The sequence below is a fragment of the Bufo bufo genome, chromosome 6, assembly GCF_905171765.1.
Source record: "Bufo bufo chromosome 6, aBufBuf1.1, whole genome shotgun sequence".
NCBI classification, from domain to species: Eukaryota; Metazoa; Chordata; class Amphibia; order Anura; family Bufonidae; genus Bufo; species Bufo bufo.
The window spans coordinates 288621475-288765653 of NC_053394.1; the positions used below are offsets into that span (position 1 = coordinate 288621475).

At 46.7% G+C, this 144179-nt stretch overlaps 2 protein-coding genes across 6 annotated transcripts; one reads left to right on the top strand and one right to left on the bottom strand.

The window, feature by feature from the left end:
- Positions 1-6384: 6384 nt before the first annotated feature.
- On the bottom strand, positions 6385-52588 carry SLC35B1 (solute carrier family 35 member B1). Its single transcript, XM_040434630.1, has 11 exons — positions 52497-52588; positions 46565-46655; positions 34214-34435; positions 30979-31082; positions 28382-28515; positions 27113-27143; positions 24688-24848; positions 23995-24121; positions 8548-8654; positions 7619-7772; positions 6385-6612 (listed from the first exon to the last, which is right to left on the bottom strand). Exons 1-11 carry the CDS (start codon positions 52558-52560, stop codon positions 6560-6562), a joined length of 1248 nt encoding a protein of 415 aa, XP_040290564.1. The 5' UTR covers positions 52561-52588; the 3' UTR covers positions 6385-6559.
- Positions 34445-92548, top strand: KAT7 (lysine acetyltransferase 7). 5 transcript variants are annotated; one of them, XM_040434628.1, is made up of 15 exons: positions 34445-34507; positions 62808-62967; positions 69951-70127; positions 70301-70540; positions 71441-71523; positions 71667-71774; positions 72226-72324; positions 74711-74821; positions 85426-85617; positions 87626-87715; positions 87845-87985; positions 88345-88438; positions 88523-88669; positions 88778-88884; positions 91573-92548. In XM_040434628.1, exons 2-15 carry the CDS (start codon positions 62874-62876, stop codon positions 91672-91674), a joined length of 1785 nt encoding a protein of 594 aa, XP_040290562.1. In that variant the 5' UTR covers positions 34445-34507; positions 62808-62873; the 3' UTR covers positions 91675-92548. The 5 variants fall into 5 exon arrangements, with proteins under 5 accessions (XP_040290562.1, XP_040290558.1, XP_040290559.1 ...); XM_040434624.1 differs by lacking the exon at positions 34445-34507 and adding an exon at positions 61549-61682 and having other exon boundaries at positions 62820-62967; XM_040434625.1 differs by lacking the exon at positions 34445-34507 and adding an exon at positions 61549-61682 and having other exon boundaries at positions 62820-62967; positions 71685-71774.
- The last annotated feature ends 51631 nt before the right edge of the window (positions 92549-144179 follow it).

Below are 144179 nucleotides of genomic sequence, written 5' to 3' on the forward strand. Positions count from 1 at the left end.
TTGCAACATTTTTTTAAGCCTAAACTTGTAAAACTTTAATGAGACAACCCCTTTAGGGCTCGTTCACACGAACGTTTTTTGAGTTCCGTATACGGAACCATTCATTTCAATGGTTCCGCAAAAAAAACGGAATGTACTCCGTATGCATTCAGTTTCTGTATTTCCGTTCTGTTCAAAGATAGAACATGTCCTAATATTGCCCGCAAATCACGTTCCGTGGTTCCATTCAAGTCAATGGGTCCGCGCAAAAAAAAACAACTAACACATACGGAATTCCGTGTATATTCCGTATCCGTTCCATTTTTGCAGAACCATCTATTGAAAATGTTATGCCCACCCCATTTTTTTCTATGTAATTACTGTATACTGTATAGGCCTGATGGAAAAACGGAATGGAACCAGAAACACTACTGAAACAAAAAACGGATCCATTAAAAACGGCCTGCAAAACACTGCACTGCGCTATGGTGTAGTCATCCCATAACACCATGCATCCACAATATTGGGATCAACGGTGTTGATGTACGCATAAGGGGTCATGCCCGTAATGGGGCACGCTTGGGCTTGATGCACACATCAGGGGTCAATCCTATAGCTGAGGCATGGGGGCACCTGTGGCCGGCGGGCACTTTGAGGCCAATAAAAACTGATCCAAAAAACCTGCACAAAAATCACCTATTTTTTAAGGAACCTACTGCAGGCTCTGCTGACCGTCGGCATAGGAAAATGCCCACGTGTCTGACATTTCTGATCACTAGTCATAATCCCTCACTAGATAGTAACTGTTTTTCAACCACCCAATGCTCCTCCTGCCCCCATACCCCCTGCCATCCATTGATTTTCCAATCGCAATAACCTTAGGATGGTTAATGAACAGAGGTTACCTTCAGCATCAATTAATTAGATGAACCCAGGTGACCACTGTTGGAAAACTAATGAGCAGTAGAGTCACTACTTGGTGGAGCGGGGTCTGGTTGGCAGCTTCTAATGAGTATTAATAACCGCACATCCACTTGCATTCCATTGGTTTCCCTGAGCATGACAGGACTGCCACCTCTGGCTATGGCTGCCTATAAATCAAATCCATATTAGATCAGCACTTACTGTATGAGTCATGGAGAGGTTGCCCACAGGCAGCACCTGCGTACAGGCAATTTCTAAAGCTCCCTCACTCCTCAACACAAACCATCTCGGCAGCTGCTCCGGAAAGAAGTCTTCTCAGGAGAGCTGTGTGCACAGAGGTGCTTGCCTTGCAGAGATCTGGAACAATTGTACCGGAGTCTACAGCGTAGAGCAAGGTGCGTTTCGTTAGCATAAGCAGAAAGAAGGAAACGCCATCTGCCCGAGTTCCTAATCCTCAACAGGCTGGTACATTACATCCAAGATACAAAATAGGCCAATAACATTCCTAGGTAAAAACACGCTTGGACAAAGCCTTAAAGGGGTTGTCCAGGAATTTTGATATTGATGGCCTATCAGGTCGGCGGAGGTCTGACTCCCCGTTAATCAGCAAAGCTGGTTATTTGTGTAGTGGACGGAGCTGGTAACTGCATTCAGGGGCTTCCACGGAGCAAGGCTGCAGTGAACAGTTCCATCCACTACAAAATGGATGGAGTTGTGTAGTCGCCTGAGCTACAAGAAACCAGCTGTGTGTCAGAATCCTGCTGATCTCATATTGATGGCCATTGTATAGGAGTATATAGAAGGATTGCGCTGCAGGAGAGAAATCTTATTTGTGTGAATAAATGTTCCTTTTATCAGTCTTCAACTAGTGTGAACACAGGCCAACCTCACAATCCGACACTGGTATGGAGACCTGTGGTGTAATAAAAAGCGCACTATGGTGTAGCAAATTCCAAGCACTTAACGCACCATGTGAATAGATTATACTCACAGGATTTCCAGTGGGTAAATGCGTGTAGAAAACTGGATGGTATCTTCAATTGGATTCTGCTGAAAGAAGAGAACTATAGCGTAGTATGTAGTGACACTTAATGCGCCTGCAACAAAAATCTACTCACAGAACTTCACTTCTGTGAGTAGATTTTTGTTGCAGGCGCATTAAGTGTCACTACATACTACGCTATAGTTCTCTTCTTTCAGCAGAATCCAATTGAAGATACCATCCAGTTTTCTACACGCATTTACCCACTGGAAATCCTGTGAGTATAATCTATTCACATGGTGCGTTAAGTGCTTGGAATTTGCTACACCATAGTGCGCTTTTTATTACACCACAGGTCTCCATACCAGTGTCGGATTGTGAGGTTGGCCTGTGTTCACACTGGTTGAAGACTGATAAAAGGAACATTTATTCACACAAATAAGATTTCTCTCCTGCAGCGCAATCCTTCTATATACTCCTATACAACGGACTTTTCCCACATTGTCTTTGGATTTGCAGCGCTAGAGAGGACGAGTATTTTCTACAGAGACTTCATTTTATTTTATTTTCATATTGATGGCCAACCTGAGGCTCCCCAGCTGTTCCAAAACTACAACTCCCAGCATGCCTACATCTATTATCCTACAGCAGGGCATTTTGGGAGTTGTAGTTTTACAACCGCTGGAGAGCCGCAGGTTGGCCATGCCTGGCCTAGGCCGTCAATGTCCTGGACATTCTCTTTGAAGGGGTTGTCCATGTTGAATAATTCTGCTTACTGTTCAAAAAGCTCTCAAAAATAAGCTTACTACAGAATGTCCTGCAGCGGAGACCTCCAGTGATCAGGTGTAATCTGCAACGGAGTCTGGCAGAAAGAGTTCAGTTTCCCTGCAGCACCAGGCAGTACATGGGTTGTCCACATAACGGTCAGATCCTCCAGACACTCAGGAAGCAGAGAACATTGAACTGACCACTAACCATCAGGCAGCTAGACCCAGTCCATGAAGGAGATCTGATTTGGCTGACCAGAAGTATCTCACGGTTTATTGTCAATAAAAACTAGATGTGCACTGAACCCAATGCAGGCTGACAGTAGGAAACTACCAGCACTAAGCTTCCCTCAGCAACATGAAGTCCACCAGGTCAGAACTATGACAAAACCAGATGTGATTTTCAACACCGTTAAAAAGGTTATACGAGAACCTTGGATGTCTTAGAACAGGGAGAGATAGGCATGAGGACATTGGAGAAAGAGGTTTAAAGGGAGTCTTTCACGCCGATTCACCCTATTAACCTAATAACAGTGTTATGTCCACGGCATCCCCCCTATTAAAACGGTGCTTACCGTTAGTTCCTTGCTAGCATCGTTGTGCAGAAAAACACTTTTAATCCGTATGCAAATGAGGCTGTGAAGGTGCCCAGGGGCGGCGTTACAACGGCCGGTGCCCAGGCCCCTGGGTCATTTTCATACGAAGCCACTCCCCCTCCGCCGCGTCTGCCCGCCCTTAGTCTCTGCTCTAACCTCCCGTCCGTAATCCCGCGCATGCGCCGATGAACGAGCACAGTCGGGCCAGGGCATCGCAGTTTACCGTGCGTTATCGCGTTCATCGGCGCATGCGCGGGATTACGGACGGGAGGAGGGAGGTTAGAGCAGAGACTAAGGGGGAGTGGCTTTGTATGAAAATGACCCAGGGGCCTGGGCACCGGCCGTTGTAACACCGCCCCTGGGCACCTTCACAGCCTCATTTGCATACGGATTAAAAGTGTTTTTCTCCACAACGATGCTAGCAAGGAACTAACGGTAAGCACCGTTTTAATAGGGGGGATGCCGTGGACATAACACTGTTATTAGGTTAATAGGGTGAATCTGCGTGAAAGACTCCCTTTAAGTAGCAGATTTTAGACTCTCATAGGCACCAGAGCAGAGGTTCAACTGCTGCTTTTGCATTCCCTACCTGTACCATGCCTTCAAGGGGTTGTACACATTTGGGGGACTTTTGGCGAGACCCCCCCCCCCCCCCCCCAAGTCACTGGACATGTGGAGGGAAGCACATATACCTGCTCCCCATTGCCGTGCTCTCTCCTGCCACTCAATATCCGGTTTGGTGGGTGTTGTGTGTCGCTGCATCCAATGACTGGCTGCTGTGGTGATGTGTCCCCAATGCATCACATGACCCATATTCGACACATCACCACTGCAGTGGCACGTGACCCCTTGTCAGACCAGATGTTGATGAGCAGGACCAGAGTACCACAGTGATGGACCAAAGGAACCAGAACACAGCAGCAGGGGGTAAGAAGTAGGCTTCCCTCCACAGGTTTGACAGGAGGGGGTCTGGCAGAAACGCCATTGAAAGTGGACAGCCCCTTTTAAGCCTTGTTCACACTTCATGTTTTTGGATATTGTAGGTCTACAGACACAAAACGCATTCATTTTTATGGTGGTAACACTCCAACACTGGTCAGGGGACTTGGCGTCCTTTTATATCCCCTGATGCAGGGCCATTTAAAGAGCCTTTAAACAGCTTGATGGAAAGTATTGTTCCGCCCATACACTTTATGTTGGCAGCTCTTCCCCTGGACGCTGACCAGGAAGTGCCCCCATAAAAGATCTGATAAGTCAACAAATAAGCACATTCTTGTCTGTTGGCTGATCGAGGGGGGTTTAGGCTACTTTCACACTTGGGGCAGAGTGATACGGCAAGCAGTTCCATCACCGGATCCGGCAAAACGTATGCCAACTGATGGCATTTGTATGACTGATCAGGATCCTGATCAGTCTTAAAAATGCCTGATCAGTCAGAAAAATGCATTGAAATGCCGGATCCGTCTTTCTGGTGTCATCCGGCAAAATGGACGCGGCCTTAATTCTTTTGACTTTTTTTCGGTCTGCGCATGTGCAGACCGGAAGGACGGATCCGGCATTCCGAATGCCGGATCAGGCAATAATACATTCCTATGGAAAAAAAATGCCTGATCCGGCATTCAGGCAAGTCTTCAGTTTTGTTGGCCGGAGATAAAACCGTAGCATGCTGCGGTTTTATCTTTTGCCTGATCAGTCAAAATGACTGAACTGAAGACATCCTGAACGGATTACTCTCCATTCAAAATGCATGGGGATAAAACTGATCAGTTATTTTCCGGCATTGAGCCCTTTTGATGGAACTCAGGGCCGGAAAAGAAAACCTCTAGTGTGAAAGTACCCTAAGATTAGCTGAACAGCCATTCCTATGAGTGTTCACTCCCAATTATCAGCCTATATAAAAGGCCCCTTACACGGTACAGGAGGAGAGCATGCATATGAGGTTTATGGATGGTGGGAGAAGGGGCATTAGTTTAACAAACGTTCTAAAGATATTAATTCATTAAAAGTATACATTTTCTGCAACATTATAAAGTATCACTTTATTAAGTATCGTTATCATTTATTGCTGTCCCGACCAACAGTGGCATCATCGTCTTCCCTCTGATTTATGTAGGTCTGAAGATCCTGTGAGGCCGATATGTAGTCTCTTGTTTTTGTCTTTGCTAGGTGGCGGCACTTCGTGGGAAGGAATGTCCATCACTACAAGATGTCTGTATTACTCTTCTAGGAGGCCTCTAATCTGGAGCGACTGGCTGATACGGGCAACTACCTCAATTTTGTTTGCTCCAGTTTTGAGCAAATTGTGTCAATCTGTATAAATGGCGCACGGGCTACATAATTTATTTAGCACACCTCATGACATAGCTAGACACACTTCTGCCACCTCATGTCCGTTGTATGTATACACAAACTATTTGCGCCAAGAAACCATGCCAGGCTTTAAACCCGTTGTCTAGCCACATCGCTATGATGCCTTTTTTTAAAATCAGTTTCAGAGCAAGATGGAAGAAAGGCGCTCCGCATATTATGCCATTTTCCAATGTAACTTCAGGCTACGGATGCGTGACCACAGCCAATATGGTGTTCTACCGGTATGATAATACAACGCATAGAAATCCTATCTATATCTGTACATGCCCATCATTCATGGCATTTCTCAGGCAGCCACCAGCCAGGCTGCACCCGCTCACAGCCGTAATAAAAAACCATCAGCCTGCCTACTAATATTCCTTCTGCTCTCGTTTCTTCTAAATCTTTCTTGTCCTTGGTACATTTCCACCGCCAGCAGCCAAACTGGTCTCTGGTCTTGTTGTGCCAGTCCTGGGTATTAATGAGATCCAGGGGCTGGGATAGGGATGAAGGGAGGGAGGCTGTTGGCACCAGATGGGAAACTCTACACAGCTGCTCCCTCCGCTTTCATGTCTGATGGGAGAAGTCTGTGGAGGGCCCGATTCTCCAACTTTGAAGCCGCAGTTATGCAAATGGTAGAATTCAGAGCCAAGCTGAATCCTGTGTGCCCGGTGTCTCTGTACTGTAATATTCATCAGATCTTTTATTAAAGGGGCTATAGACAAATATAGATGGGTGCAACTCCACAACAGTAAAAACCAACCCGAAGTAAAAGCAAAGAGACGTGTTCCATCTTCTTGCATTTAATACTCCCACTCTGTCAGCTTAAAATTCCAGCCCTTCCGTCATTAATAAAATAGTTACACATTCGATATTTAAAAAAAAAAAAAACATGTATTTATATACACAAACAGTGAGTGAGGTCTGAATACATCATCATCTGAAGGCTCCTGAAATGGGTATCAGTGGGACGGCTTTTTGGATCCTTTACCAAATTTGGCATCCAATCCTAGACCTGTGGGAAACAGAACAGAGAGCGGTGAGTGTGACAGGAAGAGAGTAGGCACAGAGCGTAAGCTATACCGTCATATAGTATGAGTATGTGCCTGTGGCTCATTGTGTGCCCGCGTGGGCCAAGTACAGCTGGCAACACCTTCCTATTACTAAGCAGCTATTCCATATTACTAAGCAGCGGTGCTATGAGGAGTGCACATGGCTGGTCCGGTTGCCTTGTTAAGGGCAAAAATTATCTAAATTTTATTCCTCAGGAATAAAAAAATATATCTGAAAAATTCCTTTACTAGAGGATTGATGGGACCACAATATCACATATGGCATCTTTCTGGATCATTACACCTTCACAGGATAGTATATAAAACTCATGTATAAGGGTAGAGGGATTCATGTGCAGAAAAACCGCAGTACCAGCAAAGTGTATGAGATTACACAAATCCCATGTACACTTTGTGGATTGTTTCTGTACGGAAATTGACCTGCAGTGTGGATTTCCAAATCCGCAGCCTGTCAATTATGTTTGCAGTTTTAGATGCGGATTTCACCCTTTTTCAATGGAAGAAGAAATTGAGGATTTTAGTTTGGATATGCTGCAGAAACGCATAAATCTGTGCGAATCTTATCCCATGTGCAGGTGGCCTAAAGGCTAGGTAAACCTTTTTTTAGGACTGTATTCAACGCATTTGGGGGTAACAACTATTTTTTCAATTGGTCTTTTTTTAAAAAAATGTTCAGCCACTTCTGAGATACAGGGATAAAAACCAGTACGTTTGTATGCTTTCAGTTTCAGTTTTTTCTTTGAATCCTGTAATCTGACGGCTCATGTGTAGCTCGAATTCCTTGACCTCAAACATTTATTTAAGCCATTGAGCTATAATAAGTGTTTATGAGGTCAGGCGATCAGAGAAGAGATTAAAAAAATATAAAATAAAAAAGGAGAGTCACAGTGATGTAAGATGAAGAGCACAATTCATAATCAGTCCACTTGTAAGGATTGTGGTACTTACCTAAAAACACTAACGAGGTTCCTACCCACTGTAAGCCACTGATCGGGTTAGAGAAGAGTATTACAGAGGCCAAGATGGTGAAGAACTTCCGAGTGGTGGTAATGATGGAGCAGGTGAGAGGACCAAAGTAGACCACAGTCATGAAGATGAAGGTCTAGAAGGGAAAGTAAAGGACATGACCTCAAAGCTGTAATTCACGGTCAGGCATCTCATCAAGGTTCTTGCATCCTGAAGGCTAAATAGTTACCCAGATCAGAAAAAGTCCACAAGATCTAGCAGTGGTCCATCTATGGAGGCAAGCAGACTCCCGCTGCCTGTGTATTCTCAGGAGAATCAGCCATGTTGGATCTTATGGTTATCCCCCGACAGGAGCAGCAAAGAAGGTAAATGGCTCACCCCTACTGCTTTCTAAAGGTCCCCTTGGTGGCCTTGCTGGTTCTTTCCAATTGTATCTCTATGTTAATTATGGAAAAATGGCCACTGGTTGTAGGGGTGTGAATAAAATATATTTTCCAAAAATAGCTCCACTCTGGTCCAAAGGTTGAGCCTAGTATTGTAGCTTATCCCTATTCAGATGAATGGATCTGAGCTGGCCAAAGTGGATATAACAAAGAAGAAACCATTATTTTTTATTTTATTTTTTTTTATTTCTGGGCAACCCCTTTTAGGAAGTCTATAGGGTTCAGTAAAGAATATTTTATTCCTGGGCTGCTTTATATGAATATACTGTATACTGCAGCTAGTGTGTGAATATGGTGAATTTCTCAGCAAAATGGGCAATTCTAAAACACCAGCACTTTCACCTCAGTCTTCAAGAGGAAGAGAAGTCACCACCTCCCCCCTTTCTGTGGCTTAAACATGGGTGAGTGGTTCCCAGAAAAGACTTTGGATCCTTGGAGAAGATCCTCCCATATCTGCATGGCACTTACCTGTCCTAAGGCGCTGGTCAAGCTGAAGAGCAGAATGTTGTAGAGGATACTTGGGTACCGTTCAGTGAAGCTCAAGAACTCCCATATTTCTCCACTGAACACAATACCTGTGTGGAGAGAGCCACATTACAGTCTAATTTACAGTAACACCTGCAAATCTGGAGCTGCGCGGTATTTACCCCCCACACTTGAGCCCATGTCCCTTAACTGGGTAAGTGGGATCGCCACATTACTGCCCCTTACATGGACAAAAGGCTTTAAACAACGTAAAAATGCGTATAATAAGGCAGTGGTCTCCAAATGTTTTCAAGCTACAACTCCCGGCATTCCCCGACAGCACATGTTAGGAGTTGTTGCTTTGCAATAGCTGGAGAGCAGCTGCTTGGAGACCCAAGGCAGAGCGAACGGTAAATTCACTGTTCATGGCGCCAAATCTGGATTTGAAAACAAAATACAAATTATAGAGATGTAGATGTGTGGGTGCTTGCGCCACCTTCTGGCAGCATATATTCACTGCAAGCTATAATGTAAATCAACAGTATGCATGCAATCTGCAACAATACACTTTATTTGATTGCTGTTAATATAACAAATATTGGTTCGGTTAAGATGCTAAGAAAATATGAGAAGCATGCCGGAGTTGGCACCAGGCAGATGATGGGCCTGTTGTACTCAGGGAGGCTGAGCACTAAAACGACAGCATTTTTATCTTTTAAACAGCCTTTTAGTCAGTCCCTTCCTTTTCTCCCTGACTTGTCGGTCTGCAGCCCCCTGTCCGCTATTAAAAGTTTTTTATCGGGAATTTTTAAATTGATGACCTATCCTTATCAGATCGGCGGTCCGACACCACTGCCGATCAGCTGGTTGAAGAGAAGGCCATTCCATGTGAGCGCAGCCTTCCCTTCATTTTTGACCTGCTCGCCATCGACATCCCAACAGTGAGCAGGCGTCACTACAAGAAGCGGTCCCATTCACTTCTATGGGACAGTTTGATCCTATACACTTAAATAGAAAGGAGCCGTCCCATTGAAGTGAATGGGACAACTTGTAATTAACCCGCTTGCCACAGGGAAGACTGCGCCCGCACGGAGGGGTCACAATAATTGTCCGGTGTAAAGGTGCAAATGCTAAAAATTATTAAACTGTTAGTGGTGCAAGTTTTTCAATTAAAGTGTATTAACATTACAATTCCTGTATTTCCTGCACTGAAAGACGCACTTTTAGCAAGAGAATATCTTGCTATAAATTATCTATGTCTTATAGTCTGCAGTCAGGGTGGTCCAGCAGTGCCAGATCTGAGTGTGTATGTAGCACAGTGGTGTTTGTTGTGCGCATATAGAAGTGTTGAGTGTGCACATAGCAAAACTGTGTTTGGTAGGCTACTTTCACACTTGCGTTAGGAGCGGATCCGTCTGGTGTCTGCACAGACGGATCCGCTCCTATAATGCAAACGCTTGCATCCGTTCAGAACGGATCCGTTTGCATAACCATGAACAAAAAAAAAAAAAAAAAAAAAAATAATTTTTTTTTTTTTTTTTCATGATAATGCAAACGGATCCGTTCAGACTTTACATTGAAAGTCAATGGGGGACGGATCCGTTTGAAAATTGAGCCATATGGTGTCAACTTCAAACGGATCCGTCCCCATTGACTTACATTGTAAGTCTGGACGGATCCGCTCGCCTCCACACGGCCAGGCGGACACCCGAACGCTGCAAGCAGCGTTCAGGTGTCCGCTCACTGAGCGGAGCGGAGGCTGAGCGCTGGCAGGCGGATGGATTCTCAGTGGATCCGCCTCCATTGAGAATGCATCAGGGCTGGACGGCTGCGTTCGGGACCGCTCGTGAGCTCCTTCAAACGGAGCTCACGAGCGGACACCTGAACGCAGGTGTGAAAGTAGCCTAAGTAGCAGTGCTGGGTTTCTCAGGTGTGTATGCAGTAGTACTGTTTGTGTAAGTAACTGACATTGGCCCCTCCACTTAATTAAATTAGGGACGGGGGGCGTGGCCTGAGAGCGCATGGAGTAGGTCGCACCGCACTGAGCTCCTGCAGACATCCTGATCTTAGAGTGGTAGCAACCCCCTATTTCGCAGATCCTTGCCTACCTGGTGGTTGAGAGGAGACAGGAGAGTGTGGTGCTGATCTTTTGAGTCCCGACATGCCTAGAAAGTCCGGTAAAGGGCCGCGCTGTGACAGGCCAGAGGAGAGTCGGCATGGCGCCGAGGAAGAAGAGGGGCCGGCCTTACAGCCCAAGACGAGACAGACGGCTGCCGCAAAGCTGAGCAGGTTTGCTCGCACGGAGAGTGCTGGGGGAGACTGGGCTGAGGAGAAGGAGATGGACGCTCAGGTTTCCTCTGGACAAGAGGATGAATCCACCGACGGGGAGACCCTGGACGCGGTAAATTGGCCGCCATTAACCCCTGCACGGCCGGCAAAAGACGCGGTAGGCCCTAAAGTTGTGGATGGAGCAGAGCCTACTCTAAAAGATATTATGGCCGCTGTGGCCAGTTGTAACAGCACACTGAAGGTGCTTACAGTACAGGTTGGCAGCCTGAGGTCGGATGTGTCTTTAATTAGGCATGACCTACACAAAATCACAGAACGCACCTCTGAATTGGAGAAGAGGGTGTCCACTATTGAGGACGTTATCCAGCCTATGCAAATGGCGGCAAAATCATCTGCTAAAGATATAGCGGCGTTATACGCCAAAACAGATGACCTGGAGAACAGGTCCAGAAGGAATAACCTGCGGATCGTGGGTGTGCCAGAGAAGACGGAGGGGGATAATGCCACCGAATTTGTGGAAAAATGGCTGCACCAATTATTTCATGAAAAAGGTCTATCCTCATTATATGCGGTGGAGCGGGCGCACAGAGTCCCCATGCGGCCGCTTCCGCCTGGCAGACCTCCCCGTCCCATACTGGCGAAGATACTCCATTTTAAAGACCGGGACACTATCCTGCGACAATCTAGGGACAATGAGGAGATGGTCCTGAATGGGGTGAAAGTATCCATATTTCCGGATTATTCCAACGAAGTGCAGCGGAGGAGAAGCAGATTTATGGATATAAAGAAAAGGCTGAGAGCTCTACAAGTCCAGTACGCTATGCTGTTTCCTGCTAAACTGCGTGTGGTGGCATTGGGATCCACCAGATTTTTTGAAGATCCGGAGGAGGCGACGCAGTGGCTGGACGTCCACGAGCGACAATTGAGAAGTGGGGCCCTGGACACTTGAAGGAGGCAGATATACGTTTCTTATGTTCAAGTTATATATGCATTTACACTCTAGGATTGCTTTAAATGTTGCACCAGTTAGGGAGTGTATTATGTAATGCTACCAAATGGTAGTTCCTGAGGAGGGAGCAGGCGGTAATGATAGTAAAATGTATTTCTCAGTTGTGGGGAGGATTCTCTACCTGAGGAAAAGTGTTATAAATTGTTATGCTTATTGTAGGTTGAAGGGCATGTTGCTCTCGGATTGCCTTGTTTTAATGTGGGAAGTGGATAAGAAAGGGAAAGGTTTCCCCAGCTACAGTAACCTGAGTATGAGAGGGAGGGAGGGGGGTGGGGGGGTAGGGAAAAGGTTGGGGGGGAAGGTTAGGGTCTTGAACTATGAGCGAGTGTTATCTGAATGGGGTGTGAGATTCAAATATGGTTTAAAATTTTACCATGTCACAGGCGATTAGAATCTTAAGCTGGAATGTGAGAGGGATGGCTGAAGCACGGAAAAGACAGTGTATTTTTCAGTATCTGGGGCGGTTTCAGCCGGCTATATGTTGTCTTCAGGAAACGCATTTGACAGGAGAAAATTTACACTGGATGAATAAAAATTGGGTGATCCATGCGTTACATTCAACTCATTCCTCTCATTCTAGAGGTGTAAGTATGATTGTGCATAGGAGTATCAGGTATGAACATATGCAGGAGTGTGTGGACGCTGAGGGCAGGTATGTGTGTGTGGTGTGTAAGGTAGATGGAATACAGCTGGTGCTGGTGTCTGTGTATGTGCCTCCACCGTTTGCTTCCCCATTAATAAGAGAGATCATGGGCTTTGTGGCGGACTTCCCTGGGCTGCCGTGGCTGTTGGTTGGGGACTTTAATTGCACGATGAATGACTCCCTAGATAGATGCCGGGTGGAGGGAGCAGGTGGTTCACCGGGGAGTGCGGCTCTCAGGAATATTTTGGGTGAGGTAGGAGTGCAAGATGTATGGAGACGGCGTAACCCGGATAAGCGGGAATATTCATGTAGATCCGCCACGCACCATTCACTATCGCGTATAGATCTGGCCCTTGTTAACGACATAATGCTACCACTAGTTAGGGATGTTGTTTATCATCCTCGGTCGTTGTCTGACCATTCTCTGGTGCAGATTGACTTGTGCCTGGGGGTGCTCAGACAGGGACCGAGGCTGTGGAAGTGTAATCCTCATTGGTTGAATGTGTTGGGTGACCTATCTGGGATTTCTATGGAAATTAAGGAATTTTTTGATATCAATACAGGGTCGGCTTCGATACCAGGTGTATGGGACGCCATGAAAGCATTTCTGAGGGGAGTTCTGATGAAAGAAATCAACAAACATAAATCCAGGACCAGAGAGGCGGATGTCAAGGCGCATGTACTAGTGTCCGAGGCTGAGAGAGAGTTTAGTAGATCCCCCACCATGGTTAGTAGTGAGGCGCTGGAGGTTGCTCAGGAGCAGCTGAGATGTCATCTGGTACAGGCCGCAGATAGAAAGAGAAGCTTTTACCGTCAGAGATCTTTTGAGGAAGGAGAGAAGGTGGGTCATTTGTTGTCAGTGGTCTCGCAGGCTCAGAGAGGCTCCTCTTGTATTCAGGAGTTGAGAGATGACAGGGGGAACAGTTGTCAGGACACAAAAGGAATATTAGGAATTTTAAAAAGCTTCTATGTATCTCTATATACTTCCACTGGATCTAGTTCTGATGAGGCCCTGAAGGATTTCCTAGAGGAGGCGCAGTTATCGGTGCTGTCAGAAGAAGATAGAGAGAGGCTAGAGGAGCCGATTACACTAGAGGAACTGGAAGCTGCACTTGGGGACATGGCAAGTGGTAAGGCCCCTGGAGCTGATGGTCTCCCAGTAGAGATATACAAAAAACTACAGGGGATATTACTCCCTGAATTACTTAAGGTGTTTGAGCACTCATTGGAGGCAGGTTCGTTACCACATTCGATGCAGGAAGCTATAATTGTGGTTTTGCCTAAGCCTGGGAAGGATCCTAAAATACCGGATTCCTACAGGCCAATTTCACTTCTCACGGCTGATGTTAAGCTACTGGCGAAGGTGTTGGCGAACAGGCTGTCCAAGGTAATTCTGACCATAGTACATCCGGATCAGACGGGATTTATGCCAGGAAAATCAACGGCTATTAACCTTCGTAGGCTGTACACTAGCTTAAATATTCCGGCGGATAATGGTGGTGACAGGGCCTTGCTTGCGCTTGACGCCGCTAAGGCGTTTGATAGTGTGGAATGGAGGTATTTGTGGGGGGTCCTGAGAATTATGGGCTTTGGTGAACGGTTCATTCAGTGGGTACAGGTTCTGTATTCTAGCCCTAAGGCGAGAATTAGAGCTAATGGAGGATTATCAGACTGTTTTCCCCTCGCCAGGGGTTCCAGACAGGGATGCCCACTGTCGCCCTTATTGTTTGCTCTTGCAATAGAGCCGTTGGCGGCGCATATTCGCTTATCTACAAGTATAGAGGGGTTTAGATATGGTGAACTGCATAATAAAGTGGCTATGTACGCTGATGATACCCTACTTTTCTTGGGCGATACTGGTGCGTCCCTGGATGCGGCCATGGCATTGATTGACAGATTTGGTAGCTTTTCCGGACTACGGATAAACTGGCAGAAATCCTCTTTGATGCCAATTGACGGGCAGGCCCTGGTAGGCAGACAAGTAGATAGTTTGGTGCCCTGGGTGGATAAATTTAAATATCTGGGATTACATATAACACCGAGACTAGCGGATTTTGAAGAACTAAATCTATCCCCTTTGCTAGCTACTTTTAGGCTTAAAGTGAGGTCATGGTGTAGGCTCTTTCTTTCGGTGGTAGGTAGAGTTAACCTTTTAAAAATGGTTATGATGCCCCAACTGTTATATATACTGAATAATGCTCCAGTTTGGATCCCTCTGGATAGATTTAAGAAAATTCACTCTATATTTAGAGATCTTACTTGGAAGTATGGACAGGCTAGGATCAAACTGGAGACATTGCAGTATTCTAAGTCGGAAGGGGGCTTAGCTGTCCCTAACGCATGGATTTATTTTTTGGCTTCCCAATGTCAGCATTTTAAGGGATGGATTGATCTACAAGCACCGGATATGACTGGGCAGATATTGCAGCATTGGCTGGGCAGTCGTGACCTCATGGGCATTCTGGAAGGTTTAGGAATGCATGCAGGGAGGGAAAAACTTCCTCTGATTGAACTCATGAAAAAAGTTTGGGCAAAAGTGAAGCTGCTAAGAGGAGTGGGAGGTATTAGTGAACTTTCACCTATTGGAAAGAACCAATTGTTGCCAGAACTATTGGCCATACCAGGACTTAGGAACTGGGAAACTTATGGAGTGACGAGAATTGGACAATTAATTAAGGACAAGACATGTAAGTCATTTCAAAGCCTGCAGCAGGAATTTAATATCCCCAAGGAGTGGTTTTATAAATATCTTCAAATAAGACATGCCCTTGGGGTCACGATGCGGAAGGGATGTGTGATAGCTCAAATGGAGGTGGTCCATAAGCTTGTTCTTCCGTCGGGAGGGGGAAAAAGAGGGTTAATATCACAGGTGTACGCTCTTCTAATGGAAAAATTCTTAGAGGGATATCCGCTTTCAAGAATGAAAAAGTGGGAGGCTGACGTGGGGGATATGTCTAAGGATATGTGGGAAGATATTTTAGAAGCAGTCCCCAAGGTGTCTCTAAGTGAACAGGGCAAACTGTCCCAACTATTTATTATACACAGAGTGTACAAAACACCGGTGTTCCTGAAAAAGATAGGAGTAAGAGGTGATGACAAGTGCCCAAAGTGTATGGAAGATGGTGCAGACTTATTACATATGTTGTGGTCTTGTCCAGTAGTTGCTAATTATTGGGAGGAAGTTGTAGAGATGATTAATAGTAAATTGACATTAAGAATTCAAAAAGATCCTAAGGTGTGTATTCTGGGGTATGTGTCTGAAATTGGAGGAAATGAACCGGTTAGGGTAGCTGCGGGGAGATTGCTATATGTGGCCAGGAAACTGATCGCTATGAGGTGGATCCAGGGGAGTCCGCCCACACTGAGTGAGTTTGAACGGAAGGTGCATGACATGCTGGTACTCGAAAAAGGGGTGTTTGTGAAGAGAGGGTGCCCTCAGAAGTTTGAAAAAATGTGGACTGAATGGTTATCTCATACCCACGTGGTTATATAGTCATGTGATGGTCAAGACCAATGTTAGGTTGGGGGGTTAGGGTAGGGTAAGGGGGGGAGGGAGTTTGGAAAGGTCAAGTTTCTGGTAATTTTTTTTGCCCATAATATGTTTTAGCAAAGGTATATGTAGTGTATGGATTCATGATAATACTGAGTGGTGATATACTTATGAGTATTGTTGTTCACTGAATCTGCATCGTGGATAATTTAAAGAAAGAAAAAGTCAACATATTGTATTATGTTATAATATGTATTTATTGTTTAATAAAAACGATTTGATTCAAAAAAAAATTAAATTAGGGACGATTTAATAAGCAGAAAACATGTTTTTCTATTTCTTTTTTGTCGTCTAAACCTAGGGTGTGTCATATAGTAATTTTGTATGTGTTTTACAGTAATGTTGTATATGTTGTCATTTTGTATAGCAACCATTATATTTACAGGTGGCACAGTAAGCTGCCTGTGACTGCAAGGATGTGTACATGTGTATACTCACACATACTGTATATACATCTAAGGCCTCATGCACACGACCGTTGTCTGCACCCGTGGCCGTTGTGCCGTTTTCCGTTTTTTTTCGCGGACCCATTGACTTTCAATGGGTCCGTGGAAAAATCGGAAAATGCACCGTTTTGCAGCCGCATCCGTGATCCGTGTTTCCTGGCCGTGAAAAAAATATGACCTGTCCTATTTTTTTCACGGCCAACGGTTCACGGACCCATTCAAGTCAATGGGTCCGTGAAAGAACACGGATGCACACAAGATTGGCATCCGTGTCCGTGATCCGTGGCCGTAGGTTACTTTTTATACAGACGGATCCGAAGATCCGTCTGCATAAAAGCTTTTTCATAGCTGAGTTTTCACTTCGTGAAAACTCAGAACCGACAGTATATTCTAACACAGAAGCGTTCCCATGGTGATGGGGACGCTTCTAGTTAGAATACACTACAAACTGTGTACAAGACTGCCCCCTGCTGCCTGGCAGCACCCGATCTCTTACAGGGGGCCGTGATCAGCACAATTAACCTCTTCAGGTGCGGCACCTGAAAGGGTTAATTGTACTATCATATCCCCCTGTAAGAGATCAGGGCTGCCAGGCAGCAGGGGGCAGACCCCCCCCCCCCTCCCCAGTTTGAATATCATTGGTGGCCAGTGCGGCCCCCCCCCTCCCTCTATTGTAATAATTCGTTGGGGGCACAGTGTGCGCCCCCCCCCCCCCTTCCTCCCTCTATTGTAATAAATCGTTGGTGGCACAGTGTGCGCCCCCCATTGCCCCCCCCCCCCCCCCCTCTATAGCATTAACAACGTTGGTGGCCAGTGTGCAGCCTCCCATCTCCCCCCCCCTCCCCCCCCCCCTCCCCCCCATCATCATTGGTGGCAGCGGAGTTCCGATCGGAGTCCCAGTTTAATCGCTGGGGCTCCATCGGTAACCATGGCAACCAGGACGCTACTACAGTCCTCGTTGCCATGGTTACTTAGCAATAGTACAATAGTAGAAGATTAATACTTACCTGCTGCTGCGATGTTCGTGTCCGGCCGGGAGCTCCACCTACTGGTAAGTGACAGTGACAGGTCTGTGCGGCGCATTGCTAAATGAACCGTCACTTACCAGTAGGAGGAGCTCCCGGCCGGACACGAACATCACAGCTCCCAGGTAAGTATGAATCTTGTACTATTGCTAGTAACCCGCTGCCACCAATGATCAGAGAGGGGGGGGGGGGGGGGCGCAAGATGGGAGGCCGCACACTGGCCACCAATGTTGTTAATGCTATAGAGGGAGGGGGGCCAATGATTGCCACCAACGATTTATTACAATAGAGGGAGGAAGGGGGGGGGGGCGCACACTGTGCCACCAACGAATTATTACAATAGAGGGAGGAAGGCGGGGGGGGGCACACTGTGCCACCAACGAATTATTACAATAGAGGGAGGAAGGGGGGGGCGCACACTGTGCCACCAACGATTTATTACAATGGAGGAAGGGGGGGGGGGGGGCCGCACTGGCCACCAATGATATTCAAACTGGGGAGGGGGGGGGGCCCTGATCTCTTACAGGGGGATATGATAGTACAATTAACCCCTTCAGGTGCGGCACCTGAGGGGTTAATTGTGCTGATCACGGCCCCCTGTAAGAGATCGGATGCTGCTAGGCAGCAGGGGGCAGTCATGTACACAGTTTGTAGTATATTCTAACTAGAAGCGTCCCCATCACCATGGGAACGCCTCTGTGTTAGAATATACTGTCGGAAATGAGGTTTCACGATCTAACTCATATCCGACAGTATATTCTAACATAGAGGCGTTCCCATGGTGATGGGGACGCTTCAAGTTAAAATATACCATCGGATTGGAGAAAACTCCGATCTGATGGTATAAAAGGGACTCCGGACTTTACATTGAAAGTCAATGGGGACGGATCCGTTTGAAATGGCACCATATTGTGTCAACGTCAAACGGATCCGTCCCCATTGACTTGCATTGTAATTCAGGACGGATCCGTTTGGCTCCGCACGGCCAGGCGGACACCAAAATGACTTTTTTTTTCATGTCCGTGGATCCGCCAAAAATCAAGGAAGACCCACGGACGAAAAAACGGTCACGGATCACGGACCTACGGACCCTGTTTTTGCGGACCGTGAAAAAAAACGTTCGTGTGCATGAGGCCTCAGTATGTGATATTATACATGCAAATTAGTGCGAGTATGGGTGTATACAAGTCAGTGTGTTACTGACGTGTGTGTGATATATACACACACACACACACACACACACACAGTGGATATAAAAAGTCTACACACCCCTGTTAAAATGTTAGGTTTCTGTGCTGTAAAAAAAAAAAAGACAAAAATCATTTCAGAACTTTTCTCACCTTTAGGGCTCATTCAGACGGCCGTATGCTGTCCGCAAAAATACTGAATGCTATCCGTTTTTTTGCGGATCCGCAAAAAAACGGATCTGCAAAAAAACGGATAGCATTCAGTATTTTTGCGGACCCATAGACTTCAATGGGGCCATGTCCTGATTTTCACGGACAAGTATAGGACATGTTTCATTTTTTTTGCGGATCCGCAAAAAAACGGATAGCATTCAGTATTTTTGCGGACAGCATACGGCCGTCTGAATGAGCCCTTAATGTGACCTATAAACTGTACCACTCAATTGAAAAACAAACTGAAATCTTTTAGGTAGAGGGAAGAAAAAATATAAAAATAAAATAATATGGTTGCATAAGTGTGCACACCCTTAAACTAATACTTTGTTGAAGCACCTTTTGATTTTATTACAGCACTCAGTCTTTTTGGGTATGAGTCTATCAGCATGGCACATTTTGACTTGACAAGATTTGCCCACTCTTCTTGGCAAAAACACTCCAAATCTGTCAGATTGCGAGGGCATCTCCTGTGCACAGCCCTCTTCAGATCACCCCACAGATTTTCAATCAGATTCAGGTCTGGGCCATTCCAAAACTTTAATCTTCTTCTGGTGAAGCCATTCCTTTGTTGATTTGGATATACAGTACAGACCAAAAGTTTGGACACACCTTCTCATTCAAAGAGTTTTCTTTATTTTCCTGACTATGAAAATTGTAGATTCACACTGAAGGCATCAAAACTATAAATTAACACATGTGGAATTATATACATAACAAACAAGTGTGAAACAACTGAAAATATGTCATATTCTAGGTTCTTCAAAGTAGCCACCTTTTGCTTTGATTACTGCTTTGCACACTCTTGGCATTCTCTTGATGAGCTTCAAGAGGTAGTCCCCTGAAATGGTTTTCACTTCACAGGTGTGCCCTGTCAGGTTTAATAAGTGGGATTTCTTGCCTTATAAATGGGGTTGGGACCATCAGTTGCGTTGAGGAGAAGTCAGGTGGATACACAGCTGATAGTCCTACTGAATAGACTGTTAGAATTTGTATTATGGCAAGAAAAAAGCAGCTAAGTAAAGAAAAACGAGTGGCCATCATTACTTTAAGAAATGAAGGTCAGTCAGTCAGCCGAAAAATTGGGAAAACTTTGAAAGTAAGGGCTATTTGACCATGAAGGAGAGTGATGGGTTGCTGCGCCAGATGACCTGGCCTCCACAGTCACCGGACCTGAAACCAATGGAGATGGTTTGGGGTGAGCTGGACCGCAGAGTGAAGGCAAAAGGGCCAACAAGTACTAAGCATCTCTGGGAACTCTTTCAAGACTGTTGGAAGACCATTTCAGGGGACTACCTCTTGAAGCTCATCAAGAGAATTCCAAGAGTGTGCAAAGCAGTAATCAAAGCAAAAGGTGCTACTTTGAAGAACCTAGAATATGACATATTTTCAGTTGTTTCACACTTGTTTGTTATGTATATAATTCCACATGTGTTAATTCATAGTTTTGATGCCTTCATAGTCATTAAAATAAAGAAAACTCTTTGAATGAGAAGGTGTGTCCAAACTTTTGGTCTGTACTGTATGCTTTGGGTCGTTATCATGCTAAAAGATGAAGTTCCCCTTCATGTTCAGCTTTCTAGCAGAAGCCTGAAGGTTTTGTGCCAGTATTGACTGGTATTTGGAACGGTTCATAATTCCCTCTAGCTTAACTAAGGCCCCAGTTTTAGCTGAAGAAAAACAGCCCCTTGGCATGATGCTGCCACCAACATGCTTCACTGTGGGTATAGTGTTCTTTTGGTGATGTGCAGTGTTGTTTTTGCGCAAAAAACATATCTTTTGGAATTATGGCCAAAAAGTTAAACCTTGGTTTCATCAGACCATAACACCTTTTCCCACATGCTTTTGGGAGACTTCAGATGTGTTTTTGCAAAATGTAGCCTGGCTTGGATGTTTTTCTTCGTAAGAAAAGGCGTTAGTCTTGCCACTCTACCCCATAGCCCAGACATATGAAGAATACGGGAGATTGTTGTCACATGTACCACACGGCCAGTACTTGCCAGATATTCCTGCAGCTCCTTTAATGTTGCTGTAGTCCTCTTGGTAGCCTCCCAGACCAGTTTTCTTCTCGTCTTTTCATCAATTTTGGAGGGACGTCCAGTTCTTGGTAATGTCACTGTTGTGCCATATTGTCTCCGCTTGATGATGACTGTCTTCACTGTGTTCCATGGTATATCTAATGCCTTGGAAATTATTTTGTACCCTTCTACTGACTGATACCTTTTAACAATGAGATCCCTCTGATGCTTTGGAAGCTCTCTGTGGACCATGGCTTTTGCTGTGGGATGTGACTAAGAAAATTTCAGGAAAGACCAACTAGAGCAGCTGAACTTTATTTGGGGTTAATCAGAGGCACTTTAAATGATGGCAGGTGTATGCTGACTCCTATTTAACATGAATGTGATTGCTTAATTCTGAACACAACTACATCCCCAGTTATAAGAGGGTGTGCACACTTATGCATCCACATTATTTTTATTTTTTTTGTTTTCTTCCCTCCACCTAAAAGATTTCAGTTTGTTTTTCAATTGAGTGGTACAGTTTATAGGTCACATTAAAGGTGGAAAAAGTTCTGAAATTATTTATCTTTGTCTCATTTTTTTACATCACAGAAACCTGACATTTTAACAGGGGCGTGTAGACTTTTTATATCCACTGTGTATATATTTGTAAGGGGTTACACTCTCAGGTAGGGCAGCGATGACAGATTCTCTTGTAGACCACAGGGTTAAAGTCCAAGTGTTGCTTTATTTATCACACTCCAGCAATACAGGCAACCCCAGTTATGATTCACTTGGTAAGGTGAAGGTCCAGCACCACAAAACAAACTCCTGCCCGTCTGGGCTCTACCTAAACATATAGGTTTCCCTGACTCACCTCTAAGTACCGCTTAGTGTCAGGGTCTCAGGCTCCAAGCCTTAGCAGGTTCCACTCATCAAGCATCAGTCCACACAGGGGAGAGATCAGGCTTTGCATAGCCTTGTGGCCCCTCAGTCCTCCTGACGGAGACCACACACAGAGCCTCTGCTCCAGTATCACAGACACTTCTCCCTCCAGACTGACCTACTCTGAGTCGCTTTATGCCAGCCTGATTACAGCAGGCCTCACCTGCGATCACCTCAGGTAGAAAGGAAAACCCATACTGGAAGGGTGTGGACTGACAACTCCCTCTATCAAGCCTAGCCACCAGTCCAAGTAAAATCCAGCCCAGAAAATGTATACAAAAATGTCTCAGCAAACTATGCTTTCCTGAGACTACTGCCACTCTCTGGATTTTATCTGTCTCACCCATCTGAGGTACAGCACCTCCAGAGACAATCGCAGGTGCAAGCTACCAAGCAACAATGTAGAAAAACAAAAAAAGTAGCAGCACACTACTAAATGAACTAAGAATGGGTGAACAGGTGAATGTCTGATGAGAAGCTACCTTGTCGTCTGGTAGATGGGCCCGACATATTTTTGATCAATTATATGCGCTAAGAGCTTCTTCCCTGCTTAATAGTAAGTATTGGCATCATGTATTTGACCCTGTTCACACATTCTTAGTGCATTTAGTAGTGTGCTGCTACTTTTTCTGTATAGATTATATATACATAGTATATATATGTATATATTTCATATGTCTGTCCAGATCAGTAAATTATACCCTGGTCCTGAGTCTGTGTACCTGAGTAAGCATGTTCCTGAGCCCAGATATTAAGCGGATGTAAAGCTAACTTTCCCTGGCTGCCTGAATGTGTGAACAGCTGTACATCTGGCCCTGGTGCATGGATAACCTGGCAGTGGATACTTAGACTTAGGTTGGGCGATTTCACATCAGCATTGTGAATTTTATTTTCCTGTTCTGCCATACGAGTGGAACAATTTACTGTGTGTCTAATGTGCATTTTAATCTTTACAAGATGCACGTTCCAGCACGGAGTAGATCATATGTTACTGCACTGATTAAGAACCAGGAGGTTTGAAACATGTTGAGCTGATGGCAGCTGGATGGAAGTGACGCTCACTACGTTTTACCTGTCATGTGAATACTGGAATAAAGATGCAGTAACGTATGATCTACTCCGTGCCGGAGCTTATTCTTGTTATGCCTATGAGAAGAGATGGCCTTGGCTCCATCCGTGCACAGAAGAATTGGGTGAGCTGGACTAATACATTTATTGTTTGGAATGGGGGGGGGGCTGATTATATGTCTAATATGGGCATCCGATGAAAAATACATTTTTTCTTATTTTCCTAGGTGCGTCTTAGGGTACTTTCACACTTGTGGCAGGACGGATCCGACATGCTGTTCACCATGTCGGATCCGTCCTGCGGCTATTTCGCCGTGCCCCCGGGCCGCCGCTCCGTCCCCATTGACTATAATGGGGACAGGGGGCGGAGCTCCGGCGCAGCGCGGCGGTGCATGGCGAAAGGCCGCCGGACTAAAATTACTGCATGTCAGGTTTTTTAGTCCGGCGGCTTTCGCCGTGCACCGCCGTGCTGCGCCGGAGCTCCGCCCCCGTCCCCATTATAGTCAATGGGGACGGAGCGGTGGCCCGGGGCCACTGCGAAATAGCCGCAGGACGGATCCGACATGGTGAACAGCATGTCGGATCCGTCCTGCCGCAAGTGTGAAACTAGCCTTATCAAGCGAAGAATATGTGCAATCAAACTGCAACAGATTTGTCACACAATGGTGCCTACTTGAGCCCACTTGATAAAAAAAAAAGTGGTGCATGCTGTTCTATTGTATTCATCATCAAGTGGCCCAAAATCTCTAAGAAAGAGGTGAACGGGCCCTACAGAGAACCCGACACTAGAAATGCATTATAGTCTGCAGGCAGCATGTTATAGAGCAGAGGAGCTGAGCAGAATGGGCTCCCATGACCACAGTTCTTCAACTGAAAGTGACAATCATTGAGATTACTGGAGAGGAGACCGCATGTGGCTCTCTCCAGTGAAGTCTATGGGAGTTATGGAAAGACCACAGTGATGCTCGCCCTGCTCCGTCTCATACAGCAATGGAAAACCATCCATAAAGCTAGGTAGGTCACAATGATCACTTTCAGTCCTGATCTACTGAATACAGAGGATGCACCCACATACCTGCTCCTAGAAAACAACTGGACCAGAGGTTGATATGAAACATCATTTGGTTGGAGCCAGTCTGGTAATGTGCCCGCATGTGATCCTGAGACACTCCAGTCAATCCGTCCAGAGTAAGAGAGAGCAACTGGAAGAGATGGTGTAGGAGGACAACCTGAAGTCATTACTGGCTGAGGGGGGCAATAGGACAATTTGACAAGCCATTTCCTGCTGGATATACCATGTACTCTCTGGTGCTGGTAGCACATATGAACAAACACCTCCAATAAAAGGTGGGCAACGCGTACAGAGACTACAGACGCCACCAACACAAGGCTGTACAGCGGAGTGGTAGGCACTAGTGTGCTGCCATATAGTGCTTTGTACCGTGCCATATCCGTACGGGTATTCTGTCCTAGAGGAAATGCTTCTAGGGGTAAATAGCTCTGTAACACAGCATCCGATGGAGCCCCCCCATGATTATTTTCCTGTCCAATTCATACAAGTGGCTATGTATAAGAAGAGGCATACAGCAGTGCCCACAGAAGCACCAATATAGACTCATTCTGTCCACCCCTCCATCATCATACGATAAGCAGAACATGACAAGACTGCTTTACCCAAGACCACTGTATGAATGGGCACTAGGAAGCCAGACGTATTCCACGTTCCTCAATGCCAGTGCCCCGAAATATCCCCAAATTAGCCACGTACCAGCAGCAATTCTCCGTAACCGAAGACGTGATCATCACCGCTGGGGCCGGTGTTCTTGGGCTTGTACATAAACAGGGCTACTCCCACCACGATGAGCAGCACACACAAATACTTGGTCACAGGATATTTCTTCCGGAGGACGGTGACTCCTAAGAGCATAACTGGAGAGAGACACAAAGAAGAGGACATTGTTGGTATAGAAGCCCAAGGATTAAAAACACCAGCACAATTCACCAGACACAAGCCTATGTAGTCAACGCCATTGTGGTGGGGGTGGCAGGGTCCACAGGAGACTCTGAATGTCCCCCTCCCTAAAGAGACATCAGTGTAGACAACACTACAGAAAGAAGCATGACAATGAATGGGGACAAAATGGAAGCGTTTTTCTCCGGTATTGAGACCCTATGACGGATCTCAATACTGGAAAATAGAAGCGCTAGTGTGAAAGTAGCCTTACCTGCAAGTGCACTGGAGGAGGAGCTCCATGGAGCCCTTGTTGGGTACTACATAGGTCACCCAGAGGAGAGGGTTATGAAGCAGCTCCGTGCAGACAGCACTTCACAGTGAAGCTCCACTTCCAGTGCACTTTTAGGAGCAGAACCTGAACTTCATATTCACACTACTCCTGAGGATAAAAGATCCACAAAAGGTATGTTTGTACTGCTGGCAGAACCACTTTAAAGTAGTCGTAATTCAAAGTTATCAACCGGATAGATCCCAGTGGAGTGGCAGGGAGCAAGCTTGACCTGTCGCTCCATCAGGATGGGAGAATGGTATCAGCAGTCAGGTCACCTCTGATCAGTTCATTATCTCCCATCCTGTTTATCGGTGATAACTTTTAATTGTGCCACAACCCCTTTAAAGTGATGACATATCACTAGGACATGCTATCAAATTGTAAGAGGGGTCCGGCCACCTCTGCTAAAAGGGCTACAGTGCCGGTGGAACAGTGCAAACCCCGCACAACAGACCTCAGCCACCCACTGTGCAGGAAACCGCAGGGCAGACCCATTCAAGTGAAATTTGCCTTCCGCAGGTCCTTAAAGAGCGGGGTGGCCGGGCACTATTTTACTCAGGCCCCTTTATTATCAGGATGAGTGAGAGATCTCAGGTTGGACCCCCATAAAGTGATGCATATCCTAGAATCATGCCATCAAGGTACCCCTGCTAATGAGCTGGCTGAAGAGGCCGCGGTGCTGGTGCGAGTCCTGCGTCCTCTTCAATGTTCACCTGCACCAGGTCTAACTTGTAGTGGCGGTGCAGGGTTACACTTTCCTCTTCCATTTGGCGCATAGGTAAGAGCATGCAACCCTCTTCAACCAGTTGATTGGTGGGGAGGGCAAGAATCAGACCCCCACCAATCTAACATTGATGACCTATCCTGAGGATACTGAGGCTCCACAACCCCTTTAAACATAAACTTTAAAGATATCTCCCCATAAGGGTCCACTCACACGACCGTATTTCTGGGTCTACATCCGTTCCGCAATTTTGTGGAATGGTTGCAGACCCATTCATTACAATAAGGCCGCAAAAGATGCAGACAGCACACCGCGTGCTGTCCGCGTCCGTAGTTCTGTTCGGTGGCCCCGCAAAAAAGATAGACTATGTCCTATTCTTGTCCGCAATCGCGGGCAAGAATAGGCATTTCTATCACAGGGCCGGCCATGTGCGTTCCGCAAAAAGCAGAACGCACACGGCCAGTACCTGTGTTTTGTGGATCCGCAATTTGCGGACTTCAAAAAACTTACGGTTGTGTGAATGGACCCTTAATTCTTACTTGGTGACATACATTTACTTACAGAGGAACTATGGCCATACCTCTACTAAAAGCCTGCTTAGCTGTGGGACCCCCACCCATCTGAATTGAAGGACCTGTCAGCTCTCCTGACATGTCTGCTTTGGTAACCATAGAATATCTCATCTTTTCATACAATCTGCATTGTATCAGTCATCCATTATTCCTCATAGATATGTATGGAGGTGTCAGTGTATTCACGCATTTTCCAGAAGGAGTAACAGAGGAACCATAAATACGAAGCAGAATTGTGAAGAAAGATACATTAGAAGAGGAACGCTTGTGGAAACCTGACAGCTCCTCTGATCTGTATTCAGACACTGACAGCATGCACATCTCTCATTAACAAAAGCACTGGCAGGGAGCCGTGTGTGAAGGGAATATTTACTCAGCCTATATACACAGGGAGCAGGAAGTTTTATATAGCGGCACAGACGCAGCTAAGGGAGGTTTAATTTAGTACCGAGGCACATGTGGCAGAAAAGGTCACAGAGGATCTATCCACTTTAAAGTGACAGGCGTTGGGTTACATCATGCATATCCCCAAAAGGGCAGATCGTTAGCACCGAGGCTCTGCGGAGGGCTGAAGGTTATCCTACATGGGAGCAGCACAGCAGATCATCTTACCTGGGATAGGCTTACAGGATTTCCCCAACACCTGCAAAACAAAGAGGTCAAATCACTAAAAAGTCTACAAGAAATACAGTACATTTTAAGGCTGTAGTCGCACTTCAGGTTCTTTTTTCTTTTGAGATTGTAAGAAAAAATGCCATGAAATACACGCATTATTTTCTGGGGGTGGAATTTTTTTTTACTCGCACAGCATATTACTTGCAGATGTTTTTTTCTTTTTTTTCATGTACGGTAAATTGAGGAACGCACATAACCAGTATGCATGTTTTGCGAATCTGCCATTTGCAGACCTCGTTAGGTGCATAAAGCATTAGGCAACATTCACACGACCGTATTTTTGGTCCGCATCTTTTGCGGATTGGATGAGGACCCACTCATTTCAATGGGATCGCAAAAATGCGGACAAAACACTGTGTGGTGTCTGCATCCATTAGTCCACTCCACAGTTCCACAAAAAAAGATAGAAAGTTTACTATTCTTGTCCGTTTTGCGGACAAGAATAGGCACTGTTACAATGGGTCTGAAAAAAAAAAAAAAAAAAAAGATGCAACACGGATGTCACACATATTTTTTGCAGGTGCGGTCATGTGAATGCACCCTTAGGCTAAATGCACACTATCAGGATTGTGCGCGGAAAATCCGCACCATAGGTCATGTACATTGTATTCTATGAGAATTTGAAATTCTCAACGCACACAATGCAGGCTTTTTCAGCGCGGATTTTAAATTTTTAATTTTAAAATGCGCAGCATGTCAATTTATTTTATTTTTTCTGACCAGATTTTTTCCATTCACTTAGTAAAATCCGCACCAAATCCGTACTAATTGATGTGGATTGACTGCACGGATTTGCCTGCGAACACCTGCGGATTCTCCGCACATGAATCCTGAACGTGTGCATGTACCCTTAGGGAGATCCTCAGACAACGAGCAAAGCAATACCCCATGGTCAGTGAACCACTATAATCCATGAAGTATTGTATGATGGCCACTGAAAATCATTTCCAGAGAGGCTATGGTCATACGTTGTGCTGCCAATTAAAAGTATGAGGACAGCTCAAGTACCACCTGAAGACATGGCATGGACTCCATGGGGTAGGAGCTGTAATGGCAGCCATGTTGTCGCCCGACTTCCCCAAAATGGATAAAACGAAGGCACGTTGAACAGAGAATTTAACAGAAAAGGATGGGGGGGGGGGGGGGGGGAAGTATAGCTTCCTTTTTAGTCCGAGATGGAGTATGTAATAGAAAGTCATAGCTCACCTGTGTGGGGTAGTTCACATACTGGAGTGCTGAATTGCTGGACACCATGGCCCCCAAATAGGAGAGTGAACAGGCTACATAGAGCCAGCTCTGTGTGCGGTCAGGCTTAGCCTTAGCATCAAAGAATCGAATTACTGCAAAGGAGCACAATAGGAGTCAATGTACACAATGTCGCTCTCGTACCTTGTGCTGTGTCTGGTATTGCGGCTCAATCCAAGTCCATGTTTTGGGACGAATTGGACTGAGAGACTTTAAAGGGATTCTGTCACCTCGTTTTCCGTTATAGAGCTGCGGACATGCACGCTAGCATGTCCGCAATATACCGGTCCTATGGGGCTGTGTGTTTTTATTGTGTTTTAAAAATTATATTAGAGATATGTAAATGAGCCTTGTAAAGGAGCCCAAGGGGCTGTACGAACCTTCTTGGTGCCCAGCCACCCCCCCCCCTGTGAAGGAGCCCAGCACCGCCTATGTCCTCCGAATCTCCTCCTTTCGTCACAGTTAGATTGCCGTAATCTCGCGATGCGTGAGCTCGCGCATTTCTTTCCCTGAGGCTGATGCCAGCACAGAAAAGGAACACTATACCGGCACTGCGCGTTGCGAGATTACGGCGATCTAACTGTGAGCAAGGAGGAGATTCGGAGGACATAGGCGGTGCTGGGCTCCTTCACAGGGGGCGTGGCTGGGCTCCAAGAAGGTTCGTGCAGCCCCTTGGGCTCCTTACCAGGGTCATTTACATATCTCAAAAATCATTTTTTAAACACAATAAAAGGACACAGCCCTATAGGACAGGTATGTTGCGGACATGCTAGCGGCGATCTAGCCGTGCATGTCCACAGCTCTATAGGGTAAAACGAGGTGACAGAATCCCTTTAAATACACAGTCTATGAAGTCCTAAAGGGGAGAGGTGCAAAAAGGACATGGGCCCTGGAGCAAATTCTAAGCTTTGGCCCCTACTACCCCGACCAGCTAAAACAAAACCAAAATCTTACCTGATAGACATCATGAGTAGGGGCTCGTGCACACAGACACATTACAGCTGCAATATGGCACCTACAGCACTCTAAGCAGCCCCAAAGTACCTCTGTACCCCTCCGATTCCATAACGAGGCATGCAAAACCTTTTTCTGTCAGATTCTATATAAATCCATCACGTGCTGTATTAGGCTACTTTCACACCTGCGTTAGGTGCGGATCCGTCTGGTATCTGCACAGACGGATCCGCACCTATAATGCAAACGCTTAGATCCGTTCAGAACGGATCCGTTTGCATTACCGTTTGTTCATGATAATGCAAACGGATCCGTTTTGACTTTACATTGAAAGTCAATGGGGGACGGATCCGTTTGAAAATTGAGCCATATTGTGTCAACTTCAAACGGATCCGTCCCCATTGACTTACATTGTAAGTCTGGACGGATCCGTTTGCCTCCGCACGGCCAGGCTGCAAGCTGCGTTCAGGTGTCCGCCTGCTGAGCGGAGCGGAGGACACACGGTGCCAGACTGATGCATTCTGAGCGGATCCGCATCCACTCAGAATGCATTAGGGAGAGCCTTCAAGCTTGTGAGAGCCTTCAAACGGAGCTCACAAGCGGAGCCCCGAACGCTGGTGTGAAAGTAGCCTTACAAAGGTATTCTAGGGGAATATACCGCAATACAGTGCTGTACGTGCTAGAGATTAGAAGGCTGCTGTGGCAGTTCTGCCATTGTGCCCTTTTTTTTTTGCTAAATTTCAGGCCCCGCAAAAAAATCCAGACTCGAAAAATCAAACCAGACCCCTATCGCTACCTATTGCTCCTTGGGTCCTCTTCGGCTCTGGGTGTGCACTGGTTTAAGGCATTGAGAGTGAATGCACCCACAGCTGAAGAGGACCCGACCCAGAAGGAGGTGGGAAAGTAAATGAAAGAGAACCCCAGTTACTGCACCAACTCTGCTAACAGGAACCAGTAGTAGTGCCCCCCCATAAATACCAAAATATTTCACAGGGGAGCATGATCTCCGGTCCCCCTTAGGGCTGTTTCACACGAGCGGGTGCCGTGCGTGTCATCCGCTGCGTGAAAGAGAGCCAAGCCCCGTTCCGGACAGCAGAGACACGGAGCAGTAACATGATTGATAATGCTCTTTGCCTCTCTGTGACCTTTTTACTACAAAATCACGATGACAACTTTATCTCACTGTGATTTTGTAGTAAAGAGATCACAGAGAGGCACGGAGCATTATCAGTCATGTTACTGCTCCGTATCTGTGCTGTCCGGAACGGGGCTTGGCTCTCTTTCACGCAGCGGATGACACGCACACATCTGCTCGTGTGAAGGATCTCTTAGGGTACATTCACACAAACCTATGGATTTTGTCTTCGCTGTACTTTCTGCGTCTGTATGTCCTTTCTGCAAAAGACAGAACATGTCCTATTTTTGGCCGCAAATGATGACCATGGACCTGTTGAAGTTAACGGGTCCGCAAAACATGCGGACGGCAAACAGACAGTATCTGTATTTTGCGGACGGTTATGTGAATGTACCCTTAGATTGTATAAGAAGCATGAACCACAAATCTTATGAAGGGTGTCACGTTTACGGCCCCTGATGATACTCACATAACTTAGCAAATACGGCATTAACCACACACTGTACAAAGACCAGCGACAGTGCATATCGAAACTTCTCCTTGTTTTCTCCTTCGCCATACGTCCCTCGAGTTCTGCAAAACAGACGCATGTTACAGCTCATACACGCAATCAATCTATACAAAAAGTTGAATAACAGTCTATTAAATTATACTCCAGAGCTGCATTCATAATTCTGCCATTTGCTACAAGTTTGTCAATGGGTAGATTTCGGAAAGCTTAGCTGAGCTCTTCTAATACGGATGGGGCAATTAGGTTTTCCTACTTTAGATTACTGTACAGTACCAGTTCACATACTACGGAAAACAGGCAAGTGTTTAAAAGAAAACCCTCTATACCCCCCTCACCGGATGGCCCCATGGCAACACTTTGTCGGTCCCCCACTAGAGGACACAATAACGCCTGTATAGGCAATTTTACACTTTACAAAAAGTCTCACGCGTAGAATATACGCATGAGACTTCCTTTGGTCCGGAGTGCTGTATCAGCGCAGCGAGTTCAGTCCCTACCGCCTGCACCATTAATCCTGGCACTGGCGGTAGGACTGAATACGCCTTAAGCCTATTGCCCACGACCGTATGGCTTTTTCAGTAGTTTGCGGTCCGCAAAAAATACGGATGATGTCCGCGTGAATACGTTTTTTGCGGAACGGAACAGTTGGCCCCTGATAGAACAGTACTACCCTTGCCGTAATACGGAAACGGAATGCATACGGAGTACATTCCGTATTTTTTGCGGACCCATTGAAATTAATGGTTCCGTACACGGACCGTCTACGGAACGCAAAAAAAAAAAAAAAAAAAAACGTTTGTGTGCATGAAGCCTTACAGGCAGCGCTGATACAGAAATCCAGGAGTCCGGCACCAACTGAATGCCAGCTGCTTAACTTCCTAGATGCCGTGGTCAATAGGAACCGTGGCATCTAGACAGTTAGGGTCCATTCACATGCCCGTAATTGTTCTGCGGATCCGCAAAACACGGACACTGGCAATGTGCATTCCGCAATTTGCGGACCGCACATCACCGGCACTATAATAGAGAATGCCTAATCTTGTCCGCAATTGCGGACAAGAATAGGACATGTTCTATTTTTTGGCGGAAACTGAAGCGCGGATCCGCAAATGCGGACAGCACATTCCGGCCCCATTGAAAATGAATGGGTCTATTTTGTGGAACGGATGCGGACCCATTTTGCGGACATGTGACTGAACCCTTAGAGGGAGGGGCTCCCTCCCACACTATTGGCCATGGTAATCAGGGGCCTAATAAAGACTCCCAAGACTGAAATGACTGAATATGTATAAGGCCTCATGCACACAAACGTTTTTCGGGTCTGCATCCGAGCCGCAGTTTTTGCGGCTCCATTCACTTCAATGGGGCCGCAAAAGATACGGACAGCACTCCGTGTGCTGTCTGCATCCGTTGGATCCGTTCCGTGTCCCCGCCCAAAAAATATAGCATGTCCTATTCTTGTCCGTTTTGCGGACAAGAATAGGCATTTCTACAATAGGCCGCCAGTTCCGTTAATTGCGTTAGGCACACGGGCGGCTTCCGGACCGCAAAAAACGACACATACTTGGTATTGCCACATGAATGTGTGAAGGCCCTGCCCGTGCTGTGGACTGCAAATTGCGGTCCGCAATGCACGGGCACCGTCCGTGGGGCAGGCGCATGGGGATCGCAGACCCATTCACTTGAATGGGTCCGCGATGCTTCCGTTCCGCAAAAAGATAGAGCAATGGGCATCACACGTTCGTGTGAACGAGCCCTAACAGTCACAACTAGTTACTCTGCACAGTTAGTACTGTAAATTTTAAAGTGCAAAAAACAATGGCACAACTAAAAATAAAAGCTAAAAAGTTACATGTAGCCCAAGACAGTGTCACTAAAAAATAAATTTGCCTTGCAAAATATAAGGCCATTTGGCTACAAAAAAAAATTAAAAAAAATTATAAAAAAACACCCCCGCTCAGAGTCTTATTTCATACTCCTCCTTGGATGGAAATACCTAAAAATTCTAAGAATTCTTTTTACTCTCCCAGAAAAAATGTAGTCTGACCTGTGGGCCCTGCTCTACCCATGATGTGTCGCCATGTGACTGCAGGGGGGAGGCTCCAGCTCCTGGCATAAAGTAGGATGAATCTGGTGGCTGCAGGGCCCCATCTTCTTGCCACTTTTGAGGTGTGAAAAGTTGGAAATTATGGGGCAAATTCCGTAATGAACCCTAATCAGTAATGAAGAAACTGACGTGCCACAGATTGTTGTGCCAAGTTACAAATGTATCCCCTTTAAAAGGGTTGTCAAGAATTAGAAAAACATAGCTCAGGGATCAGCAACCTCCGGCACTCCAGCAGTTCTGAAACTACAACTCCCAGAATCCTCCTTTCACTTCCATGGGAGTTACAAGAACAGCCAAGCAAGTTTGCATGCTGGGGGTTGTAGTTTCACAGCAGCTGGAGTGCTGTAGGTTACTGATCCCTAACATAACTGCTTTTTTCCCCAAAAAAACAGCACCTCCCCTATCACAGGTTGTGTGTGGTATTGCAGCTCTGCCTCATCAACTCCAACGGAGCCAAGCTGCAATACCAGACACAAGCCGTGCACAGGGGTGGTGCTGTTTTTCGGAAGAAAGTAGCCATGTTTTTTTAAATCCTGGACAACTCCTTTTAAAACCGCTGCTGAATTCCACTCAGATTTCCTCAGAATTTTGTTCCCTATAATGAAAGTGCTGCAGGTTTTAAAATCCACTGAATGTTCATTATTACTGCAGGCTCAGATGGGCTCCGTGGAAGCCTTCAGCATTGTGAATACAGCTCTGGAGCATCAGGATCAGTACAAGACAAATCATGTTACACTAGCAGAGCGGGGTCCCCCTTTACTGCTCACATTTGGCACACATCAGTCATTGTGATCCATCCTAGGACAGATCTGGAACCGTACTGTCCCAGAATGGCACCGAGAAACCACTGCTGGTGTGAAGGCAAACTAAAGCCTCATTCACACAGTCAGTGATTTCCATCAGCGGTTTTGAGCTCTAAACACAGAAGAGGTGCAGGTCTTCCCCTCCTCACACCTGATCTCCGTGTAGCACCGCTCCTGGGCTCACAATCACTGACCAAACACTGACGTGTGACAGGACAAGCCTTATCCCATTACATGTCTAGGGGTCCCCCCCAGCTAGTACAGAACACACTCAGTCACTTACATTGTCTCCTGCAGGATCCCGTAGTAGAAGTAACAGACAAAGACCCCCATAAAACAGGCCAGGAGCCTCAGCCCCCCATGGCCAAGCACTCCCCCTCCGTCCATGTCTCCTCCAGCTGTCACCGGCACCTCCAGCCGCACATCTCTCTCAGCCGCCGGGGACCTCATACACTCACAGCGTGCCCAGATTGCCGAAGGACCCCAGCTGGGGCAGACCGCTGCACTGCCGGAAGAGTACACACGGAAGATGACATCAGTGAGAGAGCCCGGTTCACATGGCACACGGCAAAGACAGGTAAACCATTCCCTCGGGCAGATACCACCATAATGGGACTCCTAGTAATACAACGGCGCTCAAGCCTCCCACAGCCATATGTATTTAAAAAAAATATAATATATATATTTATCACGTAAATGCAGCAGCACATAAGCGAATCATAATGTGGTGGAGAATGTTTTTTACAGTAATTATGATAATAATATGACTGTGGTGACTCATTCGAACGCCTATACACAAGATACATTTCCGGTACAGTGCGAAATATTGTAATCAGGCATCGATATAGACACATTCTCATCAGGACCCTCGCTTCTGTTGATGAGACGTGTAGTGACGTAGGCTCATGTGGAGAGCTCTGATTGGCTACTGTTTACACGTGTAACGAACCCTATGATCCCCAATGAATGGAGATAAGAAACTGACCACTAGTGACCGAAGTGCGTTCTGTCTCTTGTGCAGGAGCCATTTTCTTGTGGTCATTTATATGCTTTAAATCTATGAGTCTTTTTCTGTCTATGTGGGGTTTTTCTTTACTTTTTTTTCCTGAAGAAGCCATAGAAAATGTTAATTTATTATTATTATTATTATTATTATTATTATTTTGCCAGTAATAGTTTTGTCTACCTGGTGTAGTCTGCACAGAACTGGCTTTTTAAATGGTTTACAAAATGATTTAAGGGGGTCTTTATGGATATATATAAATGACATGGCCCAATCAGTACTATATAATGCATCCATAGGATAACTGAATGTGACCTCCAGCATTTGGTTAAAGGAGTAGTGGCAAGGTGTAAAGTTACCCCCTATCCACGGTATAACTAACTGATTGGTTAGGGTTCTGACTGCTGGGACCCCCCACCAGTGCTGAGTACAGGAATCCCATTCCCCTGTCCTAAAGGAATGGCAGTCAAGCATATTCCCTGCCGCTCCATTCATTTTCTATGTAGGGTTGCCACCAACGGCTTCGGGCACCAAAGGACTTGTCGGTATTACCGGTCCCGGGATTTCATTTGTAATGGCGCTATCTCAGACTGTATTGCAGCTAGAGTTATGAGCTAGGTCTTGTTTTAAAGCTAATAACATAAGCTTTAAAACATAGCCCCCCATACTGTATAAAATAGACCATTTAGAAACTGAATTGTGAGTGGGAGCTGCAGGTATTATCTGCCTCTAAAGGTTGTATCTCTGGCTGTATGGATGTTAGCACCACCAGTCAGAGAATATACTTACTCTCTGTCACTTATGGAGGAGGAGGAGGGGGTCTTTTTCCCAAAAAGGAAGAGGGTGTGAAGATGAGCACTTACCCGTCTTCAAGTAATTATACAGTTCGTTGATGCCATGACTCAGATGCCATAAATGATCATTTTCAATTAGTTTTATAAAACAAACCAGTATTGGAAACTAAGGCAAACTGGGTTCCTGCATAGGGCTATAGCTCTGAAATACATGTAGGGGATGCATTTTTCCTGGCTTTGTACAAACCGGATTCCCAAAAAGTTGGGACACTAAACAAATTGTGAATAAAAACTGAATGCAATGATGTGGAGATGGCAAATGTCAATATTTTATTTGTAATAGAACGTAGATGACAGATCAAACGTTTAATCCGAGTAAATGTATCATTTTAAAGGAAAAATACGTTGATTCCAATTTTCACGGTGTCAACAAACCCCAAAAAAGTTGGGACAAGTAGCAATAAGAGGCTGGAAAAAGTAAATTTGAGCATAACGAAGAGCTGGAAGACCAATTAACACTAATTAGGTCAATTGGCAACATGATTGGGTATAAAAAGAACTTCTCAGAGTGGCAGTGTCTCTCAGAAGCCAAGATGGGTAGAGGATCACCAATTCCCACAATGTTACGCAAAAAGATAGTGGAGCAATATCAGAAAGGTGTTACCCAGCGAAAAATTGCAAAGACTTTGCATCTATCATCATCAACTGTGCATAACATCATCCGAAGATTCAGAGAATCTGGAACAATCTCTGTGCGTAAGGGTCAAGGCCGTAAAACCATACTGGATGCCCGTGATCTCCGGGCCCTTAAACGACACTGCACCACAAACAGGAATGCTACTGTAAAGGAAATCACAGAATGGGCTCAGGAATACTTCCAGAAACCATTGTCAGTGAACACAATCCACCGTGCCATCCGCCGTTGCCAGCTGAAACTCTACAGTGCAAAGAAGAAGCCATTTCTAAGCAAGATCCACAAGCTCAGGTGTTTTCACTGGGCCAGGGATCATTTAAAATGGAGTGTGGCAAAATGGAAGACTGTTCTGTGGTCAGACTAGTCACGATTCAAAGTTCTTTTTGGAAATCTGGGACTCCATGTCATCCGGACCAAAGAGGACAAGGACAACCCAAGTTGTTATCAACGCTCAGTTCAGAAGCCTGCATCTCTGATGGTATGGGGTTGCATGAGTGCGTGTGGCATGGGCAGCTTGCATGTCTGGAAAGGCACCATCAATGCAGAAAAATATATTCAGGTTCTAGAACAACATATGCTCCCATCCAGACGTCATCTCTTTCAGGGAAGACCCTGCATTTTTCAACAAGATAATGCCAGACCACATTCTGCATCAATCACAACATCATGGCTGCGTAGGAGACAGATCCGGGTACTGAAATGGCCAGTCTGCAGTCCAGATCTTTCACCTATAGAGAACATTTGGCGCATCATAAAGAGGAAGGTGCAACAAAGAAGGCCCAAGACGATTGAACAGTTAGAGGCCTGTATTAGACAAGAATGGGAGAGCATTCCTATTTCTGAACTTGAGAAACTGGTCTCCTCGGTCCCCAGACGTCTGTTGAGTGTTGTAAGAAGAAGGGGAGATGCCACACAGTGGTGAAAATGGCCTTGTCCCAACTTTTTGGGGATTTGTTGACACCATGAAATTCTGATTCAACATATTTTTCCCTTAAAATGGTACATTTTCTCAGTTTAAACTTTTGTTCCGTGATTTATGTTCTATTCTGAATAAAATATTAGAAGTTGGCACCTCCACATCATTGCATTCAGTTTTTATTCACGATTTGTATAGTGTCCCAACTGTTTTGGAATCCGGTTTGTATGTTATTAAAGTGGTTATTCAAGACAAAACATTTTTAACAGAACTCTTCAGAGTGGCTGGACCCACGGTGGGGTTCATACTTACCTGGTCCCCACCGTTGTATTCCGGCTGCATCTCTCCACGGCCACCTCAGCGGGTCCCAGGTCTTCGGGAATCAAAATCCTGTTGATGGGCGTCCCGTGACCACTGCAGCCAATCAATGGCCGGAGTGGTGACTTGTTTGTTGTACAGCGTGTGATCCAGTGACGTACTGCATGGGTGACAGGTCACTGCTACAGCCAGTGATTTGCTGCATTGGTCACATGATGCCTGTCAACAAAATACTAATTCCTAGAGACCTGGGAATTGCCAAGGTGGCCGTGGAGCAATGCAGCCAGAATCCAGCGGTGGGGACCAGGTGAGTATTAACCCCATTACAGGGCCAGCCACTCTGAATAAATCAGTTAAAAGGTTAAGTCTTGGATAACCCCTTTAAGAAACAGTTGGTGTCCAACAACATCTGTGTTAAAGGGGTATCCCAGTGCCATAATGGGGCCAGAGAGGGCACAAATAACAACTGGTGAGTACTCACCTTACTGAACCTCGCCACTGCCGTTTAGCTGCTGCTTTGGTCCCTGCTCCTCTCAACTTCCTCTTCTCAGGCTCGACATACAGGTATTGACTTGGACTGCCCGCTTAGCCAATAACTGGCTGAGGTGGGATTGTTAAAGGGGTATTCCAGCTTAGAGGATAACTATTAGATCAGTGGGAGTCCTACTGCTGGGACCTCCACTGATCACGAGAGCGGGGGCCCAGTAACTCCTGCAGCCCCCCTGAAATGAACGGAGCAGCCGGTTGGGTACACCTCTGGAACTCCCATACAAATGAATAGAGCGGCCACATGTGTGCGCGAACAGCCGCTCCGTTCATTTAAGGGGGCTGCAGGGGGGATACGGGGCCCCCGTTCTCGTGATTGTTGGGGATCCCAGTGGTAGGACTCCCACCAATCTAATAGTTATCCCCTATTTTTGCCCTCTCTATTTTTATTTAAAATTATAGCGCTGTAATACCTCTTTAAGCCATGCCCCCAAAACAACTTGTCAGGTGTTTTTTGCTGGGAAGGGTGGCAACCCTATCTCCATTGGACTTCTGGAGATACCTGTATACAGCGCTCGGCAATCTCCTGCATTCCCATCAAGAATGAATGGAGCAGCCTGCCTGATCCTGCTGGTCCATTCTTATGGGTGGATGGGACCCCCGTTCTTGTGATCGGTGGAGGTCCCACCAATCAGATACAGATATCTTGGCACAATCCCTTTAATGATCGATGGGGGTCCGACCTTTGAGAATGAGGGGGTTGCAGCACTGTGTCCCTTTCACAGTTTTTCTCTGCAGAGCAGCACCTGGGAATAACCCTTTCTAAGGCCCCATTCACACGTCCGCATTTTCGTTCCGCATTTTGCGGAACGGAATTGCGAACCCACTCATTTCTATGGGGCCGCACGACGTGCGGCCCGGCTCCGGAAATGCAGACCCGCACTTTCCGTTCCCGAAAAAAATAGAACATGTCCTAATCTTGTCCGCAATTAGTGCCGGCGATGTGCGGTCTGCAAAATGCGGAACGCACATTGCCGTGTCTGCGAAACACGTTACTGACGTGTGAATGGAGCCTAAGGAGGTGGCGCCCTATAGAATGGAGCACTGCGCCCCACTACAACTTTTACCTTTGAGATCTCCGAACTGTAATACGTATTGATGTGACTGGAGTCTACATACATTGTAATTCTGGAGAATTCCTAAAAAAGATGGCCCTTACTACATACCTTCCTCCGCCATCACACCTATTTTATGTGACCAACTGTAACGGCAACGTCTTTCCTCCCTACAGCTACGCCGCTGGATGATGCTAACGCGATTTGAATCCACAAGGCTTCTCGTTCTATCACCTCGCCCAATTTTCATTCCGTTGTATTGGGGCCGCCAGCAGATAAACCTGGTGATTTCATGGAGCCATCTCTAATTGAAAGTGTAATGCAAATCCCGAGAACGCAGGATCACGCAGATATCATTACACAGACAGAATTGACTTGAGCCTTTGTGGGTTGCATAGATAAATCAGGCAGCTCAGGGGGGAAAGACGAGACAAAAGCTCTGGCGGGGGGTACAGTGGGCAGGGGGCGCGGTGAACAAATATAATTAAGTGGAATTATGGGGAGGGGGCTGTTCACATGACACCATAGATAACGGGCTGAGGGAGAACAGCAGCTATGATCATGAAAGAGAGGAAGGATGGCTGATATAATGCTCATTGCTTGTATCACAGATGGGGAGACCTGCTGTGCCCATCTGATGTAGCTAGCTGACCCCACTGGATCACCTTGGCCCCTCCACTGCTGGAGATCTCCAGGGTGGGAACTCCATGATCACAAATCAGTGTCATCCCAAATGTAATCACTTGCCAGTAGGTGAAACGGTTGGCTGCTGTAGATCGATGCTTGTCTGCAGAGTCTGATGATATCTGGTATCTCCATATGTGCCGTATAATATAATATGCAAATTACCCTGTAGGTGCAACAAGGGCAGAATTGTTGCACCCAGAGGCTCCACTCTTTTTTTGCTATGCTGCGCCTCCACCTCTGTGACAGGCCAGGCAGTGAAAACAAGTTCACCCTGGCTCGAGTGCGTTCAGCACATGCGCAGTAAAGGAATGGAGACCGCCAGGCAGATGGGCAATCTCCATCCCTTTACTGTGCATGTGTCATGGTCTTACCTGCTTGCTGCTCTCCTTCGTTTGACATGTGCTGGCGGCCATCTTGGGTCCTGGGTTTCTTGTAGCCTTCCACCCTGCGGCTCCTCCTTCCCCTGGGAGGAGCTGGATGCCTAGCTCATATATATAGGAGGTCTGTGGCTTCAGTTCCTTGCTTGGTCCTCTTGTGTTCACATGCTTCTAAGACTGCTGCTGCTTCTGGTTCCTGATCCTGGCTTCGTCTGACTACCCTGCTGGTTCCTGATCCTGGCTTCGTCTGACTACCCGGCTGGTTCCTGATCCTGGCTTCGTCTGACTACCCTTCTGGTTCCTGACCTCTGGCTTCGCAAAGACTCTGCTCGGTTTCACCATCCGTTTGGACTTTTGGTTTACAGCTTTATTTTCAATAAAGCCTTCTTATTTTCACTTATCTCTTGTTGTACGTCTGGTTCATGGTTCCGTGACATTAGGACCAAGCCATGAATTCTGACGGTACAGGGCCATCCTCGCTACCCACGCTGGTTGCCAGACTTGATCAGCAGGATCACCTGTTGGGTCGGTTCGCTGTGGCGTTGCAAACCCTGCTTGAACGCACGGCTCATTTCGCTCCCGCTGCCGATGGGTCGGTTGTCGCTCCTGGGCTCGCTCCTACTGCCGCTCCGGTTGTTGCGCCAGAGTCTACCCCGACACCTGTTGTTGCGCCTGCGGTGTTTCGGGGTATGACCGGTTCTGCCCCTCTTCCACAGCGCTTTGGGGGAGAGCCAACTCAGTGCCGAGGTTTCCTTAACCAGGTGGGCATTTATTTCGAGTTGCTGCCACATGCCTTTCCTACTGAGAGATCAAAGGTGGGCTTCTTGATCTCGCTGCTCTCGGACAAGGCCTTGTCCTGGGCCAGCCCTTTATGGGAGAACAACAATCCGGTGGTTGCCGAGTTTTCCGGTTTTGTTGCTTCTCTTCGGAAGGTATTCGATGTGCCGGCTCGTGCTGCCTCTGCTGCGAAGCTCCTTATGTCCATCAGACAGGGTTCACGATCCGTAGCTGAATACGCCATTGAGTTTCGTACCCTGGCAGCAGAGGTGGGCTGGAATAATGAGGCTCTGGTCGCTGCTTTCTCTTATGGTCTCTCGGATGCCTTGAAGGATGAGGTTGCAGCTAAGGACCTACCAGTTGAGCTCGAGTCTCTTATTTCTTTCCTGATTTTGATTGACACCAGACTCAGGGAGAGACCTTCCTTTAAGGAGAACCTGCGGAGGTCTTCTAACAGATTGGTGCCTACGTTTGCTGTCCCACCCGTGCCTCCCTCTCCTCCCACGCCTCCTGGGGATGACTTGTCTGGGGGTGAACCCATGCAGCTGGGGTTTTCTCGCCTGTCCGAGGGGGAGAGGGCACTCCGGAGACGCGAGGGCCGATGCATGTACTGTGGTCTCGGTGGGCATTTTCGGTTGGCATGTCCGAACCGTCCGGGAAACGCTCGTACCCTGAGATCCTGTCGGGGGCAGATCTTGGGTGGAGTCTCCTCGTCCCCGGTTTCCCGTGTTGACAAACCACTGATCACTGTTGTCCTCTCCTGGGTCGGGGGCTCGGTAACGACCCAGGCGTTGGTGGACTCTGGTGCTGGTGGTTTGTTCATTGATAGTGTGTTCGCTGCCGCCAATTCCATTCCTCTGCAGGCTCGAGGTTCCCCACTGGCTCTTGAGGCGATAGACGGCAGACCCCTTCTGCCGCCACACGTGACTCATGAGACCCTTCCAGTGGGGATAGCCATTGGTGCCGTTCACAGAGAGTCGGTCTGCCTCCAGGTTATTTCGTCTCCACACTACTCGGTGGTCTTGGGGTACCCCTGGCTCCAGAAGCATAATCCGACTTTCGATTGGAGATCGGTCGAGATCCTCTCGTGGTCACCGCAGTGTGGGGCTAGTTGCATCCATGGGTCTGTCAAGTTGCTGTGTACTTCCTCGGACTCTCTGTTGCCTCCTGAATACGAGGAGTACCGGGATGTATTCGATAAGGTGCGCGCGGTTGCCCTACCTCCGCACCGCCCATACGATTGTGCCATAGAGTTACAATCTGGTGCCGTTCCTCCTCGTGGCAAAGTCTATCCACTGTCGGTAGCGGAGAATGAGGCCATGGAGGAGTACGTGAGGGAGGCGCTTTCACGCGGACACATTCGCAAATCTTCGTCCCCGGCAGGGGCTGGATTTTTCTTTGTGAAAAAGAAGGGCGGTGAGTTGAGGCCTTGCATCGATTACAGGGGTCTCAATCGCATCACGATCAAGAACGCTTACCCGATACCCTTGATTTCCGAGCTGTTCGATCGCCTTAAAGGGGCCACGGTCTTTACCAAACTCGACCTGAGGGCGGCATATAACCTGGTAAGGATCAAGGCGGGCGATGAGTGGAAGACCGCGTTTAACACCAGGACCGGTCATTACGAATCCTTGGTTATGCCCTTTGGGTTGTGCAATGCGCCCGCAGTCTTTCAGGAATTCATCAACGATGTTTTCCGTGACCTGTTGCAGCAGTGTGTGGTAGTCTATTTGGATGACATCTTGGTATATTCTGAATCCATGGAGGCCCACATTCTGGATGTCAGACGAGTGTTGCAACGGTTACGAGAGAACAAGCTGTTCGGTAAGCTTGAGAAATGCGAATTTCACCGATCCCAGGTAACCTTCTTAGGTTACATCATTTCCGCTGAGGGGTTCTCCATGGATCCTGAGAAGGTTTCGGCTGTCTTACAGTGGCCCCAGCCCAGTGGTCTTCGTTCCCTGCAGCGCTTTTTGGGCTTCGCCAATTATTATCGGAAGTTCATCAGGGACTTTTCCATGCTGGCCAAGCCTCTCACGGATCTGACCAGGAAGGGCAGTAATTCCCAGGTCTGGCCGCTCGAGGCCATCCGAGCTTTTGAGGCCCTAAAGTCCGCCTTTGTGTCGGCTCCGATTCTGTCGCATCCCAACCCTGGGTTGCCCTTTGTCCTCGAGGTGGACGCGTCTGAGACGGGAGTAGGCGCCCTTCTGTCTCAGCGTAGAACACCAGAGGGTCCTCTGCTTCCTTGTGGGTTTTACTCCCGGAAACTGTCTTCCGCGGAGTGCAACTATCAGATTGGTGACAGGGAGTTATTGGCCATCGTGCAGGCCCTTAAAGAATGGAGGCACTTGCTCGAGGGTTCGGTGGTTCCGGTTCTCATCCTGACGGACCACAAGAATCTGACCTACCTTTCTGAGGCCAAGAGATTGACACCACGTCAGGCCAGATGGGCTCTGTTCTTGTCACGTTTTAATTACGTGGTCTCCTACCTACCCGGTTCCAAGAACATCAGGGCGGATGCCTTATCACGGCAGTACTCCGAGCTGTCCAGGGAGGAGTCGATTCCGACTTCGGTCATACCTCCGAATCAGATCCTGGCCGCCATTCGCACCAGCCTGACCTCTCCCCTGGGTGAGCAGATTTTGGCGGCTCAATCTGGTGCTCCCTCTGGGAGACCCAACGGCAGATGTTTTGTGCCTGAGGAGTTGCGCACTCGGTTGTTGCGAACCTACCATAACTCCAAGACTGCGGGGCATCCTGGAAAGAATCAGCTGTCCTGGGCTGTTTCACGTCTGTTCTGGTGGCCTTCCCTACGTTCCGACATCGCCGCATATGTAGCGGCATGCTCCGTTTGTGCCCAGAGTAAGTCCCCTCGGCACCTTCCGTTGGGCCTTCTGCAACCCATAGCCACCGGGGAGCGCCCATGGTCACACCTGGGGATGGATTTCATTGTGGACCTCCCTGCATCCCGAGGCCATACGGTCATTCTCATGATTGTGGATCGGTTTTCCAAAATGTGCCACTGTGTTCCTCTCAAGAAGTTACCCTCTGCACAAGAGTTGGCCACGATTTTTGCCAGGGAGGTCTTCCGGTTGCACGGTTTGCCTAAGGAGATTGTGTCGGATCGGGGGGAGTCAGTTTGTGTCCAGGTTCTGGCGCGCCTTTTGCTCCCAGTTGGGGATTCATCTCTCCTTCTCCTCGGCCTACCACCCTCAGTCCAATGGGGCCGCAGAACGATCCAATCAGGCCTTGGAGCAATTCCTTCGTTGCTATGTCTCCGATCACCAAGACAATTGGGTTGACCTCCTGCCTTGGGCTGAGTTTGCCAGGAACACGGCGGTGAACTCTTCCTCTGGGACGTCTCCCTTCATGGCCAATTATGGGTTCCAACCTGCCGTGTTACCGGAGGTATTCTCTCCCCAGGATATTCCGGCTGTGGAGGATCACCTTTCCGTCCTACGTGCTTCTTGGGTACAGATCCAGAAGTCCCTTGAGGTCTCTGCGCAGCGCCAGAGATTCCAGGCTGATCGCAGACGAGCGCCTGCTCCTTCCTACCAGGTCGGAGACCGTGTATGGTTGTCCACCCGCAACCTCAACCTTCGAGTGCCCACTCCCAAGCTGGCGCCTCGCTTTGTTGGTCCCTTCCGAGTGCTTCGCAGGGTAAACCCGGTAGCCTATGCCCTTGCGCTTCCTCCTGGCATGCGGATCTCCAACGTGTTTCATGTCTCCCTGTTGAAGCCACTGGTGTGTAATCGTTTCACTTCCTCGGTTCCTCGGCCTCGTCCGGTCCAAGTGGGCAATCGTGAGGAATATGAGGTGAGCAATATCCTGGACTCACGCCTGGTCTGCGGTCGGTTGCAGTTTTTGGTCCATTGGCGTGGTTATGGTCCAGAGGAGCGTTCCTGGGTTCCCTCCGCAGATGTCCATGCTCCTGCCTTGCTCCGAGCCTTCCACGCACGCTTCCCTCAGAAACCGTTTTGTGCTCCGCGGAGGAGGGGCCCTTGAGGGGGAGGTACTGTCATGGTCTTACCTGCTTGCTGCTCTCCTTCGTTTGACATGTGCTGGCGGCCATCTTGGGTCCTGGGTTTCTTGTAGCCTTCCACCCTGCGGCTCCTCCTTCCCCTGGGAGGAGCTGGATGCCTAGCTCATATATATAGGAGGTCTGTGGCTTCAGTTCCTTGCTTGGTCCTCTTGTGTTCACATGCTTCTAAGACTGCTGCTGCTTCTGGTTCCTGATCCTGGCTTCGTCTGACTACCCTGCTGGTTCCTGATCCTGGCTTCGTCTGACTACCCGGCTGGTTCCTGATCCTGGCTTCGTCTGACTACCCTTCTGGTTCCTGACCTCTGGCTTCGCAAAGACTCTGCTCGGTTTCACCATCCGTTTGGACTTTTGGTTTACAGCTTTATTTTCAATAAAGCCTTCTTATTTTCACTTATCTCTTGTTGTACGTCTGGTTCATGGTTCCGTGACAGCATGTGCCAAGCGTGCTCCCATGAGACTTTAGGGCGAGGTGTAAATACGTTTTTACCGCCTGACCTGTCACAGCGGTGAGAGCAAGGCATAGCAGAGAGGGAGCGGAACTTTTGGGGTGATTTGCATTTTAGATTTTACGTTTTACAGATTCCAGGCAAGTATGGAGACACCAGAGATATCACCAGACTCTGCAGACAAGCATGGATCTACAGCGGCCTACGGTTTAATCTACTGGTAAATGATGACAGATGCCCTTTAAACCTACATAAAGAACTTTGCTTTACCGTTATTGTGTTATTTCATAGATATTGTCTGATGTGTCAGCGATAACTGTGCGCTCACATTGGTGAAGCGTGTGATCTCGGACCACCACTGCTTTCCAGGACAAAGGGGCTCCTTAGACCTTTATAACCCCTTTACTACTGCTCAAAGATGTCTGTTAGGGCGCATTCACACAAACGTGGTTTGGTTCCGCACGTTCCATGTGCTGTCCGCATCCGTTGCTCCGTTCCGTGGCCCCGCATCAAATTATAGATAATGTCCTGTTCTTGTCCGTTTTGCGGACAAGAATAGGCATTTTCTATAACAAATAGCGGAAGGCACATGGGCGTCATCCGTGTTTTGGGGACCGCAAAACATGGCACGTTCGTGTGCGTGAGCGCTTACTAAAAATCTGACACAACGTTCAAACCACACTACCACTGCTTGAATTGGCCATTTCCTAGAATGTGGCAGAGGGGTTTGAGCCCTCTATAAAGCTGTTCATTGTGGAAATCCGTGAAGGCGTGAGATCCCAGAATCCACCAGGGTCATCTGATCCTATGTGTCTTTGACATCTGAAGACCAGAATAATTGAATCCCATGCATCAGCCGTAATTCAGCTCCTATAATGCACTACTGTATACTAGTGAATTTAGCTTTAGCCCTAACCAAATATTAGTACAGGCAGAGTATCTTGTGTAGGGAGGAGGTAGAATCAAGTCACCCACCCACCTGACTTCAGGAATAGCTGGATCCAAGTCTACATCTTTGCCATCCATTGTGTCTAAAACGCGTCTGCTGCGCTGCACAGGAAATCCACTGCCTGAGAACAGACCGTCATTCATTACACATCATAATTACAGGGATTCTGTATACTCTCAAATTAACCAGTTATTTGCCAGCAAAGTTTGAGAAAAGTCGCAGAGGCACGAGAAGTGGAGCGTCTTCGGGTGGGGGGTGCACATGCGGCGGCTGTTGGTAACCCATCCTTTATATAACTGCAGGAATACAGTGCAAAATCGCAAAATGTAACTCTTGAGTAAGATTTTTGTTTTGGCAAGCGTCGTTCCTGTTTACGGAGGGCTAAGAGGGAAATTGCTGCCAACCAGATCCTAGCAAACAGCGAAGCTGCGGGATTAAAGGAAAGCTATGTGCACACAAACTGGAACCAGACGTCTGTGTCACTGCGCTGAGCAAAGCGGGCATCGTGTCAAAACATTAAAGGGGCTATGCCATGATTAATGTCAAAAATGAAAATCAGACATCCTATAGTACATGACAATCTCTTTCTAGAACCAGCCCTGTACCTCACATGGGTCCAAATATCTCCTCATTCATTGCTCTGCTAGATTTATAAAAAAAAAACTGGCAGCTCAGGGGGCGTGCCCTTTCTGCTACAGCTCAGGGGGCGTGCCCTTTCTGCTACAGCTAAGGAGGCGTGTCATTTCTGCTACAGCTGTCTATCTATCACAGCTTAAAGGGAGTCTTTCACCTAAAATGACCATTATACACCACAAACATCATGATCTCCATTACATTCCCCATATTATAATCTTACCTTCCATATTGCTGTCCATCGCCTATTTTCTCTTAAAAACACTTTTATTCCATATGCTAATTAGCTTCTGAAGGTGCCCAGGGGCAGCGTTTATGTGGCCGGTGCCCATGCCCCACGGCGCTGTTCAAATCAAACCCCTCCCCTTTCACCCCTCTGGCTCGCCCTAGGTTATTCAGATTTCATCCTCCCGTCATTGACAAATCGCCGTTCAACATAATTCTCGCGCCTGCGCACTCCATTACCCACTATGGGCAGAGGCAGCAGAGCGTTTAATGCGCATGTGCCGGCACCGTACCTCCTGATCTAGTCGGCGGAAGTAAACTGCCGCAAGATCGGGAGGTATGGGCCGGCGCATGCACATTAAACGCTCTGCTGCCTCTGCCCATAGTGGGTAATGGAGTGTGCAGGCGCGAGGAGTATGTTGAACGGCGCAGGCGCCGGATTTGTCAATGACGGGAGGATGAAATCTGAAGAACCTAGGGCGGGCCAGAGGGGTGAAAGGGGAGGGGTTTGATTTGAACAGCGCCGTGGGGCATGGGCACCGGCCACATAAACGCTGCCCCTGGGCACCTTCAGAAGCTAATTAGCATATGGAATAAAAGTGTTTTTAAGAGAAAATAGGCGATGGACAGCAATATGGAAGGTAAGATTATAATATGGGGAATGTAATGGAGATCATGATGTTTGTGGTGTATAATGGTCATTTTAGGTGAAAGATCCCTTTAAGGAGCATGTCCTTTATGCCACAGCTCTCTACCTTTCACATCTCAGGGGGCATGTCCTTGCTGCTCCAGTACTATCACAGCTCAGGGTGTGTGTCTTTTCTCATAGGCCATGTCCTTTCTGCGGAGCTTTCTTCCTATCACAGCTGGGGGGATCCTTTCTGCTGCAATTTCCTCCCTATCACAGCTCAGGGGGCATATCCTTTCTGCTATAGCTCTTTCCCTATCACAGCTCAAGAGGTGTGTCCTTTCTGCTGTAATTCTTTCCCTGTAACTGCCACCTCTTCTAACAGAAGATATGGCTGGCGGCAGTAGAAGATTTAAACTGAGCGCATGCGACCACCTCAGTGAGGTGGACGGAGAAATAAGCAATTGGGATACCTCCTTAATCTTAGGTTGAGTGGAACTTGTACTAGGAATTTGGAACTATAACTAATATTAGGGCTCTTTCACACTTGCGTTCTTGTCTTCCGGCATAGAGTTCCGTCGTCGGGGCTCTATGCCGGAAGAATCCTGATCAGGATTATCCTAATGCATTCTGAATGGAGAGAAATCCGTTCAGGATGCATCAGGATGTCTTCAGTTCCGGAACGGAACGTTTTTTGGCCGGAGAAAATACCGCAGCATGCTGCGCTTTTTGCTCCGGCCAAAAATCCGGAACACTTGCCGCAAGGCCGGATCCGGAATTAATGCCCATTGAAAGGCATTATTCCGGATCCGGCCTTAAGCTAAACGTCGTTTCGGCGCATTGCCGGAGCCGACATTTAGCTTTTTCAGAGTGGTTACCATGGCTGCCGGGACGCTAAAGTCCTGGCAGCCATGGTAAAGTGTAGTGGGGAGCGGGGAGCAGTGTACTTACCTTCCGTGCGGCTCCCCGGGCGCTCCAGAGTGACGTCAGGGCGCCCCAAGCGCATGGATCATGTGATCACATGGATCACGTCATCCATGCGCATGGGGCGCTCTGACGTCATTCTGGAGCGCCCCGGGAGCCGCACGGACTGTAAGTATACCGCTCCCCCGCTCCCCACTACTACTATGGCAACCAGGACTTTAATAGCGTCCTGGGTGCCATAGTAACACTGAACGCATTTGGAAGACGGTTCCGTCTTCAAATGCTTTCAGTACACTTGCGTTTTTCCGGATCCGGCGTGTAATTCCGGCAAGTGGAGTACACGCCGGATCCGGACAACGCAAGTGTGAAAGAGGCCTTATTTGGCGTTTTATTGCGGTTCTTTATCTGGAGCCTAAATAACATGAGATTTTTAAAAATGGGGCCCGGATTGTATCATGCCCCTACTATAAGGCCCCTTTCACACGGACGAGTTTTCCGCGCAGGTGCAATGTGTGAGGTGAACCCGATCATTATTATTTTTCCCTTATAACATGGTTATAAGGGAAAATAATAGCATTCTTAATACAGAATAAATTATACAATAGTGCTGAAGGGGTTAAAAAAATAATAATTTTTAACTCACCTTTAAAGGGGTTCTGCAGTTTGTTTAAACTGATGATCTATCCTCTGGATAGATCTTCAGCTTCTGATCAGCAGGGGTCCGACACTCGGGACCCCCGCGATCAGCTGTTTGAGAAGGCAGCGGCGCTCCAGGAGCACCGTGGCCTTCTCACTGTTTACCGCAGGTCCAGTGACGTCACGACTAGTATCACTGGCCTGGGCGCGGCTAAGCTCCGTTCCCTTGAATGGAGCTTAGCCCCGCCCAGGCCAGTTGATACAAGTGTGACGTCACTCGGCCTGCGGTAAACAGTGAGAAGGCCGTGGGGCTGCTGGAGCGCCGCTGCCTTCTCAAACAGCTGATCGGCGGAGGTCCCGGGTGTCGGACCCCCGCAGATCAGATGCTGATGATCTATCCAGATGATAGATCATCCGTTTAAACAAAGTACAGAACCCTTTTAATCCACTTGTTCGCGCAGCCCGGCTTCTCTTCTGCCTTCATCTGTGAGGAAAAGGACCTGTAGTGACGTCACTGCTCTCATCACATGGTCCATCACCATGGTGATGGATCATGTGATGGACCATGTGATGAGAGCAGTGACGTCACCACAGGTCCTTTTCCTCACAGATAAAAGCAGAAGAGATGCCGGCTGCGCGAACAAGTGGATTAAGGTGAGTTAAATTATTTTGTATTTTTTTTTTAACCCCTCCAGCCCTATTGTACTATGCATTCTGTACTAAGAATGCTGTTATTTTCCCTTATAACCATGTTATAAGGGAAAATAATACAATCTACACAACACCTAACCCAAACCCGAACTTCTGTGAAGAAGTTCGGGTTTGGGTACCAAACATGCCGATTTTTCTCACGCGCGTGCAAAACGCATTAAAATGTTTTGCACTCGCACGGAAAAATCGCACATTTTCCCGCGACACACCCGCATCTTATCCGGGCCAAAAACATGACGCTCGTGTGAAAGAGGCCTAAGAAGTGTGTTATCTCCTAGTTTGTATATGGAATAAATGTTTCCTAAATGAAGGGGTTGGTGTCGCTGTGGACATAACAAGGTGTATGGAGGTCGCTATAACTTTAAGAGGCCATGAACACCATTGCGGGGGGGGGGGGGGGGGGGGGGCAATTTGTTTTTAATTACTGCATTTTAAAATCATGTTTTTCAGTTGGTCCTTATTAAACATTTTCCACAGATTTTCCTGTACAGATCTGTCAGCTTCTGTGCATTTGCAGTCGCAGGCTTCCTGCTTACACTGAGTCCGGTCAGCTCTGACAGCTATGTGTCGCCCTTATCTCTGAACTCCTGACAGCTCATAAGCATTCATTGTAGTGAAACCCTTGTCAGTTTCATTAGAATATAGCTTAAATGGGTCAGGAGCTCAGAGATAAGAGCTATACATGGAGCTGTCAGAGCTTTGAGGGGAATTGATCAAAACTGGTGCAAAGGGAAACTGGCTTAGTTACCTGTAGCAACCAATCAGATTCCACCTTTGGAACTCTGGAAAATGAAAGATGGAATCTGATTGGTTGCTATGGGCAACAAAGCCAATTCTCTTATACACTAGTTTGATAAATCAGGGTTTTAGGAAATTGGTGGGTAGTGCAGATCAGAGTATTTTCCCTATTCACATGAATAGAACACAGCAGTTGTAATTACACTGCGCCGCCGCTGCAAAGGGGACAACACGTAGGTAATTTTGAAGCGGAAGCATCCCTCACATGGACACCAGAACCCCTTCAAACAGCGGGGGCCCCGGGTGTTGGACCCCTGCTGACCTGATATTGATGACCTAGCCTCATGACAGGTCATCAGTTAAGCCACTGAACAACCCCTGGACCATTCAGGTATCTTCCTCTAAGGGCTCATGCACACGACCGTAAAAAACGGATCCACAAAAAATACGGATGACATCCGTGTGCATTCCATATTTTGCGGAATGGAACAGCTGGCCCCTGATAGAACAGTACTATCCTTGTCCGTAATGTGGACAATAATAGGACATGTTCTATTTTTGGCGGAATGGAATTATGGAGATACGGAAACGGAATGCACACGGAGTAACTTCTGTTTTTTTTGCGGGCCCATTTAAATAAATGGTTCTGTATACGGTCCGCAAAAAAACGGAACAGACACGGAAAGAATATATACGTTTGTGTGCATGAGGCCTAATTGTGACTAGCTGATCTTTGATTGGTTAGGTACTAGCACTGGTCACCTTTTTATTCTATGATTAGGAGCGTGAGGTAGCTCAAAACGCGGCTGTTTTTCCTGCTCCTCTTTGTATGCAGTTTTAGAGGATTCCGATAAAAGACCCCATTTTACGTAGAGGAAGTTGTGCAGGTCAACAGTTCATCTCCACTCTGCGGTCAGTCATGTGACCTTACATCATGGCGCTAACTGTAAGGCCTCTTTCACACGACCGTCTGGCTTTTTCAGTGTTTTGTGGTCCGTTGTTCCGTTTTTTGTTTCTGTTGTTTTTCCGTTCGGTTTTTCCGTATGGCATATACAGTATACAGTAATTACATAGGAAAAAATTAGGCTGGGCATAAAATTTTCAATAGATGGTTCCGCAAAAAACGGAACGGATACCGAAGACATATGGGTGCATTTCCGTATGTGTTCCTTTTTTTTTGCGGACCCATTGACTTGAATGGAGCCACGGAACGTGACTTGCGGGCAATAATAGGACATGTTCTATCTTTCAACGGAACGGAAATGTGGAAACGGAATTCATACGGAGCACATTCCGTTTTTATTGCGGAACCATTGAAATGAATATTTCCGTATACGGCCCATAAACGGAACGCAAAAAACGTTCGTGTGAACGAGTCCTAAAGGGGTTTCACATTAAAGACACCGGGGGTCATTTACAAGTTTAGAAAAAAAAAAGTGGTCGTGTGAAAGAGGCCTAAGGATGTACCTGTCATCTGAGATCCCACAATGCACTGCTCTCTGATAACAGAAAACGGGAAAGAAAACGTCATGTCACTCAAGATCAATAGAAGGAAAGAAAAGCTACGGTAATTATTTACCAAGTTATCCTATGCTCCTGCTGTAAAAAAAAAAAACGTATACGCGTGTATGCGTTTTTAACTGGATGTCTCTATGACGTAGCAGATTGCACTATTCCATACAAAAAAAACATATACCCACCAGTCCAGTCCGAGAGAGGCCATAATGACACTCTTTTGTCCTCAGTCAGGTGAGCGAGGGCCTATGGGTGTCTTTAACATAGAAGAAATTGTTTTCTATGAATATTGAATTTAAAAATGCCCCTTTCTGATAGATATGTCCCTTTAAAATCGCCGTAACATAGACGTGCAGATACGTAGGGGACCATCTTACACTTTCAGAACAGGGATGCCCAACCTGCGGCCCTCCAGCTGTTACAAAACTACCATACAACTCCCAGCCTGCCTGGACCACCTACAGATATTAGGGCATACTGGGGGTTGTAGTTTTGCAACAGCTGGAGGGCTGCAGGTTGGGCATCCCTGTTCTAGGATATAGAAATGTTGGTGGATAAGTAATTTTTTAGGTTTTTAACTCTCTAATTGTCTTGCTAGGGAAAGATGTTGCAGAAAATGGCTTACTCCTGCCGATAATGAGACCTTCTTGTTCCCCAGTGGAGCTCCGTCGTTCCTTACCTGATCAGTATATCACAGGCAGTGCCTCTGCTTCAGGACTCTCTGGATTACACTGTTCCAGTTCATTACATTTCTAAACTTTAAGTCAGAGTGTTCCAGGAGCTGCTCCGTGTCCCCGCGCCCCCTCCCTCCGCACACACAGGGATCGCACTGACCCAGCTGATAAAGGCCACAGTTATCTTGGCTGCTTCTATTTGACCCCTTCAGGCTATCAAATGAATATTCGGCATAATACCAGTCATCACTTAAAGGGGTTTTCCTTTAAAATAATAGCTGTCACTTTGTAATGTATTTCTTTTGCCTATATTGCTTCCATCTTTGGTTCTGGGCTGTGGTCACATGACCATGTCCAGGCAGTTATTTCCTGTGATGTTATGTCCATGGGCGTGTCAGAGCAGCGACTGTAATAGGGGAGTGTCTATGTACCTAGCCGTATGATGGGAGATGGTAACTGGCTGGCCGTTGTTAGGGGCGGGGCTGTAGCTGTAGCAGAAAAATGAGAAGTGCATCATGGGTTTGGTTGGATACAGCAACAGGAAGTGCTACCTACAGGATGGAAAGAAACCAGAGGGATTTGTGTACATGGTGAAACCGGGTCAGGAAGGCCTAAATTCGGGCAGAGGTACATGAACAGATCTATTAGAACCTATCTACACCTAAAAATTTTTTTTTACTGATGACATATCCTCAGGATAGGTCATCAGTATCTCATCAATGGGGGTCTGACCCCCAGGACCCCCATCGATCAGCTGTTTTGAGAAGGCAGCGGACTTCTCTCAGCTCACCAAGCACAGCGCCGTACCTTGTATAGTGGCTGTGCTTGGTATTGCAGCTGAGCCCCATTCAAGTGAATGGGGCTGGGCTGCTCTGAGGCCATGTGAATAATGAATGTGACATCACTAGCTTAGGAAAAGCAGAGAGAAGGCCTTCTCAAACAGCTGATCGGCGGGGGTCCCAGGTGTCGGACCCTCACCAATCAGATACTGAACACCTATCCAAAGGAGAGGTCATTGGTAAAAAAAAATATCGGAAAACTCCTTTAATATATTACATCAATAAACATGTTGACAGATGCTGAACAAGCAGGGAATATTGATAACCTCATCATGACAATCCTGCCCAGAAATGGTTTGGCTTCTGAAACTCATTCCATGGGCTGTAGTCAAGGGCATAGCTATAGGGGAAGCGGCTGCTTTGGGGCCCAAACCCAAAAGGGGCCCATCCAGGAGGAGGAGGACTAAAAGGTTTTGTCAGGGCCCCCTTAACAGTATTACACAATAATATTATATACAGTGACAGTATAGATAGTGTATAAAACGGATGGAACAGCTGCCGGCCCTGGTCTGAGAGCGATCTTTACTAGCCACAGGAATGGGGGCGGCATGAAAGGAAGGGGTTGCAAAAAAATTATTGGGGGAGGGGGCCCCATTCGAAAATTTGCTGTGGGGCCCAGTCATTTCTGGCTACGCCACTGGCTGTAGTATAACATGGTGCCCATTCAAACAAATGCTGAATCCTCTAGGGCAGATGTCAGCAACCTGCAGCACTTCAGCTGTGGTTAAACTACATCTCCCAGCATGCTCCATTCGCTTCTATGGGAGTTTCATGAACAGCTGAGCAAGGTGCATGCCGGGAATTGTAGTTTCACAACAGTTGGGGGTGCTGAAGGTTGCAGATCCATGTTCTAGAGCGGGCATTCCCAACCTGCAGCCCTCCAGCTGTTGCAAAACTACAACTCCCAGCATGCCTGGATAGCCTACGGCTATTTTAGGCTATCCAGACATGCTGGGAGTTGTAGTTTTGCAACAGCTGGGGGGCTGCAGGTTGAGCATCCCTGCTCTAGAGAGCCCATTGTTCTCCTCTCTGGGTTACACACTGGGGTGTAGTCCTGACCAGTTAACCCCCCCTTCCCCATGACATTCATATGCTCTATAGGGCAACCGCTTTACCATTTTGACTATGGCAGCTTGACAATAATTTTAAGGGGATTCACATATGGCCCCTGCTTTAGGCCATTGTGGGTTTGTTCAGTGCATTGGGGACTGCAATTTGCAGTCCCCAATGCACGGGCAACGTCTGTGCGCCGGCCGGGACGGATCGAGACCCATTCAACTTCAATAGGTCCGTGATCCGTCCGCACCGCAAAAGAATAGAACAAGTTCTATTTTTTTGCGATGCGGAGCCACGGACAGAAACACCACAGAAGCACTCCGTGCTTCCGTTCCGCATCTCCGTGATTGCGGACCCATTCAAGTGAATGGGTCCGCATCCGTGATGCGGAGTGCACATGGGCCGGTGCCCGTGTATTGCGGACTCGCCGGTATGCGGCCACGAGCACGCAACGGCCGTGTGCACTTTCGGACCCATTCATTTCAATGCTGCCGCAAAAAATGCAGACATTGCGCCGCAAATTATAGACCATGTCCTATTCTTGTCCATTGTGCAGACAAGAATAGGCATTGGTTCAATGGGGGCTGCAAAAAGTGTGGGATGTGCATGGTCCGCATCCATATTTTGCAGACCGCAAAACGGATACGGTCGTGCGAATACATCCTCAGTGAAAGTGAGTTTGATCACAAGGCCACATTGAAGCGGGCTGACGAGGTATACCGTTATATGGTAATGTGGCCTTCAGAGGTGCGTGCAGGTAACGGTTAACTTGCAGACGTGACTTTGTAGGTGTCACAGTGGGCTTTCTCCGGGAGCTTGAGCTACACACAGATCATGAGCTTCTATTACAATTTCAATTGAATTGTATGCTCCCAGAGGCCCCTATGTACACAGCAAACTCATTCCGCATTCAAGAGTGGTCTCTGTGCGCGGCAGACACCCCTGGGTATTTTTCGGAAACTACCAGCTAATTAAGAGAGAAAGGGAAATTAAAAAAACACATGCAGAAACACGCTCACCGCCATCTTACCACACCGCTAGAGGAAAAAGCAATGAGGTCTGAGGTACGACGTGCCCACATCTAAGATAAGCGGGGCTGGAACACAACGAAGCATGTTCATAAAAAGCATCATCTGGCTGCCAGGTTTTATGTTGGCAGCGGCTCCATTTGTAAGTGAAGTGAGAACGATCACAAAAATATTGCTCTCATATATCTAGATTAGGGTCTGCTGAAGCCATGTTCAAGCCCTTGTATATGCCAAGTGCATGGGGCACCATTCAAACAGATGCCAAGAGAGCCTCACCCGTTGGGCAGGTATAGCTTATTCCTATAGAGTAGTGTAGAAGACAGCGCTTTTCTATACAGAGGCATCAAAAACGTATACCGCACCATGTACTTTTTATTTTAAACATTGGAGCCTATGGGCGGGGCGAGGTAATCCACTATTGGGGTCATTTATCAAACTGGTGTAAAGTAGAACTGGCCTAGTTGCCCATAGCAACCAATCAGAGTCCACCTTTCATTTTCCAAAGGAGCAGTCAAAAATGAAAGGTGGAATCTGATTGGTTGCTATGGGCAACTAAGCCAGTTCTACTTTACACCAGTTTGATAAATGACCCCATATAGGTCTATACAGTGGTAAATGTCAGTGCCCTCCGGCAGAGGTATACATTGTTAGAATCTTTGTCCTTTAGGCCACTTTCACACGAGCAAGTTTCCAGTCTGAATGTGATGCGTGTAGAGAACGCATTTTTCACCCATCATCTTTGCGTTCAAGAAAAATTGCAGCATGTTCTATATTGTGCATTTTTCACACAGCCCTGGTCCCATAGAAGTGAATGGAGCATGTGTGAAAAACGGAAGCATCCAATGTAATGGGTTTTTCACTGATGTTTGTTAGGGTCCATTCACACGTCCGTAAGTGTTTTGCGGATCCGCAAAACACGGACACCTGCAATGTGCAATCCGCAATTTGCGGATCCGCACATCACAGACACTATAATAGAAAATGCCTTTTCTGGTCCGCAATTGCGGACAAGAATAGGACGTGTTCTATTTTTTCCAGGAACGAAATTGCGTATCTCGAAAAAAACTGATGCGGATCCCGAAAATGCGGATGCGGATCCAGGAAATGTGGTTTTGCATCTGTTCCAGCACCATTGAAAGTGAATGGGTCCGCAAATTGCAGAACGAATGCGGACCCAAATTACGGACGTGTGAATGGACCCTTAGATATAGGCCTCTTGCACATGACCGTATGGCTTTTTCTGTACTTTGCGGTCCGTTTTAAATGGATCCGTTTTTCAGTTTTTTTTTGTTTCAGTAGTGTTTCCGCTTCTGTTCCGTTTTGCCGTTCCATTTTTCCGTTTGTGATCCGTTTTTTGTGGATCGCAAACGGAAATGGAAGCATACAATAATGTTTAAACAGTAGGTACATAAAAAAATTGGGCTGGGCATAACATTTTCAATAGATGGTTCCGCAAAAACGGAACAGATACGGAAGACATACAGATGCATTCCGGATGCATTCTGTTTTTTTTGGCGGAACCATTGACTTGAATGGAGCCACGGGACGTGATTTGCAGGCAATAATAGGACATGTTCTATCTTTGAACGGAAATACGGAAACGGAATGCATACGGAGTACCTTACGTTGTTTTTGCGGACCCATTGAAGTGAATGGTTCCGTATACGGACCGCAAACAGAATCCCAAAAAATGGAACGGAAACAGAAAAAAAAAACATTCGTGTGCAAGAGGCCATAGATTGTTATTCCTGAAAAACACATGAAGGGTCCATTCACACGTCCGTGGTGTGTTGCGGACCCGCAGATTGCGGATCCGCAACACACCCGGCCGGCACCCCCTATAGAAATGCCTATTCTTGTCCGCAGACATGTTCTATCTTTTGCGGAGCTGCGGACCGGAAGTTCTGGGCCGAAACCCGGAAGTTCGGGGCAGCGCTCCGCAAATGCGGAAGCGGAGAGCACATAGTGTGCTCTCCGCTTCACGTCCGGGCCCATAGAGAATGAATGGGTCCGCACCCGTTCCGCAAAATTGCGGAACGGGTGAGGACCCTTTTGCGGATGTGTGAATGGGGCCGAAAATGGATTTTTTTCCATACGGAAAATCATAAAGCACTGAATACATTCGCAGACAAAACTGATTTAATTTATGTGCAAAACCATCAGTTTTTTGTCCCTGAACAGACCCTGACACATTCTGTATCACTTGTGTGAAAGAGGCCTTATGCAGGGCTGACATCAGCACTAAGCAAACATGGGCAGCCTCCGCCTCCGCCCAGCTTACCCATGGAGAGCCCGGTACGTCTCCGGATCTCTAGTTATACCCTTGTCCTTCACGATTCTGCGCAGGGCAAAGGAGAGCATCGGAGCATGATGCTCCTTTAAATCTTTTTAAGGCCTCATGCACACGACCGTATTTTGTTTCCGTGTCCGATCCGTTTTTTTTTTTGCGGATAGGATGCGGACCCATTCATTTCAATCACTGTGTGCTGTCCGCATCAGTATGTCCATTCCGTATTTTTTTCTAGTTTGCGGACAAGGATAGGCATTATTACAATGGGTCTGCAAAAAAAACGGATGCCATACGGAACGTCATCCGTTTTTTTTGCGGATCCGCAATTTGCGGACCGTAAAACACATACGGTCGTGTGCATGTAGCCTAAGTGAGTAGAATATTGATGGTCTCCTCAGGATAAGTCATCAATATCTGATCAGCGGCGTCAGACACCGATCAGGTGTTTAAAGAGTTCACGGCACTCCTGTGTCTTCCCAGTTTACCAAGCACAGCGCCGTAGATTGTATAGTGGCTGTGCTTGGTATTGCAGCTCAGGCCTATTCACTTGAATGGGCCTGAGCTACACCTAGGCCACGTGACCGATGAATGTGATGTCACTGGGCTAGGAAGAGGCTGCAGCACCACCTCCTCTTCAAACTAGAGTGGGCATGATGCCAAAATTTTGATTCGATTTCAATACCATAAAAAAGTGTTGCTATACTCAATACCATTCAGTACGCGGAAAAAATAAAACACGAAAAAAGTTGCGTGCATTCCGCATTTTATGGAATGTCCGTCACATAATAGAACAGTCCTATCCTATTTTTTGGGGAAGGACAAGGTGACTAAAAAATGGCGAATCGTGCGGGTTTTATTTTTTTTCTGTTACGGCGTTCACTGTATAGAAGATATTTTTAATAGTTTGCACTTTTTCGGACATGGCAATATGTAATATGTTTATTTTTTGTTTATATATTTTATATGTAAACTCTCAGTATTTTAGTGTTTTTTTCAGTATTAGTCCCCTTAGGGGCTAAAACCCTTGTCCTGTTCACCCTAAGGCCTCATGCACACGACCGTAGTTCTGGTCGCATCCGAGCCGCAGTTTTTGCGGCTCGGATGCAGACCCATTCACTTCAATGGGGCCACGAAAGATAGGGACAGCACTCCGTGTGTTGTCCACATCCGTTGCTCCGTTCGGTAGCCCCGCAAAAAAATATAACATATCCTATTCTTGTCCGTTTTGCGGACAAGAATAGGCATTTCTACAATGGGCCGCCTGTTCCATTCCGCAAATTGCGGAAGGCACATGGGCGACTTCTATTTTTTGCGGACCGCAAAAAAATGGACCGGTCGTGTGCATGAGGCCTAATAGAGATCTATTAGAGTGAATAGGACTTTACACTGTCCCTGCTGCCTTGGGCTTTGTACACAGAATCAGGGATGTTACCATGGCAGCTAAGGCTTCAGTAGCGTCCTGGCTGCAATAGTAACCGATTAGAGACCCGCGATTACACTGCTGGGGCTCCGATCAGAAGCTGCCACTGCACCACCAATGAGGAGGGGAGCCTGTGGCCACTGCCACCAATGACTTTAATGCTAGGGGGGCTGGGGCGCACTGCGCCACCAATGATTGAGTTTCATAATACTGGGGTTGGGGGGGGCGGGGCGCACTGCGCCACCAATGAAGGTTTATCACAGCACCCGTCCTCTATGACAGGGCGCTGCGATCCCTGGCAATTAACCCCTCAGCTGCAGCACCTTAGGGGTTCATTGCCGCAGTTCGCGGGATCGCTGTGTCCTGTTATTGAGGCCGGGTCTGTGATACCACCGCCGACACACGCAGCCTACACTTAAATTAATGGGTTAATTATGTTCATTGGTGGCGCAGTGGCGACAGCCCCTACCCTCCTCTCATTGGTGGCAGCGGCACAGTGGGGGCGGACAGACTCCCTCCTTCTCCACTGTGCTGCTGAGGAGAACATGGTGTGCACTGAGAGCAGCGCACTCCATGTTCTCTGATACTAGGTTCCGCAGTACCGCAGCCTAGTATTGTTAAATAGTAAAACCCGGTATCAGATCGATCCAGGTCTAAAAGTATCAATTGGGTATCGATACTTCGATACCCGGTGCAATTCTATTTCAAACAGCTGATCGGTGGGGGGATCGGGAGTCAGACCCTCACTGATCAGGTATTCTGGGTAGGCTGAAAAGTTGTACCTGGCATTGCTTTCCACCTGCCTTCTTGGTGTAACTCTGAAGTCGTTTTTTCCAACACCTTCTTAGGTGTGGGAAGAAATATAGCAAGGGCACAAATGAATAATCGCCCTCCCTGTATTCACTGTTACAGAACAGGTTCTACATTTGAAATGTGTCTGCTGTATGTTATCTTTCCCTGGAAACACTGCCTCCTCGTCCTGTGACGTCACGTCCATCGGTCAAATGGCCTTTTTGCCTCCGAGCTGAAGGGGGCTCTGCCGCAATACCAAGCACAGCCACTATACGATGCATGGCGCTGTGCTTGGTGTAGTATGAAGAGACTGCAGCTCTCATCTGAATGTGAGGGTATAGCAGTCTGACAGATACTGATGACCTATCCTAATCCTAGGTCACCAAGTCCCAGATGGTAATATATTGTTGAAGAGCAGATTTTTCCATTTATTGGCCGCCTCCCTAATGTAAATCAACAGGCTACTGGCACAGTAAGGTGTCATATTGTGTGTGTAAAGCCATGAGCAGAGTGGCAGGTTTCCATGGAAACTGGTGATGTCACTGTATGTGTATCACTAGGAAACGTAATCTAATAGGCTGTTACTATGGACCACTGTTATCATAAATGAAAATAAAATGTGAACAATAATAAAACTGCCTTTAGAACAGGAAAATAAAATATTTTACACCCCCTAAATTAAGATCTACAAAGAAAAAAAAAAGTCAGCTTCAATTCTAAGCAAAGCCCGAAATTTGCTCTAAAACTTCCAAGTCAGGGAAGGGTTAATCCTTCCTGATTCCCTGCGCTGTGCAGGAGCCACCACTAGATGGCGCGCGTCCTGATCTGGTCTAGGGCGGAGTCACAGATGCCACTCTCGACAAAACTCAGCTGTCGTGGGCGTGGTTATTGGGGAATAGATGGGCGTGGACGCGCATGCGTGCCATTCTCTCCCGTTACCCGGAGACAGCGCTGAACGGATTCCAGGGCTAGGGTAACCGCACAAACGGGAGCCTGGCATCGCATTGAACTGGAGGGCCGAGCGATGCCCCGGAGGAAGGTGAGGAATACGTGCGGTTGCACAGGGGCTTGACTGTAGGCGTCAGCGTGGAAAATACGAGGAGGGCAGTGGTCCCCATGGCCGCCAGGCGCAGGGCTGTAACCGGGGACGCTGAACGTGGGGCACTGGTAGTGCACGAACCAGAAGCACCTCGGCTTCTAATGCGGGGGCTCCAGGCGTGAGAAGTGCAGTCAAAACAAGGCCCGTGTCGGTTTTTCTCATGTTCTGTGCTAATTGGGTGTTGGGTAGTGACGAAGCATGTTGATTGGTTGACGTTCTCATGACTCGTTTGGTGATTGGTTGGTTACCATGTCAGTCACAGCTGGCGCCTCGCGTGTGGTTTTGAGCTCATTGATTCGCTATGGCGCCAATCACATGGGTTCCCGCCCCTTCTGTCGTCTGATTGGTTGTCGTTATGGTGCTCGTTCTGTCATAGGCTGGTCTTGCTTTCTGTCAACCCTCTGTGTGTCATGATTGGTCTGTTGGAGCCCTATGTAATCGTTTAGCCAGTGGCGGCTTTTGTAGGCGTGGTCATAACAAACCTTGGTCCTGACCATGAGCAGAACGTCACGTGGTTCGCGGCTGCTCTGTGTCTGCGTTTTGAGGCTGGAGTGTAATGACGTCTCGAGAAAGTGGCCAATCAGATGCCTGCTTTCACTATTTCATTGTGCCCTCCCCTTCTTGTATGTGCCTAAACATGTGCTATAGACCTGCTGCCTGCTGTGGTACACAATGCTGTCCATCCAATGATCAGCTTACCCCAGGGAGGCCTGCACCTTATAACCCTTGTGAATAGGCTGACATGACAGCAAGTCGTCGTTCACCCCTATAAATATAGAGGCGTCCCAGGGATTCTTTGTGTCTCAAGTTGCCTAGTGGTCAGCTCTGCATTCCAACATGCTTGCTGTCACTTTATTGAAATTCTATGGGACTCACCGTCTCTGGTAGACTTTGAATGGCGTGGAGACCTGCAGATTTTAGATCTGCTGCAGATTTCTACCCTTTGCGATGCACAGTGTGGTCACTGGCCATTGGAAAGGAGAGACTGCTACCGCGCTGCCGTATGTATGTTGTATGGGCCGCTCACCACCGTATGAGCTGTACAATTGGCAATCCTAATCACAGCCTGTTCCATAGAGGAATGCTGGAAGCAGTTCGGATGGGACAGAAGATTCCGATTTCTCTACAGACATGGAGCACACAGACAGTTCTGAAAGCGATGCCAACTCCCGAGGTCCTGCCCGCATCACCCGCTCCACAGCAAGGCTCAGCCAGAGCTCACAAGGTAGGTCATGTACCCCACGTAGAACTGAACGCTGTGTAGGCTGTCTAGCTGGGATACCATACAGAGTAAAATTCCCTTAGGGCTCAAGCATGCGGCCGTTACCCGGCTGTGTTCGCACCGTATCACGGATGGGTTTGCAGCAGCAATGCGGAGTGCTTCCGTGGGGTTTTTCTCCGTGCCTCCGCACCACAAAAAAAAAAAAAGCCGCGGACGGATCACGAACACATTCAAGCTGGTGCCTGTCCATTGGCGACCGTAAACTGCCTTAGGGCGCGACCATGCAAAGTTGTTTTTTTTGGACACAGTTTTGAGGCAGATCCAGCAGGAAGAACTAGAAGTCCCTCCTTTGTTTCGCCTTTCACATCCAATTCCGGCTTTGGTAGAAAACCCTGCAGAAAGATCTGCTTCACAACCTCGTCTAAAAAAAACTCTGTACCCATGATGTCATCAGTGGGACCTAACGTGCTGGGTTAAGGGAATCTCACTCTGCCGCAGGGTTATGTGAGGTGTGTTTTATAGGATTATAATGGCTCTATAGTTGACGTGATCCTTTATGATTTGATGGCTAACCTTCTTGTTTTAATCTTTCGTAGTTACAGAGATGCATGGCTGCTTACGCAGTCCAACTAAAGGACTAGTTTAGAGGGCACTTCATTATTTGTGCGTCTTGATCCTGACCCTGCAGAATGGATTGTAGTAGTCTCTAGCTGTATGCCTGAGCAGATAGGGTACCGGTGATTATTAGTAGGGTAGTACTGATTGGTGGGCGTCTGATGATCAGCTGTTTCAAGAGCTCTTTAGTGAGCTCCGTGCTCTCCTCATAGCCTTCCCAGCACAGCACTGTCCATTGGATAGCGGCTGTGCTTGGTTTCGCAGCTCAGTCCCATTCACGTCTATGGGACTGAGCATTACCCAGGCCATGTGACCAAGGAATGGTGCGTCACTGGCCCAGGAAGAGGCTGCGGGGCACTGTGGTTGCTTCAAACAGTTGATGGTTGGAGTGCCAGGAGTCAGATACCCAGCGATCAGATACTGATGATCTATCCCGAGGATAGATCATTAGTGTTAAACACTCGGACAACCCCTTTATCAAAGGGGTTGTCCATCGTGGGCAAAACTTTTGGTAAAGTGCTCAGATTGGTTTAAAGAGGACCTTTCACTAGAATAAAAATGGCCAATCGCAGCGCTCAGCTCATAGCCTAAGAGAAAAAAAAACCTGGGAGAAGGAGACGCCGGCAGGCTCCACCCAGTTGAACTGAACATACGAAGATACCGGAGCCTATACCGGGAGAACGGAGCGGCGCCCAGGGATAATAGTAAGTGCAGGGAGATTCCTGGGTGCCGCTCTCCATGTCTGTATGCTTAGTTTACATTTTTTATTCTAGTGAAAGGTCCCCTTTAAAGTGGTTTATTGAGCTATTATCAGGATAAGTCACCAATATCAGATCTATGGGGGGGTCCGACACATGGCAGCGCCAGAAGCTATACATTGGAGGGAAGGCTCTGTCCACTGCCCTCGGTGTACTGGAGCGGAGTACCCCAACATGGCCACTACATAGTGGATGAAGCCATCTGCTTCCATCTGTCTACTGTTTAATTTGCACTGGCTGCTGGCACAGTCTGACCCCCGACGGTTTCATATGGATGACTGATCCAGAGGCTAAGTCCTGGAAAACCCCTATAAAAGAAAAGTAAGATTCCATAGTCGCCATCACTGTTTCCCTGTCGCTCCTGTTGTGATGCTTCTCAGGTCCCAACTCGACAGGCAGGAACGGCCCGCTGCAGCAGCCAATTACTGGTTACAGTGGTGACCCACCTCAGCCAGTGATTAGCCGAGCCGGCTTTTCCTGGCATTTCCCGCTTGTTGAGACAGGAACAGAAAGGGGATACCAGGGAGAACCCGGAAGCACCGGACCGGTAGTGGCAGGTAATGTGAGGGCGAGTATTGATTTAAAAAAAAGAAAAAAATTTTTTTAGACCTCTTTGAGCACTGTACTAAACCTTATCCCTGCTGGACAACCCCTTTTTAATAAGCAGCTTTGTCACCGTTTTAGATGAGGAACTTGGGCAAAAAAAGTTTCTTCTAAGCTTTAAATGTTGCGCTTTAATCCAACCCTCTGTTTTATCGCTTTTTCTGCCATATCCTGGTGTGCGTGACATTGCTTGGAGCAAGGAGCCGCAATAAGGCCTCATGCACATGACCATTGTTTGGGTCCGCATCCGAGCCGCAGTTTTTACGGCTTGGATGCGGACCCATTCACTTCAATGGGGCTGCAAAAGATGTGGACAGAACTTTGTGTGCGGTCCGCATCTGTTGCTCCGTTCCGTGGTCCGCAAAAAAAATATAACCTGTCCTATTCTTGTCCGTTTTGCGAACAATAATAGGCAGTTATATCAATGGCTGTCTGTGCCGTTCCGTAAATGGCGGAATGCACACGGACGCCATCCGTGTTTTGCGGATCCGCAATTTGCGGACCGTAAAACACACAACGGTCGTGTGCATGTAGCCTAAAGCTGGGGTCACACAGCTCTGCCGTTGTCTTGTATCCCACGATTATCTGCATAAAGCGTGTTTATTATATCCTTTAATGTTCTGCAACTTTACGATGTGTTTTCTGTTTCTTTTTCTCGCCAAGATCCATTCACTGACGGCAAGCAAGAAAACTGTTTGATCACGTCCAACTGACGCAGGACAGTTGGCCTATATGTCATGTGGCTTGGAAACATGCATGCTGGGTTTGGTTGTGCATACGTGTTTGCATCCATTTCCATTTTTACTGATAACTGGCCAGTGTATCAGAGCTCCACCATGACCTGCGTCACCGTGACGTGATCAGATAGGTGTGGTGTGTTTTTAATACACCAAACAATGGGCGCTTCTATTCGCTGACAGCAACCAGCAAACCGAAAAATGGTGAAGAACTGAAACAGTAAGGGGGGAGAATGATTTATCAGAACTAGTATAACAGAAATGTGGGTTAGTTGCCCATAGCAACCACTCAGATTCCACCTTACATTTTCCCAAGGAGCATTGAAAAATGAAAGGTGGAAGCTGATTGGTTGCTGGGGGCACCAGTTTTGATAAATCTCTCCCTAAGGGCTCTTTCACACCTGCGTTCTTGTGTTCCGGCATAGAGTTCCGTCGTCGGGGCTCTATGCCGGAAGAATCCTGATCAGTTTTATCCTAATGCATTCTGAATGGAGAGAAATCCGTTCAGGATGTCTTCAGTTCCGGAACGGAACGTTTGTTGGCCGGAGAAAATACCGCAGCATGCTGCGCTTTTTGCTCCGGCCAAAAATCCGGAACACTTGCCGCAAGGCCGGATCCGGAATTAATGCCCATTGGAAGGCATTGATCCGGATCCGGCCTGAAGCTAAACGTCGTTTCGGCGCATTGCCGGAGCCGACATTTAGCTTTTTCAGAGTGGTTACCATGGCTGCCGGGACGCAAAAGTCCTGACGGCCATGGTAAAGTGTAGTGGGGAGCGGGGGAGCAGCATACTTACCGTCCGTGCGGCTCCCCGGGCGCTCCAGAGTGACGTCAGGGCGCCCCAAGCGCATGTATCACGTGATCGCATTGGACACGTCATCCATGCGCATGGGGCGCTCTGACGTCATTCTGGAGCGCCCGGGGAGCCGCACGGACTGTAAGTATACTGCTCCCCCGCTCCCTGCTCCTTCTATGGCAACCAGGACTTTAATAGCGTCCTGGGTGCCATAGTAACACTGAAAGCATTTGGAAGACGGTTCCGTCTTCAAATGCTTTCAGTACACTTGCGTTTTTCCGGATCCGGCGGGCACCTCCGGCAACGGAAGTGCATGCCGGATCCCAACAACGCAAGTGTGAAAGAGGCCTAAGTGTGTAAGTTGCAGAACATTTCAGAATGCAATGAATACAGTATATTCGTAGAGATGCAGAAAGCCTCTAGATTTTGGGATGCAACTCGGCCATTCAGTTGTTTTTTGTTTTTTTTTGTTCTTGGCTTCAAGCAAACATTGCTTCTCTCCTTATCATGTGGCTGTCTAGAATACACACCTGAATGATGTGCATGGCTGAAACCTCATTGACAGCTGCTCCCCAAATACTGTCGTATGTGTGCATTACCTGTCTACCCCCTCCTTCAGTCTCTACATCATGGAGCTGGTGCAGTTTAGATGGAATCCAACCTGCTGTAGAGCCAGGGTAATGGTGCAGCCTGGATAAATGTTCAGTAGGGTTAGCGTGGTATACAGACGTCAAAAACATTAAAGGGGTTACGTACCATTTTGGGGAGGGGGGGAGTTGTCAACCTTCCACCTTTTGGCAGAATTTCAAAGGAAAGCACCCTTACCTGCTCCCCGACACTGGCTCCTTGCTCCTTCTCTCCCTGGCTTGGGCTGCTCCGCTGCACTCCCAGTTGTAAGCTTCCATTTTGACACCTCTGCAGCCAATCACTGACCATAGAGGTGACCAGCTCCCCTTACATCATGTCAAATGATCACATCATGCAAGGTGAGCACGTCACTGCTGTGGCCAGCGATTGGCTGCAGTGGAGGCAAAATGGAAGTTTACATCCTGGGAATGCAGAGGAGCAGCCCAAGCCAGGGAGAGAAGGAACAGGGAGCCAGCTTTTGAAAGCAGGTAAGTGCGCTTCTCTTCCCCCACCAAAATGTGCTCAACTGCTTTAACTTGACATTTAGTGCATTAAATGCTGTTGCAACAAACTTTAAATTGAAAAGGTCCAGTGAAGGTTGTTGGAGTAGTCTACATGTTAGGCTACTTTCACACTTGCGGCAAAGTGATCCAGCAAAACGTATGCCAACTGATGGCATTAGTAAGACTGATCAGGATCCTGATCAGTCAAAAAAATGCATTGAAATGTCGGATCCGTCTTTCCGGTGTCATCCGGCAAAACGGATCCGACATTTTATCTTCTTCACCTTTTTTTTTTTTAGGTCTGCGCATGCGCTGACCGGAAGGACGGATCCGGCATTCCGGCACTAATACATTCCTATGGAAAAAATGCCGGATCCGGCATTCAGGCAAGTCTTTTTTTTTTTTTTTTTTTTCGCCGGAGATAAAACCGTAGCATGCTACGGTTTTCTTTTACCTGATCAGTCAAAATGACTGAACTGAAGACATCCTGATGCATCCTGAACGGATTACTCTCCATTCAGAATGCATGGGGATAAAACTGATCAGTTCTTTTCCGGCATTGAGCCCTTTTGACGGAACTCGGTGCAGGAAAATAAAACCGCTAGTGTGAAAGTACCCTTAAGTGCCAAGTTATCGATTGCTAGATCTGTACGTGCTTTGATATTACATTGGACTATTGAGCTTCTGGAGCATCTCAGTCAGGGCTTGGATCTAGGCACTTGTCAGATGGTCTCAAGGTTGTGGTGATTGTATAGTCTCTGAACAGACGGGGGGAGCAGCATCTCGTGTGGCTGTACAACCCGTATAACAGCAACTTAAACCATTACTTCATAAACTTCATACCAGGCAAATAGCGCAGGTCTGTGTCTTGTTTCAGCAAAGCCAAATGTGTTGTATGTTGGAAAATGGAAGATTTTCTATTTACCAAGAAGCTTAAAACATTGAGCAGTTTCTGATAATTTTTCAGTGCCATTCTTTGCCGAATCATCACTTTGGGTGGAAATACTGCATTGTGTGTGATCAGCTGTGCTTGAGTCTTAAAGTGGCACCCCGCTTTCTGTGTTGGAAACCACAATATGTGCAACTTGCTAATATAAAGGTATTACTGGTTCAGCGCTGATCACTTACATTGTGAAGCCACACTCTTGTAGTCTTCTCCATGGACCGATGTCCTGAGGATGGCGGCTGCCGCAGGGGAGTGTCGCCAGACTCCTGTTAAGCTGGCCATGCACATCGGACGGCTATCTTTCCCGACTCCCTCATACACTTCACATTTGGCGTGGCCAACCATGTATGTGTATTCTATGAAGAAAGCCACTTCTAGACGCTACTGGCGGCGGCTTATCTCCCAGGAGAACAAAAGGATTGAGCGAAAATATTCCTTTTGCCCAGTCGTTCTCCCCCCCCAGTATTATCTGTCAGGATCTCCCTATATACAGCATGTCGGCTGAACCTTCTGTTCTCGGCTGGTTCGGCCAACAGTAAACTAATCTTCGTGGGAGCCTTTAGCCTCCGAAAAACGAGCACAGCGAATCCGTGGAAAAGGCTATATTGACAAGGGAGTGCGGCCTCACAATGTAAAAGACCGGAACTTGTATTAATAGGTTGCATCTATTGCCACAGATCTGTATTGTTCCCTTGTCATTGCGTGTCTATCATCAGATGGATGTTTCAGGGTGGTAACACATCTGACGCCCCCCATCCATACTCCACACTGTGTGTCAGTCTTTGCTTTAGCTGTGCTTTTTGCTACCAACTTTCTAACCTGCCGCAGGCCTACATACAGGGGTTGGGGAGGGGAGTTGTATATTAGTTGTACAGGCAGCGGCTGCACACAGACCAGGTCTGAAATGGTGACATCTTTGTACAGAAGGTGGCGCTACTGAACACATGAGGAAAAGTGGAGCCAATGTCTATAACGACCAGTAAGGTTGCTTCTTTCACTTCTGAAATCTGTCTGGTTGTAATGGTCAACCTCGTCACTTCTCCTTTGCAGCAGTTTTGAGAAGTCTCTGTTTAGTGTCAGCACCTTTTGGTTTTTAGAGCTGGTCCTGTGTGCATCCAGTAGGTAAATCTAGTAAGAGCTTCCAGTAGCATTTGCTTTCGATCCTCAGTACTTAGGCCAGGCATGGGCAGCGTTCGGCCGGACAGCCGGTACTTTATGCCTTAGCTTTGAGGCATGTGTCCAGACGTTGCCCATCCCCGGACACAGCCTCTTCTTGTTTCAGGGAGGCAGGTGGTTGTTTCCTTTTGCCATGTAGCCATGGTTAGGAAGCTGCAGTCACAGGGCAGGTCACGAAAAGGTTGACCGTGTCGGCAAGTGAAATTGTGGTTTGTATTAAACCAGATTCCAGTCCGGTTGGCAATCTGCAATCGTTTGGTGCAGAGGAGCCGGCCTACTCCACTCGGAGGGTGACCCGCAGCCAGCAGCAGCCCACCCCCGTGACTCCGAAAAAATACCCGCTCCGACAGACCCGCTCATCGGGATCGGAAACCGAGCAGGCTCTGGACTTTTGTGACAGAGGTACGGGGGTGCAGCCGAGCTTCCACTACTGCCGGACGCGCGCTCTCACGTCATGGTAGATGCACGCTGGCTGTCTGTTTAGCTGTGACCCTGTAGAGTAGACTCTTCTTTGTGTGCTTTCTGCCAAATGGAACTGCTGACGGGTACTAAACCATTTCTTCTGTCTGCCGTAGATGCCAAAAATGCTGGGGATCATGACGAATCCCCTCCTCGCACTCCTACCGGAAACGCACCATCATCAGAATCTGACATAGACATTTCAAGCCCCAATGTATCTCATGACGAGAGCATTGCAAAGGACATGTCCATGAAGGACTCAGGCAGTGACCTGTCGCACAGACCTAAACGAAGGCGGTTCCATGAAAGCTACAATTTCAATATGAAGTGTCCCACCCCTGGCTGCAACTCTCTAGGTAACGTGTTATGCTTGTTTGCATCAATGATATGAATGCCAGTTGTAAGACCAGTCCGATAGCTGTGTTGCGACCACGCTTGTCCGCTGGAAATGCAACTTCGGGGGCAAAGACACCCATGTGTACCTTCACCACGTACACTGCTGGACAAGAACTGACGGGGAACCGGTTTTGGTCATGAGACCACTGCAGCCACTTATTAGCCACAGTGGTCCCGTGTGTAAGAATGACATGTCATTACTGAGCCAAAGGCCCTTTTAATACACACGAGGATTTTTTTAAAGGGGTTTTCTGAGATATTTTAACTGATTACTTATCTTCTGGATAGGTCATTGGTATCTGGTCAGTGGAGGTCTGACACCCGGGAGCCCCGCTGATCAGCTGTTTGAGAAGGTAGCAGCAGTCCCAGTAGTGTCTCGGTCTTCTCTCGGCTCACCAAGCACAGCGCCGTACATTGTATAGCAGCTGTGCTTGGTATTGCAGCTTAGCCCCATTCACTTCTATGGGGCTGAGCTGCACCTAGGCCATATGACCTATGAATGTGACGTCACATAGCCTAGGCAAAGCTGCAAGATGACCGTGGTGCTGCTGCGAGAGCCGGTGCCTTCTCAGACCCCCCCCCCCCCCCCCCCCATCAATCAGACATTGGTTAAAATATCTTGGAAAACTCCTTTAAACATTTTTTATTAAGTCCTGCCTGACCCTGCAGTTTCATTTATACCGGACAACCTTAGTGGCTTTATTTGCTGACAGCAAGCAGGAATCTTGAAAGTGTTGAGTAATTGAAACAAAGTATATTTGAAAGTTGCATATCTTTTCATTATGCACTTATTACACTTGGGAAATGGCAATAAGCATAAGCACGATGTAATCCATGTCTTGTCTGTGTTTCTTTGATAGGACACCTCACTGGAAAACACGAGAGGCACTTTTCAATCTCTGGCTGCCCTCTATACCACAATCTGTCTGCAGACGAATGCAAGGTAACCCTTTTATTGTATTCAGCACCCCATTACTCACAGCACATTGTGCAACGTGAAGGGGTTTGTCGTCTTGTTGTGTGTATGTGTGTTTGTATTCCTGAAGAAGGCTGACCTGACCCATCCATGATTGCTTACATTTACAGAATTGTGATGAATTTCAGGTAAGAGGACAGAGTCGTGACAAACAGGTGGAAGACCGAATGCTGTCCCACAGGCAGGATGAGAATAACAGGCATGCCACGCGGCACCAGGTGACTCATGCTTTCTTTATACATTTAATTATGTCCAGAAATAATTTTATGCAGTCCTTATACAAGAGATGCTGTTTGTGCCTCTTGTAAAGCCTGGGCGCTCATGAAGTTCTCCACCATTGATCGCATGGGATTCAGTTCTGGGCACACTGTATCCCAATAGATACAAACATTATGTATGGACTAAGCCCTCATTCTGATGTGATAAGATCTGAGACTCTCGGCCAATATATTTTATATACAGTGACAAGGTGATCTCAGTCCTACTCTAAACCGATCTATGCCATTGGGCATACTATATCCCATGTAAATCTGGCCCCCAATACGCCGTATTGAGGGACAGAGAACAGTCTCCGTCATTCTAACAATACTTTACTTGTGCACTATCGCTTGTGGTTGTGTTGGACTAGTAGGTCATAGACGTGACGTTAATTCTTGTCTGTCTTTACAGGCTCCCACTGAACGTCAGCTCCGATACAAAGAGAAAGTCACTGAAATGAGAAAGAAGCGCAACTCCGGCTTAACCAAAGAACAGAAGGAGAAGTATATGGTAATGTATGAAATACAAGCATTGTATAAATGGCTAGCAATTCTATAGACTACCTAAAGTATTTAGGCATGGCCATCACAGGCCTAGGCAAAGTATATAAAAGTCTGAAATAACAGACATTTCATATACTATGCCTAGGCCTGTGATGGCTAACCTCCGGCACAACAGCTGTGGAAAAACTACGACCCCCAAGATGTACACTTGCTTGGCTGTTCTCAGAACTCCATAGAAATGGTTGGAGCATGCTGGGAGTCGTAGTTTCACCACAGCTGGCGTGCCGGAGGTTAGCCGTCACTGCCCTAGGCATTGTGTATAGTGCCTAAGCAATACATAGAATGACGAGTACTGTTTAGGCAAATTAAGAAATGTTAAGTTATAAAATGTTAAAGGCTTTATTGATATGAAAACATGAAAGAAAGAGATGCAGAATAAACTAAACTTGATGTTGTAAAAAAGCAGGACAGAACTTTGTACTGAAAAGCAAGAGAAAGAGACCAGTATTGTCCTCACTTGTTGCAAAAAGGAAGGCTTGAATGGCATTTTGAATTGCACTTAAGTTTTTTAATTTTAAAACTGATGACCGGTGCTGGCTAGCTCCGATACCAAGCACAGCCGCAATACTATGTAAGGCGCTCTGAGAACGCTGCAGTGCTCACAGGAGCGCTGGTGCCTTCTCAAACAGCTGATCGGCAAGGGTCCCGGGTGTCAGATCCCCACTAATCGGATACTGATGACCTATCCAGCGGATCGGTCATCATTATTAAAGGGTTTCTGTCATGAGAAATAACGTTATATAGCTGACTGATATTAGAGATGTGCTAATCTCAGCAGTACATAACAGTATGCTTTATAACTCTCTGCCTGCCGCCGTTCTCTTAAAATAAAGACTTTTAAAATATGCTAATGAGCCTCTAGGTGCTATTAGGGCGTTGCTGCAGCACCTAGAGGCTCGGTCTACACACCCTTTGGCACGCCCAGGTCCAGTTGATTGACTTTAGAGTTCTCTTGAGTGTCCCGTAAATCCCGCGCCGTCCCTTTTAGTATTCAATCAAATAGCTACAAGCTAATATCCTCTCGTCTGTTAAAATATAGAGTTGTAATTGGAGAAACCTCCAGGCAACAGACACCCACTTTAACGACATCCAGCAATTCTCGTTGGGGCAAGTATCTGTCAATCACATCACAAAGGTCATTTATACTCCATCTGTGGCATTCCGCTCTCAATGCTGCCCAAACCCCTGATGAAGCCAGACTAACTGGTGAAACATGGGGGGGGGGCGCAGACTTAGGTTTTAGTTGCTGATCTCTTATGGAAACGTGCTCTAAAGTGATAGGAAATATCCTCCTATACGCGCATGTTTAGGAGTGGATAGTGTGTGCAGTGTGCACCACAATCGGTGTGGGGAAGTGCACTCCCAGCCACCCTCTAGAAACAACGTTTGTACAATTGCGCAGATATATGGCACCAATAATGAGGATCAGCTAGTTTTAACCCACAACATTTTGTTCACTTATAATAGTCTAATAGGTTTATACTATTTTAATCAATTTATTAAGTTATATTTTAATATCTGGGACAAGAGAGGATATTAGCTTGTAGCTATTTGATTGTTTGAATACTAAAAGGGACGGCGCAGGATTTGCAGGACACTGAGGAGAACTTGAAAGTCAATCAACTAAACCTGAGCGTGCCAAAGGGTGCGTAGACTGAGCCTCTAGGTACTGAAGCAACGCCCTAATAGCACCTAGAGGCTCATTCGCACATTTTAAGGCTACATGCACACAACCGTGCTGTTTTTTGGGGTCCGCGGATCCGCAAAAAACGGAAACCGCCCGTGTGCCTTCCGCAATTTGCAGAACGGAATGGGCGGCCCATTTTAGACATGCCTATTCTTGTCCGCAAAATGGACAAGAATAGGACATACTATATTTATTTTTTTTGCGGCGCCACGGAACGGTGCAACGGATGCGGACAGCACACGGAGGGCTGTCCGCATCTTTTGCGTCCCCATTGAAGTGAATGGGTCCGCATCCGAGCTACAAACGGCGGCTCGGATGTGGACCAAAACAACGGTCGTGTGCATGAGGCCTAAACCTTTATTTTAAGAGAACGGCGGTAGGCAGAGTTATAGGCGCTGTTTTTTTTTTTTTTTTTTTTTAATAGCGCTGTTGCTGTGTGACGAGCTCTAGAAAGGAGTATTTTCTACCTGTCTGGTTTGCTTTTAGGCAATATATAGAATGCCTTGGAAATATGTGAAATTAAGTGTTTCATACTTTGCCTAAAGTATTCAGGCATTCTATAGAATTGCCTGTAACATGTATATATATTGGCTCGCCATCTGTTATGAATTTGGTTTGGTCCAAACAAGTGCCACTATATTTGCAGGAACATAGACAGACCTATGGTAACACAAGGGAGCCGCTGTTGGAGAACCTTACTAGCGAGTATGACCTTGAGCTTTTCCGAAGGGCCCAGGCTAGAGCTTCTGAGGACTTGGTAAGGAACTTGTGGCATCCTGACTTACATTTTACGAGACTGGTCTGAATATAAGATGTTAATGTCTACAGCTACCACCTTTAAAGAGGACCTTTCACCTGGATATCCTTAATCTAATTATTATCCTGCGAGAATCGCAGCTCCTTCTCCCTGGCTAAGAGCGGGGCGCTCTGATTGGATGCGCTTGCAGCCAGGGAGGAGATGACCGTGCCCAGGAGAAATACAAGTCCACGCCTAGTATAACAGAGTCACCTCATTGGCATATGAGGCGCCAAAAAGGTACGGGGACCACATCGGATGAACTTTCAACTTTTGTCTTTAGAAGGAAAAAAAAAAAAGTACCAAGACATCACTGGGGGCCACACTATAAGGTAGGATAATAATTAGATTAAGGATATCCAGGTGAAAGGTCCTCTTTAACCTCTTCAGGACACAGGGCATACAGGTACGCCCTTATGTCCTGGTACTTAAGTACACAGAGCGTACCTGTACGCGCTGTGTATTTCTGATCGCCGCCGCACAGCGGGCGGTGATCGGAAGCCGGTGCCTGCTCAAATCATTGAGCAGGCACCTCGGCTATATGCCCGGGGGGGGTCCCGTGACCACTTCATGTCGGCGATCGCCGCAAACCGCAAGTCAATTCAGTTCGCGGCTTTTACCTATTGCGGCGGCGGGCGGTGCCATCGGGTCCCCATGCGGCTGTAGGGGGGACCCGATGGCATGGAAGGCAGCGCGATGTTTAAGGATGGCATCGCGCTGCCTTCCTGTGAGATCCAGCCCCCTGGATCTCACAGGCCGGAAGCTGTATGAGTAATACACAGTATTACTCATACAGCCAATGCATTCCAATACAAAAGTATTGGAATGCATTGTAAAGGATTAGACCCCCAAAAGTGAAAAAATAAAGTTTTCCCTCCAAAAAAATAAGTTTCAAGTAAAAATAAACAAAAACGTCATTTTCCCCAAATAAAGTAAAAAATAAGGGGGGGAGCGTATACATATTGGGTATCGCCGCGTCCGTATCGACCGGCTCTATAAAAATATCACATGACCTAACCCCTCAGATGAACACCGTAAAAAATTAAAACTGTGCTAAATAAACAATTTTTTGTCACCTTACATCACAAAAAGTGTAATAGCAAGCGATCAAAAATTCACACTCACCCCAAAATAGTGCCAATAAAACCATCATCTCGACTTCCGGTGCCGACATGTGAGGACGCCAGGCACGAGAGCTCCGTCACAGTTGAGACACATACAGATTCAAATTGCCTGTATACTGTTGTAAATCGGTAGAATTACCTATCCGGAACACCGACCACAACGCATGGATCGGTTTCTGACCAATATGGGTAAGAAAACAAAAGGCAGAGCGGTTTCTCCCTCGCGGCCCGAAGACCAGGCTGCTACAACAATGGCGCCTAATGTACCTGAGGTGAGTTCTCCAGCTGAACCGACGGGGAATACAAATGCTCCGCCACAAATCGATTACAAGGAACTGGCGGTAGAGGTAGCCACACAACTGGCCCCGGATTTGCGGGAAACCTTAGCGTCGTCGGTCGCCAATGTCATGCGACAGTTGCAGGAGGCGGTCCAGCAGCATGAGACCCGGCTGGATGAAGCAGATTCTTTCAAAACTCCAATCAGCGTTAGCTGACAACAAGCGCCTATGGGAAAGGATGGAAGACTTGGAGAATAGATCCCGGCGCAACAACTTACGGTTAGTGGGCCTCCAGGAATCTATTCCTCAAGGGGACTTACTTATCATTTGTGAGCAGGAGTTGCCTCAGGCCTTGGGGATAACAAGGCGCTGCAAAGTGGAGCGTGCTCACAGAGTGGGTCCACCTCGCTCGGTTACTGAAAATCAGCCAAGCAGCCCAAGACAAGTAATCATGCGTTACTTGGACTATACCGACAAAGAGGCTATTTTCAAAGCCTTTAAATCCCGCAAGGAACCAGTCGCACTAAGGGGAATGAAAGTTCTCTTGTTCGGGGACTATTCTGCTGAGGTCACGAAGAAACGCAAAGCTTTCTCCCCATTATGCACTCAGCTTCATCGAGGGGGAGTTAAATTCGCCCTAATCTTCCCGGCCACCTTGAGAGTGTTTAAAGTGGATGGTTCCAGCAAGACCTATACCTCACCTGAGAAAGCCGCGGCTGACCTGGAGGGGAAAATGGGTCCTGTGACGCGAGGCCAACGGAACTTACTGAAAGGCGCGCAAGAAGATCTGTCTCAGGTCTCGAACCAACAAGATGATCCACGTCCCAAAAGATTGCGTTGAATGACGAACTGTAAAGTAAAATTACATACAGTCTCAGCTTGGGGACGTTCTCTTTATGAGGGGATTATAGAGGTTGGGCTGCTGAATAAGAAAGAATTTAGGGGGCAATCTGTATTGTTTATGCCTTACTATTCTATTCTATATTTTTCTCAACTGTTATGGGGGGCAGGGAGTTTTGCCTGACACCACATGAGGAAAAAAAAGTGAAGTTTGTAAGAGCTATGAAGAAAGCACTAGGTAGATCTATAGTGCGCTTCGCTCTGGGGATGTTTATGCTCAATATGGTTTGTTATATTATGGGGGGTTGGGGGTGGGTGTTTGGGTTAGTCACATCCCACTGTCTGTCTCAAATGGTTCTTTTTATCCCTTATGCGATGATGAAAATTGTGTCGTGGAACGTTAAAGGGTTACGCTCCCTGCATAAGCGTAATATGATTCTAAAACGTTTAAAACATTTAGGAGCTGATATTGCTATGCTACAAGAAACTCTCCTTACAGAAAGTGATTTTAGTCGCATGGAAAAGTCCTGGGTGGGAAAGGTAGTGGGTTCTCAAGCAGTGCAACACAAGGCAGGGGTACTGTTTCTACTGCATAAGAATTTAAAGTATGATATTCTGGGGGTTAATTCAGATGACTCGGGGCGCTGGTGTACGCTGCACCTAAAGACCAATTCGGAAGAAATTAAACTACATAATATTTATGGCCCCAATGGTGAGAATAGGACCTTTTTTGCTGATCTGGTGACCAGACTAAATAGGGGCTCGGTGTCTAAACAAATAGTTGGAGGTGACCTGAACACAGTGGTTAGCACTTTTAGAAGATAGGAGACGTGCAGTTAGAGGGTCAGATCTCCCCCATATCCATGACAAAGTACTTGAACCCTTCTTGAGAGATACAGCCTTAATTGATATTTGGAGGTCTGCCAACCCCGATGACAGGGACTTTACTTTCTATTAATCTCCCCATGATTCCTGGCCTAGGATCGACTACCTTCTAGTATCGGATTCTCTGAGAACGAGAGTAGTGGATCCGAAAATTCATGACATGGTAATTTCGGACCATAGTCCGATTTCTATTACGATTTCTGAGATCCAACCAAAAGGTCAGGACATTATCTGGAGATTTCCCGCCTACTTATATAACGATGAAAACTTTAGAGAGGTTCTTAGAGGATGGTATCTGGAGTTGAGGAGATAATATGTCCAGCCTTGAGTACCCGTCGTTATTTTGGGACACAGCTAAGGCTGTCCTTAGGGGTAGGATAATGGCCTATACAAGGGGATTAAAAAAAAAAAATCTCGGACCAACTTCAGGAACTTAGTTCCTCCCTGCGGAGTGCCTACACAAAATACCAAGCTAACATGACCTCACAAAACAAAGAAGCTTGGCACTTAGCTAGAAGGGATTATGAGCTATGGTACGAAAGAAAAATGAAATGTGACATGTCCAATTTAGAGAACAGGTATTTCAGGGGAGGAAATAAATCAGGGAAAATGTTGGCCAACCTTATTAAAAATTCTAGACGCCAGAATCGCATCCTGAAAATAGCTGACGCGGGGGGCGTTATGCATAGTAAACCTGAGGAAATAGTCTCTATCCTAGGAGACTATTATTGGGATCTGTATAGAGATCCAGGTCCCAAATCTCTGTCTTCCTTTCTCTCCAAATGTATTAAACTGCCTACTCTTTCGGCAACCCAGTTGGATACATTGAACTCCCCTGTATCTGAGGAAGAAGTCTGTGCAGCCATTAAAGGTCTAAGTCTACATAAAGCTCCGGGTCCTGATGGATATACAGGAGAATTTTTCAGGATGTTAGGAGATGATCTAAAAAATCCTCTAGCGGCAGTGTACAATGGCATGTTGAAGGGTTCTCCGTTGTCATCGTCTGATAACTTGGCATATATTAAATTAATCCCTAAGCCAGGGAAGGATGCAACGGATCCTTCATCATATCGTCCAATATCTTTAATTAATGTGGACCTTAAATTGGTGGCAAGGATTATGGCTGACAGACTCTCTTCATTTATGTTGGGGTTGGTGTCTCCCTCCCAGTCTGGATTTGTCAAAGGTAGAGCTGCTGTTTCCAACATCAGAAAAGTACTGACGGTGTTGGATGTGGTCCAGTGGAATACATGTCCTTCTCCGTGTCCATCGCTTCTGGCGATCGATGCGGAGAAGGCATTTGATAACGTCAGGTGGGACTGGCTGGATGAGATATTGGGTAGGATGGGATTCAGTGGCCCAGTACGAACTTTTATTAGAGCGCTTTATACATCCCCCAAGGCGAGGATAGCAATTCCAGGGTTTTTATCCTCTTCTTTCCCACTGTCGGGGGACACGCCAGGGGTGCCCGCTTTCCCAGTTATTATTCAACCTCACATTAGAACCTTTGGCTCGTATGTTAGAGGGGGGTGAGGTTTTTAGAGGAATTAAAGTAGGTCAGAAGGAAATATACACGTCACTTTTTGCTGATGTTCTTTTGTTCATGGCCGACCCTTTGGAGGACATGGAAAAAGTTATACGCCTCCTGGACTCGTTTGAGTCAGTATCAGGCTTCAAAATAAATCGTGATAAATGTGTTCTGATGCCATTAAAACCAGTAATGACTAGAGAAAGACTTCCCAGTATATGCAAGGGTATTAGGGTTAGTGACTCCCAGATCACTTACCTAGGAATTAAAATAGGAAGGTTTCCTTCATCCCTTTACAATCTAAATTACCTCCCTTTGTTTAAAAAAGTTAAAAGTGATCTCAATAGGTGGCAGAGTCTCGCTTTATCTCTATCAGGCAGGAGTCATCTACTGAAAATGATATGTTTCCCCAAATTACTGTACCCCCTGCAGACTATCCCAGTACTTTTAAAACACTCTGATGTCCGTGACCTCCACTCAGTGATTACTAGGTTCTTATGGGCAGGTAAGAAGCCTCGCATCGCCCTAGCAAAATTAATGTTACCAAGAGAATTAGGTGGCCTTAATGTACCAAACATTAGACTGTATAATCTGGCATGCCTCCTTAGGCATGGTTTAGACTGGATACATGAGACTAACCACTTTTCCAACTTTGATCTGGAATCACAATTGTCCCATGGCCACTAGTAAATTTACTCCACTCTAGGAGACAGGCTCTACCTCAACTCCTGAAGCACTCACTGATAATTCGCGATACGGTGGTTGGAAGGAGACGCGCAAGTTAGCTAAAAAACCTTATTTGGCCTCCAGAGTAATGGGCATCTGGCAACACCCTGAATTTCCACAAGGGGTTTTGAATAAGATGTTTCAGGTATGGAGATCAAGAGGTATTAAAACTCTACTTGACCTTCTCCATGTTACAGAAAAAAGATATCTTACCTTTCCAGAACTTTGTCAAAAATATAGCCTAGATAAACCTCATATGTTACCTTTCCAACAAGTTTACCTTTTCTGTAGGGATAGGTTGAGAGATGTAACAAGTGAATGTACAGGTAACTCTTTGATTTTCTCCTTAGGAGCTGATAAATCCAGGCTCTCCATATCACATATGTACAAAGTGCTAAGGGAATCGGGCAATAAAGCCTCAGCCCAATTTCTCTTCAAAAAATGGGGGAAGACGCTAAATATTTCAGTAACACCTGAAAAAATTCTACAGGGATGGCTCAGAGTGTGCAAAGTGATACCTTGTGAAGTGTGGCGAGAGTCGCACCTGCGTTTAATACACTCAGCCATATATGCTTTCACCTTTCCTAAAAAGCCAGATAAGACAGATTTTCTTACTGCCTGCCCGAAATGTGCTCTGGACAAGGCAGATTTGACGCATTGTATATGGTCATGTCCACATGTGCAGACATTTTGGAGTCTGGTCAAAGGCTGGATTAGAGAAACTTGGAAGTATGACATGAGTTTAACACCCGAAACTATGCTCTTCCATGACTTTGAAGAATCCCAACATTCTCCCCCCTTGATATTAGATGCAGTATAAGGCTACTTTCACACCTGCGTTCAGGTGTCCGCTCGTGAGCTCCGTTTGAAGGGGCTCACGAGCGGTCCTGAATGCAGCCGTCCAGCCCTGATGCATTCTCAATCGAGGCGGATCCACTGAGAATGCATCCGCCTGCCAGCGCTCAGCCTCCGCTCTGCTCAGTGAGCGGACACCTGAACGCAGCTTGCAGCGTTCGGGTGCCCGCCTGGCCGTGCGGAGGCGAGCGGATCCCTCCAGACTTACAATGCAAGTCAATGGGGACGGATCCGCTTGAAGATGACACCATATGGCTCAATCTTCAAGCGGATCCGTTCCCCATTGACTTTCAATGTAAAGTCTGAACGGATACGCTCAGGCTACTTTCAGACTTAGAAAATTTTTTAAGTTATAATGCAGACGGATCCGTTCTGAACGGATGCAAACGTCTGCATTATAGGAGCGGATCCGTCTGATGAAACATCAGGCGGATCCGCTCCGAACGCTAGTGTTAAAGTAGCCTTAGTGATTTCACTGTGTTGTCTTTTACAGAGGTGGTTGAAATCGGAGGTACCTGGACTTCATGAGGTGAAGGCACAGATGGTGCGTTTTATGTATATAGATAAATTAGACACAGAGTCAAATAAAGATAAGAAAACTAAAGGGTTTTTCAAAAGATGGAAAACTTTTATTGCAAACAACTTCAACCAAGAAGTTATTAAAAAGATTATGCAATCATTCAGGTACACAGAATGGTATAACCTAGAAGCCCTCAAAGGCACGTTGGGGAAATTAGCTATTTAAGTACAGCTATAAAGAGGGGTAGGGGAGATAGATAAAGATATCGACTGGGTAAATACACTACAGAAAGCTTCAGACATGACTGGAATAGCTAATAGCAGATTGCTGGAAATATAAATGAGACTGTATTTGCAGATGTGACTTAGTTGGGGGGTTGGGCTTTTTGTTTAAAAAATGATAAAAGTATGTATTGCCTTTTATTTTGAACTTTGATTCTGTAACCAAAGTCTTATATTTTTGTATATTGGTGATACTAATAAAAATATTTACAAAAAAAAGTCATCTCATCCTGCAAAAATCATACCCTACCCAAGGTAATCGCCCAAAAACTGAAAAGATTATGGCTCTCAGACTATGGAAACACTAAAACATGATTTTTTTTTTTTTTTACTTCAAAAATGAAAACATTGTGTAAAACTTACATAAAAAAAAAAAAGTATACATATTAGGTATTGCCGCGTCTGTGACAACCTGGTCTATAAAAATACCACATGATCTAACCTATCAGATGAATGTTGTAAATAACAAAAAAATAAAAACTGAGCTGTTTTGGCAATTTCTTGTTACCTTGCCTCACAAAAAGTGTAATATAGAGCAACCAAAAATCATATGTACCCTAAACTAGTACCAACAAAACTGCCACCCTATCCCGTAGTTTCTAAAATGGGGTCACTTTTTTGGAGTTTCTACTCTAGGGGTGCATCAGGGGGGCTTCAAATGGGACATGGTGTAAAAAAAAAAAAAACAGTCCAGCAAAATCTGCCTTCCAAAAACCGTATGACATTCCTTTCCTTCTGCGCCCTGCCGTGTGCCCGTACAGCAGTTTTACGACCACATATGGGGTGTTTCTGTAAACTACAGAACCAGGGCCATAAATATTGAGTTTTGTTTGGCTGTTAAGGGTACTTTCACACTTGCGGCAGAGAGATCCGGCAAGCAGTTCCGTCGCCGGAACTGCCTGCCGGATCAGGCAAAACGTATGCCAACTGAGGGCATTAGTAAGACTGATCAGGATCCTGATCAGTCTTAAAAATGCCTGATCAGTCGAACAAATGCATTGAAATGCCGGATCCGGCTTTCCGGTGTCATCCAGCAAAACAGATCCGGCATTTATTTTTTTTCACTTTTTTTTTTCTTTTTCAGTCTGCGCATACGCAGACCGGAAGGACGGTTCCAGCATTCCGGTATTTTGAATGCTGGATCCGGCACTAATACATTCCTATGGGAAAAAATGCCGGATCTGGCATTCAGGCAAGTCTTCAGTTTTTTTCGCCGGAGATAAAACCGTAGCATGCTGCGGTTTTCTCTTTTGCCTGATCAGTCAAAACGACTGAACTGAAGACATCCTGAACGGATTACTCTCCATTCAGAATGCATCGGGATAAAACTGATCAGTTCTTTTCCGGTATAGAGCCCCTGTAACGGAACTCTATGCCGGAAAAGAAAAACGCTAGTGTGAAAGTACCCTAACCCTTGCTTTGTTACTGGGAAAAATGGATTATAATGGAAAATTTGCCCAAAAATTGAAATTCAGAAATTTCATCTCCATTTGCCAATAACTCTTGTGGAACACCTGAAGGGTTAACGGCGTTTGTAAAATCTGTTTTGAATACCTTGAGGGGTGTAGTTTCTTAGATGGGGTCACTTTTATGGAGTTTCTACTAGGGATCGACCGATATTGATTTTTTTTTAGGGCCGATACCGATAATTTGTCAACTTTCAGGCCGATAGCCGATAATTTATACCGATATTCTGGGTATTTTTATTTTTGAGGAAAAAAAATTTTTTCCTACACAAATCTGCTGAAAATTTATGTTTATTGTTAACGTGTATTTTATTTTTTTTGAAAATCTTTTTCATTTATACTTAATATTTTTGTGTGTGTTTTTTTTTATTTTTTTTTTTTTTTACTAACTTTTAGCCCCCTTAGGGACTAGAACCCTTGTCCTATTCACCCTGATAGATCTCTATCAGGGTGAATAAGACCTCACACTGTCCCTGCTGCTCTGTGCTTTGTGCACACAGCAGCATGGAGCTTATCATGGCAGCCAGGGCTTCAATAGCGTCCTGGCTGCCATGGTAACCGATCGGAGCCCCAGGCTTACACTGCTGGGGCTCCGATCGGAGGAGCAGGGGAGAGGGGATCCTGTGGCCACTGCCACCAATGATTAATACACGGGGGGGGGGGGCGCACTGCGCCACCAATGATTAATACTAGGCAGCTTGGGGGGCGCACTGCGCCACCAATGAACTTAAGTCTCTCATTCATATACAGGAGGCGGGAGCTGGCTGCAGAATCACATAGCCGGCTCCCGACCCCTATGAACGGTAGCTGCGATCCGTGGCACCTAAGGGGTTAACTACCGCGGACCACAGCTGCCGTTCATAGAGGTCGGGAGCCGGCTATGTGATTCTGCAGCCAGCTCCCGCATCCTGTATATGAATTAATGAAAGACTCATCTTCATTGGTGGCGCAGCGGCCACAGCCCCTCCCCTCCTCTTGTCTCCTCTCCTGCTATTGGCGGCAGCAGCAGCACAGGGGGAGGAGACACTGCTTCCTTCTCCCCTGTGCTGCGGAGGGAACACAGAACGCGCTGAGAGCAGCGCGTTCTGTGTTCCCAATACGTTATCGGAATATCGGCAAAATAGATGCCGATACCGATAACGTTCAAAATCCTCAATATCAGCCGATAATATCGGCCAAACCGATAATCGGTCGATCCCTAGTTTCTACTCTAGGGTTGCATCAGGGGGCTTCAAATGGGACATGGTGTCAAAAAAAACAGTCCAGCAAAATCTGCCTTCCAAAAACCGTATGGCATTCCTTTCCTTCTGCGCCCTGCCTTGTGCCCGTACAGTAGTTTACAACCACATATGGGGTGTTTCTGTAAACTACAGAATCGGGGCCATAAATATTGAGTTTGGTTTGGCTGTTAACCCTTGCTTTGTAACTAAAAAAAAAAAATTAAAATGGAAACTCTGCCAAAAAAGTGAAATTTTGAAATTGTATCTCTATTTTCCATTTAATTCTTGTGGAACATCTAAAGGGTTAACAAAGTTTGTAAAATCAGTTTTGAATACCTTGAGGGGTGTAGTTTCTAGAATGAGGTCATTTGTGGGTGGTTTCTATTATGTAAGACTCACAAAGTGACTTCAGACCTGAACTGTTCCCTAAAAATTGGTTTTTGAACATTTCTGAAAAATTTCAAGATTTGCTTCTAAACTTTTAAGCCTTCTAACATCCCCAAAAAATAAAATATCATTCGCAAAATGATCCAAACATGAAGTAGACATATGGGGAATGTAAAGTAATAACTATTTTTGGAGGTATTACGATGTATTATAGAAGTAGAGAAATTGAAACTTGGAAATCAATTCTGACCGGCCATGGGGGAAATATTTTTTCCCATGGAGACGTGTTTCTAGTCATCAAAAGTGCACATTGCATAGGTTTCCTTGCATGCATGCGGACATGTTATGGATCTCTTATATGGCAGCCATTTTGTGAGCTTTTACTGATTTGATTATTTTTTTTATTTTTATTTTTTCTCATGGATTTTGTCTATTCTTTTAATGTCTTTTGGTAGGAGAAACTTCGGTTGCAGGGTCAAATCACAGAAGGAAGCAACATGATAAAGACAATAGTGTTTGGCCGATATGAGCTGGACACCTGGTATCACTCTCCGTATCCTGAGGAGTATGCCCGGCTAGGACGGCTGTACATGTGTGAGTTCTGTCTTAAGTACATGAAGAGTCAAACTATCCTGCGCAGACACATGGTGAGTAGGAATCGCACGCACATTGTGCATTCCTTTTGTATAGCAAACCTGTTCTAAAAGGTAATCTTGGTCGCCATTAGGGATCAACTGATATAGATTTTTTTAGGGCCGATAATTTATACCGATATTCTGTGAATTTTCATTTTTGAAAAAAAATAAAATAATTCCTGCACAAATCTGCTGAAAGTGAATATGTTTATTGTTAATGTGTAGTTTATTTTTTATTTTTTTACTAACTTTTAGCCCCCTTAGGGACTAAAACCCTTGTCCTATTCACCCTGATAGATCTCTATCAGGGTGAATAGGAGTTCACACTGTCCCTGCTGCTCTGTGCTTTGTGCACACAGCAGCATGGAGCTTACCATGGAAGCCAGGGCTTCAGTAGTGTCCTGGCTGCCATGGTAACTGATCGGAGCCCCAGGCTTACACTGCTGGGGCTCCGATCGGAGGAGGAGGGGAGAGGGGGACCCTGTGGCCACTGCCACCAATGATTAAAACTGGGGGGGGGGGGGCTTGAGGGGGGGGGTGCACTGCGCCACCAATGAAGATAAATCTTTTATTCATATACAGGAGGTGGGAGCTGGCTGCAGAATCACATAGCCGGATCCCGACCTCTGAGCGGTAGCTGCAATCCGCGGCACCTAAGGGGTTAACTACCGCAGATCGCAGGTACCGCTCATAGAAGTCGGGAGCTGGCTATATGATTCTGCAGCCAGCTCCCGCCTCCTGTATATATATGAATGAGAGGGTTATCTTCATTGGTGGCGCAGTGGCCACAGCCCCTCCCCTCCTCTTCCCATCTGTCTCTTCATTGGTGGCAACGGCAGCACAGGGGGGAGGGAGACACTGCTTCCTTCTCCCCTGTGCTGCTGAGGGAACACGGAGAGCGCTGTCAGCAGCGCGATCCTTGTTCCCCATACGTTATCGGAATATCAGCAAAATAGATTCCGATAACTGTCAAAATCCTGAATATCGGCTGATAATATCAGTAAAACCGATAATCGGTCGATCCCTAGTTGCCATATGGGAATTTTCCATTAAGGACTAACCCATGCTGTATTACATGATGTAAGTTAGTTGAAGGGTCGACCTGTTAGATCGTGTGTTTTTTTTTTTTTTTTTTTTTTTTTTTTTTTTAAGCAAAGTTTGATTGTCTCCGATTGAGGTTCAGGGAAGTCTTTGATCAATCATGTTCAGTTTTGCTGAGTAGTGGATTTGATATCACGTGACAGGCTAGGCAGTATATATAGTGTGTCCAGGAGATGCAATAAGTTATAGGGGTTGTGCAGCCAGTATATATTGATTACCTATCCTGAGGTTAGGTAATCAGTAGCTGATCATTGGGGGTCTGACTCCCGACAACGCTGCCGATCAGCTGCTTGAAGAGGAGGCAGTGCTCTTGCTGCTTCGTCTTCAAGATTACCCTGTGCATCGTTTGGCTTGCAGGAGTGGTGCAGTTTAATTATTAGTGCCTGTGCCATTCAAATGAGTGTAACATGCAGTTGTAATTACACTGCACCGCCAAGACGATGCAAAGTACAAACTTGAAGAGGAAGTGGCGCTCCTCCTCTTCAAACAGCTGACCGGTGGGGATGCCAGGAGTCAGATCCCCACCAATCAGATTTTGATGACCTATCCAATGCTGCACAACCCCTCTAACTGCTGAAAATATCCCTCCATGTTATTGCTGGGGAAGCTACTGCGGGTCATACATTTCATGTGGTAATGTGCATATAACATATGGACCAGCCAGATCTGCCAGAGACGCAGTCCACTCTGTCGTATAGAGGGGCGTCCCCAATAATTTTGTAATGTATGATGCTAGAGATCAATATCTATTTATTTTTTTTTTTTTTATATATATTTTTTTTTTTGTATGACTGAGATAAGAGGAAACACTTAGTTCAGACTTGAAAGCTTTTGGGCAAAAGGTTTCCTCATGGACTGCCAGTCAGGGTATCTTAGTCTGGTCTTCCATCTCCTAGCCAGTTCTTCCTTTTGTCTGCAGGCGAAGTGTGTGTGGAAGCATCCTCCTGGAGACGAGATCTACCGCAAAGGATCCATCTCCGTTTTTGAAGTAGATGGCAAGAAGAACAAGGTTGGCATTGGAGTTAACACTGTCATTTAGGCCTCTCATTAGGTGCTCGCTGTCACCGAGAAACGGCAGTACTAAAATCTCATCACTGCCGGATGATTAAAGATGTTGCTGTAACATTTCTGCTTCCAGATCTACTGCCAGAACCTGTGCCTCCTCGCCAAGCTCTTCTTAGACCACAAAACCCTTTATTACGACGTTGAGCCTTTTCTGTTTTATGTCATGACGGAGGCAGACAACACTGGCTGCCATCTCATAGGCTATTTCTCAAAGGTAGGATTTCCAATCTGTTTCTTTGACCGTGGTTGCTACCATACCAGTGAATAGATATTGGCGGAAATTATAGAGTGCCGTAAGTCGTCATATGACCACTTAGTCTGTAGACTCCAGTGCCCATACATGATGGTGACTGCATCCAGGATGACTTGACCTTATAAATTTACTGTATACATAAATTATGGATGTGTGTCCTGCTTGGAAAACCATTTAAGGTGACCTCAACATGGAACTTATTTTATGGGAAATTGCCCAGGTGTCAAAAAGATGCCCATTCAAATTTGTGATATCCACCCTTTTTATTTTTTTTTACATAAATGGCTGATGTGGATGATGAAATTGTATTTGCCTTGCAGGAGAAGAATTCTTTCCTGAACTACAACGTGTCATGTATCCTGACTATGCCACAGTACATGAGACAGGGATATGGGAAGATGCTCATAGATTTCAGTAAGTGTCTGGGCTGTAGGTTTTCCTTCTGGCCTTTAACAGTTATTAGGGTACCTTGAACTAAATCTGTGTGCCTTCTTCCAGGTTACTTACTATCCAAGGTAGAGGAGAAGGTGGGCTCTCCAGAACGCCCGCTCTCTGACCTTGGCCTAATAAGCTACCGTAGTTACTGGAAGGAAGTTCTGTTACGATACCTGAACACCTTCCAGGGCAAGGAAATCTCTATAAAAGGTAGGCAATCTAAGGCTCTACTATTGTGTAGACAGATGTTTCCAGTTATTGAGAACGTGTCACTTTTAGTAAAATCTGTATTTTTTTTTATTTATTTCCCCCCCCCAGAAATTAGCCAGGAAACCGCTGTGAATCCTGTTGATATTGTAAGCACCCTGCAGGCTTTACAGATGCTGAAATACTGGAAAGGAAAACATCTTGTACTGAAGAGACAGGTAATATGAAATATGTATTCCTGCATCAGGCACCTAAAATAGATCTGTGCGGCCATGTTCACACTCCAAAGGACATGTCGGAAAATTCCAATATGTTTGCTGTGCTGTCCATGGCAAAGGTGACCCTTGGATTTGTGCCACAGATTTGTAGTTTGTCATGCTGTGGATACAACTGCAGATCAGCCCCACCAAAATTCACATTAAATATAAAGGTGTTATCCAAGACCTATAATGCCCTTCCACATGCCTGGGCCCCTCAGAGGTTGTACTTACCTGGCTCCGCGGCACTCGTGTTGCTTCTGAGTCCAGCATGGCCGTCTCAGCATCTCCCGGTCGCGCGGATGAAAACATCTGGCGTCAGGGGGGGCATCTAATAGCAGGCCACGATGGGAACGATTCTCCTCACATCCTGAAACAGAAGAAAATGGTAAATGAGACTGGCCTGTCCCCTTCCCAAACCAAGCAAACTTTTTTTTTTTTTTTTTTTTTTTTTTTTTAGACCTGGCATGAGCAGGGAGAAGTTGCAGATTGCGGCACTACTAGCTTGTGTTGCAATCTGTGCCTGAAATGCGCTTAATATAGGCGTATTTCAGCTTAATAAATGGCCCCCTTAGTATCTTGCATTCGGTCTTTGTATTTAAATGCAGTATCCCAACTCCTCAGTGCTCTGGACCTGGGGTTTAGTGAGCAACATCACAAATCGTGTATGGCAGCGACTTGCTGCCTGTCGATTTAGTAAGAGTGCTTTCACACTTGCGGCAGAGGATTCTGGCAGGCAGTTCAGTTACCTGAACTGCCTGCCGGATCCGGCAAACCGATGCATTTGTCAGACTGATCCGGATGCAGATCCGTCTGACAAATGCATTGCAATACCGGATCAGTCTTTCCAGTTGTTCTAAATCTAAAGGTCTGCGCATGCGTGGACAGGTAGAACGGATCCGTCAATACGGAAATTTTAATGCTGGATCCGGCACTAATGCATTTCAATGGAAATTAATGCCGGCAAGTGTTCAGAATTTTTGGCCGCAGAGAAAACTGCACCATGCTGCGGTATTTTCTCCGGCCAAAAAACATAAAAGGGACTGAAGTGATGCATCTTGAACGGAATGCTCCCCATTCAGAATGCATTAGGATAAAGCTGATAATTTTTTTTCCCCCCGGTATTGAGCCCCTGTGACGGAACTAAATACCGGAAAAGAAAAACACTAGTGTGAAAGTATTGTAAGACCTATGCCTCCCTGTCGTAAGAGGTCATAAAAAGCTGAGACTATATCCGAACAATAGTAGATAAAATGCACCATGTTGATTAAGTACCTGTGTTATGGCTTCAGAAGCTTCCTGGGTCTTCCCCAATGTATTGTAATGAGTGGATACAATTTAATTCTTGATTAGTGGGTTACAGTGGAAGATAACATTTCCACCTGATGGCTTCTTCTATAATGTAGCATTTATTTTCTTCATACATAAAAAAAGTAACAAAAGATAACACTTCAGCCTCAAAAAGCTTGGAAGCGTTGACTTCTGTGGACTGATACTATGGTAATAGTTGAGGGGAGTAGAGCTGGAGGTCTCACAGATTTTATAGAGTTAGTAGCAGTCACATCTAGAATTGCCATGTCTAAAAATTCATCCATTTATTAGTGCCACCTTCGTAAACGTCTCCCAAGTTATTCAGCGTCCTGTTCTTGCCATGAAACTAATATAGCAAACACCCTTGCCAATAGAGGGAGACTTAAACATTACACAGGGGCATTCAGTTTTTTTTTTTTTTGTTTTGTCTTCCCCCCCCCCCCCCCCCCCCCTCCCCAGGATAGGTAATCAATATCAGATTGGCAGGTGGCTGACTCCCGACACCTCTGCCAATCAGCAGTTTAAAGGGTACGCAGCGCTCGTATGAGCACTGACTTCTCTCCACTGTTTACCTGTTCACCATCGCAACCGCAGCAGTGAGCGGTGTACAACTGCTCGTTCCCCATTCACTTCAGAGGGATGGCTCCTTCCTATTCAGGAGCTGTCCCATAGAAGTGAATGGGACAGCGCAGTTGTAAGTGCACTGCTCACCACTGCAATTGTGACGACTGGGAGGTAAATAGTTAAGAGAAAGCAGCACTTGTACGAGCGCTGTGTTCTTTTCAAACTTGATTGGCGGGAGTGCCAGGAGTCGGCCCTTACAGATCTGATATTGATGACCTATCCTGAGGATAGGTCCTCAAAATAGAAAAAGCGGCCTACTTCTTTTAAAGAGATTGTCAGAGTAAAAAATAATTTTCAGGTGGTAAAATAAAAACATGCACAAACATTCACGTCCAGGTCCAGCAGAAAGTTCCCGTCTCCAGAAATTTGACATCCCGTCAACATGCATAGTATCCCTGAGGGCAGTGAAAGGCCTCAGGTATGGCATGTGACCACTGACTCATCAACACTGAGGCCATTGATTGCCCCTTAGTGATATATGTGTGTGTTGATGGGACCAGTCCAGCGGAGACCAAAAACTGCGGATATGGGAGCTGGGCTAAAGGTTCTGGCAGGAGCCTCAATCACAGATTCCAGCAAAAACAAATACTTGATATTTTGTCCACCAGAATGCCGATATCCATGCCAATAACCCAACGGGCCCCAATACCGCAGATGTGAACTTGGCCTTACTGTTTTGTTTTTTTTTTTGTTTCCCCCCCCCCCCCCCTTCAGGATTTGATTGACGAATGGGCAGCAAAAGAAGCCAAAAGAAGCAACAGCAATAAGACAATGGATCCGACCTGCCTGAAATGGACACCCCCCAAAGGAACATGAACCCTTTTAATATTCCAGACCCACAATCTGCAGTCTCCTCAGTCACCTAGTGTTTCTTATATGGAATTACAGCAGGTTTTCTCCGCCAAACTCTTCTTCCCATGGTAAACCGCACGCCACCCATGGGGGTCACCTCCAGCCTTCCTCATCAGACCGGTATCCGCAGATTCAGCTTATGGGATGTACAAGATTACTGAGCATTTGTATTCACTTCCACTTAAGATAAAAGAAAGTGTCCTCTTAATGCCACGTTTGAGCCACCAAGTGTCATGTCTAGGGCTTCATGAATGTGGAAAAAGCTTGGACAGAGTAGTGAAATATGTATGGCTGCTTCCACCCTACATTTTGCAGTGAGGTAACCGTCTGAAGAATTTCCTGACAGATGCCAGTGTATAGGCTTCGTTGACCATAGACGTCTGTTATTTTTACTGGGGGCATCTGTAAGAGGTAGCCCAGACTATTTTATATAGCAGGAAAAACTGGTATGTTGATGTATGCCAGCCCAACTGAGGCCAAAAAGAGTGTTGGTCAATGGCGGGCTTATGGATATGCCTAATGTGTGCGCTTGGTACTTTCCTGGTGCACAGGTGAATGGATACTGCAAAACTCAGTGTGAAAGTAGCCCATGTCTTATGGATTCTAACTTTGGTGAAGTGTATACACACTGATCAAAATGGCAGCTCTAGATATCTGTATAGTCTCAATGCTGGAATATCTGACCGGGTTGTATGTGCCAAGCAGGATGCTCATCAACTTTTATCGTTCTTAAAGGGGTTGTCTCATCATGGACAATCGCTAGGATATGCCCCCCATTGTCTTGTAGGTTCGGGTCCCTCCGCTGGGACCCGCACCTATATCGAGAACAGAGCCCCGCAAGTGAAGGAGGGCGCACTGCGCATGGGCAGCCACTTTTTCATTAATTTTCTATGGGGCCGGCGAAAATAGCTGGCTCGGCTATTTCCGTCGGCCCCATAGAAATGATTGCGAGCTGGGGCCGCGCATGCGCGGTACGCTCCCATTCATTTCTATAGGGAGCCGGCTTGGTGGTGGCTGGACCGGAGTCCTCCAGCCACCACCTTGCGTGCTCTGTTCTCGATATCCTCCGTTCTCGATATAGGTGCAGGTTAGCGCTGCAAGAACAGTGCAGTCTGAAAACCGGACTAATACATTGTCTGCTGTGCCAGCTGGATTCTCTGTGCAGGTCTATGAGACGCACGTCGCATGATCCTGCGGCACCAGAATAAAAAGCTGGTAAGGGCTCTCACCGTACTACACTTACCCTTAGCAATGTTACAAACTGTGGGCCAAAAAATAAATGAATGCAGGATGGTTGATTGTCCTATAAGGTCCACCATCTGGTCGTGTCAAGCAATTCTCTTCTTGCTAATAGAAATATAGAAATAAACCCAGTATAGGGATATTGTAAGAGATTCCAGAGTGTGCAGGGTTAATCCCAGGTCCCCATCTCACACAAGTTCTTTGCTGCAATGTTTTTAAGGAAACTGTTCAAGAAATAAGAAAATGGGTTTAAAACCTCTCCAGAAGACCATTGACCAGAACAGGTTTCCCGTGACACATTACACATCACACATCTTCTTTGAGAAGGCCACCCCCCTAGAAGAACACTTTTCATTGCAATTCTGGGTGGTAGTCTCAAAGCTGATTCCCTATAGCTGCCATGTGTGAATAGGAACTTATTTCCCTTTCTGAAAGACCCTGGGCAGCGACCAAACTGGAATGTAAGTGCCCTATGGGGGGGGTTGTATCAGCAGTCAGTTTTTCTGACGCAGAGCTTTAAATCGCATGCATGTTTAAAGAACCTTTTACCTGAAGTAGATGGTGAGAACAAAGAGTCTCCATCTGGACGACCTAGCACATCTGTACATTAAATTCACTGAGAACTGTAATCCCTCACTTTACCTGTGGTGGTGCTGCAGGGAATTGAACGGTTCCTACTAGGTTCCCCCCACAGATTTCAGCCGGCTGTTGAGGGTACCAACAAGCGGAGGACTTCTAAGCAGCTTGTCGTAGAAGCCCCTCATACTTGTACAAGACTAGGCCAGGGCTCAGAACCTCCGCCACTCCAGCTGTGCTGAAACTACAACTCCCAGCTTGCACTTGCTTGGCTGTTCTTCTAACCCCCATAGAAGTAAACGGTACATTTTGGAAGTTGTAGTTTCAGAACGGCTGGAGAGCCGGAGGTTGCTGATCCCTGTCCTAGGTGGTCACCTCTAATATATGTGCTACTGGGAGGTTAAGGGGTTGTTCCAAGAAAAACTCTGCTGCCTCTCTGATGCCACATCACTAGAATCTCTACCGATGGCACTGTGTGAATGAGGATGTAGAAAAATGATACCACCTAGTATAGCTCCTATATGAAAGTCGATGCAGGAGATATACTTTCTGTAACAGGGTTTTTACTTGTCAAAAAATATAGAATATATTGATGCAAACATATTTTTAAGACTTGAGCCTTCAAATTGTGTATAGTTAGTCAGTCTGCTTCTATTTTAAAGGGGTTGTAAGATTAGAACATAGTCTTTATTTGCCAGAAACGGTGCCACTCTTGCCTGTAGGTTGTATCTGGCACTGCAGCTCGTCTTCATTACTGTCAGGCGAGTTCCCGTTCTGACCTCTGCTCCTCTGACAGGATCGCACGGCATTATAATAACTTTTAATGCTGGGTCTCCCTGCCAGACCTTGAATCTACTGAATGGTTCTGATGTGATGTCATCAGTGTCATATATTCTAATGCCGTTCAGTCTTGTCAGAGGAGCAGTGGTCAAAACTGGAAATCGCGCTTGTACACGCAGCTTGTTTCTCACAGTGAACTGGCTCATCTGAGTCTGGCTTAAGTTGGGCTGCGCACCAGTACGAGACCCAGCCAGTGAGTGAGAGCGGCCCTGTGCTCCATATCTGCATCATTATCCATCATTCCCCCTATTGTCAGTTCCTCGCCTCCCAACTTATTTGATAACTGGGCACCATGTGGTTTCTGCCAGTATCATGGGCAGATCTCTGTGCTGCACAGAACTACTGGTGATCACCGCTGTTGCGTCCATGACTTTAATAACATTCGGGCCATATGTTATATATTCCTGCAGGATCCTATGGGACGATCATATGCCAGAAGAACAGCCATGCTAACATTAGCGGTCATGTACTGACAGAGTGGTCACTAGTACAGGAAATCCTTGAACGTTAGATGTGGGATTATTTCAGGAGAAACCGCACAGCAGGGGGCAGTATTACTTTTATAGAAAATGGTTTTGGAAATGGAGTTCTGGCCAAGGAACAGGAGGCCAGGCCTTGCACATTGGTGCTACATGCATTTTTTTCTTAGTCCAGCTTTAGAAAAGAAGGGTCTACTTTTTTGTTTTCTGGAATTGCACCGCTCCTGCTTATAGGCTGTGTCTGGGATTGCAGTGCATGTACATACCTTAAGGCTGCATACACGAGACATCTGTGACATGCAGGCCATGTTACGGCCATGTCTTAGGGCTCATTCAGACGGCCGTCTCTGTTTTGTGGTCCACAAATTGCGGATCCCCAATACACTGATAACCGGCCATGTGCGTTCTGCATTTTACAGAATGGCCAGCCCTATGATAGAAATGCTTATTCTTGTCTGCCAAAAAGGACAAGAATAGGACATGCTCTATCTTTTTTGTAGGGTTTGCAGAATGTAGGTAGATGCAGACAGCACATGGTCCGTATCTGCGGACAGAAATATACAGTCATCTGAATGAGCCCTTATGTGAGCGACACTCCCTGCATCATAGTGGTCTGCTCTCCCATTAACACTGTGTTGAGTACAGCACACTACACCCGTGGTCAGGTTGGAACTCGCAGCATCATATATCACTATGATCAGTGAGTTCGGCTCACACGAGATGCGGCCTCTCCGGGTAAGTTGGCCATGGGGATGCAGCCTCAATCTGTTATAAGTAGTCTGCCAGTCTTTGTAGGTGGCCATTCACATCTGTCAGTCTTGCTGTCAATCCATATCGGATTACCTCACTGCCCCTCAGTGTCTCTTGTTTGGGACAGCAAGGATTGAGTGTTTGTTTTTCAGTGTGATAAGCGGTGCCAGAGAAGTCTATAAGCTTATCTCTTACATGTTCCCACCCTAGTAGAGCAGGGATGGCCAACCTGAGGCTCTCCAGCTGTTGAAAGACTACAACTCCCAGCATGCCCAGACTTCCTACAGCAGGGCATGGTGGGAGTTATAGTTTTGCAGCATCTGGAGAGCCGCAGGTTGGCCGTCCCTGTAGTAGAGTGTGGCTTTGTCATCATGTAAGTAATTTTATTAGGACGTCCGTCTAACGTGCTTTGTCACAGGCGTCTTGTAGAATTCCAACAGATGAAAATCTCTGCACAGCATGAGATATATATATAATATTTTTACAGGTTTTTTTGGGTGTCTGAGGATCCCTTTTGATTCATTTGCCTTTTTACCTGCAGTACCACTTATAACCTGTTTGAGAAGCCACCCCTTTCATAGACCTCAATGCAACAGCGCCCGCAATTGAGCGGTCACTCCATATTGTTTGTAACTGTAACCTGGTCTCCCCAACACGACCTCTTCAGTCAGTGGCACAGCTTGCTGTACTGGAATGGTTCACATACTTGTGAGCATATGAGCCATATCCGCATTTGAGTACACTTTATCTAGTGATTGCTTAAAGGGAACTTGGCGCCGGGATTTTGTGTATAGAGCGGAGGACATGGGTTGCTAGATGGCCGCTAGCACATCCACAATATCCAGTACCCATAGCTCTGTGTGCTTTTATTGTGTCAAAAAAAGATTTGATACATATGCAAATTACCCTGAGAAGAGTCCTGTACGTGAGATGAGTCAGGGACAGGACTCTTCGGTTAATTTGCATATGCATCAAATCGTGTGTTTTTTTTTTTTTCTCCTTCACAATAAAAGCACACAGAGCTATGGGGTATTGTGGATAACTTCACAAGTCACAAAAGGGGTTACATAGGTTGGGAAATACATGGCTGCTTTCTACTGAAAACAGTGCTACACCTGTCCACAGGTAGTGTGTGTTACTGCAGGAATCCATTCACTTCACAGGAGCTTAGCTGCAATACCAGACATGACTGATGGACATGTGGCACCGTTTCTGGAAGAAGCAGCCATGTTTTTACTAGTCCTGGACAACTCTTTAAAGGGAATTTGAAAAGTTAGTTTCCCCCCTCCACAAACAGCGCCACTCTTGACCCATAGGCTGTGTCTGGTGTTGCAAATCGCCCTATTTCACTTAAATATTGCAGTTTTAACCCATGGAAAAGAGCGGTGCTGATCTTGTACAACCCTTTTAATGGTATTAGGACCCTAAAGTGTGGAGGTGTCCTGATGCCCTCAAAATAACCATTGGAGGAATGGCCAATACTAATGCTGTAGCTGTGTGTGTCCATTGCCACGACTCCATACTGCGTCTGATCTGATTTACTGTAGCCTGTTAGGAATGACTCCATACAGTGAATACGTGACCAGGAGACTGCAGTCCTGCCCCCACCATTGGCCAGGACCCGTTCCATAATGAAGCCCCTCGATGTGCAGCCTTGCCGATTACTTGCACTGGATACATAGACATTATTTATGTTCTCTGCTGTAGGCTGTTTTGTGAATTCTCTGTTAATATGATAGCAGTATAACGCCTACTCAATAAAGCATGCACTCTTCTTGCTTATAGTCTCCTGCGTCAGTCTTTATTTAAAAAATTTGATATGCCCCAGGTTTTCATTGGTGGAGGACTTAGTGCTGATACCCCCATCGATTGCTAAAAGGAGGAAATAGAAGCACTCACACAGCGCTCTCTCTCTCCTCAATGGATACATAGACTTCCTATTGAGCCCATCTTCAGTATTGAGGATAGAGAGCGGTCTAGTGATCAGCACTCGGATCTCTACTTGTCAAAACCTTTTAATGTTTTAATATGTGGCTTTGACATAACAGCTTTTTTAAAAAGTACAGGAACACTTTAACCACTTAAGGACCACAGGTTTATACCCCCCTAGTGACCAGGCCCTTTTTTACAAATCGGCACTTCACAACTTTAGCGGTTTATTGCTCGGTCATGCAACTTACCACCCAAATGAATTTTACCTCCTTTTCTTCTCACTAATAGAGCTTTCATTTGGTGGTATTTCATTGCTGCTGTCATTTTTACTTTTTTTGTTATTAATCGAAATTTAACGATTTTTTTGCAAAAAAATGACCTTTCAGTTGCAAAATTTAGCAAAAAAAACGACATCCATATATAAATTTTTCTCTAAATTTATTGTTCTACATGTCTTTGATAAAAAAAAAAATGTTTGGGTAAAAAAAAAAATGGTTTGGGTAAAAGTTTTAGCGTTTACAAACTATGGTACAAAAATGTGAATTTCCGCTTTTTGAAGCAGCTCTGACTTTCTGAGCACCTGTCATGTTTCCTGAGGTTCTACAATGGCCAGACAGTACAAACACCCCACAAATGACCCCATTTCGGAAAGTAGACACCCTAAGGTATTCGCTGATGGGCATAGTGAGTTCCACTAACTTGTGACAAAAAATAAAAAGTTCTATGAACTCACTATGCCCATCAGCGAATACCTTGGGATGTCTTCTTTCCAAAATGGGGTCACTTGTGGGGTAGTTATACTGCCCTGGCATTCTAGGGGCCCAAATGTGTGGTAAGTAGTTTGAAATCAAAATGTGTAAAAAATGACCGGTGAAATCCGAAAGGTGCTCTTTGGAATGTGGGCCCCTTTGCCCACCTAGGCTGCAAAAAAGTGTCACACATGTGGTATCGCCGTACTCAGGAGAAGTTGGGGAATGTGTTTTGGGGTGTCATTTTACATATACCCATGCTGGGTGAGATAAATATCTTGGTCAAATGCCAACTTTGTATAAAAAAATGGGAAAAGTTGTCTTTTGCCAAGATATTTCTCTCACTCAGCATGGGTATATGTAAAATGACACCCCAAAACACATTCCCCAACTTCTCCTGAGTACGGAGATACCACATGTGTGACACTTTTTTGCAGCCTAGGTGGGCAAAGGAGCCCATATTCCAAAGAGCACCTTTCGGATTTCACCGGTCATTTTTTACACATTTTGATTTCAAACTCCTTACCACACATTTGGGCCCCTAGAATGCCAGGGCAGTATAACTACCCCACAAGTGACCCCATTTTGGAAAGAAGACATCCCAAGGTATTCGCTGATGGGCATAGTGAGTTCATAGAAGTTTTTTATTTTTTGTCACAAGTTAGTGGAATATGAGACTTTGTAAGGAAAAAAAAAAAAATAATCATTTTCCGCTAACTTGTGACAAAAAAAATATAAAATTCTAGGAACTCGCCATGCCCCTCACGGAATACCTTGGGGTGTCTTCTTTCCAAAATGGGGTCACTTGTGGGGTAGTTATACTGCCCTGGCATTTTCCAGGGGCCCTAATGTGTGGTAAGTAAGTAAATGACCTGTGAAATCCTAAAGGTGCTCTTTGGAATGTGGGCCCCTTTGCCCACCTAGGCTGCAAAAAAGTGTCACACATGTGGTATCGCCGTATTCAGGAGAAGTTGGGCAATGTGTTGGGGTGTCTTTTTACATATACTCATGCTGGGTGAGAGAAATATCTCTGCAAAAGACAACTTTTCCCATTTTTTTTTTTTTATACAAAGTTGGCATTTGACCAAGATATTTATCTCACCCAGCATGGGTATATGTAAAATGACACCCCAAAACACATTGCCCAACTTCTCCTGAGTACGGCGATACCAGATGAGTGACACTTTTTTTTGCAGCCTAGATGCGCAAAGGGGCCCACATTCCTTTTATGAGGGCATTTTTAGACATTTGGATCCCAGACTTCTTCTCACGCTTTAGGGCCCCTAAAATGCCAGGGCAGTATAAATACCCCACATGTGACCCCATTTTGGAAAGAAGACACCCCAAGGTATTCAATGAGGGGCATGGCGAGTTCATAGAAATTTTTTTTTTTTGGCACAAGTTAGCGGAAATTGATTTTTTTATTTTTTTTTCTCACAAAGTCTCCCTTTTCGCTAACTTGGGACAAAAATTTCAATCTTTCATGGACTCAATATGCCCCTCATGGAATACCTGGGGGTGTCTTCTTTCCGAAATGGGGTCACATGTGGGGTCTGGAATATAAATGTCTAAAATTTTTTACGCATTTGGATTCCGTGAGGGGTATGGTAAGTTCATGTGAGATTTAATTTTTTGACACAAGTTAGTGGAATATAAGACTTTGTAAGAAAAAAATAATAATTTCCGCTAACTTGGGCCAAAAAAATGTCTGAATGGAGCCTTACAGGGGGGTGATCAGGGAGTCTATATGGGGTGATCACCCCCCTGTCATTGATCACCCCCCTATAAGGCTCCATTCAGATGTCCGTATGTGTTTTGCGGATTTGATCCATGTATCCGTGGATCCGTAAAAATCATACGGACATCTGAATGCAGCCTGACAGGGGGGGGTAATCAATGACAGGGGGGTGATCAGGGAGTCTATATGGGGTGATCACTCCCCCTGGAAGGCTCCAGGGAGACGCCTGTATGTGTTTTGTGGATCCGATCCATCTATCAGTGGATCCGTAAAAATCATGCGTACGTCTGAATGGAGCTTTACAGGGGGGTGATCAATGACAGGGGGGGTAATCAGGGAGTCTAGAGGGGGTGATCAGGGGCTAATAAGGGGTTAATAAGTGACGGGGGGGGGGGGGGTAGTGTAGTGTAGTGTAGTGGTGTTTGGTGCTACTTTACTGAGCTACCTGTGTCCTCTGGTGGTCGATCCAAACAAAAGGGACCACCAGAGGACCAGGTAGCAGGTATATTAGACGCTGTTATCAAAACAGCGTCTAATATACCTGTTAGGGGTTAAAAAAAAATCACATCTCCAGCCTGCCAGCGAACGATCGCCGCTGGCAGGCTGGAGATCCACTCTCTTACCTTCCGTTCCTGTGAGCGCGCGTTCACAGGAGGCTCACGCGAGTTGACGCCAATCGGCGTTAGCGTAGCCTGAGGGAGCCGCCGCGATGACGCCTTTCGGCGTTACAGTTGCGGCAAGAGGTTAAAGGGGTTGTCTGAGATTTTGATGTTGATGGCCTATACTCGAGGTAGGTCATCAGTATCACATCAGTGAGAGTCCAACTCCCCCCGTCCATGCTGATCAGCTGTTTGAAGAGGCCATAGCACCCCAGTGAGTGTTGCAAACTCTACCTAGGCCATTGACGTCATGTTTGGCCACGTGGTCTAAGTGCAGCTCACTCCAATTCAAGTGAACGGGCTGGGATACGATACCAAGTCCAGCCAGTATCCATTGGATGGTGCTATGCTTTGTAGGCTGTGGCACTCACGCCTCCTCAAACACCTGATTGGCAGGAGTCCGACACCCAGCACCCCTGCCAATCTGATATTAAACACCCAGAAAACCACCTTTAGACCAATTCAAGCAAGCATATTCAGTGCTAGAAATCTGCTCGGTGTGTTCTATGACATGGACCCAAGGCATTACAGTGATTTATAATGCTGTGTGTTCCTGCCTGACCTAAACTTTAATGGAGGGGTCTTGGCTTTTCATCCTGTTCCTTCTTTTATGGGCTCATGCACACAGCCGTAGCATACTTTTCCGTACGCCTCCCAAATGGCACTAAGCAGGAGGATACCCCGCCTCCCAGGGACAGGAAACAACGTAGAGAACAAAGTTTAAAAGACAGTTGTTTCCTGTCCCTTGGGGATGGAGTAGAGAACTAGCAGGTGCTCCCGCTATACTTTCGCCCAGCCGGGGGTAAGTATTCCCTGGTATTCAGGAGGGCTGAGGCAGAGCAGCGGAGTCCGGGGACGAGATGTGGTTCCCGCCGCTTGCTTCGGCGTAAGTCCTCTATTCAGGGCAGCAATGGCTCATTCTGGAGCCTACAGAGGGGACGGACGGCGCGAGACGCTTGGGCCAGAATTCTCGCAAGATTCCGGTCACATGGTTACGGCGAATACCGCAAGACTCCCTAGCCGTACCATGTGACCTGGAAATGATTTAAAACAGCTACACTGAGATCTGGATGCCGTTCAGAGCAACCTGGCGTTCGGGATTAGAAACCAACGATGTCGCTCCCTGTGGAAAAGCCGTCCGACACCCCTAAGGCCCTCAGCCCGGTAAGCCGCCTCGTGGGAGAGAATTTCTATTTTTTTTTTTAACTTGTGCCCTTATAGGATTCACTGGTGAAGGTTCCCCACTAATCTCCTACTCCTTAGTTAGGAGTTGTCCTTTTTGTATACTTGCAGAGCAGAGAAACTAGAAGGAGTGGGGAAACCGCGCAGAAAAATAAATGTGCGATTTGTAAAAAGCAGTTGGCAGGTCACAGTAAAAGACCTATCTGCCAGAAATGCACAGACAAGATCATGTCTGAAGAGGCCCCTTCCTTGGTGGACAATCTAAGAACCATCATCAGAGAAGAAGTCAGCTCGGCTGTTGAGGCTAAAATAGCCTCCCTATCCCAGAAACCTTCCACTTCTAGAGCTATTTCAGAACCCCAAATGGATTGGGACCTGGAGGTAACAGAAGACATAGATTCTTCAGAGTCGGCCTCTTCCTCTGAGGATGAAGCAGGCAGACCCCTGTGTACATTAGAAGAAACTGACTCTCTGCTAAAGGCATTTAGATCCACCTTAAATATTGAAGAATCAAAAGGGATCCAGTCTGTTCAGGATGAGATATTTAAGGGTCTAGGTGATAGGAAAAAAAGAGTCTTTCTGGTGCATGACAACATTAATAAACTTATTTCGGATGAACGGAAAGATCCTGAAAAAAGGGCGGGTACATCTAAAGTATTTAAAAGAAAGTATCCCTTTTAACGAGGATGACTCAGCGCACTGGGACAAAACTCCCAAAGTAGATGCACCTATAGCCAGAATAATAAAAAAAAAAAAGCATCACTGCCATTTGAGGATATAGGGCTCTTAAAAGACATCATGGATAAGAACTGCGAATCTGTGCTTAAAAAGGTCCTGGGAGTCTAATACGACTATGTTAAGACCAGGCATTGCAGCTACCTACACTGCTAGGTCTTAAATTATCCGCTAGATGGGGGCGTGGCTTGCCGCTGACCTGCATGGCCGCACGTTAGAAGAGCTCCGACTTCACCTCAACTTTTATGCAGCATATCGCCCTCTTTCTGCCCCATTCTGTGGACAAATAATCTGGCAGTGAACCACATGATGACCAGAGGGAAAAAGGCGAACAAGGCGCAAGGCAAACTGGACTTTTATTTTGACAAAGACCGGGAGCAGTCCGGAGCACTAATGGAGGAAGGCACGAACCTACTCGCCACACGGCAGAAGCCTCCATCCCTGGCTCATACAGTGGGAAACACTGGTGCCAGCAACAATGACAGCCAGCATGTCCCACAAAGGAGATTGCCGTCCTCCTCAGACAGCGGATCCATATTTTCCTCACCGATGTGGGAGAGTGAAGGAGGAGAAGGCGACCACAGTGGAGAGGGAGGCGCCATCTTCGCCAGCGGAGATTCCCGCCACACAACGATCCATGGCGGCAGCACAAGGCTCTCACAATGAGGTAAATTCAACATGCTTATCCCTTACCTCTGCACTCCCTGACGCTCTCACAGACACTCTCTCCTCCATAGAGACTTCAGATGAGCCTGCGTCTGGCTTGTTAATTAAGAATCTGCTGCTAGCGTTTAGTAAATCCCTACACCAAGACATCACCAAGCTGTAATCCCCTCTTCACACACAGCTACAAAATGTCCTCAGCAGAGTGGACCACATTGAGTATAAGATGGGGGAATATGGTAACTCCCACAGTCAGCTCATCGATTCCCATTATGGGCTCACAGAAGAAGTAGAAGCATTAAGGGTGAAGGTCACTTACTTAGAAGACAGATCAAGGAGAAACCATATACAATTTAGGGGCATTACAGAAGAAGTCCCGTCTGCTGAACTGTCTGCATTCCTAAAGACTTTATTAAAAAAGCTGCTTCCAGGCTGCGAACCACGGGAGCTAGTGATCGACCGTGCGCACCGCATAGTAAAACCTAAGCATATTCCAGACTCCGCACCCAGGGATGTGCTGGCGCAAATTCATTTTTTCCATGTCAAGGAAAGGGCCATGGCGGCTGCCAGGTCTCTGAAAGAACTTCCCTCACCATATCACCAAATCAAAATGTTTGCTGATCTCTCAGCCACTACTCTTCGCATGAGAAGACAGCTACTACCTGTCACTTCTGCTTTAAGAGATAACAATATCTCCTACCGCTGGGGATTCCCAGTAAAGTTGCAGATAAATCGAAATGGAAAACTACACAGCATCTCCTCTGTCACAGAAAGGACACGCTTGTTGTATGAATGGGGAATCTCAATCTCTACCACACATCGACCAGCAGGGAATGAGAAGCAAAAGCACATGTCTGCGGAGTGAAAAACGGCGTCTAAACCACGCTGACAGGCGAATGAGGGCATTACTCATACTCACCTTCACACTTGAAACTACGGATACTGGAAGCCTGTGCTAGCATTTCTCCTGCGGTGTTGCTATCAGTGTGTGAAGAGTGGGAGAAGAGGGTTGCATTGACAATCCAACACAATGGGCAGCACATTGAACACATTTTATAAGTGGTCAGAAACTTGTAAATAACTCATGAAAGAATAAAGTTACGTTAAAACCAAGCACACCATTGTTTTTCTTGTGAAATTCCCAATAAGTTTGATGTCACATGACCCTCTTCCTATTGAAAAAACTAAAGTTGGATTCAAAATAGCCGAATTCAAAATGGCCGCCATGGTCACCACCCATCTTGAAAAGTTTCCCCCCCCTCCCATATTAACTTCCTGTTTGTGGCACATTAGTATATCACCAACCATTCCCATTTTATTAAAGTGTATCCATATAAATGGCCCACCCTGTAGAATTGATCTGTTTTTAATTTCCAGGTCTCTCCTGTCATGCTCCATCTCCGCATCCATAGATACTATCACATGGTCGGACCATGCTACTATCAATTTAACACTCGCAGAAAAATTTGAGCCCTCGGTGTCTCCCCAGTGGAGAAATAATGAATATCTCATGACGCATACAAGGTACCAATCCGAATTCTCTAAAGAATTACAGGAATTCTTTACTCTAAACGCGGGTTCTGTGAATGATTCAGCTACTCTATGGAATGCCCACAAAGCATTCATCAGAGGTATTTTTATCAAGCTAGGTAGCCGCTTCAAAAAAGAAAGAGAAAAAAGATTCACAATCTCATGTCTGAGATTAGACGCATTGAGTCACTCAATAAGAGAGATATCTCACCTGCTCTAATAGACAAACTAAGATGGCTGCGAGCCCAGCTAAATGAGTGTCTTTTGCTTAATTATGAAAAGAGTATGCGATCTCTGAGGGTTCAATACTTTTCGCAGGATAACAAAGCTAGCAAACTTCTATCCCGTAGATTAAAAGCCAGAACGTACAAAACCAAAATCCCGTTCCTGATAAAGGATGACACAGGAGCAAAAATATATGACCCCAAAAGCATAGCCAACAAATTCAGGGACTACTATTCCTCTTTGTATAACCTAGCTTCCTCCACTGTTCACATCCCCTCCCAAGAAGAGGTTAACAAGTTCTTAGACTCGGTATCTCTGCCTCGTATGTCTGAAGACCAAGCAAGGTCCATATCTATACCATTCTCCAACGAGGAAATAAAAAACACCATTAAAGCACTTCCCTCTCATAAAGCCCCAGATCCAGACTGATTATCTACCCAATACTACAAAACATTTATGTCTGAGCTGATACCCCACCTGCGTAATACACTAGAAGATATTTGTACTACAGGCCGCATCCCAAAGGAAATGCTAAATGCTACAATAGTGACCCTCCCTAAACCGGGAAAAGACCCCATTTATCCCCAAAATTTCCATCCCATATCCCTCTTAAACACCGACACTAAACTTTACGCCAAACTTTTAGTAAACAGATTGACCTCTATCATCCCACAACTAGTAACTATTGATCAAGTTGGCTTCGTCCAGGGCAGATGTGGCTCTGACAATACGAGACGGAAAATAAACCTCCTGGATTTTGTAAAAAAAGCAGAAACTGCCATCAGCTTTAGTGGCCTGAGATGCAGAAAAGGCTTTCGACCGCGTTAGCTGGTTAGGCAGAATGGGTTTTACGGCGGAAATTATCTCCATGATACAAGCATTATACACAGAGCCTACTGCAAGAGTCCTTGTCAATGGCACTATGTCTGACGAATTTGCCATAACAAATGGAACCAGGCAAGGTTGCCCCCTATCTCCCATCATCTTTATCCTCACTATAGAACCTTTAGCACAGGCTATAAGACAGTGCCCACACATTCAAGGAGTGAACATAGGAGGGATAGATCACTTCATATCTTTATATGCAGATGACATTATACTGTCTCTCACTGACCCCCCCCACATTCCCTAACCACGGCACTAAAAATCATAGAAAACTTCGGCAACCTCTCTTATTACAAACTCAATCTAGATAAATCTCAAGTCTTACCCCTACAAATCCCAGACGAAACTCGAAAACAAATGAAACGGCAATTTCCACTAGATTGGCAAGACCATAAAATTAAATACCTAGGGATATTTGTCACCACGCAGACTGGATCTCTTTACACTAATAATTACACCCCATTACTGGCGAGTCTGGATGCACAAATGGATCAATTAGCTAAATGTGAAGTATCATGGCTGGGGAGAATCGCATCGTATAAGATGCTTATACTTCTGAAATTGCTGTACCTGTTCAGGAACCTACCGATCACTTTACCACAGACCTTCTTCCACAAAACGCATCTGGCTCTGAAAAACTTTGTCTGGCATAAAAGAAAACCCTGTATAGCCTTTAACATCCTGACAAGAGGTAGAGGAGCTGGAGGCTTGGGTCTTCCTAATATCAAACATTACTATCTCGCCGCCCAGATCTCACAATTGCGACACTGGTGGGCGAACACCCAAACATACCCTTGGGTGTCTATCGAATCTGCCCTATCCCCATCTCACAATCTAAAAGCCCTTCTCCTAGCTACCTTATGCACATCTTTTAGAATACCCAAAGATGTACCATGCAGCGTCTCCGCTTCCCTGATCAACTGGAAAGAGTATCACGCAAAAGGGTCAGATGGGAAAAGATCAATATGCAAGTGGGCCCCCATAGAATCCCTAGAGCTATGCATAGCAGATATAGACCTGTCCTCATGGGGGAAAAAAGGGCTAAATAAGAGCTATGACTTGTTTACGGGTGATCAATTGTGCAGTTTCGAGCACATCCACCAAACATATGATATTTCCAATCGCGATTTTTACAAATACCTTCGCATTAGACACTACCTGACTTCCAATGCCCCGCTTGAAGTTGAAGCTGATCATCAGATATTTAAATCCTGGTCCCAAGCACACCCAGCTGGGAAAGGCATAAAACCCTTCTATGCCTCACTAGGAAATAAAGAGGAATTCCTAAAAACCACCCCTTTCAAATCATGGGAGCTTGAACTACAACAACTTCCAGTTGATAAGGCTCAGTGGACAAAAGCCCTCCAATTTGCTGCTAAATGCTTTAGATGCACTCTCCATTATGAGTCAAACATGAAAACAGTCTTACGGTGGTACTATACCCCGGATAGACTCGGCATAATATATCCAGGTTCCTCGCACCTTTGCTGGAGAGGATGTGGATGCAAGGGTACATTGCTTCATATCCTGTGGCAATGTCCTCTTCTCACTAACCTGTGGAAATGAATTTTTTAGATAATTTCTGATTTGATCGGAATCTCGATACCACTAACCCCACAACTAGCATTGCTCCTGATTGACATAGGAAGGTTCTCCCTATCTCATCAAGTGATTGTAGCACACCTCCTTCTGTCAACTAAGATAACTATAGCCAAATATTGGAAGTCAGACAATTCCCGCAACAAAAGAGAGAGTTGACAAGATAGATAAAACCTACTCATATGAGAGGATACTATCCTACAATTTTCCACCTTCTCTGAAGTTTGCTAAAGCATGGCAGTGCTGGGGAGAATATAGAGCAAAACTCCAAATGGCCTGACCCATTGAACCAACCTCCTATCCGAGTACAATGATTCCTGACGTTACTGAAACAGAGTGTAATAGCACCTAATTGCGCTGATGTATGTGTACTTAACTTGATGTAATTTTATTTCACTTATGTTCTCCTACCTGTTGTTTACGTTCTTCCCCCCTGCCCTTCTCCATCCTCACAGTTGAATATGACGGCACTTTACACTCCACCGTCAAACGTTATTAATAGTCATGCAGCCCGCCTGAATGCTTTGGGGTTTTGTCCCCACAGTTACTTCTGGAGTGGGCATGCACATAAATGTACGGTATATATAAATGTATAGCACAGATACCAAATACGTTCATATCTCATCCATGACTCTACACTTTCATGCTCTCTTCTTTCATGTATTGTATTAATTTAGAATGCACAAAATAACATTGATTACAAAATGACATATAATCATCATAAGTGTAGGCATGGAACTGTACCTTTCAACGTGAATTTATTTGTTTATTTGCTCAAGCAAAACACTGTATAAACATATGCCGGTACTACGATACCGATAATGTATACCAAAGCTTTCCTGAAAAAATTAAATAAACTATTGATGAGAAATTATGCGCTAGATCTGCAGCTCTTTCAAATACGGCAAGGAGGTCTGTTTGGTTGAAATCCTGGACAGGAGATACTGCTTCCAAAAACAGACTTTGTGGTATCCCCTGCGAAGGAGACAGACTTTTTGGTTCAGTTCTGGATGATATTCTAGAAAAGGCTTCCGATAGGAAGAAGGGGTTCCCTACTGAGACCAAGTTCTTCCAGCAGCGACGGTCATTTCGCAACCAGAAAAGGGGGAGGCAAGATCAGAGGAAAAAAGACGGCGCAGGTTCATGGCCGTCATCAAAAGGTAGAGGTAAGGGTTTTCTCTTTAACCAAGACAAATCCTCTAAACCAGACCTGGGCAAACTACGGCCCGGCGGACCTTTTAATCCGGCCCCCGGCATTTTTGTTGCCGCCGCCGGCCCTGTAACAGCACGGAGTCACTGTCCGGAGTGAGGAGGGGGCGGGGCCCGCGGCCGCTCTGCGCTCCGCTCTGCTGCCTGGCCTGCCTGTCTCTTTAACAGAGCAGACCAGTGGCTGCTGGAGCGTGATGCAGCTGCCGCACAGGCAGAAAGAGGAAGGAGGCGGAGCCCCAGCCAGCAGCCACAGCCAAAGCCAAGCAACTAACAGAACTTACAGGTATTTGGTGGGGGTGGGGGGGGCTCATATAGGACAGGGGGACAGTGTGTGCTTTCCTGCCTGCTACTACATCACCCCCCCCCCCCAGGGATTGTGGGGGTCATTAAGGGTTGGACTTGCTGCTGATGTTGAGTGTGCCAGTGTGTGTGTGTCCGTCCCTGTGTGTGTGTGTCTGTCCCTTTGTGTGTGTGTGTGTGTGTGTCCGTCCCTGTGTGTGTGTCTGTCCCTTTGTGTGTGTGTGTCTATCCCTGTGTGTGTGTGTGTTTGTCCCTTTGTGTGTGTGTGTGTGTGTCCATCCCTGTGTGTGTGTGTTTGTCCCTTTGTGTGTGTGTCCCCGTCCCTGTGTGTGTCCGTCCGTGTGTGTCTGTCCCTTTGTGTGTGTCCGTCCCTTTGTGTGTGTGTGAGTGTGTCTGTCCCTTTGTGTGTGTCCCCGTCCCTGTGTGTATGTCTCTCCCTGTGTGTATCACCTTGCCCAAAGTGTTCCTATGTCTTGACGCAGCTGCTTCAGAACGTTCTGTGCGGGGAAGAAGATGGAAGAGGAGGCAGCGCCAGCATGGAGTCTGTGCGATAGACACAGGGAGGCACACTAAGGACGAAGGTAACACTTCCACATGATCTACACTAGTGTTATCTGTGGTTTTACATAGGACTGCAGGTAACACTACTACATTATTTAGCACTAGTGTTATCTGTGGTTTTACATAGGACTGCAGGTAACACTACCACAAGGTTAGCTCACACAGGGCGCCTGAACACCTAAGGCCGGCCCTGGCTGCGCACCCCAGCGCCAAGGGATGACGTCACTGATGTAATATGCCTCTTATATGTGGAGAGCGGTGATGTCACAGATGTAATATATTACTTATAAGTGATATATTACATCAGTGACATCACCACTCTCCACACATAAGTAATATATTACATCAGTGACATCACTGCTGTCCACATATACCGGTAAGTAATACATTACATCAGTGACATCACCGCTCATCACATATATGTGGAGAGCGGTGATGTCACTGATGTAATATATCGCCTATATGTGGACAGCAGTGATGTCACTGATGTAATATAACATTATATGTGGAGAGCGGTGATGTCACTGATGTAAAATATCACTTATATGTGGAGAGCGGTGATGTCACTGATGTAATATAACATTCTATGTGGAGAGTGTTCATGTCACTGATGCAATACAGCGCTCCAGATGGCGACCAAAATGGTCGCCAATGCGCCTTAAAATTTGCAGATGGCGACAAGACTTGTCATAGGCTACAGGCCTGAGGTCTATTTGGTAGTGAAATCCCAGCGCAGGCAGGCATGATGATGTCATCACGCCCGCCTGTGCCAGGACGCGGTGATTTTATGCAGTATTGAGTTTAGCCTTTTGGCCCGGCCCTCCAAAATATTTTCAGTTTCTCATGTGGCCCCATCGAAAAAATAATTGCCCACCCCTGCTCTAAACAGTCAAATCTATGATGCCAGGGATCCCGTAGGGGGGAGACTAAAAGAGTTCCGCTCCGCATGGGAAGGAATCTCAAACTCCCCTTGGATTCTGGACATAATCAATCAAGGTTACAAGCTGGAATTTTCCGCTCCTCCTCCAGAGAGGTTCATAATAAACAAGAAGCTCTCTTAGAATCCCAGATTCTCCTTTTGTTGCAGGAAAAAAAGCAGTTATTCCAGTCCCAGAGGACCAGATAGGCACAGGCTTCTACTCCCCAATATTCCTGGTAAAAAACAAAACAAATGGCTCCTTCAGAGCTATTAACAACCTAAAACATCTCAACAGATTCATCCAATACAAAAAATTCAAAATGGAAACGGTCAAATCAACGATAAATTTGTTAACACAGGGTTGCTACATGGTAACACTCGACCTAGCAGACTCCTATTACTATGTACCAATTTACCAGAAACATCAGAAATTTCTACGATTCACAGTATTCCTGGAAAATCAACTTGTACATCTACAGTTTCAGGTTTTACCCTTTGGCCTGGTGTCAGCTTCCAGGGTATTCACGAAAATCGTCGCGGAGATATCCAGTTTCCTGCATCAGAAGGAGATAATTTTTATCCAGTACCTAGACTACTTCCTCATTTCAGCATCCTCTCAGATACTTCTGCAGGAACATTTGAGAACAGTTCTAAGTGTCCTCCAATTGCTGGGTTGGAAGTTAAATTTGGAGAAGTCGGATCTCACGCCCACCAGGGTAAAAGTGTTTTTTGGCATTCAGATGAACTCCCATCAAATGATCTCCTCTCTTCCAGAATCAAAGAAAAAGACCTAATTTCAAAGATTTCAGCTTTCCAACAGCTAAAAAAAAGTGTCCTTTCCGGAGGATCATGAAGATTCTGGGCCTCATGACCTCAACAATCCCAGCAGTCAAGCGGGCTCAATTCCACGGGAGACCCCTGCAGGAGTTTCTCCTAAGACATTGGAACAAGAGTCCACTGTCTTTGGACAAGTCTGTGACCCTCTTCCCAACAGTCAAAAGCTCCCTACATTGGTAGCTGAACAGGAAAAACCTGAACCAGGGAGTACCTTGACGGACCACAAATCAGGTGGTCATAACTACAGACGCAAGTGGGTCAGGTTGGGGGGCCCACTGCAAAGAGCAACTAGTACAGGGAATTTTGGACTCAGACCTTCTCCCTTTATCCTCAAACGCAAAAGAACTACTAGCAGTATTTTTGGCTCTCCGGGCCTTTTTACCAGTTGTTCAATTCCAGAATGTCAAGATCCTTTCAGACAACAGTACCACTGTTGTTTATCTAAACAAACAGGGAGGCACGAGAAGCAGGACCCTGTGCCAGATTGCATCCCGGATCTTTTTCTGGGCCGAGACGCATATAGAGTCAATCTCCTCAGTCCACCTAAGAGGAGAAGAGAATGTTCTAGCGGACTTCCTGATTCGGAAGAAGTTATCTCCAGGAGAGTGGAGCCTCAAGAGAGCAGTCTTTTTAAAAATTTGCAACAAATGGGGGCATCCGACAGTGGATCTCTTTGCTTCTCAAAAAAACAAGCAAACAGATCTTTTTTTATTCCCTCTCGTTCAGGGACAACCCAACGAGAGTAGATGACTTTTCAGGTCCTTGGCCGCCGGGTCTGATATATGCCTTCCCACCAATCCAGTTAATACCAAAAGTCCTGACAAAGATTGCAGAAGAACACTCTCACGTGATCCTGATTGCCCCATATTGGCCAAAGAGGGCATGGTTCCCCCTGCTCCTGACGCTTTCCAGAAGGAGATACTGAATTCTTCCTCAGACCCTGGACCTTCTACATCAGGGGCCAGCCTGGCACCCAGCAATCAACAAGTTAAAACTCACTGCCTGGATTTTGAACGGTCGATCCTAAAGTCAAAAGGATTTTCAGATGCTGTCATTAACACTTCTTTCCAGCAGAAAACCGGTCACGTCCAACATTTATCTCAGGACTTGGAGGACCTTTCTCAAATTTTCCAAAGGTTCCTTGAATCCTACTTTGCCTCCTGATACTAAGGTAATTTTAGACTTTTTGCAAAAAGGTCTCGACAAAGGACTCCGTGTTAGCACCATCAAGGTCCAGATAGCCGCCCTTAGTGCTTTTATGGAGGTCAGGTTGGCCGGGTTGGATTTGATCAAGAAGTTCAAAGGGGCAAGTAGACTGCACCCGGTTCATAGAACTACGATCCCTCCTTGGGATCTTAACCTTGTCCTTTCTGTCCTAACGGATCATCCCTTTGAGCCTCTTGACGGAATCTCTTTCAGACTCCTGTCTCTAAAAATTGCCTTTCTTATAGCAATCACCTCGGCCAGGAGAATCAGAGAGATTCAGGCCTTTTCCTGTAGGCCTCCGTAGCTCAATATTTTAGAGGACAGAATAGTGTTAAGACATGAGCCTTCTTTCTTAGCAAAAATGTTCTCGAAATTTCACTGTCAGCAGGAAATCTCGTTGCCTACTTTCTGCGCCCAGGCTAATTCATCTAAAGAGTTGAAGTTTCATCATCTGGATGTGCGTAGACGCGTGCTGTCCTATCTAGATTCTACAAAACGGCTAAGGAAGACATATCGCTTACTGGTCTAGTACGCGGGTCAAAACAAAGGACAGGCAGCTTCAAAAGCTACCATCGCCTGTTGGATTAAGATGACTATCAGCGTGGCATATAAAGAAAAAGGTTCTCTCTTTCTCTTTTTTTTTCTCTCTTTCTTTTTTTCTCTTTTTCTCTTCATCCTTATGTCAAATTTGCCAGGCAGCAACCTGGTCTTTTCTAACAACCATTTTTAATTATTATAAGCTGGACATACAGTCTAACAGGGACTTATCCTTCGGACGAAAAGTTCTGTCTGCAGTGGTCCCTCCCTAGCCTGATTACTTTGTTAATCCTCCTGCTTAGTGCCGTTGGGGAGGCTTACGGAAAAGATGAAGATTACTCTTACTGGTAATTGGATTTTCCGTTTAGCCTCCACAACGGCACTGGGTTTTTCCCACCCTGATACTGTCTCAATTATGTTATGTACTAATGATTTGGAAAAAACTAATTTTTCTCTCCCAAAATAAAAATCTTATTTTCTTCAGCATCATCCTGAGTTCTTAGGTATTTACTGGAGAAGGTAAAGGGGAGGAGGCTTTTAAACTTTGTTCTCTACGTTGTTTCCTGTCCCTGGGAGGCGGGGTATCCTCCTGCTTAGTGCCGTTGTGGAGGCTATACGGAAAATCCAATTACCGGTAAGAGTAATCTTCATCTTTGTGGCCCCATTGAGATGAATGGGGCTACATCTGATCCGCAAAAAATTCTGATCAGATGAGGACAAAAACCACAGTCATGTGGATGATCCCTAAAGGGATTAAAGAACTGAATAAATCTAATTTCTCGCCCATATTCATTGGGGGACACAGGAACCGTGGGTATAGCTATGTCCTCCAGGAGGCATTGACACTAGTAAAAGCTGTTAGCGCCTCCCCTGGCAACTATACCCCCTCCAGCCTGGAGAGAGAGCTTCAGTTTTTTCTAGTGTCAATAGGAGGCAAGACCTCCATGCTCTGCAGGGTAGCTCCTGAAGATTTTTTATTTTAGTTTATTATTTTCCTTCTCTTTCAGATGGGAAACAGAGGTCGCCTAGCCTCCCTGTTCTCCCGGGGGAGCACTCCAGCGTTGGTTCGGCACGCTGCCTCCTCCCCCACAAGAAGACAAGGTGGACCAGGGCAGCCTCGCTCCCCTGCATCCCGCCAGCAGGAGGGTCACCCATCCAAGTCCCCTTTCCAGTGTCCTGCCAGTAGCTGAAGGGGTGACCCTGCTGGACCAGAGGAAGGGAGGGAGGGGGGGCCCTCTTTGGATCGCTGCTGTGCCGCAGCCTTCGTCCCTGGAGGTGGGGGGGGCACTCTGGCGCGAATCCTTCCCGCCCTGCTTCCCCCACCCCCAGGCACCTGCTGAGCTCTGCCCACCAGTCCTTTAGACAGCCTTAACCCTATCCTGGCCAGCCACCTCTTTAGGCCGGCACCTGATAATCTGGGATTCTACCTCTAGTATAGTGTGCCATAATGTGGAGGAATTTAACCCCTTCCTGCCTCTTGTCATTGAGGCCGACTTCCAACTTTAAAAATAAAAATTTTTAAATGTGTGTCCATACGGGTCCCCCTCCTCAGCCCTAATCACCGCAGGACCACCCTATCTGTGTGGTCCCAGACTGGGCCCATGTCCGATCTCGAATAAGGAGGACCTAGCATAGTTCCCATTCCGCCCTCCGAGGCAATTTGGTTGATAATTCTCCACCTTCGCAAATCCCGTGGAGGACAGCTGAAGTATTCCCAATCCACCCTCCGGGTCGTTTGGTTGATAGTTCTCCACCTGCGCAATCCAGTGAAGGACCTCTGCAGGATTTCCAATCCGTCTTCCGGGGCCGTTTGGTTGATAATTCTCCACCTGCGCCATACAGTGGAGAACCTCTGGAATCCTCAATCCACCCTCCTGGGTCATTGGTTAATAATTCTCCACCTGCGCAATTCCATAAAGGACCTCTGGCATTCCCAATCCACCCTCCTGGGTCGTTTGGTTGATAATTCTCCACCTGCGCAATCCAGTGGGGGACCGCTGGAACTTCCCAATCCACCCTCCGGGGTCGTTTGGTTGATAATTTTCCACCTGCACCATTCAATAAAGGACCTCTGACATTCTCAATCCACCCTCCCGGGTTGTTTGGTTGATAATTCTCCGCCAGCGCAATACAGTGCAGAACCTCTGACTTCCCAATCCACCCCCCCGGGTTGTTTGGTTGATAAATCTCCACCTGCGCAATCCAGTGGGGGTCCACTAGACCTCCCATCCACCATCCGGGGTTGTTTGGTTGATAATGCACCGCCTTCGCAATCCGGTGGTGAGACCTCTAGAAGCTCCCATTCCATCCCCTGGGTAGTTTGGTTGATAAGGCCCCACCTGCGCAGTCCACAAATGCCAGGGGTGAGATTCTGAGGGGTAGCCCTACGAGCAAGCGAACCTCCGCAGGACATCTTTTGTCCTCGAATATCTCTCCACCCCCACTCTTCCTCCCTGAATCACGCACAGACACACCGGGGGAAGGTTTAACCACTTGCCGCACACGTAACGCCGATAGGCGTCCGGGCGGCGGCTCTCTCAGGGCTCAGCGATGCGTATTGGCGTCATCTCGTGAGACCAGAGATTTCCTGTGAACGCGCGCTCACAGGAGCGCGCGTTCACAGGATCGCGCAGTTCACAGGTTCAACTAAAGCCTGCCAGCAGCGATCATTGGCTGGCAGGCTGTAGATTTTTTAAATAACCAATGAAATGGGTATGTTAGACGCTATTTTGTAAGTAGTGTCTGATATACCTGCTACCTGCTCCTCTGGTGGTCCCTTTTGCTTGGATCGACCACCAGAGGACACAGGCAGCTCTGTAAGTAGCACCAATCACCACACACACACACATTACACCCCCCCCTGTCACTTATTAACCCCTGATCCCCCTATATTAGACTCCCTGATCACCCCTGTGCGAGCTAATCTCGTGCCGCCCCCCCCCCCCCCCCCCCCGTTCACCTAAACATACACAAAGAGGAAAACAATCTTTGTAACAAACAGTTTTCTTTAATTACAGATAATTTAAGTGCAAGTGCAAACAAGTACAATCATACCCAGTGTCACCCATAGCCAGTCTCCTGCCCCCCTTAATCATACCCTGTCACCTTTGCCCAGTCCCCTGCCCCCCTTAATCATACCCAGTGTCACCCAGAGCCAGTCCCCTGCCCCCCTTAATCATACCCTGTCACCTTTACCCAGTCCCCTGCCCTTCTTAATCATACCCAGTGTCACCCTTACCCAGTCCCCTGCCCCCTTAATTAGACCCTGCCCCCCTTAAATTAAGGGTGACAGACACTGGGTATGATTAAGGGGGAAGGGCACTGGATAAGGGTGACACTGGGTATGACAAAGGGGCAGGGGACTGGCTTTAGTTGACACTGGGTATGATTAAGGGGGGCAGGGGACTGGGTAAAGGTGAAAGGGTATGATTAAGGGGGGCAGGGGACTGGTTATGGGTGACACTGGGTATGATTAGAGGGGCAGGGTCTAATTGAGGGGGCAGGAGACTGGGCAAAGGTGACACTGGGTGTGATTAAGAAGGGCAGGGGACTGTGTAAAGGTGACAGGGTATGATTAAGGGGGGCAGGGGACTGGGTAAGGGTGACAGGGTATGATTAAGGGGGGCAGTGGACTGGCTCTGGGTGACACTGGATATGATTAAGGGCCTTAATCATACCCAGTGTCACCCATAGCCAGTCCCCTGCCCCCCTTAATCATACCCTGTCACCCTTACCCAGTCCGCTGCCCCCCTTAATCATACCCAGTGACTGTCACGGTGTCACCCACCTTATCCAGTCCCCTGCTCCCTTAATCATACCCAGTGTCTGTCACCCTTATCCTTATCCAGCCCCCTGCCCCCAGGCCCCATTTAAAGAAAGAAATTTGGTAAAAAAAAAACTCCTGTGATGTAGACTTTCCTCAGCATCTTCATTCGGAGATAGGACCGTCATGATAACTTCTTTCAGCCGCGTCTCATCTCTGTAGAGTTTCACAGAAAATTTTGGGGATTTCTCACTTTACTATCATCCTCAGATAACAGACCTCCCCTCCCCCGTAGTGCCCATAACTATAATGTCCTCTGTATAATTATAATATATACTGGCCCCTCTATATTATTATTATTATTTCCTCCTCTGTATTATTATTATTATTATTATTATTATTATTATTATTATAATGGCCCCCTCTGTAGTATTATAGTAATAATTATGCCCCCCCCCCCTCAGCCCCTCCAGCATACAGTCCCATGTAAGATACAACCTTCCCCCTGCCTTCAGCCCCTCTAGCATAGAGTCCCATGTAAGACACATTACTTCCCTGCCTTCAGCTCCTCCAGCATACAGTCCCATGTAAGGTAGATCACTCTCCTGCCTTCAGCCCCTTCAGCATACAGTCCCAAGTAAGGTACATCACTCTCCTGCCTTCAGCCCCTCCAGCATACAGTCTCATGTAAAATACATCACTCCTCGCCTTCAGCCCCTCCAACATACAGTCCTATGTAAATAATATCACACTCCCTCTCTTTGCCGCCTGCCTTCAGCCCCTCCAGCATACAGTCCCATGTAAGATACATCACACCCCTGCCTTCCAGTCCTTCTTGCACAGTCCCATGTAAAATGCATCACTCATCCTGCCTTCAGCCCCTCCAGCATACAGTTCTATGTAAAATACATCACTCCCCCTGCCTTCAGCCCCTCCAGCATACAGTCCAATGTAAAATATATCACTCCCCCTGCCTTCAGCTCCTCCAGCATACAGTCCAATGTAAAATATATCACTCCCCCTGCCTTCAGCCCCTCCACCATTCAGTCCTATGTAAAGTACATCACTCCCCCTGCCTTCAGTCCCCCCAGCATACAGTCCAATGTAAAATATATCACTCCCCCTGCCTTCAGCTCCTCCAGCATACAGTCCCATGTAAGATACAACGCCCCTCCAGCATACAGTCCCATGTAAGACACATCACTTCCCTGCCTTAGCCCCTCCAGCATACAGCCCTATGTAAAATATCACTCCCCCTGCCTTCAGCCCCTCCAGCATACAGTCCAATGTAAAATATATCACTCCCCCTGCCTTCAGCTCCTCCAGCATACAGTCCAATGTAAAATATATCACTCCCCCTGCCTTCAGCTCCTCCAGCATACAGTCCAATGTAAAATATATCACTCCCCCTGCCTTCAGCCCCTCCACCATTCAGTCCTATGTAAAGTACATCACTCCCCCTGCCTTCAGTCCCCCCAGCATACAGTCCAATGTAAAATATATCACTCCCCCTGCCTTCAGCTCCTCCAGCATACAGTCCCATGTAAGATACAACGCCCCTCCAGCATACAGTCCCATGTAAGACACATCACTTCCCTGCCTTAGCCCCTCCAGCATACAGCCCTATGTAAAATATCACCCCCTTGCCTTCAGCCTCTCCAGCATACAGTCCCATGTAAATAATATCACCCCAACTACCCTCTCTTCAGACCCCTCTAACATACAGTCTCCAGTACAAAGATGATTCCTTCTCCCTTCAGCCCCTGCAATAAGCCCCCCAAGTAAAAATAACAGTCACTATTCTCCTCCACATACTTACCTGCAGACTTTGCTCCTGCTCTGTAGAATCTCCTGCACATCGTTATGCCCCGCCCCCTGGATGACGAGACTCCGCCTCTTTCCCTGACATCATACCTCCTAGGATCAACTACATTCTAGACACTACGCTCGCTCTACTGCCTCATAGGCTTCAGGCGCTTCAAGACTATGAGGAAGAACGGAGGGGACTGGAGCCATAGGATCCCATGATCCTCATTTTAGTGTTTGCTGCCTGGCGCCCCCTGCAATTTTGCGCCCAATCTCGGCTCAAGTCGGGCCGGCTGCTGTAGCCTGTAGAGACCGACTGCGAGCTGTGTCGGCCGCCGGGCGCCCCTGTTGCCATGGCGCCCTGTGCGGCCGCACACCCCAAAGGCTGGCCCTGCCCCCCTGTCACCCCCCTGTCATTGATCACCCCCCTGTAAGGGTCCCTTATCACCGCCAGTTACTTAGCTACTTGTTAGGTAGTTAGCGCCCAGCCCACCGCACCGCAGTCACTGATTAGTCGCTGATTAGCGTCATCGCTGTCGCTAATCAGCACTGGTACTATATATAGTATCTGTAAGTGATCAAGACTGATCGCAATCAGATCTATATCAGTACATTAGGGTCACCTTAGTCTCTGATCTTGTGCGCACACTTGCGTTCAGTCCGCCCCACCGCAGTGACAGAAATTGTTTTTTTTTTATCACTGCAAAAACACAGTAAAATCGCTGCGGCGCTATAAAGATCACTTTTGAGCTTTCTGGATCTTTATTAGCGATCGCAGCTTCACTTCGCAAGCACTCCTTTTTACTAGGCAGGTGTGCTCTTTTTCCTGGGTAGTCTCAGAGGAATACCCCCTAAATTTAGTTAGCCCAAAATGTCACAGGGGTATTCCGCTGAAGAGGCCTACAGGAATCTGGCCCTGATGGATGAAATCGATGGGGACGCCTCACCCGCTGAATCCAGTGGTTCAGAATATGAACCTGTAGACAGCAGTGGCACTCTAACCGCTAGTGAAGATGACAAGGTTGAGGTCCCTGCTATGGTCAAGCGTAACCGAACCCTTGTCAGTGTTCTGCATACCCCGCGTGATGAGCCTCATTTGCAGCAGAGTGATGCTAGCGCTGATCTTTTTTAGGCTGGGTTCACACCTGAGCGTTTTACAGCGCGTTCCGACGCGCTGTAAAACGCTCAACAGGCAAGAACCAATGATCCTCTATGGGCATGGTTCTCACCTGAGCGTTTTACAGCGCGTACGAACGCGATGTAAAACGCCCTACGCCCCAAGAAGTACAGGAGCTTCTTTGGGGCGTATGGTCGCGCGTTACCGTACATAGACTTCCGGGAACGCGCGACAATGGGCGTTTGCCTGTTGCCGGAGCCGCGTCTCTAAACGCCCGATAAAATCGCGCATACAGAGCGCTCCTTCGGTACGCTCAGGTGTGAACCCAGCGTTAGTCTCCCAGAGGTGCTGGCAAACCCAAATTGGCACTCCCCGGCTTCCGCCACACCCGTATTGCCCCCTTTCACCGCCCCCTGTCTGGAGTTTGTGTGGAGACAGCTCATTTAGGATCAGCCCTCGAGTTTTTTGAGCTGTTCTTCACCGCGGATCTCTATGACTTAGTTGAAACCAACCGCTATGCCACACAGTATATTACCGCCAATCCGGAAAGCTTCTATGCCCAGCCTTTCTGGTGGAAACAAGTCACAGTTTCCGAATTTAAAATATTTTTGGGCCTTATCCTCAGCATGGGTCTAACTAAAAAAAATGTATTGCGGTCCTATTGGTCTAAAGACCCAATACATTACATGCCCATGTTCTCTGCTGCTATGTCCAGGGCACGTTTTGAGGGTATCATGCGCTTTATGCATTTTACTGACAATAAAACCTGTCATCCAAGATGCCACCCTGCTTATGACCGGCTCCACAAAATTCGGCCCCTCATAGACCGTTTGTCATCCAGGTTTGCAGATGTGTATACCCCCAATCAGAATATCTGCATAGACGAGTCCCTTGTACATTTTACTTGGCATCAAACAGTACATCCCCAGCAAGCGCGCCCGGTATGGGGTCAAACTGTATAAGCTCTGTGAAAGGGCCACAGGTTATACATATCGTTTTAGGGTCTATGAGGGAAAAGACTCGAAACTGGAGCCAGTCGGATGTCCTGACTACCTGGGGAGCAGTGGCAAGATTGTCTGGGACTTGGTGTCACCCTTACTCCACAAGGGGTACCACTTATACGTGGCCAATTTTTACACAAGCGTGGCCCGCTTTCGGCACTTACATATAGTCGGAATTCAATGCTGTGGCACCGCGCGACCTAGTCGCCGGGGCTTCCCCCAACGGCTCGTTAATACCCGACTTGCACAGGGGGGGGGGGGGGGGAGGTTTGCCTTGTGTGACCAAGAACTGCTCGCGGTGAAGTGGAGGGACAAGAGGGACGTTTACCTTCTGTCCACCATTCACGCAGACACGACAGTACAAATTGAAAGGGCAACTGGAGTCATTGAGAAACCCCTCTCTGTCCACGACTATAACCTTCACATGGGAGGGGTGGACTTCAATGACCAGATGTTGGCTCCCTATTTAGTGTCCCGCCGCACCAGACGCTGGTATAAGAAGGTGTCTGTTTATTTAATTCAATTGGCTGTCTATAATAGTTTTGTTCTCTACAGTAAGGCTGGGAGAACGGGATCCTTCCTAAAATTCCAGGAAGAGATCATTTCGGAACTCCTGTATCCAGGAGGGTCCGTGCCCCAAGTCCCGGATGTAGTGAGCTGGCTACATGGCAGACACTTCCCGAGTGTCTATCCTGGTACCCCAACTCAGCGTTCCCCAAGAAAAAGATGTAGTGTCTGTAGCAGGGCTGGAATAAGGCGTGACACCACAGTTTTTTGTCCTGACTGTCCTGACCAGCCTGCCCTATGCATAGGGGAGTGTTTCCGCAAGTACCACACACAGGTACACTATTAGTCTAAATGTCTAAAAATGCCCTCCTAAAAGGTACTCATTGGAATTTGGGCCCCTTTGCGCACCTAGGCTGCAAAAAAGTGTCACACATGTGGTATCGCCGTACTCAGAAGAAGTAGGGCAATGTGTTTTGGGGTGTATTTTTACATATATCCATGCTGGGTGAGAGCAATATCTCTGTAAATTGACAACTTTGCATAAAAAAAAATGTAAAAAGTTGTCATTTACAGAGATATTTCTCACACACAGCATGGGTATATGTAAAAATACACCCCAAAACACATTGCCCTACTTCTTCTGAGTATGGCGATACCACATGTGTGACACTTTTTTGCAGCCTAGGTGTGCAAAGGGGCCCAAATTCCAATGAGTACCTTTAGGATTTCACAGGGTATTTTTTACGCATTTGAATTCCAAACTACTTCTCACGCTTTAGGGCCCCTAAAATGCCAGGGCAGTATAAATACCCCACAAGTGACCCCATTTTGGAAAGAAGACACCCCAAGGTATTCCGTGAGGGGCATGGCGAGTTCATAGAAGATTTATTTTTTTGGCACAAGTTAGCGGAAAATTATTATTATTTTTTTTTTTTCTTACAAAGTCTCATATTCCACTAACTTGTGACAAAAAATAACATTTTACATGAACTCTCCATGCCCCTCATGGAATACCTTGGGGTGTCTTTCCAAAATGGGGTCACTTGTGGGGTATTTATACTGCCCTGGCATTTTAGGGGCCCTAAAGCGTGAGAAGTAGTTTGGAATCCAAATGCGTAAATAATGCCCTGTGAAATCCTAAAGGTACTCATTGGAATTTGGGCCCCTTTGTGCACCTAGGCTGCAAAAAAGTGTCACACATGTGGTATCGCCATACTCAGAAGAAGTAGGGCAATGTGTTTTGGGGTGTATTTTTACATATACCCATACTGTGTGTGAGAAATATCTCTGTAAATGACAACTTTAAAAAAAAAAATTTATACAAAGTTGTCAATTTACAGAGATATTTTTCTCACCCAGCATGGGTATATGTAAAAATACACCCCAAAACACATCGCCCTACTTCTTCTGAGTACGGCGATACCACATGTGTGACACTTTTTTGCAGCCTAGGTGCGTAAAGGGGCCGAAAGTCCAACGAGTACCTTTAGGCTTTACAGGGTTGCTCACAATTTAGCCCCGCCCAAAATGCCAGAACAGTAAACACACCCCATAAATGACCCCATTTCGGAAAGTAGACACCCCAAGGTATTCACTGAGGGGCATAGTGAGTCCGTGGGAGATTTATTTTTTTTTGCCAGAAGTTAGCAGAAATGGAAACTTTATTATTTTTTTTTCCTCAGAAAGTGTCATTTTCCGCTAACTAGTGAAAAAAAATTAAATCATACATGAACTCACCATGCCCCTCCGCAAATACTTTGGGGTGTCTTCTTTCTAAAATGGGGTCATTTGGGGGGTATTTATACTATCCTGGCATTCTAGCACCTCAAGAAACATGACAGGTGCTCAGAAAGTCAGAGCTGCTTCAAAATGCGTAAATTTACATTTTTGTACCATAGTTTGTAAACGCTATAACTTTTGCGCAAACCAATAAATATATACTTATTGGATTTTTTTTATCAAAGACATGTAGCACAATAAATTCTGACACAAACTTGTATAGAAATGTAATTATATTTGAACAATTTAACCAGAGAAAGTTAAAAATACAATTTTTTTTTGAAAATTGCGGTCTATTTTGATTAATATCAGAAAAACGAAAAATCTTACCAGCAATCAAATACCACTAAAAGAAAGCTGTATTTGTGAGAAGAAAAGGAGGTAAAGTTCATTTGGGTGCCAAGTTGCATGACCGAGCAATAAACTGTTAAAGTTGTGAAGTGCCGATTTGTAAAACAGGGCCTGGTCACTAGGGGGTTATAAACCTGTGGTCCTTAAGTGGTTAAACGCTGATCAAACCCTGACATGAATCCAAAGCAATCTCCCAAGATTGCATCTATGGTGGCCAGCAGTACTTGTCGTATGCATTACCCCCTTCCATAGGCGCAGTACTTGCACTACTTCAGGATACAGTACTTGCCTTATACATTGTCCCCTGTCATAGGTGGACTAAGTATATTAACACTACTGAAACACTGGTTTCAGTAGTGCTATATGCATTACCCCCTTACTTAGGTGCAATAATTGCACTCCCACGGGGTACAGGACTCGCCATATGCACTAGTTCTCGCCGTGGGCATTATCCCCCTTCATAGGTGGAGTATTTCCCTACCACTTGCTTAAGTACTTGCAGTATGCATTCCACCTTCCATAGGTAGGACACTTGCACCACCATTGGATACGGTCCCGACTGTCACTCTATCCATCCATGGGTGGAGTGTTGCACATCACCATGTTTCCTATTGCATTACACCCTTCCACAAGTGATCCACTAGCGGGGGACTAACTAAACATCTTTGGATGCTGCAATTCAACTGCGCCACGGCTCTAGGTGCCTTCGTTTATTTCACAGGGGGGCGTGGCACAGTCGGTACCCGCGGGTGCCCGGTACTCTTACTCTAGTGGTATATGGGTGCCGCTAGTGGATACTGTGGCTATCCTCATTGTATCCTTCTTTCTTTTCGGTGCTGGTTTTGGGCATGATTATAACATCCCCTGTCTTCTCAGGGGGTTACCTAGTATTACTTATGTGTCCTAGAGACCCCCCATCTCCATGGGCCTCCATTGTTACAGTCGGTCATAATATTGTCCGCATCAATATGTAGTGCATACACCATTGCACATATTTGGTGAGTATGTTCCAGCGAGTCGAGTGTTTTCACTGACTCTGTATTCTCTATCCACCACTCCTCCTTCTTACTGCACAGCTCTTTCATCAGGTGGTGGACTCTTCTAGCACTGAATTCGGTGGCCTCTGTGGGTGGCCCCCTGCTCTGCTGGGGTATGGGGCTAGCAATACAGTGTGACTCTCCTTGCCTGGCTTCCTCCTCAGGCAGAGTTTTTGCACAGCCACTTAATCCTTGGCTACTTCTGTATCGCGCCAGTCTCAGACGGGGAATGGGCTTAGACTTAGCCTATTCTTCTCCTGTTTTTTTTCCTCCTCTGGCTTGTGAACCGAGAGCAAGGCAGGTGATTTGACTCCGCCACCAGAAAAGAGTGCGTACGCAGAAGTCAAAATTGCATTTACTATAATTTAAAAAAAGCAGGTTAACAGTGAAGTTACAGAGGTAAAGACAAGCAAAATATTCAAAACAGTATAAACAATACAAGTTAAATAATGCAACAATTTTCACCTTTGCTGTGTCCGTATTCGCAGTGCGGACACTAAGAAATAATAGTCCCAGAAACTGTCCCTAACTGACCCTAACTTTCAAGCGGGTGCGCACCGCCCTTATCCCAGTGGTCCAAGTGGACCGCTTACAGTTTGTGGAAGTGCGCGGTGGGGCCCGATGTTGTCCTTTTCCTTTAACCAGCGCAGGATCCACAACAAAGAAGTCCTCCTCAGCAGGCCGGAAAACCAGTTGAATATAATCCTGAATTTTACAGTTACTGTCCGGTACCTCGACAGCACTGTGAGTCTCTTTACTGTTTGGGGCAATCCACTCAGCCCAATGTTGGCTCCACAGGTTAGTTGCTGCACACAGTCCTTTTTAACTTGGCTTCACTAAATGCACGGTTTCTTTGTACTCCATTCGTCTCTAGACCGAAGTTCACACAGCTTGGCTGTACAGGGAAGTCCTTTAGTATCTCCAGACACGTCTTACACAACACAGAACTTGTTTTCTATCTTGCCAATATGGTGGCAGCTGCAGTTCAAGTCCTCTCTTCCTCCTTCTTCCTGCTCACACTGAGGCAGGGTGACATCACAAGGGGCGTGTCACTTCAACACTTAGCTGCTGCCTTAAAGGACCAGTATCACAGTAATACACTTTCTTTATAGTAAACTCCAATGCAAATTGGTCCTATGCTGCCATCTACTGATCAAACGAATACTGCAGACATTTTACATTAAATTTTAACACAGTTTACCAGGATAATGAAACTTAGAGACATTACATGACTGTTTCTTACATATTCCCCCCCACTTTAAGATTGGCAGTCCCTGCCAATGACTGAATATCCAGAGGGCTGTACTCTTATATGTAGAGTGGTAATGTACCGTTGTATGGCAGGCCAAATAAACTCATCTTGCGCATACCGAACAGGGGGAGTGCCAGCATTTTGTCTAGTGGTGCGTCTGAGAACCACTGGTATACTCTGGGGTGCTGTAGCCATAGGCTGAGAAGGACCAGCAGACTCCGCACCAGAGGGGGCACAGGCTGGGGGCTCAGTAGTCACAGGTGGAACATCCTCAGGAGTAGGGATTGGCCAACAATCATCCTCATCATCGTAAGCCCATTCCACACCACCAGTCTCCAACTGTGGGAGCTTGTTGACATTATCAGTTCCATCACAATTTGCTTCTTCAGATTGACACAGGCGCAACATATTTCTGTGAAGTACTCGGACACAATCAGTTCCTTCCTTCTGGACTTCGTACACTGGCCCATTTGCATACCTGCGGGCAACTACACGATACGGCACAGCCAGGGGCAGATTAAGTGCATGATAGGCCCGGGGCTGTCTAACCAACTTGGGCCCCCTCCCCCCCCCCCCCCCCTTTTTAGTTTAGTTTTTTTTTTTGTATGAAGAGGCTGCGGTGCTTCATGGGCGCCACAGTCTCTTCTTAGGCCATATGACATCTTCAGACCAAAAAAAAATACCCCAAATTGGGTCCTAAACTGAGAAATATGGTCGCCAAATTTAAAATACATATAATTATAATAAAAAAGACATGGAGAAGAGTACAGCACCACATACCTCTTACATCCAGTGACATCTCCTGTCATGTAGACCTTCTCTTTCCTCTTCACCTCCATTTGACCCAGACCACCATGGCAAATTCTTTCAGCCACATCTCGTCTCTACAGTTTGTAACACAGACACGTTAGATTTCTCAATTTCTCCTCATCCTGGTGTCCCCACAGTGTCATCCTGCTGCCACTCCCAATACTGTGCCCGTTGTGCCCCCCAATGCCCCAGGTACTATACTGCTGAAAAAATAGTGACCCTAATAGACATAATTGGAGTCATTTATCAAACTGGTGTAAAGTAGAACTGGATTTCCAAAAGAGCTGTCAAATATGAAAGGTGGAATCTGGTTGCTATGGGCAACTAAGCCAGTTCTGCTTTACACCAGTTTGATAAATTACCCCAAATGTCCCTATAGTGTCCACAGCAGCTATAATGTCCCCTAGAGTGCCCCCAGTAATAATAACAACACCCTCTATTGTGCTCCAGGCAATAATCCCTGTATAGTGTCCCCAAAAATAATAGAATTGCCCCTACAGTGTCTCCCCAATAGCAACACCCCCATATAGTAATTTCCACCACACTGCCCCCATACAGTAATTTCCCCCAAACTGCCCCCATATAGTAGTTTGCCCCCACACAGTAATTTGCCCCACACTGCCCCTACATAGTAATTTCCCCCACATAGTAATTTGCACCCACACTGCCCCCACATAGTAATTTCCACCACACTGCCCCCACATAGAAATTACCCCCACACAATAGTTTCCCCCCACACTGCCCCCACATAGTAATTTGCCCCTACATAGTAATTTGCCCCCACATAGTAATTTCCACTACACTGCCCCCACATAGAAATTACCCCACACTGCCCCCACATAGCAATTACCCCACACAATAGTTTCCCCCAAATAGTAATTTGTCCCCACATAGCAATTTCCCCACACTGCCCCCACATAGAAATTACCCCACACTGCCCCCACATAGCAATTTCCCCCACACTGTCCCCACACAATAGTTTCCCCCACATAGTAGTCCCTCCCATAATAATTTGGCCCCACACAGCCCCATATAGTAATTTGCCCCCACACTGCCCCCACATAGTAATTACCCCACACAATAGTTTCCACCACACTGCCCCCACATAGTAATTTGCCCCCACATAGTAGTCCCTCCCATAATAATTTGCCCCCACACTGCCCCCACATAGTAATTTGCCCCCACACTGCCCCCACATAGTAATTTGCCCCCACACTGCCCCATATAGTAATTTTCTCCCACATAGTAGTCCGGCTCCCATAATAATTTGCCCCCACATAGTAGTCCCTCCCATAAAAATTTAGCCCCACGCAGCCCCACATTCCCCCAAAGGTCCCTTCCCTAATATGTCCTCCTCTGTGTCTCGTCCCCCACATGTCCCCCAAAGTAGGCACATGAAATAAAAAAATTAAAATTGGAAAAAAATAATGAAAAGCTAAATACTTGCCGTCCAGGGCCAGGCACTTGATCGCAGACGAAGGCGGGATGAGGCAGGCACACGTCAATGTCCTGTGTCCCGGCACAGGCGCGTGATGACGTCATCACGCACGCCTGAGCCGGGATTTCACTACCGCATAGGCCTCAGGCCTATTAGGCCTGAAGCCTATGGCGGTGATAGGCGACGGGACAGGGAGCTATGCGCAGGGCCAGACTGGGGATAAAAACCAGCCCTGGAAAAAGTTGCATACCAGCCCCACAGCATTGTGTCCTTATTTACTTGTTTATAAAAGGCGAAAGCATTCATTTTAAAACACGTGTGTAAACACGAATATGAATTTTGCCCCACAATAGCTCTTTTGTAGAACCCCCATTGTTTATATTATCACAGTAGACCAGCTTTTCCCAAACAGGATGCGATAACGATATGCGATGCGATATTTTAAGGGAATTGTGGTAGAGGTCTATTTGCAGTGTTATGGGGGATCTGTGGATGGCACTGTTATGGAGGGGATCTATGGATGGCACTGTTATGGAGGGGATCTGCGGATGACACTGTTATGGAGGGGATCTGCGGATGACACTGTTATGGAGGGGATCTGCGGATGACACTGTTATGGAGGGGATCTGCGGATGACACTGTTATGGAGGGGATCTGCGGATGACACTGTTATGGGGGATCTGTGGATGGCACTGTTATGGAGATCTGTGGATGGCACTGTTATGGAGGATCTGTGGATGGCACTGTTATGGGGGATCTGTGGATGGCACTGTTATGGGGGATCTGTGGATGGCACTGTTATGGGGGATCTGTGGATGGCACTGTTATGGGGGATCTGTGGATGGCACTGTTATGGGAGATCTGTGGATGGCACTGTTATGGAGGATCTGTGGATGGCACTGTTATGGGGGATCTGTGGATGGCACGTTTATGGAGATCTGTGGATGGCACTGTTATGGGGGATCTGTGGATGATGCACTGTTATAGGGGATGTGTGCTATGACACATAGGGCCATGAGGGGGGCCTGCAGAAGATGATATGTGTGAATGAAACACATATAGCATATTTTGCTGACCCCTCTCATGGCCCTATGTGTCACAGCATTACTTTATTAATGTCCCCTCATGTGTCCTAAACCACGCACATAACTGTCTTTGTATGCAAAGTCTTTCTTTACTGCTGAAACAATCGCTCTCTACTGTAACTCCTATTGATATTGAAAATCACCAGCCTCTCTGTATTCAGCCTCCTACCTGACACACAGCCCTAAACAGCCGGATGACAGCTCTGCACAAGCAGCAGCTACCAGGCTAAAGGACCTTCCGTGATGTCATGATCATGTGATCAGTCACATGTGTGGGAGGAGTCAGGCTCCGGGCAATGTCTGTGCTGGAGCCTGCTGTTGGGGGCGGGGCCGGGGATGGGCTCCTCTCTCTGTCAGTCACTCTGTGTAATATACTGCACCAGCCAAGGAGCCTCCTCGCTGTCGGCACGGCCGGCAGTATGTGGGCGTTCGGGTCGGCGCTGGGCCCCCCAGCGGTGCTGGGCCCGGGGCTGCCGACCCGAACGTCCCTATTGTAATCCGCCACTGGGCACAGCCTCCCACCTGCTTTCCAATTTCCCTTGAGGCTTCTTGACACGTACCAGCACCAGGTCACCTGGCTGCAATGGTGCCCTTTGCACCGCGGTCTTATCAGGATGAGAATTTTCTTGCAGACGCTGCCGCACCAATCGATGAACTGTCTCAAGTCTTTGCCGGTGTGCTCGCACCCAGGAGGCTGGATCTCTTGTCTGAGATGGTGTGGGCCTATAACAATCAGGTCCATTCCATCTCAGACAAGAACTGAGGCCACTGTAACTTCTTGTCCTCCTCCAAAGTCCGCACCATCTGTAGCAGAGTTCTATTGAATCGTTCGCAGGCTCCGTTTCCTTGGGGATGGTATGGAGTCGTGTGCGACTTCTTTATCCCGTAGATACGTTGAACCTCTTTCATTACATGTCCCTCAAAGCAAGCCCCTTGGTCAGAGTGTATGCATTGTGGACACCCGTACACTCGGATGAAATCTTGGCATAGGGCTCGAGCTGCCGACTCAGCGGTCTGGTCCTTGGTGGCGGTCACCACTGCAAATTGGTGAAGTGGTCCACCATTACGAGGCAGTACTGGTGCCCACTGTTGGATGGGCCCACCATTAGGTAGTCTATCATGACGATCTCCAAAGGTTCCTGGGTCACTATGGTTTGCAAGGGAGCTCTTTGTTCTATCGCCTTATGGATCTCACAAGTTCGACATCTATGACATACATCTTCGACCATTTGACGGAGGCCTGGGCAGTAAATCAGTCGCTGTAGCCGACGAAAGGTCTTCTCATGACCAAAGTGTCCATTCTTATTATGAGCCTCAAGAGCCAATGATTGAGCCAGTTCACTAGGCACTACAATTTGGTAACGAATGTCAATTTCAGAAGGTAGATATACCTTTCGGCATAGCACTCCATTTTTCATCTCTAACTTTTCCCACTGACTCAGGACTGATAGCATTTCACGTGTCAGTCGTTCTCTTTCCTCTTTACAGGGCTTCTTGCCCTTCTCAACACACTTGATCATTTTCACCAGCCCCTCATGGGCCTGCTGTATTTGCACCCATTCCTGTCGTGAGGGGCCAAAGAAAGGAGCCATTTCAGTCCCTTCCACTGCATACTGCATAGCAATGACCAAGGCTTGTGAAAATCTGCTGAAGTCAGGCACCTCCACATGCTCTAACTCATGATCCACGTCTCCGCTGGGGGCCTGGGTAGTTACCCTAGAAAGTCCATCGGCATTTTGGTTCTCTGTCTTGGACCGATACTTAATGCGGTAATTGAACTTAGACATTCGGGCTATCCACCTCTGCTCCAAAGCCCCGAGCTTGGCATTTTCCAGGTGAGCTAATGGGTTGTTGTCAGTCAGTACTAAGACTTCAGCTCCGGTCAAATACCTGAGAATTTCTCAGTCATGGCCCATACCAGTGCCAACAGTTCTAACTTAAATGAACTATAATTGTCAGGGTTTCTTTCAGAATCTCGCAAAGATCGGCTGGCATACGCTATGACACGCTCATGGCCATCCTGGAACTGAGAGAGCACCGCTCCGAGACCATACATGCTTGCATCCGTATATACTGTAGCTGGAAGGGCAAGTGGTAATCAGCATACGCCAAGATTGGGGCCGTTGTAAGAGCATCCTTCAATGTCTGGAAGGCGTGTTCCTGTTCAGGGCCCCATTTCACGGACCGGTTCTTCGGACCCCCGGAGGTGCCTCGTAGGAGAGCATTAAGTGGTGCTGCTACTCTAGCAAAGTCCTTAATAAACCGTCGATAGTAGCCGGCTACTCCCAGGAACGCTCTCACCTCTCGCAGGGTAGTCGGTGTCGGCCAATCTTGTACAGCCGCTATCTTGTCCCTCGACGGCCTTACCCCTTCTCCTGATACACAATGACCCAAGTAATCAATTTCAGATTGGAACAGCCGACATTTACTGGGTTTCAGTTTGAGCCCATGTTCCTGCAATCGTTGAAATACTTGTCCCAACTGGTGGAGATGGTCCTCAAAGGTTGCAGAGTACACTATAATGTCGTCCAAGTAGATGAGAGTGAACTCAAAGTTGAAGTCACCAAGACATTTCTCCATCAATCGTTGAAACGTTCCAGGTGCATTTGTCAACCCAAAGGGCATCCGGTTAAATTCGTATAGTCCCATGGGCAAGATAAAGGCTGTCTTTTTCTTATCTTTCTTGGCACATGCCAATACCCAGTAGCCAGATCTAGCGAGGAGAAGTACCGGGCTCTTCCTAGTGCCGAAAGGGACTCCTCAATCCGAGGTAAAGGGTAGGAATCTCGTATGGTGCAGGTATTCAACTTTCGATAGTCTACGCAAAACCGAATGGACCCATCTTTCTTCCTTACTAGTACCACTGGAGCTGCCCAGGGACTTTGGCTTTCTTGAATGATCCCACTCTGCAGCATCTGGGTCAACAGTTCTTTCACCTCCTGATACATCTGTGGAGGAATTTGTCGGTAGCGCTCTCTGATTGGAGGGGTGTATCTTGTGGGAATCTCATGGTAGATCCCTGTTGTACATCCAAAATCTTCAGCATGACGTGCAAAGGTTGTGTGGTTTTCCCATAACAGTTCATCTACCTTCCGGATCTGTTCCAGAGAACACGAAGAAGTCTCTATCTTCATCTGTTCTCGAATTGCACCGCCATTCCATTTAAGGGTGGGGTTCTCGCCTTCCCCCATAGACACGGTTACGGTCCATTCACCTCGTTCAGCCGGCCTCAACTGCATCAGGGTCGCTTTCCTCACTTCCTCCGGAGTCACATAGAGGTTAGCCAGCAGCCTTCCTGGGACTAGGTCTACACTCTGATCCTGGGTGTTCACACATCGGAGGGGTACTCTCCCATTGCGGACTACTGCCAAGGAACGGGCTACTAGCGGATCAACACTTCTTCCGGCTGTCGGCAGTGGTTCTATCAACACAGCTATGCCCTCTAGTTTCCTACAGGTGCCTACAGGCATGGACACTATCATCTCCCGTCTGGGTGGCAACGTAACTTTTGTATGCAGAGGGACCGAAATTTGAGCAAGAGGACACTGTGCATCTGAACTTTTCTGTAAGCCACATGTTCGGACCAGCCGCTGGAAGGCCGTTTGAGTAGGCCGATGGCTAGTGGTTTCTCTCCAATAACCGTGACCTTTCTTTTCAAAGAGAATCTGATCCAATTCTTTTAACACATTCATCCCCAAGATGACAGGGACCTTTACTTCATGTGACTCCTGTACCACCACAATGCCTTTCTTGCCTAGATCTTGGCCACATAATCTGACATTCATCCAGGCCACTCCCACCACCGGTACTGGTAACTGATTAGCTGCAACCACTCGTATGAGGGGGATCATATTTCACATGTTGCTGAAAGTACCGTTCGTAACAGTCTCTACTCAGGGTCGTTACTTGGGAACCCGTGTCAATCATCCCGGTAACCGGAATACCTTCCAATTCCATCTGTATGATGGGACTTGCAGCGATCAGGTCCTCTTCAGGGCATTCTCCCCTCATAGTCTCCTTCTTAGTTTCCCCTACTGCCCGCCCTACTGCAGCAGGGGATTTCAGTTTAACGGCGGTCTCTCATAAGCTTGTCGCTGCTCTGGACATCTAGCAGCAATGTGGCCCACGCGTCCACACTCCCAGCAGCGTATTTCCCGTCGCTCTGGCCATCGGTTTGGGCCCCTTCGGTAAGCCCCATCGGTCTCTCCTGAGAGTTGTACTACATTATTGGGACCCCTTCGGTAGGTCCTATCCTCATCCCTGCAGCGGGGTTGTGGGTGATTCTGACCTTCTTGGTGTGAACGGCCCACCGCTTCGTCTCTAGTCTCCTGGAGGCCTGCAAATCTCATAGAATTCTCATTACAACTGGTTTGTAGGTGTTCCATTCGCTCTTGCAATTTCTGCATTACTGTAAGTATCTCTTTAACTGTCCCTTTTTCTACTGTTTCTGGGCCAGAGCTAGCCCCCTGCGACAATGTAACTCCAACTGCGGTCTGAGGCTTCTGAACCATACTATTGGAATGTGAGATGGCCTCTACCTGTACGTCATGAAATTTAGCATCAGTCTCCCGTCGTATAAAGTCCTGCATAGCAACAGTCAAACTGCCATCACGGATCCCCAGAATAAACTGGTCACGGAGTGTCCGATCAGGGTTACAGAAGGCTGGTGAGCCCCCTCTTTCCTTCCCTTGAATATCTTGGAGCAGTTCTTGTAGGGCATTTGCATACTGAGGGAGACTTTCATTCTCCTTTTGTACCCTCTGGAAGAACCGTGCCTGCAGGGATCCCAGCAATGCGGTTTCTCCATAAATAGTTTCTAGAATCTGGACAACTTGCTCAAATGTCTGTCTTTGTTCAAATGGTCGCAATATCACTGTAGTCTTAGCATCTCCTTGTAACGTCAATATGGCTAGCTCTACTAGTACTTCTGGTGCGGTCTGGTACATGCGCTGTACCATTCGTATCTGCTCTGCCCACACACTCACAGACATATTATTGCCATCAAACTTTGCTAACTGACTCATTACAGCCCCTGCTGGCATTCTTCCTCCAGCACCATCCCTCCTAACGGGTGCGTCGCCGTCCATTCTGGTAGGCGGATCCTGCCGACTACGCCAATTTGTGAACCGAGAGCAAGGCAGGTGATTTGACTCCGCCACCAGAAAAGAGTGCGTACGCAGAAGTCAAGATTAAGAAAATTGCATTTACTATAAATTAATAAGTTACAGAGGTAAAGACAAGCAAAATATTCAAAACAGTATAAACAATACAAGTTAAATAATGCAACAATTTTCACCTTTGCTGTGTCCGTATTTGCAGTGCGGACACTAAGAAATAATAGTCCCAGAAACTGTCTCTAACTGACCCTAACTTTCAAGCGGGTGCGCACCCCCCTTATCCCAGTGGTCCAAGTGGACCGCTTACAGTTTGTGGAAGTGCGCGGTGGGGCCCGATGCCGTCCTTTTCCTTTAACCAGCGCAGGATCCGCAACAAAGAAGTCGTCCTCCTCAGCAGGCCGGAAAACCAGTTGAATATAATCCAGAATTTTACAGTTACTGTCCGGTACCTCGACAGCACTGTGAGTCTCTTTACTGTTTGGGGCAATCCACACAGCCCAATGTTGGCTCTACAGGTTGTTGCTGCACACAGTCCTTTTTAACTTGGCTTCACTAAATGCACGGTTTCTTTGTACTCCATCCGTCTCTAGACCGAAGTTCACACAGCTTGGCTGTACAGGGAAGTCCTTTAGTATCTCCAGACACGTCTTACACAACACAGAACTTGTTTTCTATCTTGCCAATATGGTGGCAGCTGCAGTTCAAGTCCTCTCTTCCTCCTTCCTCCTGCTCACACTGAGGCAGGGTGACATCACAAGGGGCGTGTCACTTCAACATTTAGCTGCTGCCTTAAAGGACCAGTATCACAGTAATACACTTTCTCTATGGTAAACTCCAATGCAAATTGGTCCTATGCTGCCATCTACTGATCAAATGAATACTGCACACATTTTACATTAAATTTTAACACAGTTTACCAGGATAATGAAACTTAGAGACATTACATGACTGTTTCTTACAGGCTCATGGTTCATAGCCTCCCTGCATGCCTTGGTAGTTCCCACGTTACTACCTTCCCTCATCTGCAGTTGAACGGGGTATTCATTTAGTGGCCTTCCATTTCCAAACTCGCTCCGGTCCCGAATGGTGGGCTGTGGCACCCTCCACATCCCTCCTTCTACAGGGACTTCTTCCATTGGTCCGGGTGTGCTAACAGTATCTACACGAAAGCTTCCCACCTTCTCTCCCGAGCAAGAGTTCCGGAAGCAGGCGGCGTGGACGCCCTGATATCTCCTTGGAGGGAGTTCTCCCTCCTTACGTGTTTTCCCCTTGCCCTCCTAACCAGGTTTCTACAGAAGGTCAGATGGAGGGCATTCCGACGAATTCTAGTCGCTCCGGATTGGCCCAGTCGTATGTGGTACGCCGACCTAGTTATCCTTCTAGGAGCCGTCCCTTAGTCACTGCCACTCAGAGACTACCTTCTTTCATAGGGTCCGGTCTTACATCAGCATTTAGGGTCTTTGGTTGACGGCGTGGCTATTGAAACGTGGAGAGGGTTTTCAGCGGACGTCATCCGCACTACGATTCAGGCCAGGAGGCCTGCGTCGCCCAGGATCTATTAGGACCTAGAGGTCCTTCCTGGGCTTCTGTGAAGCCGGCACATCCCCTCACTCATTTTTTTCTCTCCACACGGTCCTATCCTTTCTACAATCAGGGTTGGACCTTGGTTTAGCCCTTAGTTCCTTGATGGGTCAGGTGTTGGCGCTTCTATCCTGGGGCAGCTTTCCAGCGTCCTCTGGTTTCCCTGGTGCCCATGGAAACCTTCCATTAGGGAGTGGAACATACGGTTCCTCCGTACCATCCTTTTCCGCCTTGGGATCTGAATATAGTTCTCTCAGCGTTCCAGTCTTCTCCCCTTGAGCCCTTGCGGGAGATCTCAATCCGGCTCCTGCCCTAGCAGGTAGTCTTTTCTTGTGGCTATCACATCCATCAGACGGGCGTCCGAGTTGGGGGTGCTCTCTTGCAGAAAACCCTTCCTGGTTCTTCACAAGGATAAGGCGGTTCTCCGGCCCATTCCTTCTTCTCCCGAAGGTGATCTCTGACTTCCATATCAATGAAGAAATTGTCCTTCCTTCACTGTCCCTCCCCTTCACACCCTACGGAAGGGAGTTACATTATCGGACATTGTCAGAGCTCTGATTATTATTTGGCAGCCTCCAGTCCCTTCCGGCGTACGAAACCCCTTTTTGTCTTCCGAAGAGTCCTTGCTAGTGATTGGCAGCCTCCAAGGTGGCGATTGCATGTTGGATTCGGTCTGCAAGTGCTGAAGCATGCCGCGCCCGGAGCAGGGTTCCGTCCTTAGGTGTCACGGCTCACTCCACCACAGCAGTGGGTGTTTTTTTGGGCTCGGAGGAATCGCGCTTTGGCTGAACAGTTGTGTAAGGCGGAAACTTGCTCCTCCTTACACACGTTCGCATAAAGTTACCAGGTGCATACTTATGCATCGGCGGTCGCTACCTTGGGCCGCGTGGTCTTGCAGGCGACAGTTCTTAGATGCCTGCAGGAACGCTTGCTTCCATAGGTCTGTGGTTTTTCCCTCCCTGTGGACTACTTTTGGACGTCCCACGGTTCCTGTGTCCCCCAATGAATATGGGCGAGAAAAGGAGATTTTTGTATAACTTACCAGTAAAATCTCTTTCTCGCTCTTCATTGGGGGACACAGCACCCACCCAGTATTGTTGTTCGACCACAGTTGTGGCTGTTGCTGGTTAGCGTTGCTTGGTTGGCGTTTCGTGTTTTTTCGTGTTGCTTGGTTGGCGTTTCGTGTTTTTTCTTTGGTTAGTTTGCTTCTCCTACTGTATGTACACAAACTGAAGCTCTCTATCCAGGCTGGAGGGGGTATAGCTGCCAGGGGAGGAGCTAACAGCTTTTACTAGTGTCAACGCCTCCTAGAGGACATAGCTATACCCACGGTTCCTGTGTCCCCCAATAAAGAGCGAGAAAGAGGTTTTACTGGTAAATTATACAAAAATCTCCTTTTTAGAAAACATGGCCCACCCAGTTATTTGGACACTGTGTGAGAGCTGCAGGGGCCACATACAACCACCTGTAGATGGGAGATATATACACTGCTCAAAAAAATAAAGGGAACACTTAAACAACACAATGTAACTCCAAGTCAATCACACTTCTGTGAAATCAAACTGTCCACTTAGGAAGCAACACTGAGTGACAATCAATTCCACATGCTGTTGTGCAAATGGGATAGACAACAGGTGGAAATTATAGGCAATTAGCAAGACACCCCCAATAAAGGAGTGGTTCTGCAGGTGGTGACCTGACCACTTCTCAGTTCCTATGCTTCCTGGCTGATGTTTTGGTCACTTTTGAATGCTGCTGGTGCTTTCACTCTAGTGGTAGCATGAGACGGAGTCTACAACCCACACAAGTGGCTCAGGTAGTGCAGCTTATCCAGGATGGCACATCAATGCGAGCTGTGGCAAGAAGGTTTGCTGTGTCTGTCAGCGTAGTGTCCAGAGCATGGAGGCGCTACCAGGAGACAGGCCAGTACATCAGGAGACGTGGAGGAGGCCGTAGGAGGGCAACAACCCAGCAGCAGGACCGCTACCTCCGCCTTTGTGCAAGGAGGAACAGGAGGAGCACTGCCAGAGCCCTGCAAAATAACCTCCAGCAGGCCACAAATGTGCATGTGTCTGCTCAAACGGTCAGAAACAGACTCCATGAGGGTGATATGAGGGCCCGACGTCCACAGGTGGGGGTTGTGCTTACAGCCAAACACCGTGCAGGACGTTTGGCATTTTCCAGAGAACACCAAGATTGGCAAATTCGCCACTGGCGCCCTGTGCTCTTCACAGATGAAAGCAGGTTCACACTGAGCACATGTGACAGACGTGACAGAGTCTGGAGATGCCATGGAGAACGTTCTGCTACCTGCAACATCCTGCAGCATGACCGGTTTGGCATTAGGTCAGTAATGGTGTGGGGTGGCATTTCTTTGGAGAGCCGCACAGCCCTCTATGTGCTCGCCAGAGGTAGCCTGACTGCCATTAGGTACCGAGATGAGATCCTCAGACCCCTTGTGAGACCATATGCTGGTGCTGTTGGCCCTGGGTTCCTCCTAATGCAAGACAATGCTAGACCTCATGTGGCTGGAGTGTGTCAGCAGTTCCTGCAAGACGAAGGCATTGATGGTATGGACTGGCCCGCCCGTTCCCCAGACCTGATTCCAATTGAGCACATCTGGGACATCACGTCTCGCTCTATCCACCAACGTCACGTTGCACCACAGACTGTCCAGGAGTTGGCAGATGCTTTAGTCCAGGTCTGGGAGGAGATCCCTCAGGAGACCGTCCGCCACCTCATCAGGAGCATGCACAGGTGTTGTAGGGAGGTCATACAGGCACGTGGAGGCCACACACACTACTGAGCCTCATTTTGACTTGTTTTAAGGACATTACATCAAAGTTGGATCAGCCTGTAGTGTGTTTTTCCACTTAAATTTTGAGGGTGACTCCAAATCCAGACCTCCATGGGTTAAAAAAATTTGATTTCCATTTTTTTTTTTTGTGTGATTTTGTTGTCAGCACATTCAACTATGTAAAGAACAAAGTATTTCAGAAGAATATTTAATTAATTCAGATCTAGGATGTGTTATTTTTGTGTTCCCTTTATTTTTTTGAGCAGTGTATATATATATATATATATGACAGAGTAGTAAGAATGTGTTGGGCATTCTGGAAAGTGGTACTAATAAAAAAGCAACTGTATTTTGAAGATAGGAGTCAGTATGGTCAATATGACGCATTGCCACTAGATGGCAGGAAAGCTCTACTTGGCCTTTGGGTAAGGATTTATACATTTCATACTTGCCTGATTGAAAACTTGCCCTGCTATACACATTGTCCTCTTTCCAAGGCAAGATGTGCCACGGCCTGTTCGCAGGTTTAACTCATCCGAAATCGCAGCATTATGAATCTCTATAACTACAACTCCCAGTGTGCACAGACTGCCTACAGCAGGACATGGTGGAAATTGTAGTTTTACAACCACTGGAGAGCCACAAGTTGGCCATCCCTGCTCTATCATGATGGGAGTTCAATGCCAGATTTATCAGGGCATTTTGTGACAAGATCTAGGCACCAACACATTGCCATGTTTACAGATTACATTATACTGTGTGATAAAATAGGCATACGTACCATAGGGGCTGATCATTGTTATGGAGAGGGGACTTAGGCCTGCTTGGTCTGGCTCGTGAGAACCTGTGCAGGACTGCCTCTCCAGAGGAACTGTGTTGATAGCAAACACCTTTTTGTCCTAGTAGGTAAAACCCTACACCATAAACGGGAGGCTTATTTTGCTTGTGCTTTGGGGTCCCCTCTCTGTTATGTGTTTGACATTAATTCTCCACTATCCACCAAGCCCTGTTGTCTTCCTGTCTATCAGAGATTTAGTATGCTGTCTGTGTCAGTTGATCAGGCATCGATACAAGAAAATGTCATGGTCCCTATTGAGGTGGGCATGACCACCTTATTAGGGGCCTCATTAAAAAGTTGGACTTTGACTCATAGTGAGCTACTTCCACAAGGTGGCGCTAGCGAGCTGGTTCTTTCTCCTTGAGAGATATGTCTTTGCATATTATTTTCCCAGGCTTTTCCTATAAGTCTCCATACACAGCTGGTCTCTTTAAGGAGACCTAGCACCCTGCCTGAGGTGGCCATGAAGAAGAACTATAGAACAGTGAATGAAAGAAGTCCTAAGTGTGTGTATTGCTAATAACATATCTAAAAATGTTGGTCTTGGTGGCATACTCCATGCTCTGGTACCATAGCTGGGTTGTTCCTTAGAGGTTCTGGTTCTAGTGTGGGATTGTACAGGGGGCACCAGTGGCCCTGATAATCAGGACACTTGGAATTTGCAATTCCAATCACACACAGTGCCTAGGAAGCAGTTTAATTGACTAGCTTGAGCATCATCAAGTGGCCGCTATATGGTAAATCATAAATTGGGTGGTGGTCAATAAATGACCCTGCACAGGGCAGCATTAGCCAATTTAGAACAGCCATGGTTCTAATTATACTGGTTCCAAGAGCTGGAGAAGAAGATTCCCCTCTATCGGGTGACACATCAGACATCTCCATAAAATGTATAGAAACTGTCTGTAGCAAGTTTGTTTTATGACTCATAATGTGGTTTTCAGGAGTTGGTTGGGAAAGGAAGGGGGGGGGGGATCTTGAAGGAATTAAGTTTTAGGAACTGTTAAATACTTCTTTCTAGTTGTGTGTAAGATGTTTTCCCATCTTTATCTCTGGTTGGATCAGGATGGGACTTTTTGGTGCTGTGGGATCCAAAGCTTTGGAGATGATGCTCAAGAGACACCAGTTACTGGCAAGGGCATCGTAAACAGCAGCTGGCTGTACCAGTGGGGCATGATGTATCCCTAGAGTCCATCTGTGCAATAAAGTCTGTGCTTCATTGCTCAGTGGTCTACAACCTATTACACAGAATTAGAAGAACATGGCTGCTTTTTTGTGAAGACAGCACCATATCTCTCCACAGGCTATGCCTGGAGTTGCAGCTCACTTCCGTTGCAGTGAATGGGATTGGACTACAATACCACACAAATCCTGTGAAGAGGTGTGTCACTATTTTTGGAGAAAAGCAGTCTTTTTTTTGTGTAAATACTGTGTAGAAAACGTTAGGTCCATGAACTTCCAAAGACATGCAAACACAGAGGCAGCTCCTACAGCTGCAGTAGCGAGGCTTCAGCTTAGCTTGGCCTGATTGATCTTCTCTTAGGGTGCTCACACACATTTAGGTTTTTGATGCAGTTTTTGAAGCCAAAACCAGGAGTGGACTAAAAAAAGTAGAGAAGATGTATCTGTCCCTAATACTTTCTCTCCTCTTATGATACATACCTGGTTTTGGCATCAAAAAGCCTGAACGTGTGGCAGCACTCTTTGGGTCACTTGAACCTGCACAGGGATTCCAGTGAGAGATGGTGGACCAACTTTAGGGTACACGATTCTTCTCTCCAACAAAACCAGTAAAATAAGTGAGTGATCAAGCGTTAGTGCTTCCTGGCCCTGGATGAAAATAAGGGGGCAAACTTACTTTTGTTATACCCTATATATATATATATATATATATATATATATATATATACATACATATATATACATACACCCTTTGCCCTGCTGAACTACTTGGGTGCACATAATTATGGCTGCTTTGTCCAACCAAATGGTATACAATAGAACTGCGTTAAAGGGTTGTCCGTTGTCCCACGGAAAATATTCTAAATTTTTCAAACCAGCACTTGGATCTGAATACTTTTGTAATTGCACGTAATGAAAAATTTTGTATAGCTGCTGAGTTATTCACTGAAATCTATCAGTATAGCGCCACCTGCTGTTTGCTCTTTTTCTAATTTCTCTGTCCTGCTCACGGAGATGGAAGCACATGCTCAGCTCCATCCTTCAACTGCCACCAGCTGCAGCAGAAAAGACACACCCCTAAGAAAAGACACCACCACCACTACCAAAATTTACCCCCCCCCCCCTTCCCGAGCTGCCAGATTGAAATAAATCTGGCAGAACAATTGGAGCAATGAATGGGAGGGGTCTCTGGATCCATGTGAGGTACAGGGATGGTTCTAAGTTGGTTAGAAAGAGATTGCCATGTCTGATTTTCAGTTTTTACATTAGTCATGGGATAACCCCTTTAAGTATGGCCTGTTTACCCCACAGGAACCAGCTAGATTTAACATAGCCTTGTTCATATACGTAACAGTCGATGACTATTTACCATTATCCGACAACGTTCTAGATGATCCAGTGCTGTGTGGGTTAATTTCATATACTAAATAAATTTAGACTGTGTATCTGCTTTAAACTTTAAGGAAAAAACCAAACCCTCTAATTATTGGTATTTTTAGGTATCTGAAGCTTGGCCAGAGTTTGAGGTTGAGCCGTGGATGTGAGTGGGTGAGAGGAAGCTGCAGAGCACAGAGCTGGCTCCAGGGACAAGTGTGTGTGAGGGGAAGACGGGATGGGAGTACACATATGATGAATGATGCTATGACTCTATGTATAGTGTGGATAGATAGATATATAGATAGATGATAGTGCACCAACAATCCGTAACCAAGGAAAGGAGTGCCAGCAGTTTAGACGTAACCAACCATCAAAGCATAAATGAAAAGAAAAAGACCGCGGCACTTCCAAATGGTGAAAAAAAATATGTGGTCCCTTTATTCACCCATGCGACGTTTCAGTCCGCTTACTGGGACCGTTCTCAAGCAAATAAATACAGAATCATAGTGCATATATAAACATTTGCATACTTAATCATCAATTGTATAAAATATCATATCTCATCATGTATAAAACACATTATAGATGTGAATTTCATATTCTCATAAGTATAAAGTGCTATGTGCTATTCATATAATTCATACCCCAGCGTGCATTAATACCAAAACACCTCATAATCCCTTCATTAATATTCAGTGTAATTATTCTCCTAGTGTATGGAGATCACGACTCACTCAGCACCAAAGTTAACCAACATGGCTACTCGGCGTGTGCGAAGACGCACTACGCATGTCGGCGCGTCATCATCACATGTCGGTCACATCATCCGCTTGATACATAGTATTTTAATTAAACAAACAAACCAGAGACAAAGTAACACTATAGAAGTAGTAGTATCATAGAGGTATAGTAAATCTGGAAAACAGGCCGTTCTTCCCGATCGGGTTCGGGTAGGTGCGCGTGACTGCAGCGCCTCCCTGCCCAACAGTGTTTAAGCCTCCCCTGAAGAACGGCCTATTTGCCAGATTAATGCACGCTGGGATATGTATTAGGGCTTGTTGCGGATCCGCAAAACACGAATGCCGCCCGTGTGTCTTCTGCAATTTGCGGAACGGAACAGACGGCCCTTTATAGAAATGCCTATTGTCCGCCAAACGGGCAGGAGTAGGACATGATCTAGAATTTTTGCGGGGCCATGGAACGGAGCAACGTGTGCTGTCCGCATCTTTTGCGGCCCCATTAAAGTGAATGGGTCTGCACCCGAGCCGCAAAAAATGCGGCTCGGATGCGGAACCAAACCACAGTCGTGTGAATGAGCCCTTATATGAATAGCACATAGCACTTCATACTCAAGTCTATAATGTGTTTTATACATGATGAGATATGATATTTTATACAATTGATGATTACGTATGCAAATGTTTATATATGCACTATGATTCTGTATTTATTTGCGTGAGAGCGGTCCCAGTAAGCGGACTGAAACGTCCTACGGGTGAATAAAAGGACTACATATTTTTTCACCAGTTGGAAGTGCCGCGGTCTTTATCTTTTCATTAGATAGATATGAAAAAATGACTTTTTACAAAATCTGATTAATATGACCGTGAACGATAGAGAAAGCCTGCAAACATCAAAGTGCGGCCTCCTGCCGGTGATGGCCCAACGGAAACTATGTCTGGCTTTTTATGATGTCCATATTGTCTAATAGTGCCTTTTAGAAAGAAGTTACTGAGAAAAGATCATTCCTTTTATCCCAGTTCAGCCTTGCGATAAGTAATCTGGGACAGACTGGTTACTAGGGAATTGCTGCCTGACAACCTATTAGGCAGGATACCCCATAGTAACTGGTCTGTTACTAACTAGGCATGACTCGAAGCTAGATTGTTGCTGTATTGATAACATACAACAGCTGCTTGGCGGTAGTAATGCCATAGGTGTCCACATCACAGCCTGCACTATTAATCAGATTTCTCATCCACTTCCATTACTAGGTTTATCATAAGGATACCATTTTATCTCTCTATCAGTTCCTGTGTCTAGTTAGATCTTCACATACCATCCAGGCCGGCTCCCAGCATGACCGCCCCTGTGCCTTCAGGCAAAACTCTGACATCTCCAGTGCCCCCCCCCCCCACCCCCCATCTCCCCGACTCATAAAATGTCTTCATCTACTGGAATCATCTGTATGAGTCCTGCAGACCAAGCAAGAGTATTTAGGAGGACGCCTCTCTGTCTGACCAGGAGATAGCAGGCCCGTCCGCTCGCTGTTAACTGC

Excerpts from the sequence above, each read along its gene's own strand:
- SLC35B1 (XM_040434630.1), bottom strand. The coding sequence starts at position 52,560 with ATGACGTTTTCTTTCCCGTTTTCTGTTATCAGAGAGCAGTGCATTGTG. Across the intron at positions 46,656-52,496 it reads TGTGGGATCTCAGATGACAG|GCAGTGGATTTCCTGTGCAG; the intron begins GTACATCCTTAG and ends GTCTGTTCTCAG. Across the intron at positions 7,773-8,547 it reads TGACCAGCGCCTTAGGACAG|ACCTTCATCTTCATGACTGT; the intron begins GTAAGTGCCATG and ends TTTCCCTTCTAG.
- KAT7 (XM_040434624.1), top strand. Across the intron at positions 70,128-70,300 it reads TCTGGACTTTTGTGACAGAG|ATGCCAAAAATGCTGGGGAT; the intron begins GTACGGGGGTGC and ends TGTCTGCCGTAG. Across the intron at positions 71,524-71,666 it reads TGTCTGCAGACGAATGCAAG|AATTGTGATGAATTTCAGGT; the intron begins GTAACCCTTTTA and ends TTACATTTACAG.